Source organism: Glycine soja, chromosome 4, assembly GCF_004193775.1.
Source record: "Glycine soja cultivar W05 chromosome 4, ASM419377v2, whole genome shotgun sequence".
NCBI lineage: Eukaryota > Viridiplantae > Streptophyta > Magnoliopsida > Fabales > Fabaceae > Glycine > Glycine soja.
In genome coordinates this window covers 47,199,926-47,315,560 of record NC_041005.1, presented here as the reverse complement: position 1 = coordinate 47,315,560, position 115,635 = coordinate 47,199,926, and the positions used below count along the sequence as shown (strand labels likewise).

The window sequence follows — 115,635 nt, the reverse complement described above, 5'->3', positions numbered from 1 at the left end:
TGAGAATCTGGGTGTACAAATAAATACAATAACTCATATCCTCATCTTGGAATTTATGAAGCTTTCAAAGGTTGATTCATCACATAGAAGGACTATGCCTCTTGAGTCACTATATCCGTACTCCTCTGCTGATTTCTTCAACAGTTGTTGAAAGATAGGGTTCTTCAAATAAGATAGTGGTAAGGTGAATCTTTTTAGTTCTTCCCCCACATAAACAACGAATTGCCCCTTTTGTGCTTTTCTTGCCTCTTCTTCACCTTGATACTTTGGCATGTTTGCAAAGTAGTACAGACTAATTAGCAGCTAGCAACACTTTATAATTAGCAACCTTTGATAAAAAAAACGGAACGAATAATGAAAATTAATATGCTGCTATAACTATGTACTGTGTCTTTATATATAGAGGGATGTATTTGACTTTTGCATGGTGTGGAAACAGTAGCTAACTGAAATTGTTGACATATCGAGAAGGGGTAGTGAATGTTACTAATTTTGCACTGTATATCGAATGTATTTCACATGGGGTTAGGCTGAGGTGCACTGAATGAAAGCACACGTTAATAATGTGTAGTGAATATGGACAAAAGTTATAAATTTACCTCTGCAGAACATGCCACATTTGTTATTACCTCAAAAAGTTTAATTTAAACAGTTGAATATTTGGTAGAGACATACTATGCATGATCTTCTACGAGAGGATGCTTCAGTCAAATAGGACCGCGTAATTAATATAAATAACAAAAATCTTCGTGAGTCTTTAAAACAGTTGTCAGTCTAAGAGTCAAATTTGACACAAATTAATCTTTGCACGCACGCACCAAGTGGTAAACGGTTTCTGAAATGTTCTCGAGATTTAAATTGTGAATAATACAGTCAACTTAATTGCCTTGTGTTGATTTTATTTAGAAAATTGACAGCCAATTAACAAAGAAAAGAATTACAAGCTAGATTGGAATAAACATATTACACACTAGCTAGCTATAATGCACTCAAGCCTAAGTATTTTTTTTTCTAGGCAAAAATGAATTTATTAGTTAATTGAATATAAGAGTTGCTCAAATCCAGCTAACAAACTTAAAACAAACATTAATATTATTAGTGTAAGCCCAAACTCACTATTAAAATCCAATACTATCTTTTAACAAAATTCAAACTCGTCCATAAAAGCTTCATTGTCCACGAAGACGACAAATGACAATCTTGGAGAAATACCAACACAATAACCTAAAACTTCTTAAGTAGCTTCGTATATATCATTAGTTGCAAATTTGATCATGTTGGAAATAAAAATGAGATTAAAAGATAGTGTTACTAACTAAGGTAGTAATTTAGTCTGTTGGAGATATAAGTTGGGTTAGATAATTAAGGAAGGAGGAAAAGAAGGAATGATCACAGTTTCAAATTTTGCTAATAAAAATTGACATTATAACAATTAATATTTATTGATAAAAAAAATAATTTAGGTCCTTCATGAATTAGGGCTTATGGGACCAACTTATTTCCATACTTGTTTTTTTTATCCAAAGATAGTGTTTTTTTAATTGACCAATTAATTTTAAAAAAATCATGATTTGACTCAGATTAAAAAACTGCAATTGCTTAGTTTATATATGGACAATGGAAAATGAATTGAAAATTTTCAAAACTTTGATACTTATTATGTCTTTCTTTTTTATAACTGCCCAAGTTACCTTTAGGTTATATATATATATATATATATATATATATATATATATATAAAGAATAATTTTGTAGTAGTAGTTATGTTGTTTGTTTCGTTTTAACTAAGATGTATTAAGGTCTCAAGAAGATTGATGAGTGGTTTTAGAAATGAAAAATAAAATTATAATTAGATATAAATGTGAGAAATTTAATTTGTTAAAAGAACAAAAAAAAATCCTTTCCATGTATAAAGTTGCAAGTTGCAACCCTTAAAAGTAGTATTAAAAAATAGGACATGTGGGGAAGTTGAGAAAGAAATACCTTTAAAACCAATCTTAATTTGTAATTCATTTTCAAAAAGTAAACCAAAATGATTATATATATATATATATATATATATATATATATATATATATATATGGGAAATATCTTTGAATAAGGAAATTAAAACGTTTTTTTCCTTCTGAAAAGTCGCTTCTACACAATGGTATTGATAGAATTCTAAATCCATAATTGAACTTTAATTTCATATGTAGTTCCATTCCAAATCTTTAAGAAAAAATGGGAAAGAAGTATCTTAAAACCAAAATAACCTTAATTTTTAATTCATTTTCAAAGTAAACCAAAATGATTAGGATATTGTTTTTTAGTGGAAAAAAATATCTAATATGAGGAGAAGGACTTCAGAATCTGAATAAGGAAAACATGTTTTCTTTCTTTTCTTCTTCTAGTCGCTTCTACAATTGGGATTGATAGAATTCTAAATCCATAATTCAATCTTAATTCCATAGCTTAATAGTTCCATTCCAAATCATTTAAAAAATTGGACCACTAGCTTACCATATTTTCCTTCCATATAATATATTTCTAATTTTCATGATTTTCTTTTACTCCTTCCGTTTCATTGTAATTACCACGTAAGAAAATATTTTTTGTCCCAATATAATTATCATATATTTTAGTTTTTCAATATAACATTAATTATCTTTTTTTAATTATGTATCCCTTATATATTAATGGTTAAGTACAAAATCTAAAAATAAATTAATAATAATGTAAGATTAATTTTGTAAAATTATTATTTTCTTTAGTCTATTTATTACTTTTGCTTGACATGTGTAAAACAAACTTGGATGACTATTATTTTGGGATGAAGGGAATATGTTTTTCAACTCAAAAATCCATATTAAATTCTTTACATTTAATAGAAAATGAGTTAATCATTTTATATTCATCAAAGAAGTTTAACTCAATTGATTAAAAAGTGTATATTGTTATAAATTATTAATGGTATTTTTTATTTTTATGGATAAAAAAATGAATTAATACAATTAAAAGAGGATTTAACCAATATATAAAAAAATCTTTCATTACAATTTAAAATAATTAAGGAATAAATTAAAATTTCATTAGTTATTGTGTTTGGTAAAATTGACATCAATATATAAAAGCTATTTATAAAAAAGAAGAATCCAAAGTCTACATGACTTGCAAGCACAAATTTTCAAAAGATTGAAGAAGATTAATGATATATATATATATATATATATATATACATAATCAATATTTTTTTATTTATTTTTATCTTTTTCTTTTTATCATATCATAAATTCTATTATATATCTAATTATTTCTCTTTTCAAGTCTCTCTAGATGTAAAATAACATCACCCAAGTTGATCAAACATTTTTCTTGGGAGAAATACAACGTACACTCAATATTTGAATAGAGCACTTAAGCTCTTGTGTTAAAGGACTTAATTTACATTAAATTTCCCTTAGCTCTTCAATTTTTGAATAGAGAGTTCTTGAGTTTTGACAATGTTTTACTTCACCTTAATTAATAATTATAACGTAGCTCCTAGACATGGGAACCTAGCTAACCTAACAGTCCCTTTATGATCGTACATTTATTTACGTACTACAAATTTGAAACTTTTAGGATATATTTGGATGAGAATTAATGGTTATGTATAGAAAATGTAAAAAGTTTTACTTAATTATACATTTAATTATATCTCATCATATATGATAAATTTATTGAATTTTAAAATAATTAATTTAAAATAATTCAAACAGTAATGTAAAATATATAAGATTAGTTTGCTTTCTTCTTTTTCTCAAAATTAGGATATATAGGATCTTTATATCAATTTTCAACGCGTGCAGTAAAAACGATACTCTAGTCTAACAAGATGTTCATAATAGTGGATGAAAGTGAACAATGGATTAGTTGAACTTTAGCAACCCCTTGACATGCATGATAGCCTTTGAGGGTTATTTTACAACTAAGCCAAAGGTCATCTATGTACATACAAATTAATATGTATTTTTTTTGTTGTAAATCATACAAATTAATCTATGAAAACTCTCTTATTCTGAGGATCAGACCATGTTCATTAATTTGAAGGAGATGACATGTAGAAATTAAATTGTTCCTGAGGTCATTTTGTCATAACCAGATTTGAAAGTAAGAGATAAATCAGAAGAGTAATGTGGAAGGGTCCTCCAACACCGTATGGGGGAAATTATAAACAAATTGCAAGCTTAAGTGCACGACTCAAGATATAAATACACGGAGGCATTCGTGTTTGATAGATTGCATTTGTGGGTACGCGTGTTTAATTAGGATACAGATACAGTGTCATATTTTAGATATAAGGATTAATTATATAAAAAATATAGTTCAATTTAAAATTATATTAACTAATATTTAAAATTTTTTAAATAGAATTTTTTGATAGATAATTAAATTATTTTGAAAATTATTACCTTATTTATAGTTAGGTATTTTTGAACCTCCAACTCCATGCAAATTATCTAAATCCTCTGTCAATAAGTTGACCCTAATAGGTTTGGTTTAGTTTCATAATAAAAGTTATTATGAAAAAGTTTGATACAATAGTTTTAATTATTCCACCAATATGTAATGTATTGGGCCATCCATTAGTAAATTGGTTTAGGCCAGTAAATTAAATACGGACTTTTTAAACAAACTTTTTCTGACTCAAGTTGGTCTTAACAAACTAAAATTGGGAAATAACACTAATTATTCTCAGAAGACTAATTTTCATACAATATTAGTGTGATCTTTATATTATTAAATTCAGAATTTAATGATTATACACTTATAAACTCATGGTCAATGTAAAGTAATTTTATACTGTGTGATATAATTACAAATTATTATTGATAAGAATTTTAATGTAGTTATCATAAAAATAAACAAACTCCTAGCATAACCTATTTTTTATACTGTTAAATTAATTAATTTAAAAATATCTTAGTATAATTTTTAAAATAATTAATATAAAAATTAACAAATTTACAATATATAACAATATGTAAAATGATTTTATATTACTAGTTCATTAATTCTAATTACAGAAAGTAATTCACAGTAAACTAACCGTGTAAAAAACTATTACATTATAATTATCCAAATAAAAATAATTATGTACGATGAGTTTATTAATTTTAATTAAAATTACTTAAAAATTATGTCTACCATAATTTATAATTAATTAATAGTATAAAAAAACTTATGCTGTCCGCATAAAATTTAATCTCTTTTAATTAAATTCTTATAAAATAAATTATCTTCGTTGAATGTCGACAGATTAAACTGGAAGTGAATATGTAATTTAGAAATCCTTAAATTTTGGTCGCATAACTTTACATATATATGTTAACTGACTTTGAAATGCAACAAGAGATATTTGGTCATTCAAATCTGTACACTGTAGAAGGAATATGCATTTGGACATGTACTCAACATGGGCTATTTGTTTGCTTGCTGTGGTGCCGACCCTAGATTTGACATGCGTCACTTTACATGTATAAAATTTCCTTTTTCTCTTAGTTTGCTGTTTTTTTATCAGCCAACCATGAAATATTAGATGCATTATTTTATTTATAAAAAAAAATACACTCGCAAGGTTAATATCCAGTATGTAGGATATTTTATGAGATAAATTTATCTTATTCGAGAGTTAAAAGGTTTAATCTCTATCTCTAGATTAAAATAAATGGTTAGAATTTAATGATTCATTCAACACCTCATGAGTCATTACTTTACACTTTGACAATAAGATTGTGATATTATTGTCCATTACATACCCATAACACCGAAAGGAGTTGAGTTTGGTGAAAAATGTTAAGGTTTGAATTTTATTTAGAAGAAGAGCTCACATATTTAATGCCCAACAATGTTTCCAACAAGATTGTTTCCAAAAATCCTTAACTATTAATTCATCTTTCAATAAATAGATCATAATTACTTTTCTGTTTTTCTAGTTTCTATATTTCTTCTTGTAGAAATTTGAGGAGAAAAAACATCATAGAATATCTTTCTCCCATAATAAGATTATACAATGAATTTAATCTTGTATGTTGGGATTTAATTCTAAATATAGGGATTCAATCAATCAGCCTAATTTTATTTTAACCGACAATCATCAATCCTAATCACATGCTTTCTATTCATGTAGAGAGGAAGTACTGTAAAAGATAAATATAACCACGTTGTATTCTCATATTCAAAATCATGATGAAAACTATATGCGGAAGAAGCGTACCTAGATTAGCCATAATGGAATGGTTGATTAGAAAATTAGTTGTATGACCTTTCAATTGTAGAGAGTCATCCTTCTTTTCTTTCTCTGAATTTTCTTCTCTTCTGACGAGATAAAGAGAAACCGTATGCGTTGCGCTGCTCTCTATGAATGGGGACCATAACCCCTTATATTGGTAAGTGTCATCAGTTATCCCAAATTTGATAATTATAATTTGACCTCTCATCAAATTACATGACATATATGCCCTTAGTCATATTTTTATATTGATTAGACCACTTTAATATTCTGACTAAATATATAATGATTCTAACTCATTCAATTATGTGATATATATATATATATATATATATATATATATATATATATATATATATATATATATATGTATGACCCAAAATTGCTAACAATCTCTCACTGGTCAAATATATATCCTTACCATCCTTATGAATATGTTAGACTTTATGAGCTCAAAATTTGTCATTACGTGCCTCGAGCATATTTTAAAAATCTTGTCCATTGATTACATCCGCATGTAGAACCAAATCAGTTTTCATTGAATCAATCACAACTAAACTCATCAAGGATCACTAATGTTGACATAATCAAATGACATAGACTCATCATAAAATGTGTAGCATGAAAATTACGTGAAAGTGATATGTACACGTTTATTTTCAACTAGTCCTATTTTACCTCAATGAGATAATTTAATAACCTTAATGTACAAAGTGTAATAACTGAATAATAAACCATATTTATATATATAACCAAAAATATCCAAAAGTCAATGTATGCATACATAAAATCTAACATAAAACATAAAATATATAAAAGTGACTAACTCCCACTAAACCAAAGATTCCTCGAACTGTAAAACACTCATGTGAGCAATATGCTCATGAAAGACCTTAGGTGGAAGTCCATTAGAAAGAGGATCTGCTATCATGGAGTTTGTCCCTAAGTGTTCTATGGAAATTTGTCCACTTTGTACCATTTCCTTAACAGCTAGGAACTTGATGTCAATATGCTTTGACTTGGTCGAGCTCCTATTATTGTTAGAATACAATACAACTAATTTGTTGTCACAATATAACTTAAGTGGTCTTTCAATTCTTTCCACAATTTGCAGCCCTGTGACAAAATTTTTCAACCATATTCCATGATTTGATGCCTCATAGCATGCCACAAATTCTGCCACCATAGTGGATGAAGTAGTAAGGGTTTGCTTGGCACTGCACCAAGAAACCACACCACCGGCTAACATGAAAATGTAACCTGAAGTGGATCTCAAACTATCTAGGCATCCTGCAAAATCTGGGTCAGAATACCTAGTGATCTCCAACTGATCTGACCTCTTGTATGTGAGCATATAGTACTTTGTTCTCTTCAAATACCACATAACCCTTTTGGCTGCTTTCCAATTATCCATTCCTGGATTGCTTAAATATCTGCCTAATACCCCAACTATGTATGCTATATCCGAACGCATACATACTTGGGCATACATCAAACTCCCTACAGCTGATGCATAGGGAATCTTCTGCATTTCCTGAATTTCTAAATTTCCTTTTGGGCACTGTTTGAGACTAAACTTGTCTCCCTTAACAACTGGAGTATCCCCAGATTTACATTCCTGCATGCCAAACCTTTTAAGTACTTTTTCGATATAGCTCCTTTGTGATAATCCTAGAATACCCCGAGATCGATCTTGCTGTATCTAAATTCCTAATACAAAGGAGGCGTCACCAATATCTTTCATTTTGAAGTTTCTTGATAGAAATCTCTTGGTTTCGTGTAACATGCCTATATCATTAGTGGCAAGCAGTATGTCATCAACATATAAGACTAGGAAAATGTATTTGCTCCCACTAAATTTGTGATACACACAATCATCAATAAGATTCATCTCAAAATCAAATGAGAGAATTACTTGATGAAATTTATGGTACCATTGACGAGATGTTTGTTTTAGCCCATAAATGGATTTTGTCAGTTTGCAAACCATATTCTTTGGGTCTCCTGACACAAAGTTTTCTGGTTGCACCATATAAATTGTCTCATTAACGTTGCCATTGAGAAACGTCGTCTTAACATCCATTTGATGAAACTCCAAATCATAATGTGCAACAAGAGCCATGATTGTCCTAAAAGAGTCTTTCGATGAAACTGGAGAGAAAGTCTCTTTAAAGTCAATCCCTTTTTTTTGGGTATAGCCATTTGCCACAAGACGAGCCTTATACCTCTCCACATTACCATTGGAATCCCACTTGGTCTTAAATATCCATTTGCAACCAATGGGTTTCACACCTTCTGGTAATGGGAAAAGTTCCCAAACTTTGTTGTCTTGCATGGACTTATACTCCTCATTCATTGCTTCATTCCACTTTTCTAAGTTGGAATCTTGCATGGCTTGATGGAAGTTGACTAGGTCATCTTCCATCATATCATTATTTTCCTCATGTTCTTGGAGAAATACCGCATAATCATCTGGAATAGTGCTTCTCCTTTCTCTTGTAGATCTCTGCAAAGGTACTGGATCATGAGGCATAGGTTCTTGAGGATCTTGAGTTTGTTCTTCATGAATGACCAAATTATCTTGAGTGGGGGATTCAATAACAATATCTTGTAGAGGTTCCGAATTTGCTTTATCAAAAGCAACTGTATGAATCAGTTCTGGAATTATTACTGATTCTTCCTCTAAAACAAAGTCTCTAACCTTATTCTTCCTCCCAAACTCAATATCCTCAAAGAATGTGGTGGTTTCCGTCTCAAAAATTGTCTTTAATTTGGGATCATAAAATTTATAGCCCTTAGATCTTTCAGAATAACCAATAAAGTAGTTGCTCACTTTATTCTTTTGTTAAGTTGATTTTCAACTTTAACTTTAAATGTTTTGAACACATCTAGAGATTGTGACTTTTCATGTATAAGAAAAAAGTATGCATATCTGGAGTAATCGTCTATGAATGATATAAAATATTGTTGACCATTCCATGAATGTGTATGAAATGGCCCACAAATGTTCGTATGTATCAATTCCAAGATGTTTGTAGCCCTATATACACTTAATTTCCTGCTTTTGGTCTGTTTACCTTTAATGCATTCAACACAAACATCAAAGCTTGTGAAATCAATGGAATCCAAGATTTCGTTTGACACAAGTCGTTCAATTTTGTTCTTAGAAATGTGACCTAAGAACTTATGCCATAATGCTCCTGAGTTTGTATTATCAATTCTATGCTTAGTACCACACAATTCTGTATTAAAGGATTCACCATAGGAAGCTACAGTATCAAGTAAATATAGATTATCGTTAACCAAGAGTGAACCAGTTCGAACAATATCTAAATTAAAAGACAACCTGAACACATTGTTTCCAAGTGAACACATAACCCAATTTGTCCAAATAAGAAACTAAAACCAAATTCCGTCTAAATGATGGTACAACAAAAGTGTCTTTCAAATCCAAATAAAAACCAATACATAATAATAATCTAAAGTGCCCTATAGCTTCCACTTCCATCGATTTACCATCTCCAACATAGATCCATCTTTCAGAATCAATTGGCTTCCGGTACCTTAGGCAACCATGCATTGAAACACTGATGTTAGTAGTAGCACCAAAAGTAAGAAACATACCCTTCTTTGCACGCCAAACATAATATTTGGTACATTTTTTTTACATGTCAAGGCTTACTGCAAAAGAAACAATTATCACCTTGATTTTGTTTCTTTTGTGTTGGACCCTTAGCAGCTTCATTCTTGGGCTCCTTAGTTCTTTTCCTTTTACCCTTGTCTTTAGAGGTACTCACAACATAAGCACTTTCAGTCCTTCCTTGTTTCAGTCTTTCCTCTTATTGCACACAGTATGAAATGAGCTCATTAAGAGACCATTTCTCCTTCTGATAGTCATAACTAAATTGTGAAGGTAGAGAAATCAACACTAAATGAATAAGCAAGTCTTCTGATAGCTCAAGCTTTAGTGCCCTTAATTTTGAAGCAATATTTGACATTCCCATAATGTACATTTCCTTTGCCTTGATACATCATGGAAATCAAGTTCTGAAGAAGAGTACTTGTTTCCGCCTTATCTCTTTTTGCAAAGCGCTTTTCAATTTCAGCAAGAAATTCTTTGGCACTAGTTACATCATCTGAAATAGTGTCCCTAAAGACCTCAGGAATGTCACGCTTAATGATCATAAGACTCATGCGATTTGAGTGATCCCACTTCTAATGAAGTTTCCAGAGGGACTGGAATCCGTAGGAGAATGGGGTTTCTCAATCCTTAATGCAAGGTCTTGATCCATCCAGCCAAGAACAATTTGCATGTTCTCTTTCCCGTCCTTAAAATTTGCACCATTAAGAACTAGAATCGAATTCATATTTGCATGATTCATGGGTAAGTTATTCATTTAGTAATTAAATCTTCGTGAATCCCCTTTTTTTAATTCTAGTTAAATCCCTTATCACATTCACAAATATACATAAGGGGGAAGTTCTATTAGAAACTTGCATTTTCTTTTTCTTTTGTTTTTAACCAAAATATGGATCGAAGTTTCTCATATAATTCGGGTGTTAGAAAGATTTCCATATATAACATAAAACTTCTCTGCCAATTCTTTCTAATCGAGCCTCTCGATCTGTCATTATACCTCTAGAAGTTGAAAGAATTACAATCCCTATGCCCCTAAAATTCGAGGGATTAATTGATAATTAGAATATATTCGTAGACCAGGTGTACTGATCCGTTTTAAATTTTAAAAACTTTTTTAATATCAAGTCTTTGGATAGTGTTATTAATTGCTAGTGATATCCTTGTTGTAATGTTCAAACATTGATAATAAAAGCATGTCAAATAACAAAACCATCTTTTGATGTGACTTATCATTCACATGCAAAACATGGTAATTATCACATGACATCACAGGTGTGTACTTAACTTATTAAATGGTAACTTTCCTTTAGGCCAATCACCATTCATATAAATAATCACACACGTTAACATTTAACATTTCTCATGAACAATCATGAAATATTCCTTGTGCTCCAACTAAAAGAATACTTTATTTCATTTTTCAGAAGAAAAAAAATTCCATGATATTGAAAAACAGATCTTAACTTATAGATGTTTATGTTAATAATTCGTGTGTGTAATAAATTAAAAAATACATATGCTTGTGACAAAAAGGAGATGTCACAAGAATGATGTGAATTCGGATTTCTAGTATGAAAATATTTGTGTAAAATTGAAATAAAGCAAATTATACTTTGATACAATCTACACAAGAGAGATCACTTTGGTGATATCTTGATTCAATTAGCTCATTTAAATTCTAAATAATTAAAATGATATACCATAACTGAATTTTGAACATTGATGCACCAAATCCAACATTAAAATGTTTCTTGAGTAAATTATTTTAACTTTATTTATTTATTTTAAATTTTAGAGGCCCATGATTATTATTTTAATATACTGCAACGACTTCTAAAAGTAAGAACAAACACATAAATGATGCATTCAAATTTATACCAAACATCATATATGAATCAAGTATGGGATGCTTTAGTACCAAATGTTGAGATTTAATTCCAAATATAGGGATTCAATCAATCAGCCTAATTTTATTCTAACCGTCGTCAATCCTAACCACATGCTTCTGATTTATGTAAAGAGAAAGTACTATACAGAGATAAATAGAACCCCGTTGTGTTCCTATACTCAAAATCATGATGGAAACTATATGCGAAAGAAGCATACCTAGATTAACCATAATAGAATGATGATGACAAAAGGTTGATCAGAAAATTGGTTTTATGACCTTTCAATTGTAGAGAACTCTTCTTTTGAGTTGCTCTCTACGAATGGGGACCATAACCCCTTATATTGGTAATTGTCATCAGTTACCCCAAATTTGATAATTATAATTTGACTCCTCATCAAATTATAATATCACTAGTATCTATACAATTATCCTTTCATGACATATATGCTCTTAGACATACTTTTTTATATTGATTAGACCACTTTAATAGCTAATTATATAATGGTCCTAATTCATTTAATTATGTGATATATATATATATATATATATATATATATATATATATATATATGACCCAAAACCCAAAATTGCTAACACTCACATGTTTAATGCCCAACAATGTTTCCAACAAGATTGTTTCCAAAAATCCTTAACTATTAATTCATCTTTCAACAAATAGATCATAATTACTTTTGTGGTTTTCTAGTTTCTATATTCCTTCCTGGAGAAATTTGGGGAGAAAAAACATCATAGAATATCTTTCTCCCATGATAAGATTATACAATGAATTTAATCTTGCATGTTGAACATTGTTTTTAATTTTTTGTGCATATGATGGAAAAAATAATAATTAAGTAGACACAGAGAAAAATAATAAGAAATTAGAATTATTTTTTTATGAATGTTAAAGGAAGAGTTATGTGTAATAAAAACTCAACATTTTCGAAGGCCAATGCATTAAAATTGAAAGGATGTTGCTAGATCAAAAGAGTAATGTAGTGTCCGTAACTCAATATCAATGATAAAGAGTGACATTGACTTCTTTGGGAATTATCGCAAACAATCAACAACCAATCAAAATTGTAGAGGTTTGATGGAGGAACAACCTAGTTATTAGTTAATGACTATTTGGACATAGTTGATTATTAGTCTACATAAATTTACTTTTCTAAAACTCAAATTGTTGTTTGAAAGAGAAATAAGTGATAAAATCTAATGTTATCAGGATGAATGGCATTTTAGGATTGCCAATAAAGACTCGTTTGTAATATTATTATTACACAGGGTTAAATTGTAAACAATATTATCACAACTACTTAAATAGCCTTTGGAAAAAAATATATCTATGAAAATAGTTGTTGTCTAAGCATAATGTCAAATATAATCAAAGCAACATCCATATAAAAGCATATAAAAGTGATGACTTCTAGGTGAACCACCTTCATAGGTTGTCCACCATATGTACAACACTTTTAGCCTTTAGATCAAATCTATCTTGACTTCAATATGGTGCACCTTCCACACCATATTTTTCTCCTTCCCTGGATTTGAACAATTTTTTATCACCACTCGTTGTCAACCATCGTGTGCCATCGCTAAAGCAATTTTTGATGATGATGTTTCATTTTTTTCTTCTCCACACTATCAGGGGGCACACATCTCCTCCGAAAACTTTAAACACGTCACTTCTTACGCCTTGTTATATTCTAACAAAATGCACCACCTCAGAATCATTTTCCTCTTACATAATTTTTCTCAAGACGTGAAGAAAAAATAAACCATTTTTTTTAACAATCATGGGAAATAAATCTTAAGATATAAGAAAGAAAATGTTTGATTGGTTGTGAGACATCTTTTGTGCGGGGTTTGAGGCAACATTGTTGGATGTATGACAAGGACAATGGTGTGGTGTGGTGTTTGAACTGCTAGAGGAAGAAGAACAAGGGAGGTTGGAGAGAAAGAAACCTATCAAAGTCAGGATGACAAAGTTGTGATGGCATAATTGTAGTGATGTAGCCATGTGCTTGGTTGAATACATTGAAGTTTCATTTTACACATTTCTTGTACTAGTCTCTAACTTTGACATCAAAGTATTTGTATATACAAATCTTATTACTCACCAAAAGCCATCATCGCATTGATTGTCCACCACATTTGGATGTGCAAAACTTCTTCCTAACAATCATAAACCACTCTAATGTTGGTTTGCCCTATAAATCGTCCATAAAAGTTAATTCTAGATCTTTGACAATGTGTACTAAGCTTATATTGACTGAAATAACTAAGGAGTGTATAACACGCGGTCACGAGATGAGAAAAATTTCAATAAAAATGTGCAACATTAATCATGGCCACCAAGAGAAAGAGGCAAAAGCCAAAGAATGGGACCGGATTCTCATTAAAAAATAATAATTATTTTATTATTAGCAATTAATGATTTCAGGGTTTTGTGGGTGGTTTTGGCGGTTAGGGTTTAGCTTGAGAATTTTATGAGAGAGAAAGTATAAAAAAAGAGTAAAAAACACACACAAAAAAAACAACTTTATTTGGAGCGGCAGGCACGAGTTTGGTTTGAGGTTTCTGTTCGTTTCATTTCATTTGGTCACACAGTGTTGTCGGCCACTTTCTCTCTCTTTCGCGCTTCAACTTTCGTTTTTGCACTGATTGGTACGCTTTCATTTCCGATTTCACCTCTTTCTTTCTGTTTGTTCTGTTTCTCAATTCGCTTTTCGCACGTACGATTCTTAGGTTTTTCGTTGTGGCTCTTCTGAATTGGGGTTTGGGTTTTCCGTTGCCCTAATATCATCGCATTGTACGCGAATCGGGCAAGTGTTGCCGATTTTCTTTGTGGATCATGTGGATTTTGCGTTCTCAGATTTGCTTCTGATGCCAGTGTGTTTTGGTGAGATTAATCTTTTAGGTTTCACTGACCCGTTTGATAAGTGTGAGAGATCTTTATTATAGGGTTTGCTATCTGTGTTTTGCCTCTTGGTATGTAATGTAACAGTTTTCGGGTACTCGTGTGTGCGGTGCCCAGTGTTCTAAAGTTGGATTTTCTTCTAAATGGAAGAACTTTTTGGTAGTGTTCCTTAACGTTATGAGCTATTGTTTGAGTTTCCCACTTTCTTCGTTATGATATAATGAACTTTGATCGTGAACATGACTTGTATTGGTAGTTCAAGGATCATTGTGGATTCTTTTCACATTGCGGGGGATTTAGTGGCTCTTTCGCAAAAAAGATCTTGAGGTGTAATTGCTCTGATTTTTGTGGCCTGACTTGAAATAAAATTTTGGAGATTAATGTTTCGCATAGGTCTAAATGGCTGGATGATTTTGTGGTACAATACAGTCCATGTTAGGTCTTCGTTACTTCCACCAATAGCAAGCGAAGTCCATTTTGTTGTTATGTTCTTGGGAGCCCTTATAGCCAAAAGCCTTTCGGTGAAAGAAAGTGTTGTGTAAGTGAGGGAAATAAATACCAGAGAAATTTGCATTAATGGACCATGAATAATTACATAAATGAACTTAACATCACATCTTAATCCAAAACCTTAATGCTCAGTTTTTTGAGTATTGTCTTTACTTATATGAGACATTTTCATTTCTATACGATGTGAGATTTCTCCTCATACTTGTACTTCAACAATCTTTTCTTAAGTGAGTCTCATCCACATGATAGTATCTCCCTCGAGTGAAATTTATTTTTATCCATGAGTATTTTCATGGTAATCATTAGAGTTCACTTGCTTTAGATACTTGTATTGTCGTTCCACCCACAAGACATGCTGCCTAGGCCCATCATTCGGAAGACTTTCAATACAAGGGATTTTCAGGCCAAGGATTCATTGTTGTCATCTTACTCGTCCGAGTCGGTCATCAAGTTAAACCATCGGCTTTGATAGTAATTTTTGTGCAATCGAGAGAGATAAAATAGGGAGATTTATACCAATGAGTCATGAGCAACGACATAAGTGAACTTGATATCACACTTTAACTCAAAACTTTAAGGCTCAGGTTTATGGGTTTTGTCTCCACTTATATGGTGTTTAACCTTGTCATTTCTATACAATGTGAAACTTCACCTTATACTTATATTCCAACAGTCTTTTCCCCAAGTGCAAGTTTCATCCACATGATAGTCTTTCCCTTGAATGAAAGTTATTTTTATCCACAGGTATTTACATGGTGACTATTAGAACCCACAAGTTCTAAATACTTGTACCGCCACTCCACTCACGGGATAGGTCATCTGAATTCACCATCAGGAAAACTTTCATATAAGGAATCTTTAGGTCAAAGATCCACTGCTGTCATCTTACTCGTCCGAGTCGGTTACAAAGTTGAATTTGACTCTGATATCAATTGTTGTACAATCAAGGGGGGTAAACATCGGAAAGATTTACATCAATGAATTATGAGCAATCACATAAGTAAACTTAACATCATCCTTTAACCTAAAACCTCAAGGCTTAGGTTTATGAATTTTTTCCTCACTTATACGATGTTCCATTTTTTTATTTCTACCAGATGTCAGACTTTGTCTTACACTTATACTCCAACAATAGTGGTGACCCCTTATTCAGGCTTGATAATTATTCTCATCTTACAATATTCTTTTTTAAATTTAAACAATATCCTGGAGATTTGAAATTAAATTTTAATTGAGGGTAGAATTATTGGGAAACAATTCAAATTTGTAATTTCAAGTCTCTAGGATATTGTTTAGATTTGAAAAAGAATAGTCTTATTTCTAGGATATTGTTTACAATTAAAAATATATTCCATAAATTAAAGATTTGTTTTCTCTTTTAAGATTATGATGCTAAGTCTATATATAAAGGTTCTTAAGATGAGAAGAATTGTTCAGCCTGAAGAGGAGGTCACCACCCTAGGTGAGAGGGAGGTCATGTTAAGGAAAGTTTTACAAGTTTGTCTAATTTGTCTTAAAAACTTGTTTTAAGAAAATCGTGGATGTAAGGATGAGAGTTCAAACTATATTAAACAAATTTGCAACCTGAGGGGGTGTCATGTTAAAGAAAGTTTCCAAGTTTGTCCTAAAAACTTGTTTTAAGTAAATCGTGGATGTAAGGATGAGAGTTCAAACTATGTTAAACAAATTTGTAACTTTTTTCTATTTTGTTTATGTTGTTGTCTCTTGTTCTTGGTTGTGTGATTTTTTAGTAATAAAGATATGAGTATGATTTTCCATCAACAATTAATATCAGAGTTGATGGTTCAATTTAGTGATCAGCTCGAACAAGTAAGATGTGGATCTTTGACTTGAGGATCCTTTATATCGTAAGTCTTCTTGATGTTGGTCTAGGCGATGTGTCTCGTGGATGTAGTGGCGGTGCAAATATCTAAAGCATGTGGGTTCTAATGGCCACCATGAAAATACTCGTGGATGAAAATTACTTCCGCTCGAAAGAAAGACTATCATGTGAATGAGACTAACATTTGAGGGAAAGATTATTGGATTACAAGTATGAGGTGAAGTCTCATATCGTGTAAGAATAAAAAAGTTTGAGCACCATATAAGTTAAGACAAGACTCATAAGGCAAAACTTTAAGGTTTTTGGTTAAAGTGTGGTGTCTTCACTTATGTGGTTGCTCATGACTCATTGGTATAAATCTTTCTGGTTTTACCCTTCTCGATTCCACAACAGAAAGTCTTTCAGCGAAAGCATCACCATGGCATGTAGGAATTGCTGTTTGTGGCTTACTGCTCTGGGATATAATATGAAACAGCAGGTTATTGCTGTAAGAATTTTGTTTTTGCTCATTCTTTTGAACTTGTAAATCATGATGCCATGTTGCACTATGATGGGTTCATGTCATGTGGAATATTTGATTAAATTAACCTTTGTTATCCAAGGGATTGCTCACTAAGCATTTGGGATTTTTTTGTTAATTTATTTTGTGTTGCTAATGTGAATGATTACACTTAAAGATCCATTTGTGTTTCTTCTGGAGTGTACAGAAATTGTGAGGAGCAACAGACCACTTGAGATAGTTTAACTCAGCTGCAGGGATGGATCTGTGGGGTGCTCATCATCGACTTTTGTTCATTGGTCGGCATGAGGAAGATGGAACTCCTGATACTTCTATGGGAGAGGAATCAAACGATGAAGAAGAAAAAATAATTAAAACTGAACCCGTCTTTGTGCCTGAAATTAAGAAAAGGAAACGCCTTAGCCTTAGTCAGCTTAAAGAGGTGAAAGAGGAGTCACATGGGAAGCAAAGCAGTAGCAAGCCTAAGAGAAAGAAGCATGATAGTAGGGATAGATGGTCAGCTGAGAGGTAAAGAAAATGTGATATTCTTTTTGTTATCTTCCTTAATCCTTATTTCTACCATATATATACATGATGTGTCCTCCGAAAAAAAATATAATTATAAATACATGACCTAATCATGTAATGTAGGTATCAATTGGCTGAGCAAAACATGTGGGAGGTACTAAAGGCTGAAGGGGCGTCATTTGAAAACCCAATAACCCGACCTGCACTAAGATTGGCTGCCCGCAAACACATTGGAGATACTGGACTTTTAGATCACTTACTGAAGCACATTGATGGTAAAGTGGCACCTGGAGGGACTGAGAGATTCCGAAGATGGTTCAACACCAATGGAATCATGGAGTATTGGTTGGAGAGTGCTGACTTGGACAAGGTGCGCCAGGAGGCAGGGGTGCAGGACCCTTTCTGGATACCGCCATCTGCATATAGGGCAGCCGGTGCCCCTTCCCAAAATATTGATTCTTCTGATGAATTGAAACAGCTTAAAATAGAACTGACACAAATGAAGAAGTATTGAACTTGGAAACTGAATATCAACTTAATTTTGTATGGTTGCTATTTTACTGCCTCTAATGATTTTACTTGTATAACAGAGATATGCATGAGCTCATTGCCAAGAAGGAAGAGAAAAGTGATATTAACATGATGGAGGTGAATGTTGAATAATTTTATTAATTCAATGGTTTGCTGTCTCTTACAGCACTTCATGGTGTTTTGTGTTGAGTTGCTATGGCAGGAGACACACAAGGAATTTGTGAAGTGGAAATTTATGACTGACCATCGCCTTACTGAAATCATGACTTCTTTGAAGGATGTTCAGGTATCTAAGAAGTATATTGCCATCACTTTTTCATCCTTTTAAGATTTAATGGGATTCATGTTATGTTGAATGTTTTTCTTTTAGTTGGTTGATTTGTTCACTTATGTGATCCTGGCTCACATAAATTTTTTATCCCTGTGAAAATGGGGTAGAGGGAGACCATGAAGGACATTAGAGGAGATTATTTAAAGGAATCTCATGGTGAATAGTATTCATGAGAAGGCTTTAACCAAGCCCAATGGCGTCAAATAAATCATGTAGTCAATCTCATGTAGTGAGACAAAGCTATTGTTGTTGATGACGATGTTATCTCTGGCTCACTGTAGTTTTATATATTGACAGGGAAAGTATGGTGAATTGATGATTTGGAAAACTACAGTTGCGCAACAACTTATGGAAATAACTAATAAATTGAATGATCTTCAAGCATCTAGGGAATGCACCACTTATAGTCCTCCTTCAGAAAGGTGGAAAGATTGGATAGAAAGCACCAACCTAGACAATATTCAGGAAGATGCATTTGCTACTTGGATTGGGAATCCAGAGCTACTTAATGTTCCACAAGAGGTTATACTTGAAGATCCCAACACGACCATGCCAACACAGCCACCCAGTGAAGAACTGACTAACAAGAAGAGGTAAGATCTGTGAAGTCAATGTCATAATCGTTATTTTTGTTATATACTATTTCCTCATTTTTGCCCTCAATATAATAGCGATGTGCTGGAGTTAGTACCTGTAAAACTAGAAGATCAACCAAATGTAACCCCTGATTCTTCTACAACTGTTAATTCGAAGTCAGACCTTGACAACTCATTGATTATGTTTCAGGTAATGTTGACAGTGTGTAGATGCCACTTGTTATATTTTTTAAATTTTTATTCATTTTAGCACAATGTATTCAATATTTATGATGTTTTCTCGCAGGAGATGTTTATGGATTTATACAAATGGAAAGAGAAAATGGAACAGCAGCTGATGGAGGTATCGAATACTGTATATGGTATGCTTGCAATGAAGTAGACATCACTCCGAAGTATCGAGGCTAAGATAGGATATAACCACCGTTTCGTTCTCAAGTTTTCTTTGTTACTCTTAAAACTGGTAAAGTTTAGATATTGTACAGCATTAACAATCTGATCCTGAAAATCTATGCCAACCACTAAGTTCACAGAAGAGGTTGAGTCTCACCCTGCTGGCTGAGCTGCAAATTGTCGATATGTCTGACTGGCCTTTTACAGTATACTTGGCCTTTTAAATTGAATGACTTAAGGTAGGTCTTCAGTGGTAATGAAATTGGTTGTTTTCTCAACTTATTGGGTAAGATTATGAGTTCCTTTAGTATAGGTCTTTAGGTAGGCTACCCGTATTTAACGTATTAGCTGAAACTATCTTGTTAGAGCTTGTACTTAACCTATTTGGTAACAAGTTGCCATATATATATATAGAATTTCTACAATATCGTTCAGCATATCTTGTGGGTGTCTTACCATTGTTAGTTTCAAAATATGCTATTTTGTTATGTCCTTGCTCTCTCCTGTCGTTATGCCGAAGTGAAGTGGAAAGTGGAACAATAAAAAAGCATTTGGAGAAAGAAAAATGCAAAGAAATTAGTTCAAGCATTTGCACCAGGAATCAGTCGAAGCAAAGGGGAAATGCAGCGTTGATAGAAATCCAAATTGAAGGTGGGAACTGCCAAACTCTCCACCATGTTCCTACTCACTGCCAAACTCTCCACCTTCACTAATTTCTTCATCCACCTCCTTTTTCCTCTCCCTCTGGCACTTGATAGCTGGATGCAACCACTGTAGCCATGAGTGTCAAAACGAGTCCCACATTCTGCACCCCAAATATTGCTTTCTGCACAGTTTCGGAATGTTTTTTTTACCTTTAGGATTGGTCAATCCTCAATCCTGAGTGTTAAAGGTGCAGTGTAATAAAATGTAATATTACATTCTGGATTGGCCAATCCCGAAGCCAAAAATGGTGCAGGAAGCAATTTTTTGTGTAGGAAGCAACAGCTCCACATTATTTGCAAACGGCCCCACATTATTCTGCAACCTTCCCGCTGCTTGTGTGAGTTTGGACCTGGCTAAAACTAAATACTACTCTTAAAAGTCAAACGATTCGGAATAGCAAGGGGAGCATGCATGGTAAGTAAAACTTGGTGCGACTATTTTCGTCATAAAAACCTTTTTTTTAAGGGAAACAATTGTTTGTAAAATGTGAGGTAAAATTATAAAAATGATAAAAAAACTTTTATGGTAACTTTTTTATTGTAAGACAAATTTTGAAATTTATGATTAAAAGTTATTAAATTATTTTCTTATTATAATTGTATTATAATTTTATTCTAAACGATTATTTTTGTTTTAAATACAAGATGTATTATTATTAACTTTATATTGTTTTCTATAATTTTACTATAAAAAGATGTTCTTGTTAAGTTAACTAAACAAAAACTTTTTAAGTTGTTCAATTAAAACAAAATATAGTTTTACAAATATTTCACTTAATATATCCAAACATAAAATTTGTTGTATATAATTGGTTAAAAGTATTTAATGAATTATATTTACTTACTGTAGAAACCACTTATTGCATGTTCAAGAATTTATTTTTTGCAACTTGAAGAAAATGATTTGGACTTTCTAAAGTCACTTTAAATTGATGGATTGTGTGCAGAATTTGTTATATTTTCTTGGATTATTATTGATCAAATAAGTGTACGTTTGGCTGTACATTAATTTAGAAAAGGTGGCTACTTTTTATATGCAGGAAAAAACCCTTGGAAAACAATTCATATCTCTAACAACTAACCAAATTGGCAAATTCTAATTCCTGTATATGTATTATATCTTTTTTAATTCAAACTTTATACTTTATAAGTTCATTTTGTTGTTCGTATTTTTTTATAGTAAAAAATCATTATTGTACTATAGATACAGATTTACCTTCGGCTGTAGCTATTATAGGCCTCGTTTTTTTTTTTTTTTAATCATCTTATTCATAAGGAGAAATAAATTCTAATTAATTCAATCAAACTCAAATATTATTGAAACTATTCAATGTTTTTGTAATGATTATTTTAAAAGTCAGAATAATTTATAATCAATTCAATAGGCTAATTTTAGAATTTAATAATTTAAAAGCTAATTTAGTTTATAGATAAAAAACTATAAAAAAAGAGAAATTTTATTCTTATGAAGATTAGGAACTAAAATTTGTTAAAATTTAGAACATAGACACAAATTTGTTAGATGTTTGTGTCCTTATGTATAAGTCTGTTGTTAAAGGCGTCTTTTTTTTTAAAAAAAATTATCCTATTTTATGTTTTTATAATTAAAGTGTTAATAATAATATACAATTTTATAGAAAAGCAATGCTACAATTTTTTATGTTAAATTAATAAAATATAAATCAAAAGAAAAATATTTAAAGTAATAGAGTATATAATTTATTTATAAGTCAACAAAATAAGCTAAAAATTAAAGACAAAAGAAAAATATTTAAATAAAGATTATATAATACATTTACAAGTAAACAAAATAAGCTAAAAATTAAAGGCAAAAGAACAAACTTTAAAAATAATTTAAAAGCATAAATAACTAAGATTTAAGATAAAAAATAAATAAAAATTTATAAAAAGGATAAAAAAAATAAAGTGATTTATGTTGAAATTTGAGGGAGACAACAAAAGAAAAATCATAAAATAATTATAATTTGAAAATTTTTAATAGCACAAAAATAGTTCTACATTATCAATGAATAGATTATTTATTTTAATCAAAGGAGACTAATTCAATTAATTGAATTATTATAAACGTCTTGATACCTGAGTTGAATTTCTATAGATAAAATAATTATTTATTCTAGGAATTAACATCATAATTCAAAAACTCTTGCTCCTGTCCCAAATTTAAATACTTGACTTAGTTTAATTATAATCTTACTTGTCAAAATTAATATCTCCATTAAGTCACATCAATATGACGTATTTTATATGAACAAAAGATAAATAATTTACAAGGTGTTTTAAACAAAATTTAATTTTATCATAATTCTAAATGAGTTCATTAAACAAACCAGATCAAATAATTGAAATGTAGCAGTCAGAGATAGTCTCACGTAGAAGTTATAATTTGTGACCTTCAGGAGCAGGGAGGTGGCCATGACAAAATCGCGCTTTCATTAGAGAATGTTTAATATGCAATACATACGATATGATACAAAGCACGTCCTTTAACTCCAATCAGTGATATTCAATATTTGCCACATTCAGGATTCTGAAAGCAACCTCTTGAAATTCCGTGTTGATGAAAATTAGGAAGCTACATGCACAGCCACTCTTAATAGATGCCTCTGCAGGTTCAGAACGACCAACTCCAATAAAATGACACCAGCTAAAACCTTTAGGTTAGAACTTGCATTATAAATCGAATCGAATAATACCTTCAACAAGATTTTAGTTAGCCATTGGGTTCGATTGGAGTTTAATTTTCACTTCATCATAGCAAGCCTGAAGATCCCTGAACTCTTCTGTATCGGTGAAGCTCTGAGCCTGAGCATACAAGTAATTATAAAAACTTTTACGGGATGGGCAAGACAAGCAAACAAAACAGATTTAAATAGTGTATAAAGTGAAGAACGCAATGTTTCTTGACTTTTTCAATCCTCAAGGCTTGAACATCAAAAACTTAACAAAAATTATCTTGCCTGTCTGATGACATTCTTCAAGTGCATCTCAGCTGTAGTCAATTGTTTAATACTACCAGCAGATGAAAATATTTCCACGTACACCTGGCAAAGTTCCAAAGATGCTTTTGCAAACTTTTTGAAACGATCTCGGTCCTTCCATGTATCGGATCCCTGGAAGAATACAATCAATCATACTCGTGAATTGCTTATGAAAACTATAATTAGGACAATAAAGTACAAGGGATTTTAGAGAGCTAGCAAATAGGTCAAAAATCAAAAGATCAAAGACAGTTGCATTAAAATGACAGGCAGGGATCACTGATCTCGATAATCGATAGTAAACAATACTTGTGTCCCCACTTTTGTTAAAACATTACTATAGAAAACATCACAACAACGATCAAAACACTGCATGTGATGTTGCAAATATATATGGTTGTAGCAATGTAATTGCACAGATCTTCGATACGGATTTACAAGTCTTATTCTTGTTGTGCATCAACACATAATTCAAATTAACACCATTTTCTTATAATTATGTTTCTAAAATAAAATGTCAATAAATGACGAAAGATACACTGTATGATGCAATAGAAAGTTATATATAGTGTTTTTAATTTTTAAGAAAAAAGAATATAGACATACCTGGAGTGACCTAACTTGCTTTAAGAGGGCTTCAGAACACATCATGAGATCTCCATTAATTCTGTGCCATTTGGCATATAAGCCCCAGATTTCTGGTCCACATCCACTCCCACTTTTAATTATCTGTATCAGAGTAATAAATATTAACCTTTATTTTACTTGCCCATTAAACAATATTGCATTGCACTGTCATTCTGTCACTGGCAGTCTAACAGTTTGATGCCATTTACAGTTAAGCACAATGCACTTTAGCTACATTAGCAGTAGATCAACGATTTTTCATCAATCACTTCATTAAGTAGAAGGGATCTGCAAAAACAGACTCTTGATAGAATTGAGTACCTGTTGTAAAACTTTTCCAAGTAATAACAATAATTGTTCAGTTTCACGTGATCTTCCTGCAATAGATACTCCAGACACTTGCTCTTGATATTTTGATCCAGAATCAACAATGCAGAGTTGATCTGTTTTAGGCTTATTATCATCAGTTACCAACTGGGGCACGTTACTTGTTGAAAGCTTCTTTTCCACCTCCCTTGTGATTCTTTCTAATAATTCACAATCAACTCTCTTGTTATTGCTCATGTCCAAAATCATTTGGACACCTTCCAGTGCCTAAAAAGAATTTATCAAACCAATCAATGAACCGAAAGAAGCTATGCCTTTACTAGAGTTATTTTTTGGTACACCACACTTCAATTTTATATCATGTTAAAATTTAAAATTAATTGCTAAACTGAAAAGGCCTCTAAATTTCTTTCTTTCTGATAAATATCAGCTTCAACTTTCAAAATTATGGTGACATTTGGAAGAGTTTCCACACACAGCTTATTTGAGTTTATCATATATGCACTTTGAAAAATTAAATACGTTTGGCTAAGCTTGTGAAAGTGCGTTATGACGGCATAACTTATTTTTAGTAAGCTAAGAGTTATAAAAGGGTCATAAGCCATTTTCATAAGCTCATCCTTTCAAAATAAGTTTATTGATTATAAGAGCTTAATTATGCCCCTTATATCAAGTTTGTATGACCCACATAAATAAAGTCAGTATTGAACATGACAATTACACTGAAAAGTTTATAACTGAAACTATATATTAGTAACATTTAAAAAAAATATTTCAAGTGCTAAGTTTTAAAGGAAAGCACTGGTATTATCTTAAATGAGGCTACAGAAAATGAGTTTATTTCAATTTAATAAGTTGAAGAAGTTTAGTTTCTGCAAATTAAGCTAGTGACCTCCACATGCCAAATGTTTTCAACACCTATTCATTCCTTTCCATCAATCTAAACATAGCCTAAGGAAGATGCCATACAAGACATATAGCATGCAGGATAGAGAATAAAACTGAAAAAAAAAAATCATTCTATTACTTCAAGTCATATAGAAGACATATGTATCATAGACTTAATTTGACCAACAAATGAAGAGAAACCAAAAACAGCAGATACCTGACTGATATTGCCAGTGTCAACAGCAACATGGCTGTAGTTCTCCCATAGTTGCCAGCTGTTTCGTCTGTCTTACCAAATATCATTATGTTACTGTTTATTCTAAGAAGGTTGAATTTGCAATGATTATGAACAAATACATATGCTGTATGTATGCATCTGCAGATGCAAGCTTATGCCCAAATTTATGATGCAAAGGAAGTTTAATAGAAGGATGAATAAGAAACTTGAATTTCAAGGCTTCTTCAATTGATTATGAACCAATACATTGTTGAATGTATGCAAGCATCTATGTAAGCATATGCCCATATTTATGATGCAAAGGAAATTTAATGAAAGGGTTAAATACGAAACTTGAATTTCAAGGCTTCTTTAAATGCAATGAAGGCCTCCTTGCTCTTTTTCTTGATCATATGCCTGCATGTAAGGTAAAACATATAAGTAAAAGCTAGAACCAAAATTTAATAATCCATGACTATTTTTATTATTGTTATTAATTATTATGGACTGGATACTGCTTTATAAATTGTCCTCACAACAGTGATACCAAGGTAAAAAAAAAATTGGAGAGCTTCCAAAATGAATAATTAGAATGTCAAACTCTGAGAGAAGGCAATTTCAATCCAGTTTATACAAAGGTATGAAGATATTTCTGTGGCACTAAGGAGACACCTCAATGGTTAAGCAGCAAATACTAGAGCTGGAGGTCTTAAATTCAAACATAACAAGGAATGGACTCGGTGAAATTGAAGGGAAGGGGATGACTTTATCCATATTATGTAGCCTGAATACAGATGGAACCAAAACAGAAAAAGATACTTTTAATAATAAAAAATGTGAGGGTTCAAAAGAAAAATAGTTTATACACCGAAACAAACTAAGCTGTTTCCTGTTTTTGAATACAAGAAGAAAGAATTCCATACAAGCAAGCAATGTTATTCCAAGCTTCCCCATTTTCAGGATCAAGTTGAACAGCACGAGTAAACGCATCCAAAGCCTTTTCTATATCCCGCGCCTGTAAATTTTACCAAGTTAACTTGACATACTAAAGAAAGCAAAAATGAGAAATACAAAACAAAGGGGGAAAAGTCTACATTAGCTATTGTAAAAAATGGGCATTGGTGGTGATTCAGTGCCCATCCGTACAAACCAATCAAGTAATCTGATATATAACTGCATACCCAATTGCACACAGTTGCACAAGTGGTAATCTATGCATAACTAAAGAAGTGGCTTCCAGAAATTAACTATCTGAATTTTAAACCTTGTCCTAATAAACATGCATTCACCTAGCTGTTCAATTCATCAAAGTTGGCCTAATATTAATTTTGCTGCCACACCAACAGTAGCAATAGCCACTTTCATTATGGGTATTCAGACTTTTCCTACAAGGAGAATGTGTACCTTCTTTTCTGGATAAAATTGTACATTTTATTGCAAATCTAATGGTGCAAATATATAATAATTAAGCATAGGGGACATCACACAATTACCTTCAATGCAGCAGCACCTAGTGCAAACCAACCATCTGGATACATAGAGTTCATTGACATTGCAGACTCCCTGAATTTGGTGAATAAAGTTTACTATATTTAACATATCATTCCAAATAACAACACTACAATCAAAACAACAATAGTTATATATGCATTAATGACAAAGACAATGACAATAATAGTGAAATGCTTTGGGTATAAGGACACATCACACACCACAAAATTTTAGATGTCTCATAATCTCCTCTGTTGTATGCACTGCGAGCCAGAGAACGCTGCCGATCAGAGAAAAACAAATCAATTAAGAGAGAAAATGTAAATTTAAAATTTTCGTAATATGATAGTGTAAATATGTAGAACACAAACACGAACATGTACAAGCATGAATAGATACACAGGCACACCTTTGCTCTAGCAGACCTATTGTTTGAAACTTCCAGAGCTTTTTCATAGCATGCATCGTTAGCGGTAGTGTCACCCAGGGAGCACCTAGAAAATTTTAGCATGAGTGAAAAAGATAATGCAGAATAATTTTCTATAATCTTATTCTTGATCAACAACTAAGTAAATGAAAAATAATAAAATAACAAGATAACTAGAATTGTCATCAGTGAAATTTTTCTGGCTTAACAAAAAGGACAGGACATAAATAATCTAAGCCTACTCCAGTAAAAAACTTCATGTTATGAAATTTTCAAAAAATTATAGGTGTCATCTTCCACTAGAATACTTAGGATTCTGGCACAGATAAATGGGTAAAAAATTGTAGTGTATAATCCAAATTATTTTAAACCACACTTTCATTGATAACCAAAATCAATTAACATTTTAAAATTGTAGTGTACAGCAAGTAATAGCACACACAAACTAAAATATAAATAATTTTTCTAATATCCAACACTCTTAAATCAATTAGCATCAATATTGTATGGGAGAGAAGATAAAAAAAAAAATATTGTATGGGAGAAGAAGAGACAGAGCAAGCAATGGTAGGTCATTAAGTTATGATTTTCTTCTTGCAAAACACATTCAACATTTTTTATATGCTCTTGTTAGGTCTTTAGTGATTCCAACATCATTCGAAAGGTCAGTTTTTTAAAACTGGTTGATGATTGATGTGAAAAATCAGATTTAGTGGGAACCATATTTTTACTAAACATCAATGCTTACCTTCCTATCAGTTATAGTTATGGCAGTTATTTCAATACTCAAGCATATTAGGCTGGATCAGAATGCCTGTATTTCAAAGATTATTCATTTCCCTATTAACCTGGCATATGATAGGTTTACATTTATAGCTTCTCTTTGGTGTTCTTACTACAATATTGAGATAATTGTCAATTCTGACATGCGAAGACTGGCAGCCTAACTACTGTTTTCTCCTATCTCCTGTTTTATTTTGTTTTATCTTTGGGTAATTTGTGGCTTTCCCCTGTTTTATTCAGTTTTACTTTGCTACCTTGTGGTTTAAAAATCACACTTCGCCTCCTGTTCTTTAATTAGTTAACACATGACCCACTTGTAAGGTATGTCAATATTATTCATTACTGTCATCAATTCAACTTTGTTTCCGTATACATTATATATGTAAAGTACTGTATATAAAATTTATCTCATGTATACCTATTTTAAACATTTTATGAAAAATTTACACGCGCGTTCAAATTTGGGACAAAGTTTTCACACTAAAATATGGACAACTAGAAAGCAGGCATGGATGCAGAGTTGAATTTACAACCTAATATCTGTCTCATGAGATGAAGATTTTACGCATATTATACATGCATATAAACCTTATCTCATGGACAATGAATAAAGAGATCATAGGATTTAGGACTTCAAGTTGGCTTCATGAATCTTCTTGAAACATAGAACTTATGGACTTGAAAATTTAGCTTCAAATTTGAACTCCTACTTATAGTCTTTGACTAAACTATCTAGTATCTACATCGATTAGTAGTTACATGAAGTTTATCAATATAGACAATAGACAAGATAGATCAATGATCAATCCTCAAATTTACCTATGTGACCATAGTTTTCTGTTTAAGAGCCTGTTTGATTCAGCTTTTCTCATGAAAAAATGATTTTATTTTGAGAGAATGTGCACGCCACTTATTTTAAGTGTTTTTTTATGCTTTTGAAAAAAAATCAAAACCCAAAAACAATTTGATTTCTGATTTGTTTTGGAAGCAACTTTGGCTTTTGGAAAAGAAAAAGGCTAAAATTATAACAAGATTTTAAAATTTAAAATGTTTCTTGTAACAAAAAATAATTTCTGCTTTACATAAAAATCTATAAAAAAAATTAATCACTTTATTATAATCTCAAAATCACTTTTTTTTCAAAAATCTTAAACAAACAGCCCTAAATGTGCTCCAAACTTTTACCTGAATTTGAAATACTATAGATGAGCTTTCATGTAAAATAGTTATATATGTTCATGGTTTGTAACATGAGGTTTCCATGCATATATAACAGGCTTGAAATTAAAAGGAGAGAAACTATATAATGTTGGGAAGTTGTCTTCATGATCACAATGCATAATATTAAAAGTAAAAACCACACGAAGGTACATGCTAGCTTAGCAAGGTTATGGGCTAGCTTATGTATATACTGCAAAAGTTCAGACGGTCATCTGTACCCAATCCCAACATTGCTATCAAACATTCTTTGCTAAAATTATAAATGCAATATGAAAATGAAAATCTTTAAAAATACACCCTCCTAGAAGAATCAGATAAAAAAATAAAGGAACAATAATAAATATTAGATATTATGATAGTAAAATTATAGCTATAAATACTAAGATGCTAAACGGTTAGGATATCCTATCCCCATGTTTATTAGCTGTTATCCCTAAACATACTCTGCAAAAAATCATCCACAAGTGACAGCATACAACAACTTAAAAATGGATTGTAAATAAGCTACAGCACTTGTGGGAGAAATGGTCAGAGTAGCTGTTGTTCAAAAGCAATCACAATCCAATTATAAGAAAACGAAAAAAAGCAAGCCAAGTAACATACCATAATCTGGGATCATTTGGTCTTTCAGAAAGACGTTTCCTGATAAGTTCAACAGCAGTTGCTTTCTTCTCCAACAGACTGTTTTCCAACCCAAATATCAATCAAATGAACATCATCACCAAAGGTGAATAATGAGGGGAAAAAATCATTATGTTTATTCATTTCAGGTTTTATTATACCTGTAGCAGTATATAAGATTATCCCATAATTCTAAATCTTCAAACTCCTTCACTGCTTCCCCTATCAAACCACATCGCACTAAAAGTAACCCATATTCCCTGAAATTGGAAAGAAAAAGTAATAATTAAGGAGCCATCTGATTTTTATGAAGCTAAAATGCAAAATAGGCTTACAAAGCAAAAGTTTTTACTTCCTTAATGCAGGAATACTAGGCATATAAACAGCATAACTAAAAGCAATTCTTTCTGCTATTGCTGGAGAAGATTCATAAACATGTTTAACCTACAAAAAAATGTAGTATAATTTTATCAGGTACAATTAAACAATTCAAAACAACTCACTCATTGCACCTAGATTAAAAAAAATCACTCTATGTATAGAAGGATATAAAAAACTTCAATGATATTAGACATAATCAACCCTGTTGCATCTTTAGTCTGTGAAAGGTACTTGTTAGTAAGTGGATCCTGTACACGTCCTGCATTAGAGTCTCTCAAATTGAAAACATTCACTCATAAAAAAGGATTGAGACAGTTGGAAGAGCTTATCTGGAGCTTATTGAATAATAAGGCTTTATGAAAATGGTCAAATTTATGTTATAAACTCCTGTGAATAATTCACGGGATAAGTGTTTATTGAATAAGTGCTTAATTAAGTTGACCCAAACACACCCTAAAAGGAATGGAATATGTAGTAGAATGTTATGTAAATATAAATAGGAAAAGAATTTAGTTAACCAGCTACTGTTAGTACTTTATAGATGTCGGGTAGCTGTCTATAAATAAAGCATGGCTGTTGTATATTTTAAACTGAGACTGGAATAATAATAGAAGTGAAGTGCATAGTTCTCTGATCTCTCTGTTTCTCTTCTCTCTCTACCCTCTCTGTTCTGTTCTTCCTCCTTTCCTTCCTATGTCTTACTGTTTCTTTCTCTTTCCCACCTAAACCCTATATCATAGAGCAAAGAAGAAACACCAATATTAGCTTTATAAAGAAAAATAGAATCTACTGAGGGGTTCAGGCCAGTCTTGGATTTACAGTCCTGAATTAGTAACTAGTTTCAACTTTCAAGTACCTTAGGAACCTTGGTATTCTAGGAGATGTTTCTTGCCATTTAATTATTTCTGTAAATATCACATAGTAATCAATTCTTTGATGTCTATATAATCATAAGCATGCTGTTGAGTGTTGAGTGCAATTTACTCCGCAATTTCACAAATCCACCAAGTCTCTTAAACTTTTCATGATTAGCAAAGCAAGTTTGCACCCTCTTTGGCTTCTAGGTCAAGGACCTCCATTCCTGTCCTCTATCTTACTGCAGTTGTTGGCACAAAGTTAGCTGATGCTTATTCCTGGATACCATCATTGCTTCTTCTATGGGAAAAGAAGTTCATGACCCTATTATTGATATGAGTCCCTCATTGGAGAGGCCCTCATGGACTGGTTCTCAAATGGGTTCAAAATCCTCAGCATTAGGGATAAAGAAAATAGAGGCTGTGGTAATTATCCATTAGCTTGGGAATAATATTCAGGCTACCTTCCCAAGTAAGGTAACTCATCGGTTAGAATTCCTTTTTGAAATTGTTCATTCAAATATTTGGGTTCCAAGTCATGTATTAGGTTATAAATATTTTGTAACTTCCATTTATGCTTTATCACAATGTATATGGTTACTTTAAAGAAAGATCATTCTGAACTGTTCGGTATTGTTCAAAAAATATGTATCATAATTCATACTCAATTTGGTAATATTTATTGTATTTTACATAGTGATGATGCAAGAGTATGTTTCCCCCCACTTTTAATTCTTTCATGATGACTTTCCACGGCAAGATCCATCAATCTAGTTGTCCTAACACACCATAACCTTCTTGACACTACCTACACTGTGTTGATTCATGCTTAAAATTTGGGAGACGTCATTCTTAGTTCATACTACTGGTTATTTAGTAACTTGTATGCCATATTCTCTTTTAAATAACCAAGTTCCTAATTCCTTTTTGTTTATAAGTAATTCTTTATAAGATTCCTCTGTGTCTTTGACACTACCTACACAATATTTTTTGTATGACCAACCTTTCTCCAAGATAAATTAACTGTTCATGCAATCAAAGATATCTTTCTTAGGTGTTCTACTGCACAAATATTTTTGTTGATTCTACCTTTTCGAGGATATGGCACACTACTAAGCAGGTTGAACAAGACGCCATTGATTGTAATTAATTCTTTGATATCTTACGTATGTTGAGTGCAATTTATTTATGTAATTTCACATGTCCCCAAAGCTCTTAAACTCTTTAAGAAATCTAAAACACACTGATTGTAAACAAAATTCTAATTTGTGTCTACATAAACCATGAAAAAATAAAAAATAATTAAATCAGTTGATAGCTTATTCTGTTTTATTGTGTGAAAAAGCTTGATTGTCTATATTTTAGTCACCAAAATATATAACAACCTTTCATTGCAATAGACATATAGGAAAATGAAGTATCAAACAAGATACTTTTATAATTCCCTAGTTAACATGCTAACCAAAATACAACACATAGTTGCATACCAAGTTATCCATCATCAGTAAGGCACGCTCCTTAGTTCGGCTACGAGATAACTCCCATCGAATACGTAAAACATCGCATAAACACCGTATCTAAAGCAAGAAAGAAAAAAATTATCAAATGCAAATAATGGTTTACAAACTATACAAATTAAGCAGAACATTAAAAAGGAAAATAAACACCATAAGCATTAACAAAGTTGCCTCTGTTTTGTACAGAAAAGCCTAATTTTTAAACAAATAAAAGCTGTAGACTTTTGTTTACTTACAGTGAAGTAAAACAAATGCTGGGAATCAATTGCCTCAATGTAAGGGGCCATGTCCCATCCTGAAACCAAGTCACAAACCAGCAATTGAGTGAACTAATAGCTGGCTCATAGCTATTTTGTTTTTTCCTCTTTTAGAATACATTAATAATTGTAATTAGCTCTAAGTCAAAGGAGGGGGACAAGGGAAATAGTGATTGATCCCTTAAACTAAATATGAACGAATTTAGAAACATATGTTGAAGTACAATTGTACAGTTACAACAGTAACCTAGGAGAACAGTGGTTGAGTCAAGAGGAAAACATTTTATTTTCTAAAAAAAAATCTGATTAACTTTAAATATTAAATTATAATAAATATTTTCTAACATTGCAATTCATATGTATAAACATGCTAGACATAAAGATTTCAGAAACCCCATAGCAGAGGTAGTTTCAAAATTGGAAGATTAAAAAAGGGGATTCATATGTATAAACATGCTAGACATAATATCATGCATGAATGTATAAATTCAGGAAACTTACGTTGCAATTCATCATGTCGGGAGCTCTTTTCAATTAGAAGACAATATGCCAGAATTACAGCTTGTTGTGTTGCTGTCAAACTTGGAGTAACATGGGCACCATTTTCCATGCCTTGTGACCAAGTTTTAGAATCATTATTATCTAACAACTTCGGTATTCTGAGTATGTCAGATGCTTCAGAGGTTTCACACTGATTCAAATTCCAGTTATCCTCACCATTGTTGGAATCAGACGTTTGCATACCACTACCTGTTAAGGAGCAGTTATCCACATTTGATGTACTTGTGTTTGTAACAAGTACCATCTGTGCCTTTGGTTCTGCCTATGTCCAAAAATTACATATTAAAAGAAAAGTTTCATAAAACATGTTATGTATTTTGCAGCAGTTTACTATGTTTACCTGATGTACAGTACGGAAACCAAGTACCCCAGTAACTGAAAGCTGAAGCCCAGCTGCCATCTCAGCTGACTCAAAATGCATCCTGATAGGATAAGGTACTTCATCATAAAAAGATACCACAGGAGAATCAAAAGTAGTAGCATATTATTTCAACATTTAGATAGTACTTCTCCAGAAATACCTTACAACATACTTGGGAGCCATTTGACTACAGAAAATGTTTCTGTTTTCATTTTATTTCCAGTTTTGATTTTAATTACAAAAATGTCAAATAATTTTCATTTCAATTCCTATTTTCAAAAATTTGTATAAGAAATCAAGAAAAAAACTTCTTATTTTTTTTCATTGTTTCCTATGCAAACTATTGAAAACAGAAAATAGAGTAAAAACAAGGTGGATTTTTTTGTAAATTAAAAGTGAAACAAGAAAATTAAATCAGAAAACATTTTCTCAAACCAAATGTCCCCCTTTTTTTCCGAATATGATAAGAGTCTTGCTAACCAGTGTCCTTATGATATGGGAGCACATTTAGTGGAAATCAGATGGGAGTGCATTTAAAAATCATAGGAGAGTGCATTTGTATGCATCGTAATAAAAAAACTTCCCCCTTTTACTTTTTTTAACTAGTGTCTTAAGGGCACTGGTTAGCATTTTCCATATCATAAAAGGCTTAGTTATTTTGAAATTTTAATCAATCATTTTCCTTAAACATATTTGTAGACTTCAAGGTGAATCCTTACAACTAAACAGAAAATTCACTTTCAGTCACAACTTTGTGCCCTAGTCAAGAAGAATGAAGCAATGCTAGCTGTTAAATCAATCAAACACATCTCATCAAGTCCCCCAACCCACCAAAAAAGGACGGAAGAAAGGCTAGATGAACATGTCATCCCAAACTTTATATCTAGAAATTAGTTTTGTGCTGAAGATAAATAAATGAAAGAATACAAAGATGCAGCAGTTTATGCAATGCAAGTACACAACCCATGAAAAGGTAAAAACAACTTGTGCCCCAACCAAGTCTCCCTTTCCCCATGAAAAGGTTTTAGGATGTTTCAATTTCAGTTTCTAAATTATTTAACAGATTGATAAACCCAGAAAAGTAAAGGAACCACCATAACATCTCAAAGTAATGTAAAAATTGCTATTTGCATATTACTATTTTCCAAGCAAGAAGAATAAAGTCATTCCAATTGCATATTAAAGAATACAAATCATCATTGATATTTTTCCATGAACATTAAAAACCTAAATATCACCTTTTGACGCTTTTATACAATGCATAAACAAAAAAACACTAATATAGACAGACAGACAGGCATAAATGAGGATAGGATACCAATTTTGAAGCATTCTATCACACAATTCATGGTTAACTGTCCATAGCAACTAACCTGCAAGAGTCAACTCGTCCATATAAATATTCCATAATGCCAGCCTCTAAATGAAGCACGGAGACAATCGCCGAGCTCTCCCCATGGCGTAAATGATCCTCCCAGTAACCCTGAACCAATTCTGAAGTGCTGAATTGCTGCAAGGCTTCACCCATAAAGACATGCAAGAGATCAGACAAGGACGAAGACCGCTCGTCCAAAACTCTCTGCTGAAGAAGCAAAACCCTGGCGAGCCACCACGAAAGGCTTCCAATCTCAACGGACAAATCCTTCATCCGCATAAGCAACATCTTCGCAAAAACAATATACTAGAAAAACAAAAACAACAAAATGTAACGAATTAGTAACATGATTCAAGTCGAGTTGATAGCGTTAAATGCATATCGGGCACCTGAAGATTGGAGAACTTTCCAAGCAAGTCGGAACCAGCAGACATAAGCTGATTCCGCGCCCAATTGTCCCATTCATCACTTCCATCCAAACCCAGAGGACATTTCGGTAGCTCTGCTCCTTTCAAAGGCCTACAGTAGCAACGGTTTCATTCTCTAATTAATTAAAAATAAAGAGAAAAAAAAGGTGAAAAAAACAGCGAGAGAGATAGATTGAGGTATTTGAAATTCTACCCGGTGAAGTTGGATTGAGTGAACCCTAGAAATGCGGCGACGGCAATGCACATGACGAGTATTGCCCTGCGACGCTGTTCGGCGGCGGCGGCGGCGTCTCTGATGAAGGACTCGGCGCGGTGGACCAACTCGGAGTAGACTCGGTCGGCGGCGTCGAGAGGCAGCGAGTCATGGCCATTGAGTCGGAAGACGAGGGAGGAGGAGGGTTCGGAGGTGAGTGCTTCGGCGTAGTTGCCGCGCTCGATGGAATTCAAGAGGTCGTTTATGAGGCCATCCAACGATTCACGTTCGTGGCGGGAATCCGACGGCTGTGAGGAAGTGAGGGTGCAACGAATGATGCGTAGCTCGTAGCCGCGGATGGCGATGGCATCGTGTTTAGTGGTAGACATGCTCTGGCTCGGTAATGGCTCCAACTTCCAAGTTCCAGCCACGTTCTTGCTTACGCCGGTTCGGGGTTTAGGGTTTTGGAATTTTTTATATATCTTTTGCCAATTTTGTTACTTTATCAAAAAAGAACCGCAGGCTTCGGTAGAATCGGTGCTTTGATTGTGAGGTTTAGACCAAAGATCCTGCTTCAAGTGTGTGATGTCTTGAATCTCTCTGTTTCTTTTTTTTTTTTTACATAAATGTCTTGAACCTCTTGATGCTTGTTTTTCTTTTCTTTTTTTTATTTCGGTAACTAAGCATACATGAATAGCGGAAAAATGGTTTAAATACCAAGATTTATATTAGAGGAAATTACCTTACACTATTGTTTTTCTTTTAAATTGTATTCGATATTTCTTTTTTTATATTATTTTTAACCTTTTTTGTTGATGTATTTAACTAAGGTAAACATGTCATTAGAAGAAATTGTCCTAACATCTCTTTATTACATTTGTATTTCTTGTGTTTTTCTCAAATTGTATTTAATATCTCTCTTTTTTTTACATTACTTTTATCTCTTCTAATGACATTAACTGACGTCAATATGAGGAGACGAAATTGTCATAACATCTTAATGAAATACTCAATAACAAATTAACAATTGATCTTGTAAATAGAACTTTCTTAAGACAATAACAGATTTTTCTTTAATATTTGACTCTTAGTTTATTGTTGTTAACACTATACCTGTAGCTTTTGATTGAGACATTATACCAAACACCTAGTCATCAAAAATAAATATTTTAAAGAAAGAAATTAAAAACACAAATGCATGAGCGAAATATTAAAATTTGAAGCAAATGACCATATTCAATCAATAGACATTCTTAAGAACACGTCCAATAAAAACACATCAATCAAACGACCTAACACGCACAAAAAAATTAAACTAAAAAAAGAAGAAAAGAAGCGTTAATACATACGTACCAACAAGGTGGATTTACGTCCAACAAAAAATTGGATTTACATCCAATTAGAGAAAAAAAGGAAGAGTGTTAAAATATTTTCAGGTTAAAAATGATGTAAAATCTTTTATGGAATTAAGAGAAAGAAGATGATGGTATTTTAGACATAAATTTTTATTAAAAATTATGTGATCGACATATGTATACTTTTATGGAATTATTAAACGGTATTTAGGAGGTAGAAGATCTATGTGTAATGTGAGTTAAACAATTAAAAAATTCTTTATAAGATAAAAAAAAATGAGGAATGTTGAATGCAATTTACAAAAACACTCATGGGTGTCGGGTGCAATTTGTTGGGAATCACTAATTTCATTATTATTCTAATACTATTGTGGTGTTGTAATTTCTTGTGTTTTTTAGCAGCTATGAAATGAGCCGCCACAAATATAATAAAATCAATGACATGTTATTATTTAACAATTGTATTTGAAGGTAAGGACGAAAAAAACCGATGGACAAGGACACCAAGAAGTAAAAGTAATCAAAATTAATGACATAATTAACTTTTACAATCTTTTTACTCTTTTGATTTTTGCGATCCAAGTTGCCTATTGCCTTTTCAGATGATCATTGATTAAATGAGTTACATTGATTCCAAATGATATTAGTTGACACTTGATAGTAAGGACCAAAAGGTTTAAAAAATTGTAACTATATTAAAATTATATATTTTAAACTATATAAAAAAATATAACAATTACAAACACAAGAGATAATTATTACGTATAATACATTCTTGAGGAAGAATGAAATATTTTAAGTTTATCTAAATCTTAAACCGATTATTAGTTTGATAGTCGGTCAAAATTTATGAGAATATCTTGTGATTTCGTCAGAAAATCAAATATCTTAATTATAATATTTTAAAAAAAATCTCATTATATTTAACTTAACGTGTTAGGATTAGAATTCTTACTTACTAACATATTTGTCTTCTAAACAAATACTTTTTTATTCATAAAAAATACATTTTTAGCTTGGAAGTTTTTCATACATTAAAATAAAATGTTAAATAATTTCGTAGGTTATTGAACTATTTTGAAAATTTCTAATTAAATTTTTGAATTGTTATTTTTCTCAATTAGTATTTGATTTTTTAATTTGGTTCTTTCCCGTATAATTGTCATTACAAAAAATGAAATATCCAAGTCACTTGTGTGAGTTTGCAGCAAAGTTGTTGCAAAATGAAGCATAAAGAAGCTTGTGATAAAATACTTAAGTTGAGGGGACTTGCAAATGCAAGAATACGATTAAATAACTTGGTTGAGAATATTTAGTTTATAACAAGTGAAAATACTGGTTGGAGATGTGAGAACATTGACATAAAAATGTGAGATTGCTCAATGCATGCAAAGGTGACAATATTGGATTTTTAGAACTAACTAGGTTCATATGATTAAATTTTCATAATGATAGATAAACGAAAGCCAATTAAAAAAAAAATACAAATTCAATGACCTATAAAAAAATTTAACCTAAAAACAAAGTACATTTTCGTTGTTTAAGATAATTTCAATTAGAATAAATTAATATTATACAATTTTTGTTCATTTTTCATTCAATCATAAGTTATATGTTAGAATTATTAATTCTTGTAATCACATTAAAAAATTTATTTATTGATTATTATATGTACGTTTAAATCATTGTTTTTTTTAACATCACATTAAAGTTTTTTATTTATTGTCAATATAAAAAAGATTTACACAATCATTGTTGCAAAATTAATTTATTTTCAATGTACAATGTTTGTACAACACACACAAATTACCTTGATATATCAAAGAACAGGAGATGCAAATATATTATGCAAATATTTCACTCATATATCTATATTGAAATATTACCTACTAATTTTTACATCTCCATTACTTATATACATAAATACTAAAATATTATAATTATTAAAAACACTATATTCTAATTTTAAATAATTGTTATAAAAAGTTGCTTGTCATATGCTAAAAAATGTTTCCAACTGTGAGTATTATTATTTGATGCATTGAATATGCCAAATTCCCATCCCAAAAGACATTAAATGAAAACCACCTATGGCAAAATACACCCCAACACAACACATGCATATTGAGTTCAATTTGATGAAAGATTTCCAAGCCAAAACATAATGTACTAATAAATAGCAATTTAATATAATTTATTAGAGATTTGTCAAAAAATCCAGCAAGACAAATCAAAGGACAAGAAAAAAGTGTAGTTGTATTAACTTGTCTTGTTGGAAAATAGTATTATCATTTAATTTTGTTAGCAAACGCATTTCAATCTTATGCAACATTACATGCACATAAAATTGTTGAAATTTCATTCTTTATCAAAAGGTTTGGTCACTCGTCTTTTCAACCTTGAATTATGTTTGTTAACTAAACACACCCCTAAATTATTTTTTGTATCACTATTAATTGTAAATGAATTGAAGAAGAGGTAGCAATTGCTTCTTTATTATTATTATTATTATTATTATTATTATTATTATTATTATTATTCGACAGCTGAATAAGTAACCTCCCTGGGACGAGTCTTGTTCATATATGTATCTCACTCTAAATAATTACAGAGTATTTAATATTTAATACGAACTAAAATTTCCAATTCGATCGAACATTTTAAAAAAATATATAAAATAATTCTTATCTTATATCTAAACCTGTATATGTAGAATTAACATTATAGGCTCCTAGTCAAAATTCAAAAATAACTAGTTATTATAATTGACATAAAGGGAACTAGGAGTGTGTTCTCTAATTTGACTTTAGTTTCCATTTTAGATAAAATAAAAAATAAATACATTGTAATGTTTAAATGGAGTAAAATAAGAGATTTGTGGTGTTTAACAAAGACAAAATAGTCTGCAAAAGAAAACCAGGACAAAATAGAAAACAAAATTTACTTTAAAAATAACTAATAGAAGATTAGTAAAATTATTTGATAGCACTACTTTTACAAAAGACGTGTTAAAAAATATAATTTTTTCAGGGACGAAAATTTCATTAAGTAATTTTTAAAAGGCAATAAATAATTTAAAATGCACCGACTTCTAACTCAGACTTTCGTCCTTTCAGCCACACATGTGACCACTTGCATGACATTTCCTTCTTTCGGTGTGATCTTACACATAACACATTACCAGAGAAATAAAGTCAGCTTGTCATTTGTTTGGAGGATTCTTTTTCTCAACTTTTTAAAATCTATTTATCTTTTGTACATTTTTTTTAAAATTCTCCCATGAAACCACTTTTCATCTTTTAAGACGTTAAACATTTTAATATTTATTAGTATGTGTAATTTGAATTTGTGTGTCACTAACGTAAAAAAAAAACTTTTGAAAAGTATTCCTATTTTATTACTTAACTGCATGCATCTTAATAGTATCAATTTCTTACTTGTTAAATAAGAAGAAATTCAGAAAAATAGAAAAAAAAAGTATATAACAAAACACATACAATTAGTCGACATACCCTACGCAAGAAAAAGCGGGTTATATCATCATTAAAAACATCATAAATACTGGTACTAGTTGAAAAGAGAAAAAAAAATGCACTCCAGGCCTTATTTTAGTTGTAATTAACTGTGATATATTGAGAAGTTATTTTTTTATGATAATTGTTGTGATTGTAAGGTGGTTTTTAGAATTAGTTAAATGATAAAATTATCAAAAATTGTATAGACCAAAATGCATTTTTTTTTTATTACTATAGGTTATTGTAATTTTTAATGGTATTTAGTTAATGAAAAATACATGTCTTCGTATGTTTATTATAACACATTATAAATTAATATTTTAAAATTTGGTTTGGCCTAGAATCTCACTTATCAAATGCAGCGTTGAAGATTAATATGGTTAAACATATAATTTTGTCTCATGATATAAGAAGTTTGATACTAAGTAGGAATGGAAGGTTGGATCAAAACAAAAACATATGATCTTAGCTTGTTTAATAAAAATGATTGACTTGTGTTTTTTAAAAAACTTATTAGTTAAATAAGTTAGATTTGAACTTATAAAAAAACCAAAGCCCAATAGATCAACATGTTTATTTAGTTATATTAAATAATATATATGTATTATATTTTTATATTTAATATCTTAATAAATTAATAATCTTATATCATAAATAAAAAATATTTGAGATAAAAAAGCTTTTTGATAGACTAATAGTCCATATGAGACCTAAAAAAAAACTCTGATAGACTAATAGATTAGATCATACCTTAATTTTTTTATAATAGATTATACCTATTTATGTAAAGTTTATTTTGTCTCAACCTATTCACACTCCTAATAATGATTCCTATAATGTTTGATTATAATAATTTAGAGTTTAATGTGTATGACTCACATCCTAAAATAATGTTACATTTTCGTTAATCACACGTCAGAATTATTTTGAAATAATTATTTCAAAATCAACAAACGATAAATTATTATAAAATAATTTTATAAAACTTTTTATACTATCAATACATAATTATTTTAATCTATAATTTATACTTATACTAAGACATTAATATTTATCGAGATTTAAAGTATGCTAGTATTGATAAAGTCATTCAGATATTGCCTATTTTATATTTAGTAACTCCTTCAGGGTTTTATTGTTATTAAAAAGTGTCTTGATGAGTTGAAGAAAAACCTTGGTCTTAATTTCTTAACAATGCAAATTTTTTTAGTGTATGGGAACTCTCAATGAAGGCTAAAAGAAAGACTTTTTTTTTTGAATTGTTTTGATACGCTACGTTAAATATATACTCCGTAAAAGTTTACTCGCCATTTTTTTTTAGTAAATAATAATTCACTCAATCATACTCAACAATTAGCCAAAAAAAAAAAAGCTAAATAACTCTAAGAAAGAAAACATACAAAATTCAAGTATACCAAACTTCTAATTCACCATTAATACAAAACTTCCATTTAACACTAAAACGTCAAATTACATAGTACCGCATCATTACTAAATCGAACAAAAAGTTACTCCATTTAATGTGAAATAAATAACCCCCATTCCATTATTAATAATAACAACACTATTTATGATTTCGAAACATTCAATTATTAATAACCCCCATTCCCATTTTCAACATGCCCACAGAAATTAAAGCCACTAAATAGAATTTCAGTAATTTTTATTTACATTTAAAATTTCAATTTAATTATTTAAACTTTTTTCGTTTCACCAAATCAATCTTTCCGTTAATTTACTACATTATTTGGTACTGATATAGTCAGCAAAACGTCATTGTAAAAAATTAATTACATTTTAATACAATATTATTTTATAATTTATTAAATATCATTAATCATGAATGTTAGAAACACATTTTTTTGGTAAAATTTATTAAAAACTTTAAAATTAAGAGAGATAATCATTAAATACAATATAAAATCTATCAAAATTGATATTTTTAATAAATTTCAACTAATAAAAAAATAAGTTTAAAGAAGTACATTAGAGAGAAAATTCATATTTCTCACCAGGAAATGATCTCAATTAATAATCGAAAGAGGATTATTTATTTCACATGAAATGGAGTAAGTTTTTACAATTCCTCAAATGTCGCCAAATCAATCTTTGCTACAAATTGTAAAAAGTATCACGCGAATTAAAATGAAAAGATTAATGTAGTTCAAAAAAAGACCAAAATGATTTTTAAAAAGAAATTTAAAAGCCAAACAAAAACCTAAAAACACCGATGAAAGACAAAAATCTATGTAACCCGATTAAAGTGGAGACAGAGAGAGAGAGAGGCAAGAAAAAAAAAAAAAAGATTTTAAAGTCGTCGTAAGTAAGTAAGCAATACTAGTATAAAAAAGGCAAGTAACGTGAGTGCAGTGTAATAACTCCGAAGACTTTAAAGTCAGAAATTATTTATTTATTTATTTATTTTTACCGAGTCTTCCTCTGTTTCTTTTTCTTCTCCCAATTGCAAAACACACACACACACACTGACTCTGTCTCTCTGTGACAAACACAAACACAATCAATGGCGAAGCCTCACAGCGGCACCCCCGCGGTCGCACCGAAGCCCGCGTGGGTCCTCCCGTACCGAACCGAGAATCTGCGCGAGGTCTACACTCTGTCCCGAAAACTAGGGCAGGGTCAATTCGGAACCACGTTCCTCTGCACGCACAAGGGCACGGGGCGCACCTACGCCTGCAAGTCAATCCCGAAGCGGAAGCTGCTCTGCAAGGAGGACTACGACGACGTGTGGAGGGAGATTCAGATAATGCACCACCTCTCCGAGCAGCCCAACGTGGTGCGCATCCACGGCACCTACGAGGACGCCGCCTCCGTCCACCTCGTCATGGAGCTCTGCGAGGGCGGCGAGCTCTTCGACAGGATTGTGCGGAAGGGACACTACAGCGAGCGACAGGCCGCCAAGCTCATCAAGACCATTGTTGAGGTTGTGGAGGCCTGTCACTCGCTTGGTGTGATGCATAGGGACCTCAAGCCTGAGAACTTTCTGTTTGATACTGTCGAGGAGGATGCTAAGCTCAAAACCACCGATTTTGGCCTCTCCGTGTTTTATAAGCCAGGTTAGGTTGCTCTCTCTTTGGATCTGGTTCCTTCCCCAACCACTGGGTCAATCTTATATCTCCTTGATTCTTGATATTGTGATTTGGTCCTTAATGAATGGGTTATGGGGACTTGTTAGATTGTGGTTGCTTGTGTTATTCGTTTGTGAATGTGATCAGTTTTTGAAAGATGGATGGATGTATGTACTTATGGATTGTTTTTCAAGTTTCAGGGCAAGTTTTGGGTAGTCCCACATCGTTTACATGCTCTGGAACAATGGTCCCAACAAATTTTTTACATGACACACATACGCATAGTCGCTCCTTTATTTTTTTTTTTTTTTTAAAAATCACATACAAATTGACCGAGACTATGTAATAATTTCTCCAATTACTGGGTTGCAGCTTATATATCTATTGGACAGGAATCTCACTTAATGCTAATTGGTTTTAAGATGAAACTTAAAAATGTCAGATTGTATTCATTCCTTATTGTTCTGTGTTTGATGGTTTAATTCTTCTTTCCACACTTCTTTGTGCTTTCAATTAAATGGTTAATAGACCCTGGCTTTCTGTGGTCATTTTTAAGGACGAGGGGGTTGATTTTTTTTGTTTTTACTGGGTTCGATGGAGATGAAGCAATAAAGGAAATATGCTATATGCCTATGTCATGAACCAACAATCCCAAAAGCTTAAGCTATTAGGTGAAGTCATATGAATGATTTATGATTTTATATTATATCTCTAACATGCCCCCTCATGGAAGAAACCCTTTGCTCCTTTGGGCTTGAAGTGTGGATAATGCAGAGACCTACCTACTTTGTTCTAAAAATTCAATTTTTTATTAGAAGAATGACTATATGTGTGCCTTTGGGTTAATTGTGGAACCTTTATATCTATATTTTAGTAGTTTTTTTTTGTCCATACTACTACATTTAAGTATTTTTCAAATGCAAACCTTTTTGTCCCAGTGATTGTAAATTATGAATGGTCAAAATTAAATCTGAAACTATGCAATCTAGTCTTCTGGTTACAGTTTGAATTTTCCGTTGTCCTTCATTTCAGTCACTACCAGATCAACTGGAAATCCTTCCATGCCATGTTACCATGTATTCTTAATACTGTGATATGCTTCTCAGGTGAAACCTTTTGTGACGTTGTTGGAAGCCCGTACTATGTTGCACCAGAGGTCTTGCGTAAGCATTATGGTCCTGAAGCAGACGTGTGGAGTGCTGGTGTTATTTTGTACATCTTATTAAGTGGGGTGCCACCATTTTGGGCTGGTAGTTATATGTCACTTATACTTTAAATTATTAATTGTAGATGTAAGCATATAATTATTTTTTTCATGTGCATTCTTCATCATTGCTAATACTTTTCTGCAAATTTTTGTCATCTCCAGAAACAGAGCAGGGGATTTTCCGACAGATTTTGCTAGGAAGACTAGATTTCCAGTCTGAGCCATGGCCTAGCATTTCAGACAGTGCCAAAGATCTAATTCGAAAAATGCTTGATCGGAATCCAAAAACAAGGGTTACAGCTCACCAAGTACTCTGTGAGTCTACTTAACTTTCATATTGAGCAAGCAACTATCATGATTTGTATGAATATTTGCACAATTAGTGGAAAGGGTACAAAGCTATGGCACTTATGTGGTTTTATGTGTCAGGTCACCCTTGGATTGTTGATGACAACATTGCACCAGATAAACCTCTTGATTCTGCTGTTTTATCACGCCTGAAGCAGTTCTCTGCAATGAATAAACTTAAAAAGATGGCTTTGCGAGTAAGGCTTCTGTAAACCTTTTTACTTAGGCTTAATAATGATTTTCGTGTGCTGACCATGAAAGAACTATTTAATTTCTTATGAATACCCTGTTTTGTCTTCTTTTAGAATGAAAAGGTAATTATATGCATTTTATCATGGAATTTAGGATAGACTGATAGCAAACTGTTGCTTCCTGATCAACAGGAAGGACTTTACAAATTTCATGTACATTCATAAAATGATTTCTTGATTTTAGAAGTTAATACAATGCATGGCAGGAATTTTCTTTCTTTCAACAATAATGATGCCAGAGCTTCATAATTTTTTTAAAGTTTTATGTGCGAGGCCTGCTTTTCTTACTTGGCTGTAGCCAATATCTTGTCTGGTATATGAGCATTTTTTACGCCTGCAGGATTGGAAGGCATTAGATTCCCATAAAGGATCACTATTCTACCCCACCCTGAAGATAAAGAAATGTGATACTCACTGTGTTTATGTTTTTCATATAAAATGGACTCTAATTGCACTTGGGCAACTCAGGTTGTTCACTGGACGCAAAGTTTTTACACATTTATCTCCCTGGGAACATTGAAAAGTTTGAAGAATTATTTTTTTTATAGTAAATATCATTAACATGATTATTATCTAAAACTGTTTCTTCATGTCCACTTTTTTTTATTTTTTCTGATTTGTCTTTTGTTGATGCTAATTTCTATTATAAGCTTCAATTGAATTGACATAAGTTGGCAAAAAGAAAGTAAAGTCACTTTCTTCACGATCTTGGCCTGAACTTCTCCATAATTACGGTTCTTTGCTTGTGAGTATTAGAATTTTTCAGGTTCTTCAGCTTAACCTTATCGTTGTTTGTTTTTGAAACTCTACCAGAACCTCTCATCTTGACTGGGAAGTTGAAAGTGATCCACTTCATAGTCTTATGCTTGCCAAATCCTAATATTGCGACATTTACAATTTTGTATACTCTACTCCTAGGTTATTGCAGAGAGGCTCTCTGAGGAAGAAATTGGTGGTCTGAAGGAATTATTCCGGATGATTGATGCAGATAACAGTGGTACTATAACATTTGATGAGCTAAAAGAAGGCTTAAAGCGAGTAGGATCTGAACTAATGGAGTCTGAAATCAAGGATCTTATGGATGCTGTAAGATAATTTGTTTATGTTTCAGGATTAATCCATTTTCGTTATTTGTACTGCTTTGCCTTCAATTTTTAAACTATTGAACAAGATTTATAATCTTGCATGTTACAGGCAGATATTGATAATAGTGGGACAATAGACTATGGTGAATTCATTGCTGCTACGGTTCACTTAAATAAGCTGGAGAGAGAGGAAAATTTGGTGTCAGCTTTCTCCTATTTTGATAAAGATGGAAGTGGTTATATAACCATTGATGAGATACAACAGGCTTGTAAGGAGTTCGGTTTGGATGATGTCCATATCGATGAAATTGTCAAGGAAATTGATCAAGACGATGTAAGTATTCTTTTGTCTTGCTATCAAGAGCTTGTTTGTACTGGCCATAAGTGTCTGCAACTCATCTTTTGATTATAATTTTATGGCAGTATTAGCTTGATTTATATTTCATAGAAGAACTATAGTCCTATACTTGCCTACTTGTTCATAAGGATTAATGGAAAATTTGTGCTGCAGGATGGACAGATTGATTATGGGGAATTTGCTGCCATGATGAGAAAGGGTAATGGAGGAATTGGCAGGCGAACCATGAGGAGCACGCTCAATTTCAGAGATACTCTGGGAATTAAAGGCCATGGGTCCGATTAAGTCATTGTACCTTAAATAATTATTACTTGGTGATAAAATTTTGAACAATGAAAACTACAACTATTTATTCATGAATGGACTCAAAACGTCCTTTAGGGTGTGTTTGATTAGATGATGAAGATAGAGAAAATGGAAATAAAAGAAATTACTTTTAAGTTAAAGTAGAATGTAAAAAGTGAGTCTCAAAAAATAATATAAATTTCTCTCAATAATATTTTTTCCTCCTTACCAAACACACTATTAAGTACTTATCTTGCAATGCGATGTATGAAGCGGCACAAATTGGCATCATACTTTCGACCATTTATCCTGTTTAAATAAATCCATCATTAGATGAAAGGTTAAGTAAAAATTATTTTCTTAGGTCAATTATAAATATAAATTATAACATTCAAAATCAAAAGGTAGAGAACAACAACGGAGAACACATGGCCTCGCCATTTTAACAACGAAGGAACTGCCCCTATAGAACAATAAGAACTGGTACAGAAAATTCAAGGTAATCACACATGAAGTAACTGGGTGAAATACTGGAAAATTAATAAGAAGTGGCACTAAGATATATTTGCCACATATAAGGGCGAACCAACATTGAACCATTTATTTCTGTGCATATTTTGGCCTTCACATTTTACTGGAAAGAGGAAGAAACTTGGTATGACGCCCCTGGGCAAAAACTTTGCCAGTTTTTTTCTTCTTGAACTCCACGCTTATAACGGCAACAGCCTTCCCTACACGCAGAGCCCTGGCCTCGATCTCAATCTCCTCCTAACATAAACAATGGAAAATTAATATTGCAGTGATATCTAGCATTAATCACAACATTCATTATCAGAAACCACTAAAAGAACTCCTTACATTAGTACAGAACATACACACATCAATGAGTTTAAAGAACATGTCATGTCAAAAAATAAAATTCTCCAACACAAACCACCATCTGATACCATCAAACACAGAAAAGACAGAAATAAAGTGTTTTTTTTTTTTTGTTAATCATTGAACAATACATGCATATACAGTTCAATTACAAAATAATTTCCCAAACAATTCTTGTGACACAGATATGGAGAAAGACAGAAGAATCACCACAGGAGAATTTGCAGTCCATATGAAAGGAACAAAATCCAATTGTCCAAACCTAACCCCATAAATAAAGAAGATTCATTTACCAAGTAGTAAAGGCATAATTCAATCAAGTCAAGAAATGAAATTCACACCAGACACATGAATTATTTGCATCACAAGCCACAAACAACGAATTACAAGAGAAAGTAAGCGAGATACATCGGCATAGGCAGCATCCAAATACGAAACATTAATCTCAACAGAAACCCCAGTATTGGGAGCCGAATATCCAACGGTGGGAATCGCAGCGGACCCCACCACGTCGACCAGAGCAGCGATGGCGCCACCGTGTAACGAATTCCCAGCATTCTATGCAAAAAACAAAACATAGTCATTAAAGAATTCAAAAGCAAAAGCGATGATGAGTGTAAGAAAGGAACGAACGAGTAAACGCGGAGGTATCTTCATGGAGCAGACAACGCGACCAGTTTCGATGAGATCGACCTTAAGAGCGTTCATTATTAACGGTTCCAGAAACCTCGGAGGCAACCCATCCACCGCCGATGCTGTTTCTCCTCCTTTCTCTAAGTACCTCTTCACTGCTTCCAAGTCCATTTTCACTTTTCACTTTTCACTTAACCTTCTTTCCTTTCCTTTCCTTTTCCGATTCTTATATATCCCCACTCTCCATTTCTTCATGTCCCCACCTTTCACTTTGGCTCCTTAATTTTAATCATTCCTTTCATTTCTACCTCCAAAATTAAATTATTCTAATGATTAATTATAATAATAATCTCATACTCCATTATGATCAAAATAAGTTAAGTTCATTTTCTGCTAAATTTGCTGAGAAATAATCTAAAGATAACTAATTCCTTTTAAATACATTAAAAATAATTTTTATACAATAATTTACAAAACAAATTGACCAAAAAAGAAGGGTTGTTAGTATTCCTTTGTGTCTAACTATAAGATTATTTTTAGACATTTATTTATATATTTTTATAGGATAATTTTTCTAATTTTTAGATGTGTTAATTATTTTTTTCTTATGTATTGTTACTTAATTATTCTCTTTCCAAACATTAATTAGAAATAATTAAGTGGATAAAAAGATAAGAAAAATACAATTTTTGAATGATGGTACAAATAATTGATAAATTTAATGTGAAACTAAATTAATTACTTTTCTTAAGAGACATGAATTAGTTGAAAATGTCTTATAATTAGTAACAAAGAGAGTATAATTTAGGATAACATTTTTTAGGAAATAAAAATTATTGAAAAAAATCATAAATTACAAATATTCAAGATGTATGAAAATAAAATGATAATATTATTTGGTTTTTATGTGAGAATTATCATAATATTGGTATATAATATTCACCTATTTTAATAATAAAATTGTTTGATTTGAATAAAATGAGATGAGAGAATCTAATAAAAATTTAAAAATGCTTTTATACTCCTAATATGATTGATACACATAAACATGCCTTTCAGTTTCCGGTGATTATGCCTGTATAATTGATTAAATGCATTAACTTAGTTATTTTAGGCTGAATAATCGGTATTAAATAATGTGATATGATTTCTAGAAGATATTAATTTTTTAAATAGAAGTTAACATTTTGAAAGATTAATCATTGACTTTTAACTGAGTGTTAAATTTTTTTGTGAATAATCAAATTAAATGAATATTAAGAAGGGTTCTTTGTTTTGTGAAGAAGGACACAAAAAATGGATATTAAGGTCAATGTACACTTTGCTCAGACTTACCTTTTTCTTTCATAGACTGATAGGTGAAGAAAAATAATACTAGGATGACCCACTAAATTCAAAATTATTAGGAGGACTCGCTTGATTTTCTTGTTGTTCTTTCTTTTGGGGCTTAGGTCTCGTCGAATAACAAAAAAAAACATGCGTTTAACAATAAAAGTAATTTTGATTTTATAGAGATCCAATTCCGGTATACTACTATATGAGTATAAATAAACAATAGAAATTAAGAAAAAAGTAAATGTAGAAATTGATCTTGAAAGGCTATGGCCTCTTCAGTTGACAATGAGACTTGTGGCATGCACAGCCACATTTTTCGTAATCCTTTATCAAGAGAAAAACAATTTGCTGATTTTGGTGGTTTTCAGATTTTACTGGTAATGGGAAGATACTTGGTGTGACGCCACTGAGCAAAAACTTTGCCAGTTTTCTTCTTTCTGAACTCCACGCTCACAACTGCAACAGCCTTTCCTACACGTAGAACCAGTGGGGATTCAAAAAATAAAATTTAAAATTTAAAAAACTATCGACAGATCCAGACAAGAAATTGGTTCTTCATCGTTTAAAAAAATAAAAGAATGATGATTTTGTATTATTTCTAGCATATTTAAAAACACACTGAAAATAGAAGAATTAAGTTTTGAAAGTAAAAGTTATTTAGTCTTTTTAAGTTGTTTGTTTTAATTTTACAAGAAGAGACCAAATGATTATTTAAGTTATAATCATTAACTTTCAAAAATTACATTCGGGGTCATCGATAATCAGATATTTTAAATGAGAATAATCTTTGATTCATGTGATAATAAAAAAAACACATTTAAAACATGATAAATAATTATTTTATGTATGAATGCGTGTAGTCTTGATAAATTCGTTCTTGAAAGGTTGAGATTCAAATTTTAGTCATTGGAAGTGAAAAAAAATACGATAAATTCATTCATACGTTAACTTTCGTTTCTTATCGTTTATGAAAAAACCTAGATGATACATTAAGGGATAAATTTGTTGACACTCTACATATTTAGAAATTAAAATGACTATTTATCCAAAAATATAATTTAATTTTCGTTTTTTCTTTTTTAATCGTTGTAAACATAACATTACAATAACCACATAAATAGGAAAACAAATATAAGTTAGAACAAATATAATAATAAACATAATTTGTCTATTGTTCTAAAATTTTTATTGTGACAACATTAAGTAGTAATAACATCAAGTTAAGCCTCATTTTTTTTGCAAGAATTAACTTAATGACGGTGTATTTTTGCTTCAGTCTCATTTTGGGATAAGGTATTATCACATTAGAAATTTCAAAATAATAGATAAATTATGTTTATTAATCAATATTATGTTTATTATTATATTTGTTTTCTTATTTTTAAGTGTTTATCGTAATATTATACTTATAACAATTAAGAAAGAAAAAAGGATAAAAAATTATATTTTAAATAAATAATCATTTTCGTCTCTAAATATATAAAGATAGATAAACTTTTACATTAATAACAACGTAACAAATAGATAAATTTATCAAATTATTTTCACTTTCTAAAATTAAAATTTGAATTTTTATTTTTTAGGACGAATTTATCAATACACATTTAAATGAAAATAACTATTTTTTCTTTAAAACCCGAAACCAATCTCGCTAGTTCTTGTATTCCGTTCGTTATCTTTTTTTTTTTTTTTATTACATGTAACAAGAAAAGTAATGAAAGAATTGAAGAAGATGGATAGTGTGCTGACATGAGCGTAGACAGCACCGAAGTAGGAGACGTTGATCTCGACGGAAACTCCCGAATCGGATGAATGTCCGGCAGAGAGAATCGCGGCTGCGCCGACTAAAGCCACCAGCGTAGCGGTGGCACCACCGTGCAACGAATTCCCACCATTCTTCGATGGAAAAATAGACAAATCATGAGTTAAGAAGAAGATGAAGATATAATAGAAAGTGGAGAGAGAATGAGATGGACTCTCGCTTTGGGCTCCTTCCTCCAACAACTTGTTTATACTTTCCAAATCCATCTGCTTGCTTTGCTTTGCCTCTACAATTTTGGATAAATAAAGATTGCTTTAACCATTTGACTTTCAATTCACAACCCGCAGTAGCCACCAAGCCAATTATGTGCGGTAATATTTTCTTTCTAAAAAACTACCATATGACGGTTTCTAGCGTGCTACAGTCCAACATGTCTTCCACGGTGCCATAGTTTTCCTAGACCATTAGATATAATACTAAAGTAATGCACGACTGATGTTTTTTGTGACTTTCTCTGCTCTTTAAGAAATTTTACAAAAACAATTTATCTCCATTTTCCCCTTTTGCTTCAATCTTGGGGCTTTTTTTTTATCATCTGAGGATTTTTTTTTTCGAAATTATTAAATGAGAACACTTTTTGAATTAATTCTCATTTAGGAATAAGTCCTAGAATAATCACAATTTTATAAACAGAAGAAGTTGTAAATCTATGGTTTTATGTTTGCAACTCATGGTTTTATATTTGTAACTCATTTAGAGGTAAGTGTAAAAGTAGTCACAACTGAACCCTCTATTTCCAATGTCGTGATTTTATACTTGCAACAGAAATTAAATATTTCCTGACTTACAAACTCAAGTTCAATGGTTTCTTGAATCATTTACCCTACAAAATATATGCCATTTTTCGGTTTATTAGTCACCTCTCAGCTCAATCAGATCCCTAACTGCTTGGGCCAGCTTCATCATAATTCTTACAGCAAAACCCACTATCGTGAGGGTGTTCATCAGAGTGATGTTCATCTTCATCACTATCATCTTCATCAAAGGGCTTTTGTTTATGGAAGATACAGCACTTCTTGGAACTCTTTTTCTGCATGAACTCGTTGTCTACAGTGCCCTCTTTCCAAGAAACCTTCTTCTTCTTGCGATTGAGTGGGAGGAAGAGGACTTCTGGTTGCTGTTGTTCCTGCTGGGATGAAGAGGATGATGGCTCAGAGTTCAAAATTGTTATGGTGGTGGTGGTGGTGGCAGTGATAGAAGGGGAAGACAATGCCACTGGCCTGGAGGTGTTCGTGCGTCTGTCCATGGCTGTTCTCTCACAGTTCAAAGAGATTGGAGACACAAATACATCAAGTTTATGACACCTCGATTGAGTAATTCTGCAGGTTGCTCTGTTCCTGTTTTACTCCCCTTCAATCTGCTTTCAACTAAGAAATATGAAATAATGTTAATCTCAATAACTAATATTTGGGTTGACAAACTTATATGATGCTCAAGTATGTTGTGTTTTGTATTGTTTTAAATCGTAATTTATATATTCCAACTGCATTTATAATTACAATATTAATGAAGGAAAAATCTCGAGAAGGGATTGCAAGCAAAAAGCCGAAGATGCAAAAGCAGTTACTGAATGTGAATGGGAACTTACTAAGAAACAATCAGAACTGAACAGCACAAACATCCGCACTACTAATTGAAAACAAAATAGGAACATTAAGGCATCGTTATTCAGATACACTAACTAGGTACTCAATATGATAACTGTAGGAAATATGCAAAAAAAGTTAAAGGAGCAAGTTTATATCTCCAAACTCCAAAGGGAACTTTGTATGCACATCCAACCTTTATTCATAAATACTTTTGGAAACGTAACCACCAGACAGTACCCATTTTGACTTCTTAACTAATAGGAATATAGGATAATTACTCATGAGTTAAAGAATGATCACCTATGACTCAGATAGAGTGACTACCTCATATTCATGGATAGTTTGAATTGGCAGCACTATATGTTGACTACCTCAGTTTTGAACTCAGTCCCCAAAAGACCAGAACTCGCAATACATGACCCAAAAAGAATAAAAATTCAGTCTACATATCACAGGCTCATTCAGTCCAAATTCACTTTTCAGGTCAAATGCAAGTTGAATCTTCAGCAAAAATCTATAACAAGCATACTCAAATAGTACATAAATTACTATTGAGCAAAAAATTAGCATAAGAAGCAATAAAAGCAAATTAACTCAAACTTAATCCTGATCGACTAATGTAAGTAGCCTTCTATTTTGTTTGAGAAAGAGCAATAGCATTTATCAAGTTCCCCTTGCCGTGGTCCTTGGCAAACAAAGACATACATAATTGCATCCCCTTTGGAAAGAAGAAATGCGCCCTCAGGGAATTAACTAGATTATTTAACAAGAGAATTACAGTTTCTAGGTAGTCATTAATTTTAAAAACGTGTTTGAGCACCAAAATTGATGGTTTTAAAAATGTGTTTGAACCCCAAAATTCAAAACACAGTTTAAAAATTCATGGATTTTAAAACTATTTTTTCTCCAAAATCAGTTTTAGACATTGGTTTTAAAAGCAGAAAAGTGGGAAAAATATGCCCTGTATTGAATTTCCACAAATCAGATTGCTATAGCAGTATAGCAAAAAAAAATCTTGTAAAAAAATAAAAGTAACTGTTCAAATCAGGGCAAGCTTTCACAACATATAGAGCTGCCAATTCAATATATTCAACCTTTTATACATAATTTCAAGCACCAAGTTCCAGGTCACAAAGTGCTATAACAGGATATGAAAGAGGCTAGTCTCCCTCTTGGTGTCCCTAAGAAAGTGGGGAATGAAAAAGTAGAACACCATCTAACATGAAATACAATTCAAGCTAAAAGTGAATATTCCATTGAGTTAGTGATCCAGACGAGCACAAAGTGTAAAATAGTTCCCATGTTTAGGATGTTTGGCTTCTGCGAGCTCCTTGCACTTCACTTCTGATGTGGTGCTAGTAGCTTGTTTGTGCATTCAAATATTAAGAAATTATTGACAGTATGATTAGCTATTGTTAAGTTCGGTGGTTTGATATCTAATCAGTGTCACAATTCCAAGCCAGGTAGGTACCAGCTGAACAAAGAGCTTTATGGTCCTTTTTAATTTTTATAGTACGATATTATACATCTACTACTACCTGTTTTTGTTCACTAGAAGATTACAAATTCCCAACATTAAAAATGTGGCATAACCACCCCCCCGCGGCTAATATGCCCAATGTTCTTGCTAAATATGATGAGAAGCTATTCTCCCCAGAACAAAAGGAATAAAGGATTAAAACCTTCCACACCCTATGCAATATTTACAGATTGCATTCTTCTAGTTAGTTCATAAGGATTAGATACCCATATTCCAGGACCATACAAACTTGTTAAATGAAACGCCAAAACCAAAACAAGCCACCCTTGCAAGAAATAAATGGAATTCAAAACCAAAACAATAGCCACCAAAAATCACAAGCCCGAAAACACAATATGTGCCCCAACCACACCTTTGTAACTCCAAATAACTGCATTCGTTATAGTCCCTGCCCAGACCCATGATATTCCAACAGCCCCATGAACTGGCTATTCCGAGGAGAGTTATGAAAGGTATAATTTACATATCCTGTCCCCGCATTAGGTCAAGAGGACACCATGTTTTCATGTCCTCTCAAACTTTCATGAGATTTTTGAATGAGTTTTGACAAACTTGATGAAATGTATAGATTCTAAGGCTTTTAATATTACAATATTAGGATCCATTAGACTTGTACTTGTCCATTGGACAAATGGATTTAGTAATAGAATCAGTGCATGACGCAGAAGTTTTGATATTTAAAAAAAACCTAAAGGGTTTATCATATAAAATTTTTAAAAAAAGACCCTCAAAGTTTCAGAAAACAGATGGAAAAGAAAAATAAAACTAAAATTTCATTTCTGCTTCCTGCAATAGCAGAAAACAATTGTATTTTATATGTTTAACAATTATGTGTTCTCTTTATAAACAGCGGAGAAGAAGAAGTGAACAAAATAACAACGGGCTAATAAGTGTCAGATATATTTGAAGAGACTTGAGACTTAGTTCTATTTTGGTAAAGCTTGAGTCCTAACAGTCAGCCAAAAGACTTTTATATATATTGACACGTGGTCGTCGAGTACAAGAGAAGAAAGGGGTGCAGACTGCACCCTATGAACAAACGGATACGGCAGAGAAAAAGAAAAGACAAGAAAGGACAGTACAAGCATAAAGTAATTTAAAAGTACAAAAACAAAATACAAAAGACATGTTAGTTCTAACAAAGAGAAAAGAAACCAATATATATGAGGAAGGAATGACTTTGAAACTTGACTATGCTTTCGTCATTAACAAGATCCAGTACAAACCTCTTTACCAAAAGCATGGCCGGTCAGGTTGTGACACGTGGAATAAACATTCTCAGGATCAGAAAGAGAAGAGACATAACCCTATACACTAAGCAACAAAGGAAATATTGTGGCCTGTTGGCAGTATACACTATACACTATACAGTGAGAGAAATACAAAAAAGAGATTGTAGTAGTTTTTGGTTGTCCATCTATTCCAAGCATTCTTTGCTTAAGGAGAGTTAGGTCCAGGAATATAGCAAAGGACAAAATACGTGATGGGTTAAGGAAGGGTAAAGCACATCATCACTTGCCTACAGTGCCAAAGCACCCAAATATTGCAGCAAATGCTGACAGCTTACATTAGCCAGTAAAAACTAAAAAGTAACATTTTATTCTGCCTTCCAATCAACTTCTTCCTTAAAATTGTTTAGTTACAAGTAGCCAAGCAACAGAATAGAAAAACCAGAACAGTGCATATTATTATAAGATAGATACACCAAAGAGACAAGGGACTTTTGTTTCCTCTGTGATGGAACCCTTTGACAAAATTGAAAATCTTCAATTCCAATTTTGATTCTCTCACACAGCCAAATGGAACATTGACACTTCACTGATGCAACCTTATTCAACCAAGTGGTTCAATAATGTATCCCTCATCATCTTCTATTATTCTTTCTCACCCCTGTGCCCTTTCCTGGTAATATAACATTCACTGGCCACAGAGCACAGTCTGGTTCGATTCTAGTTCTGCCTTGTTTTCAGAACAGCACTCTCAGCCTGAGACGCTTGACCCACCCAACAGAGGTATTATTACTTGCTCACAAGCCGCTTTTACGTGAATGTTTTGAGGACTAGGATAATTAGTGTTTATTCATATTAGGACGATTACTGGGTCTTTAGCTGATTTAATTGCCAATAGAATTTGTTCACTACCAACCTTTTTCTGCTTGTATTATATATTTATCCTTACCCACACAGATAAAATCTATACCCAGATATCGGATTCGTTAACATCAACAACATAGATTAATAACGAAATATTAACAACAAAATCATGAGTATCCATTTCACTTTCAGTTTGTAGGAGTATTCTAGAATAACTTTTTGGGCATTGCATTTACGCTTAAAACCAATTTTAAGTTTCAAACCTTGTGGAACAGACACGATCATCATCATCATCGTATCATACAATACAAACGATTCGTTCAAACCTGAATCAAAGATCTGTAGCCTTTTTTAACGTTTGTCCACCGAGCTATGTTTAGCAACAGAATCAACAACTTTGTTTTGTCTCTGCACTAAATCAAACACAAAGGGGAAAAAAGAGAAAAGAAATGAAAACCAAATATAATCAGAATCGCACAACAACAACGAGAAAATGAGTACCTGATTGAGTTTGATTTAAGACGCGTTTAGGGTTTTGATTAGGGAGAATTAATCACCGACGACAACAATTGGAGATGCGATTAGGGAGAGAGCGATAGTGGAGGGGGAAGCCAACCTGAGAAACTAAAACGCGATTAGAATAATTACATTCTTTCTAGCGTTGCGTTGAGAGTAGTTTTCATTTGATTTTACCGTTTTAGGTCCGGTTCATTTGGTTTGTTTGTAGTTACTTCGGACACCCACACCCTTAATTACATACGAGTAAAAGTGATTAAATAGAGAAATGCTATTTGACCTGACGCATAATAATAATAATGATAATAATAATAAAATATTTATTTTTTAATGCCATCTTCTCACACATTCTCTAATTTTCAATGCATAATAAAGACCACGTTTTCTTCAAGACCACCCTAACTTAAAATTCTACTTTCTAACCATGTGAATACATTTAAAAGACAACAATTATAACCATTTCCAAGCATATATATATAATGCACTGCAATTGTTTTTTTTTTTAGCATATCTATATCATATTCAAACAATGTTTTTTCTTGTTCTTTAGTTAATTGTTACTCTTCACTCCTCACATATAACTATTATGCATAATAATGGGACAAGGGCATACAAAACGAAATGGAAACCATGCTTTGCTGCATTGTACGTATATCTTGTGCTATTAACATGTATCCCAAGCCATGAGAAAGTGCTCAAGATAGCTCTTGCCTAAACAAGCCTTCTTTGGCTTCCTTTGTTTCTGCATTTCATCTGAGTTTGTCAAATACCATCGAGTTTTGCAACAATCACAAACAGCAAACTGCAGAAGCTTGTAGTTGTCGACCACCAACCTCAGGTTCGGGAAGTTGAGTCTGGAAAATTCGCTTTGTCGGAGATGCTTTGTCAGTAATCGTTATCAACATGCGTGTCTGTGTCAAGGGCCCCACACCTCTCAGATATGCTGTGTGTGCGTGCAAAAGTCTGGGATAGGCATGGTTGTGGTCACGTGAGGAAGGGTAATCTTGGAAAGAACTTAAATTTTAAATGTTAAATTAAATAAATATTCAATAGTAAAATTAAAGACAGATGTCAATTTTTGATTGGCTCGGTATATATTTTGGCTGGTTTCTGGCGAAGGATTAGCATTTCTTGAGAAAATAATATTGTGCAGATAAGGGATAAAAATATATGCAAATAAAAAAAAATCTGGAATTGAGCCCAAGGAAAAAAAATGTAAATGAGGGTAAAAAAAATAAATAAAAAACACACAAATGAGCAAAGATTGAGTAAAAAAAAAAAGTCTTGTAAATGAATGGATAGTGGAGAAAAAAAAATGAATAGGAAGAAAAATATTTTTTGGACAACCTTAAGTTATCTACAACTTTAAAGAGAGAAAAAAAGAAGACATAAATGATTGATGATGTAGTACCATAACAAAAGAGAAAGAGAAAAGAGAATTATTAATTAAATGTTTAATTTTTTTTGTTAAAATATAATCAGATGAATAGGAAATGAGAAAAACAAAACACATGACAAATAAATGAAAAAAAGAAGATTGAGAAGAATAGTTTAAATGAATGAGAAAAAAATCATATAAGTATGAAAATGATGAAAAAGGAAAATTCGCAAAACCTGAGACTAAAAACACGTTTTTTATACATGACTATGCACATACACATATATAATAGTCTAATATATTCCAATGAATTCTACATTATTTTGCTTATATGTTGTCTCTTCTCATTTCTCCACCAAACAACACAACGGGATAATAAGTTGTTTATGTAACTTTATTTTTTGCCCAATTCTATTATACTTTATATTGTGCTTTGGTGTATATCAAATGCTCCCTATTAAGTACAAGCCATTTGATATCCAAAACACGTTGTAATCGTAAGTACAAAGCACACTTTTTCCAACTCCCTAATTACGAATTAGAGTTAATGATAGCCGAGAATCTGGAAGATGAGTTAATTTGGTCCGAAATGTTAAAAAATGTTAAACACCCAACACAAATAAATCACAATTCAAAACCAAGGATAAATTAGTGAAAAATACATGAGTGGAAGAAAATAATACATAAAAGGGTTATCTGTCACAAACTAAAAGACATTTGAGATTAAAGAAAAACTACAGAAGGGCAACTAAAAAGCTGTTATGACCCTTACAGTCAACCATAAGGTCTCAGTAGTTAAATTCCCTCCATCCTTCGGTACTAGTAAAAATTCCAGTAGAAAGGGCCAAACTAGAGCTTTCTTTCAACAAAAATCTAATTGCAAATGTGTAACAAAAGGGGAGAAAAACAAATCAATCCCCGTTGAATTCTACAGTATTAAGTATCTACTGTAAAATTTTCTCAAATTGTTGAGAGAAAACCAAATCAATTAGTTTTCTTCTCTTCTTCCTTTGCAGCGTCTGTCTCTGCCACAGCCTGATCATCCTCACCTCCAAAACCAAATTCGTTAACACGTTTCTTGTCCACTTTATAAATCCACCTCTGGTATAAGTATATGACAAAGATAAGATCTGCAAGGCAGGAAGGGACAAAAGAAGAAATTAAGACAATGATAAAGGGCATTGATGAACTGATATACTTGCATAGTGCCAAATATTAAGAGAAAATACACAATTGCAAGAATAATATTTCATAAATGAGTGTATTCAAATTTGTCAAATTATGGAACAAAGGAGATTCAATAATGATTATCCTTTCAGCTACATGGCAATCATGAAAGGTTCGTGATTGCAAGGCAAGGGCAGAAAATAGTATGATAACATAAAATGCAAGCTCCTTCCCTTCTTTAAAAACTAAAACTATTGGCTTCAATACTCTGATGGAGAAGGAACACCATTGTTCTGGGAAATCCTTCTCGAAGTAACAAAGTTTAACCTCATGTGGCTAACACACAACCACCAAGTTCAAACTCAGTTTATTAGCTCTCAGGTAGGCTGAGATTCAAACTCTCATATAATAAATATAAGAGGTTGGGCTTTATCAGGCTAGTTGCACTTAGCTTCCTAATCCTGGGGAAGTAATACCAGATTTTACCAGTTATTCTACTAACAATCTTTCCACATCTAATCATCAGGTCTTAGATCTCCTTTGTTAAAAGAAAACAACATTTCTTGCACCACAAGCATATTAATCTTAATATGAAACTAGCCTTAGTATTGAAAGCAGTTGGTCATGATCATAATCTTACCATCACGGAAGACAGAAAGCCGATGGAGTGTTGGCATTTTAATGACAAAGGCAAAAAGGTCATCAATTATGGTGTTGAGAAACTTGTAAGTCATTTGCCTCCAAGGTAGATGAGCAACAGATTTGAGCTTGTAGTTGATGAACAATTGAGGGCACATCATAATAAAACCTACAGTACAAAGAGTACAAACATTAAAAAGTTTACAAAACTTATAAACTTAATAATATAATCTGCATTGAAATTGGTTAAGTGTGTGACTGTCTGTGTTCGGTTTGAATTCTCAGATGCATAAACCCATGTGGTCATGTCAAATTAGAAGCTACTCTCGGTAGCTTCTATATCCTCAGTGAAATTGAGGTGAAACAAATAAATGTACACACCTTCTTTACGCGAATCCAAACACTGTAAATACTTTGTTATGAAAAGTAAAATGTTTTTTCTTACCCATATGAAGAAAAAGTGGGCAAATAAAAATTGAGGTAAGAACTAAGTTTATTTTCAACAAAAGAAAAATAAAAATGCTGGTAAGAAACACAGCAGTGTTCTTACTGTAGGTGAATTTCATATTTATTCTATTTCAGCCTTTGACAGCATAATGATAATAAGAATGAGAATAAGTATTCTGACTTCTTTTCTAATTTATTTTTTTACTTAGAGAAAAAATCACGCTTTCAGCAAGATAAGGTTTAACTCCAACAAAAGTAAAAATATGCATTAAGTTTTAACTCAACTAATTTATAAAACCTCTGCTACCCTAGCAGCACGAGTTGTGATGAACACAACCATGGGAAAAAAGCATAAAAGCACCTGTGATTCAGGACAATCTTGCTAGGGAGTAGGGAAGCATAAACCACATTACCACAACAGTTAGGAAATTAAAACTTAAAAGCACACCAAATTTATCAGAGTCAAAGCATTTTTGTTTAATTTAATCAATTTAGACAGTCATGGTCATGATTTCATATATGGTAGTACCAACGAAAACACAATCATAGCATAACCAAGATTGCTTACCAAACATGTATACACAACTTGTGAGCGAAGACAAAATCCAAGAATACCAGCTCTTGTGACGCTCATACATCAGTGAGTAAACAGAAAAGCCAGCAACAAGGAGAAATAAAACATAGAACAAATACTTCATAGCAATATCATCATATTCCTTTGTCTTATTCCGTACGTATGATTCTCGATCGCGGAGCTTCAACATAGGTATCCTTCCTGTCCTATCAATCTGGGAAAAAATAAATTACAGATTGCGGATATCAATAAAAATAATTATGGAACATCAGAATATGTAGTAGACAAAGATGGAATATAAATGCAACATGTATACATACTCACTCAAGAAAAGTGATAAAACAGTAAAAAGGAAAGGTCCCAGCAAAATATTCTACGCATACATATTACAGTATGTGTAAACATGAAAGGTCACAGCAGATGTTCTACATATGCACACAGTACTAAGTATACATGACACTAAAGAGGTGGAAGCTTGCAGTGTCAGCAACAGCAATCATTATCTCAGGAACCATGCTATTTTATATTCAAAATTCAAAAAGCACACCTATCAAATATGTTTAACATATACATATAAAAGAAAAGCTAGAGATCACAAAAAATACCTCTATGCGCATGGCTTTACCAATTTTCCAAAACTCAATAACACAACCAATTCCAGAGCTTGCAAGAATCATCCAAGAGGTGTCATTGTCAAGTAGATAAAGGAAGATGATAAGCTGACAAGCAAAGCTCACAACAACGGTCTTTGCAGAGAGTCCTTCCATAGATTTATTTTTGTTCCAAAATTGGATGTCTAGGAAGAAACAAAATAATTAGTTGATAACCTGTACCTCTAACCAAATCCATATGGATTTTCTTCTTGGAGGTGCTTAAAGACTGTTGGACAATTGACTTACCATTCTTGAAAGCCAAGAAGTCAAAGACTGAATGAAGAAGAGAAACAACCATGGTAATTGCCAGGAGGTAAGGATTCCCTTCCAAGAATACCCTCTGATATAATTATCAAAATCAAATAGTTAGCCAATTAGAGAAACAAGGCACTTAACAATTCATACAGCGAGAGACAGATGCACAACAAAGGATTGTTCTTATGTTTGTTGAAATTCCATTTTAAAATCTGTAAGAGCATTAATATACATTATATAAATAAATCAAATGCTATTTAATAAAACTGAGTGATAAAGTGTTTGAGAAGGTGAGAAAGTGTTTGAGAAGATGAGAAAATTGAGAGAAAAGACTGATATTATTACTAGACTGAAAAGTTAATCGAGGTATATATAGACCTCTGAACCTTTACACCAGCAGTAACAGAATCTAACTAACTAACAGCAAAGGCTAACTGAATTAACTAACAGACTAACTGAATTAACTGAGCTAACTAACAGACTAACTAATTTGTTATCAGATATCTAATGCTAGAGAAGTGCTGTTAGCAAAGGCTAACAGCCCTTGCAAGTACACAAAATTACAAAACTGTTTTTACAGTTATACAACACATGCTCTAATATTCTAATAAATGCCAAGCTGCTAAGAGACAACATAGAGATGAGCATTGTGAGGTGAATGTCTGGTAGGAAGCGGTTAGATGTATTGAAAAACTGCACATGCAAGGGGCTGATGATGGGAACACAAACAAAACACACAAGACAAATCATGTGTTTCACCATAGAGCTTAAACTTTTAGGATTGTTAGCTCATGACATGATATTAGAACCTCTACGCCCAAGTAAGTTGTTTAGAATTCGATCCTTACCACCCTCATTATTCTAATAAAAAATAAATAAATTCTGCAAGGTATGTAGCTATGTGGGCATATGCATTACCCATGCTTCAAGTCTGATGGGCTCTTGTGGTATGTTAAGAGATATACATAAATCCATTCATATGTTTTCACCAAAACAACTTAAGATGCTGAAATTGTAGGCTCATGACAACATGGTTCGGACCAATCTACTTCCACACAATCACTCCAACAAATATTCACCATCTTAAAACAAGACCATAAGATTTGTGTAGAAGTACTTCAACCCATCCTAAGTTATGTATCACCCTACAAATCTAAGTCCCCCACACAAGAATTGCAAGAAATGATAAACTCTCACTTACAAGAGACACTCTTTACAACACCACTCTGGATGTGACTCTCAATAATAGTATGACTCTCAATATGTGGTCATGTGCTTTCTTCCGACAATGGAAATTAATTACTCTTCAGATTTTAAAGACCATTGAAGTTTGATATCTCATTCTTTAAAGGTGAATATAGATCTTTTTCTTGAGTCAAAGATTAATTCCATGAACATGGCAATTTACAATGCATGGGACCCATCGATATGGAGGAACCCAATAATGCCCTTCATTTCTTATTTTACTTGAAAATTTTAATCATTACTCCCAACATAAGAAGTACCGAAAGATAGGTGTACCTTGAATAGAAAACTACATGAAATTTGTTTAAGAACATACAACACTTAAAACATAAAGTAATAAAGGACAACGATCAAGGATGAGATGGTTGGAGAACTTATCAAGATTCAAGAAAGATGTGGCTTTAAATAACATTGTTCAAATAGGAAGGAAAAAAAATATTTAATGAATTCCAAAGCCAGGTTTTGTTTTAAATATCAATCCAGGGGACTCAGATCTCATATATTTGCATAATTAAAAAAAAAAACTGCTGTCATATATAGATACAATCTAACACCTTAAAAATTCAGAAAATAATTTCAGCATATGTTGCAGTCATATATCAATCCAAATAACTATTTATTTATCAATAGCTTTTTCAGGAAATTGGCAAAAATAAGTGATTATTTTCTCCAAAATAAGCTGAACCAAACACACATTTAAACTTCGGGGAAGTTATCAAAAACATAGAAATGGCTTTTCTGATAGGTAGATTACGAAATTAAGGAGCATATAACTAAGGGTAAAAATCAGTGAATCAGAGGTATGCACACCAGAATTTTGTACAAGTACCAAATACTGTACTAATTAAATTGTCTTCCAACACAACAAAAAGAGCTGCTCTCATCAAGATTGTATTTAAAAGTAATACTCAATTAAGCGGTACTTGAGCAGTTGAACATAACACTGCCACTCATTACAACCAAAGAGCACAAAATATAATGGCTTAAGAAAATAACATGTCACAACAGAAAAAAATGTATAGACAAGTTCATAGTGAAGGATGCAGGGAAAAGAAGGAAAAAAATGCCTCAGAGTTCATACGAACCATAATTCAGCATAATACCCAAGTACTCAACATGGATGTTCCATCAAATAAGTTCAATCTACTGTAAACCAATAATTATGCAGAATTGAGACAAATTTCTAAAATGACAAACCTTGAGTTCATCAGCCTCGCCTTCAAGCATGCTTCCATAACTACGGTGAATCTGGAAGGACTGGTCAATCTGCAGGAATAACTGCCACTTTGTCATACTAATGGGACCAACTTCCAGGTTAAGTGATAATTCAGTCACTGTCTCGTTTAAAGGTATCAGCTTATCCCTGAGTAACCAGAACTCATTGAAATAAACAATTGGATAGTAGTTCCCAGTAAAAGGATCGATGTTCAAGTCTAGGCACGCAAAGTTAAGGTAACTTGACATATAAATATATAATCAGCTAAATTGCATGAATGCACCAGTTACTCAGTGTCAATAAATTGGAAAGGTCAAACAAGGAATTTAAAATTCAAAAAATAAGAGACTTCACTGAAAGTGAAATGACACATAACGCCCTGCCATCTATAAGTTCCCCACTATTTTGTATTAATCTTGCTTATAATAAGACCATATATGTTTAATGATAGACATGATATGCATAAACCAATGCCAAGAAAGGGGGAAATGAAAATAATTAAAGGGAAATAATTAATAGAAAACAATGTAAATGACAAGGATACATGGAGCAATGTTTGGTGCTACACCTGTTTTTGGGTACCTGCAAGCAGGAAAAGTATATTATAACAATAAGAAACATAAAAAAAGAATATCCATCAATTAAGTGGCTCAGCTACTGACAAATCTAGAAGCAAGATTCATAGGTATTTTACTACCATAATTGAATCTAGGAAATGTCAAGTAAGAAAGTTCACAAGCTTCGTTTGAGTAGAAATTTAGGATAGGTCTCAGATTTATAGATTAGCATCAAAGATGAAACTACATTTGCACTGATGGCCAACAAAGTTGAACCTTAGTAGGAGGCAACTGGTGGTGAATGACACGATGTGCCCATTCTGCAGTAGTCATGAGGAGGATGCTGCCCACTTGTTTTTTCACTGCAGTAAGATCCTACCTCTATGGTGGGAATCACTATCTTGGATTGGAATAGCCACTGCACTTCCTCAACACCCAGCGGAGCACTTTATGCAGCATGGGCATCAGGTTACTGGGACCACAAAGTCTACAAGGTGGAAATGTTGGTGGGTTGCAGTAACGTGGACCATTTGGCAACAAAGAAATAGAATAGTCTTCCAAAATCAAGGTTTCAACAGCAGCAAAGTTATGGATGATGCTCTGCTATTACTTTGGTCTTGGCTCAAGTCCAACGAGAAAGATTTTTCAGTTCACTTTAATCAATGGTCTTCCAATCTAACACTAGCTTTCTGTACTTAGCTTGGGAGTTTGGGGGCTGGACTCTTGTAGCATGGGTTAGGTAGCAGGGTGTTATGGTGCTGGCTTTGTTCCTTCTAATTATCATAGGAACCAGCTGGCCCCTAAAATTTGTAATTTCAGTACCACTGGTACTCATTATTAATATATCATATCTATGTTTGCTGAGCAAAAAAAAAAACATTTGCACTGATGGGGTGATAGCTCCCCCAAACTTTAAAAATTACACATTTCACTTCTGTTTTATTGTATTTTGTATAAAAACAAATTTAATCCTTTTTTATCAAAAAAATCTTTTTTAATTTTTGTTTCCCACCCCCAGAAGTTTCTGTCCTAGTTCCTACTCCAACCAGCGTGCTAGCTATTGTTTGACCGTATTTGAACAATATATACAATTGCTATCTGTGCCAACAACATACATGTTGCAAGAAAGGATATAGAATCAAAAGATGTGCATTTTATGGTCATCAGTTCAAATATGTAACAGGACACCAATTGATCATGGGATTGGGAATCATACAATATACAAGCATACAAGAAGCTGTGATAATGTTCATAAAAGTTCCAAAAATGTATAAAGACAGGGTTCAGTACATTTCAAACAGTGTTGCAATGGCAACTGTAAGTTCAAATGCTTAATCTTAGGTATAGGGCTGCTCACAAGTGCCATTGTTGATGGAAACAAGAGTATCAAGGTACTGAATCTTTTCACTACTCTGGCAAATATATACTTACATGAATCTATTCTTCTTAGAATAGGAATTTTGATAAAATATGGGCAAGTAACATCCTCAATTGAAATAAGTTACATTTCTCCACGAAACCAGAAAGGAAGTCTTGGTACACGAGCTTTTAGTATGAACAATATAATAATAATAATATTACTAAGGCATCAATGAATGAAAATGATTTTAAATTTGAAAACAATAAGAGAAGTACAAATCCATCTTTCTGTCCTATTTACAAAATCAATCACAGGTTCCAACATATATAAAGCCCACAGACTTATCTAAATTCAACATACAAATAATATATAGTTAAAACTGAGATTACATGCATAATTTCACTGATATAAATACGGACTTATGTAATGCTGTTGAAACAGGTTTGGGCCATTGGACAGGCTTGCCCCACCATACTTTTTGAGTGAGTTGGGTAAACAATGTCATGACCCATAATAGTGGGTTAAATAACCCTAAAATCCTTCTGATGCCAAAAAGAGTGAAAATTGCAAAAATCTCCCAAGAAATGAGTGGGAAATGGCAAAAAGGATGGACAAAACAGAGATTTCATCCCTGTCCAAAATTATGACTGCTACAAGTGTGATTCTGAGCTTGAAAGGCCACAATCTGTACATGTGACAGAGAACTTAAAGCAGACAGTCTGCTTGGCTCTGCATCACAGCTATATGGAAGCACAATTTCCTGCTATTAACTACTATGAATGAGCTTTCCACCATGGGCGATGACAATGTTATGTTGCATGTTGATGATTTGAGATCAATAGACCGAGATGCTGTAGGATATAACTGATTGAAGTATTTTGAAGGAGCTCAGATGTAGGCCTCTAGAGATGGAAGGTTGTTGGCAGCAGAGCCGTAGGTCATGCCAATGTAGGATTGCAACCCAAAAGATGTAGATACAAGGGTTGTGAATGAGAAATGCTAGGAAGCTGTTCACGGTGAGAAGCATGCTGTTCACTAATGAGACGAAGGAAGTGAGGATAAGGTGTTATTTGTGTTACTAGATGATGATGCAGGCTGAGATGAAAGGTAACACAGTAAGGGTGGATGTAGTATCAGGAACTTCAGAAGTTATTAAAGATGGCTCAGGAAATAGGGCAGGATAAGGGAAGCTATTTTCATTGAAAATGACATCTTTAGAAATATACAATCTGCCATCAGCAGCTAGGCACTTGTAACCTTTGTGTGAAGGAGAATAACCCAAGAATACATACTCTTGAGATCTGAATTGAAGCTTGTGCTTGTTGTATGGCCTTAGCAAAGGAAAACAAGAACAACCACACACTCTTAGAAAAGAGTAATCCGGTTGTTTGCTGAATAGTTTCTGATAAGGAACTTCATTATTGATAGCAGATGAGGGCATGCATTGTTGAACCGAATCCCACTGAGTGGAATATGGAGGTACTTATGGCAGAATGGGCCAATCTAGTCTTTCACAATAAAGTGATAGGTGGAACTGCCATTAAACGACTTATTAGCAGATTAATAGATCACTTCGGAATGGCACATACATCACATATCCTGGATCAAGTAAAGACTTTGGGATTCCGTCAAGCTACAGATACATCCCAATAATGAAGAGCTTGACTTGAGATAAAAGAGTGAGGCCCAGCTCCACGACATGTCTATGCTTGCATTCTACTACTCCATTTTGGTGATGAGTATGAGGACATATTAGTCTGTGCTAAATACCATGCTCTGTCAAGAATTTGGTAAAAGGTCTGAACTCCCCTCCCCAATCAGATTGAACAGCCTTGATAGACATATTAAACTGATTTGAAACCATAGTTTTAAACATTTTAAAGATTTCTAAAGTGTCAGATTTATTCTTAAGTACAACCAAGTGAATCTGGTATTAGCATCAACAAAAGTAACATAATACCAAAAACTAAAAGGAGATGGGGATGGGGCAGGTCCCCAAAGATCAGTAAAGATAAGATTAAAAGGTTTTGCATAGACAGTATGAGAAAGAAAAGAAGGAAGTCTATGTGACTTTCCAATACAATAGTGATTACAAAAATCTGTTGGTTCTTTATTAATATTTGGAATATTACAAAGTTGAAATTCAATTTTCATAGCAGCAACACTAGGGTGACCGAGCATAGAGTGCCATGTTGCAAAAGAAGTAACACTACTAGTAGCTGTATGTACAACATTCTTATCTACAGCAGCTTTATTTGATGAAACAGATTGAAAATCAGTCACTAGCTATGAAGTACGGACACTCCAGTCCCTTGCCGTGTCCGGTATCCGACACGCGTCCGTGTCAGTGTCTGACACCGACACGACACCCATACTACGTTCTATATTTTGGACATTACAGGTGTCTACGTGTCCGTGTCGTGTCCGGTGTTCGTGTCGGTGCTTCATAGGTCACTAGTGATTGTATTTACAACAGGACTTTGTACAGAAGCTTTAACAGAATTGCAAACATTTGAAGGAAGCTTGCACTTGGGCATATAGAGTCAAGAAGTGGAGGGAACTGATAGAGATCATCACTCCCCACAAATCCTTTTAGTAGAACAGTTTAGACTCCTGTGATTTAACAAGACAAAATGATGAGTGAAACTCAAAAAACACATTATTATCTTTGCAAAACTGACTGACACTAATGAGATTCTTAGTAATAGAAGGAACAAATAATAAATTAGTAAGAGTAAGAGAAAACTGAGGATTAAGGGGAGAGGAAAAGGTGGAAACACCTGGGGAGTTAATGTTGAGGTCTTGGCCATTATCAATAGTGATTTGGTCAGGCCCCTCAAAAGGTGTCACTTGCTGTATGTTCCGTGACATATTAATCACATAATGGGAAGCAGATGATGAACTAGTCAGATAAATCTGAGGATTGGACTGATGTTTAGAAGATTGCTGATTAGTCTGCTGTGGCTGCAGACACACATACTGAGGTTGAGCAGATGCCATGAGTGGCTACTGAGGTGAAGCAAGCACATACTGAATAGGTTGAGCATACTGAACTTGCAGAGAAGTCTGAGCATTGGAAGCTGAAGTAGATTGAGTAGAAGCAAGTGAAGCTGGTGGAGGAAGAGTAGGAACATAATTCTCCTCTAGTCTATGATAGCAGTAAGAAACAACATGGCCAAATTTGTAACAAATTTGACATTGTACATCAGCAAACCTACTTCTACCACTACCACGGCCTGAACCACGACCGTCACAGTTGCTTCGGCCAAGATTCCAACCACCACGACCACTGAAAAATCGATTTCCACTGTAATCATTTGCAGAATTGTCCTCAGAAGAGGTCAAAGTGGTCAAATTAACTTGGGCTTGAGAGTTAGTGTTCATAGACTATGGATGAAATCGACAGAAGAACTTCCAGAGTTGAGATTAACAGATCCTAAACCTTGATTAAGATTGATAGAACCTAAAGCCTGTTTACAAGATCAATCAATGCGCACTTCACGGGCAAGCAACAATGTTTCAACTTCATCAACAGTAAACGGATGAAAATGACTAGTAACAAGAGAAATAGATGATTCGCTATTAGAGTATAATATTCCAAAAATTCACATTCTGTTATAGGTAGTTAGATAATAGCTAACTGTTTGCAGTTAGTGACAGCTGTTACCTGTTAACAGCTTCTATAAATACCTAAATTGTACTCATTCTGCATTTGAGTTAATGAAATGCAAAACTCCATTCTCTCTGAAATTCTCCCCCTATCTCAATTTCTCTAAGATTCATACTCATCAGGAAGACCATCGAGAATTAGGTCAAGATGTTCAGAATTGAAAATAGTTTCACCAATTGAAGTCAACTCGTTAACAAACATCTGAACATGCAAAAGATAATCCAAATAGATTGATTATCAAGGGAGTGATTAGGGATTGAAAGTGTGATTGAATCTGATCCCAAAGTTGCCACGATGATTGGCATCCAATGACTCGTGGAAGAATGTTGCCAAAGATGGTGGATTGCAACCACGCAAGAAGAAATTGGTCTTGTTCGTACCAAACAGTAAACTCACCATTGACTTTATTAGCATTGTGATCTTCGATTGAAGCATACTTCTGTGGAATTTTCGGATTAGCGATGTAGCCTTCAAGATGATGACTATGAATAGCAGGTTCAACCTGTTGAATCCAAAGAAGATAATTCTTCGCATTAAACTTCTGAGAAATGGAATGCGCAAAGTCCTTCGAAGAAGCATTCGAAGCACTCGCCGACAGAGTTGCTGTGGTGGTGGGGAGGAAGGAGGAGAAACCATAGTAAGAATCAATGCAGAAGCCATGAATAGAAGTTTAGGTTTCAACCTAAGCTCTGAATACCATAAAAGAGTTGATAGAACTTGAGAGAGAAGAGGAGATTGAGATTGAGAAACCAATATTCTTCAACCCAACTGCCACTGATTACAAAGATGAATATATAGTTGGATAACTGCCAACTAACCTAATTGTCAACTAACCTAAGTTAGTTGACAGCTGTTAGGCACTAACTGACTAAACTATCAACGGATAATACTAGGTAGTTAGAATATCAGTTAACTGACAGAAACAAAAAGAAACACTGAGTAATGTATACTCTCTTATAAATGGTTAACCAAATGAATCTTCAACATTAAATTTTGTGAAGTTCCAATCCAACAGCATGATTCACCCCAAAAATGAATTTTCATTCCAAAATGCATAAATATTTCCAACCATCCCTCCGATACTACTTCATGCAAAACTAAATTCCAAAATTCCAATTAAAAGAAGGCAAATCTATCTGACAATCTCTTTCATCTCCCGCACGACACTTTCTCATAGAATAATAATCAGCAGTAATCAAATTTAAACAGAAATTATGTCTGTCAAAAAGTAGGACATATAGTTAAAAAATGTGCCAATAAATTAAATGAATTCCAAGAAACATACTGAGTGAAGTCAGCAACCAAGTTTATTGTTATATTTGGTTTCCAATATGAAGCCCACTCCACAGGACCATCATCATTAGAATCATCATCATCTTCAGATTCATCAACCACCTAACACAACCAAAAGAGAACAATATAGAGATCATCATAATAAAGATCTTCAGTTTCAGTACCATAATAAAGATCTTGAACTCAAGCAAAAGTACCATAATAACAATTTCACATAAGTTAATTACAAAAATATGGGAGCAAATAACAAACCTTGGATGTCACTTGAGCCTCACTAGAATCTGGTGAACCTCCCAACAGACTTTTCTTTTTATCTGCTTGTGACTTGGGCAAGTACATCACAACAGCTGAGACCAACAAAAATGAAGACGTCTCGTAAGCCACTTTCTTAAACATATTTAAAGTGACTAAAATATCAATAACAAGTTAAAAATCATACGATGCGTCCTTCCAAATGCTGCTTGAGGCTGGTATTCTGGATCACTTGGGTCAGGCGAAAAGCCAGAGTGTGCAAAGAAAACATGAGCATATAGACTCCCATTATGCTTCAAAGACTGAAAAGAGAATATGCAAACATAAAGTCCATTATTACGGGAACTACTTCTAAACTTTCTTCAAGAACCAATGTAAACAAATCATGCATGGCTTGCAGTAGCATCTTCAGTCAGAGTTATACCTCAGACGGATGATACTTCAAAGTTAGAGTCCTGGTACTCTCAGGTCCCCAAACGGCATACGGAATATTGGTTTCATGCCATACAAGAGAACTTTCACTACCAAAGTCATTGAACTTCTCGTACTCGGAAAGATAAAGCCACATATCCTGAACAAAAAAATAGCATCCGAAAAAGAACCTAAACTGAGCACAAAAACAAAAGGCAACACCAACTAGGAAACTCTTTGCAGCTTGCGCAAAAATCAGAACACAGACTAGTAAGATTATGATAATTACACAAAAACCTAATTTCGTTTTTCAGTAGAAGTAATTTATTTTGAGACTTTCGATCATGAACAAAGCTATCACGTACCATCATAACTCCATAACTCGAAATTGAAATTCCATTCAAACTTAAATCGTAACCTAAAAGTATCATCGAAATGGTATAAATAACTAACCTACATTCACTAGACAATCGAATTCAGAGAAATAATAATAATAATTTAATCGAAGTGAGATCATGCAATAGAAGTTGAGTTAGCAAAGGTTAAAGCGTGTGTGTGTGTGTGAGAGAGAGAGAGAGAGAGTACCAGAGGCTGTGCCTTCTGATAGAGATTGGAGATGAGAGCGGAAGGTTCGGTAGGTTTTTTGGGGGAAAAGAATTTGGAGGCGAAGTACCAGAAAACTGCCATGCGTATGATTCCGGAGAGGCCAAACCCTCCTTGCGGCTGTTGCTGCCGCCCTTGCGGCGCCTGGCCGCCTTCAACTGCTGGCGCAGGCGGCGCCATATTCGGCAGAGAAAGAGAGAGAGAGAAGAGAAATATCAGTGATGGAATCGAATCCAAGATTTGAAAACTGATACTTCGAGTAAGACGGTGTTGCTAATGTAGTATGTAGTATATGGTTTATTAGTAACTAAAACCGAAAAGGGGGGAAAAAAAAGAAGAAGAAGGAATTATTTTAGAACTGGGTGGCCACGCAATCTTCTCCAACCCCTGCTTTATGCAAATTGCAGTTACACACTTACACTAACTGGCTTATTAATACAAGAATAATAAAAAAATAAATTAAATTAGGTTTGAGTAATCGTGCTTAAATTAGTTTTTTCCTTTAATTGATTATTTAAGTTTGATTTGATTTTTTAATTTTATTTATATTCAATTTCATCTTCTAATTTTTAAAATTGATTCAATTTAAATTTATCATTTAAATTAATAATAATTTTATACCGTTGCAAAATAGACTTTCTTAATAATCTAATTTAGATAATAAAAGGAAATTGAATCAATTTTAAAAGCTAAAGAATTAAATAAAATATAAAAAATAAAGGATTAAAAAAATAATTTAACCAATAATTATTCTAACAATTTTGCATTATATATATTTGATATGATAAATAATCTTAATTTACAAATAACAAATGTTTGATCAATTTTATTTTAAATATAAAAGTAGTTAAAAAAATTATATGATCTTATTTAAGATGATGGGATTCGATATCGTTGATAAAATTTAATTGTGAGTATTTAGTAAGATAAGTTAGTCCTTCTAGGAAAAAAATTAGATTGATACTTATAATCTTTATTAAAATTCAATATCACATCATATTAAAAGGGAATGTTGGTCTATAAAATAGAGTTATACATATCAAATGAAATATGTTTACCACCAAACTTTCGTACATATGCCAACAAAAAATTATCCTAAGATGAAAAATACATAAAAAGTAAGTCTTTTAATTAATCAAATATCTAAAAATTTAATGTCACACTTTTTTATTATTTATGAGACTCATTTTTTATGTAATTTTTACTATATTTATGACATTTTTTTTTTCAAACATTAGTTAATTTATATAATTTTCACGTAAATGAATCTAATGAAATAAATTTCATAATTCATAAAAAAGATTCAAAATTGTGTTCAAAAATAAAAAATAATCATTTTTTCAAAATGACTAATTTGTTATGAATTAAATAAGGAATGAACCATTTAGAACTTTTAAAAATTAGGAAATTAATTTAAAACCAAAAAGTAAGATAAGAGATTATTCTTATATTTTAGTCTAAAAAAACCTATCTATGTTATTAAACTAATTTATGTAATTATTTTCTAATGTACCAAAAAATACTAAATTTTAAGTATTGCAATCATTTTGTCCCTTTGGTGTTGTTGTTTCATTGCTTAATATTTATCTCCTTTTATAATTATAAATTTAAATGATCTTTAAATTAGATTATTTTTAAGAGAAAAAATGTGAAGAAAGAGACTCAACTAAAGATGATCAGTTAAATTTTTCAATAAAAATTAGTCATCAATAAAACTGATGAATATTTCACATTAATTTCATAGTGATAAAAAAATTAAAATTTTTAAGATTAAAATAAGAGCATTCAAAAGTCATTTTTAAATGAAATTATTTTTAAGAATTATTCACATTTATTAAGCTACATGGCATATCTTAATCTTAGATATTGTGTTTTTAGTTCTTTTTTACTCTTTATTTTTTTCATTTTTTTTATAATTAGTCTCCCTTAATTTTTGTTTATTTTTAGCCCCTTTCAAATACTAATATCAATGAAATAAATAAATAAAAGGCTAAAAAAATACAAAGACTGAAAACAGAAAATAATGGAAGATAATTCATAACATTGAGAGCACTAGACGTAACGAGAGTGTCTGAGACGTATGTGCCGCTTCCAACTTTAATTTAAAACTAAACTCAGTCCATTCCGGTGGTGCTTCTGCCGGCGGTCACTTTCCCGGCGAAGAAACCTTCGTAAACGGCGGCGATCCATATGTTCTGAGTACACAAAAACTCAGCCACACGCGCCGCCAGAATCTTCTCGTTAGTTCATAACTGTCACTTTCTCACGTAGCACGCCCACTGTTTGTGAAAATGTTAACAAACATTATATTCCTTCTTCTTTTTCCGTACAAGAAGGAGGAGCTAGAAAGCTCAAGTGTTGAGCTTTTCGTAGCTTTCACCACATCTTTCTGTTTTCACGCGCTAGTCTAACGTTAAACCATGCTTGGACGCGATTTCAAGACATGGGGTTCCGTCATCAGGAGTTTGTGTTTAGAAGCAAGACACAGTGAAGCCTTGTCCCTTTTCCACCACTGCTTAAAGGGTTATGAAGCTTTCAAACCAGATCACACTGTCCTTGCTGCAATTTTTCAAGTCTTGTTCTGCCCTTTTGGGGTAGAACTCTGCATAGTTATGTTGTTAAACAAGGCCACGTTTCTTGCCATGTTACCAATAAAGGGTTGCTCAACATGTATGCCAAGTGTGGCATGCTTCACGAGTGCCTCCAGCTGTTTGATCAGCTCAGTCACTGTGATCCTGTTGTTTGGAATATTGTTTTGTCTGGGTTTTCAGGGTCTAACAAATGTGATGATGATGTGATGAGGGTGTTTAGGATGATGCATTTGAGCGGAGAGGCTATGCCAAATTCTGTTACCGTTGCCTGTGTCCTTCCTGTTTGTGCTCATTTGGGTGACCTGGATGCTGGAAAGTGTGTGCATGGTTATATTATCAAGTCTGGTTTTGGACAAGACATGCTTGGTGGAAATGCTCTTGTGTCAATGTATGCAAAGTGTGGGCTGGTGTCTCACGATGCATATGCTGTCTTTGATAATATTGCTCACAAAGATGTTGTTTCGTGGAATGCAATGATCGCGGGCTTGGCTGAAAATGGGTTAGTGGAGGATGCGGTCTTGCTGTTCAGTTCAATGGTGAAAGGACCTACACGGCCGAATTATGCGACCGTTGCAAATATTCTTCCTCTTTGTGCTTCATATGATAAGAGTGTTGTGTACCGTTGTGGAAGGCAGATCCATTCTTATGTGCTGCAGTGGCCTGAATTGTCAGCTGATGTTTCTGTCCGTAATGCTTTGATTAGCTTCTACCTAAAAGTTGGACAGACGAGGGAAGCAGAAGTTTTGTTTTGGACCACGGATGCAAGGGATTTGGTCACTTGGAATGCTATTTTTGCAGGATATACATCAAATGGTGAATGGTTAAAAGCACTGTACCTGTTTGGTAGTTTAGTATCTCTAGAGACATTATTGCCAGATTCTGTGACTATGGTCAGCATACTTCCAGCTTGTGTGCAATTGAAAAACTTGAAGGCAGAGAAACTAATCCATGCGTATATTTTCAGACATCCTTTCCTTTTTTATGATACAGCTGTTGTAAATGCTTTAGTTAGTTTCTATGCAAAATGTGGCTATACAGAAGAAGCATATCATACTTTTTCTATGATATCCAGGAAAGATTTGATTTCATGGAATTCTATATTTGATGTCTTTGGAGAGAAGAGGCATCATTCTAGATTTCTCAGCTTGTTAGACTGTATGCTTAAACTCGGAACTATGCCTGACTCAGTTACAATATTGACCATAATCCGTTTGTGTGCCTCTCTTTTGAGAATAGAAAAGGTTAAAGAAATACATAGCTATTCAATTAGAACTGGATCTTTATTAAGTGATGCTGCACCAACAGTTGGGAATGCAATACTTGACGCATATTCCAAATGTGGAAACATGGAGTATGCTAACAAAATGTTTCAGAATCTATCAGAAAAAAGGAACCTGGTCACATGCAATTCACTGATATCTGGTTATGTAGGTTTAGGATCACATCATGATGCACATATGATATTTAGTGGGATGTCAGAGACTGACCTTACCACATGGAATCTCATGGTTCGAGTATATGCAGAAAATGATTGTCCTGAACAAGCTCTTGGATTGTGCTATGAGTTACAAGCTCGAGGGATGAAGTCCGACACAGTGACTATCATGAGCCTCCTTCCAGTATGCACAAAAATGGCATCAGTACACTTGCTGAGCTAGTGTCACGGGTATATTATTCGGTCCTGTTTTAAGGATCTTCACCTTGAAGCTGCCCTCTTAGATGCATATGCCTAATGTGGCATCATAGGTCGTGCATATAAGATATTTCAATTGAGTGCTGAGAAGGATCTGGTTATGTTTACTGCTATGATTGGTGGGTATGCTATGCATGGCATGAGTGAAGAGGCACTTTGGATTTTTTCTCATATGCTCAAGTCGGGGATCCAGCCAGATCATATTATCTTTACTTCCATATTATCTGCTTGCAGTCATGCTGGCCGAGTAGATGAAGGACTGAAGATATTTTATTCAACAGAGAAACTTCATGGTATGAAACCAACTGTGGAACAGTATGCTTGTGTGGTGGATCTCCTAGCTCGAGGTGGTCGCATTAGTGAAGCATACTCTCTTTTGACCAGTTTGCCAATTGAATCTAATGCTAATCTTTTGGGGACATTGCTTGGTGCCTGCAAAACCCATCATGAAGTAGAATTGGGGCGTATTGTAGCAAACCAACTCTTCAAAATTGAAGCTGACGATATAGGAAACTACATTGTATTATCAAATTTGTACGCAGCAGATGCTAGATTGGATGGGGTAATGAAAGTTAGAAGAATGATGAGGAACAAAGATTTGAAAAAACCAGCTGGATGCAGCTGGATTGAAGTTGAGAGAACAAATAACATTTTTGTGGTTGGAGACTGTTCCCACCCCCAAAGAAGCATTATTTACAGTACACTACAAACATTGGATCAACAAGTTAAAGAACCCGCAGAGTTTTAGCTTAATCTTGGATATGTTATTATTGTGAAGACACATCCTATAGACATTTGTTGACCCAACCCCCCAAGAATTTAATTTTTCTTTCATTAGGATGAGAAATACTTGTATAGATCATCACTTCATAAACTGAGTATACTAAACTAATTAGTAATAGATAAATTATTTCATTGAACAAACATTTATATGATCATTGAATATATAGCGATAATGTGCCATTGTTAATGTATACTCAAATTATCACACGGCTGATATATGCTGTTCAAAACAATTTATGCCTAATTGTCTATGACCTTGTTGAGGAGAAAGAAGTATGTGTTCACGTTGGCCTGGTTAGAAATACGGTTTGAGTTGGTCAAACACATTTTGATGGGTACAAATATGTTTTTGGTTGAAATTTTCTCACACGGGCAGAAAAATTCGATTCATTGATGAAGCAACTTGAAGATGCTTGTGTTGTTCTTGAATCAATTTAAGCTATTGGATGAATTCTTATCACATTTATCTCATAGTTTCCCTTCCCTCTTTAACAAGCATTTCCCATAATATGGCTGGGCTTCAGCAAGAATCAGGAGAATTGCTCTGACTTGAGCTGCTTTGGATTTCCAAAAATTTTCTTGTTATTTTCGTCCAAGTTTATTTTCTGCATTGAAAAAAGAAAGATCTCGCTGGGGTTTGGTGGGAATCGACAATTTTTTTCATTTTTTAGGGGTAATTTGCAGAGCTAATGAGTACTCACTGAGGAGTATGCATGTCTACCACCAACAGGACGATTTTCTTAGTTAAAAATTAATCACGTGAATGAACAACAAAAAATCTGCATTTTTTAAAATACACTCATCAAAAGTTAAATCTTAAAATTAAGTCACTCATAGGTCATAATCCAAACATATCCCCTTATTCTGCATGCTCCTAATCTTGAGCCGCACCGGCAAACTACCCCGAATTGGGCAATAACTTGGCCGGAGTGGTACATTTTCATTAAAAAAAGAATACTTATTTTAAGTATTTTAAAAAATAATTAATGACAAAAACATATTTTTAAAAACTGTATATAAATCCCCAAAAAATAGTTAACCAAACGCTACATGCCTCCTTTATCAATAGTGGATCCTCTGGCTGTTAGTTTGGGTATCACCTTGGCGCCCAACTATCTTCAAAAGATTATCAATAGTGCAATCAAATATTTATCAGTGGTTGATTCTTAAAGAACTTTCAAACATACTCAAACTGTAAAATCCCCTGGCTAAAGATATTCAAACTCACAATGCATCAATCATTCATCGGGGCATAGCAACTCCCAATTGTAAAATTTCTATTTGTAAAATTTCTAGTCATTCGAACCACATGCACCACCATTTAAAATTTTAACAAGGTTTTCTATATCCAGTCATGTACCAAATGCCAACAAGTACTAAAGAAAAGAAAATGACATACTGAATTTAGTAAAAGTCTCGATCTCTAGAAAGCTGATGTCTCTATTTTCTCTACCTATTTGGCTGTGTTTATCTGTTTGTATGAGTCTGTGCAAAAGACCCTACCATTAGATACCATTGAACTTCTCCAACGGGGAGTACTTTTCCATGAGGTTGGCGAGTTCCTCATCAAACTTCTGCTCATACTGAACTTCTTCCTCCCAATGCCTCCGCTTCATTGCAGCATAACCCATGCCATGAGCATGCAACAGTTTCTCCTTTTCAGCAACAAAGTTCTCCATTTCTTTATCTTGGACCTCAACAAATTTCAGATACTCTTCCACCCTTCATCCAGAGAATTCAAATTCACACAAAAGCCATTCAAAAATATAAATACCACCATCCAAATAACTAGATAATAATTTTTTAAACCTACTGTGGTCGGCCAGGGGTTTGAATAGTTTGCACAAAGTTACAAGTTCAAACCTCAGCCATTATTGTACACACACAAAACAGGCAATAATTTTTCAGCACATGTACATAATTCTTACTCTTTAAAAAATTAACCTAGCTTTTTACAGCTACGTGAAATTAGTTTTTAAGAATAAAATGTCCTTCAACAATTCAATTTAAAATCACCTACATAATAATTTCACAAAATTTATTTAGATTAAATTGGCTTCAGATGTGAATATATCAATAGTCCAATGGAAGGAATGACAATTACATACTTGAGTCTATATTCCTCAGCATTCACATGACCAGTACTACTTGACTGCTTCACCTTCTCACGCTCTTCCTGTTGCATCTTCTCAAAATCTTCTTCCTTTGCATCCCTTGAATCATGAATGATTTTGATCTGGTCTTTGAAGAATTGTTCTTGCATATACATCTTTCATGATTGACAGGAAACATTAGTGAGAAAACAAAACTATGAAAAGATAATATTATGACCTTATCATTCAAGACAAAAGCTAACCAGAAGGGAAAATTAACAAAACAACAATTTTTGTTTTTTTGAAGAGAAAACAGACCAATGCTGGGTTAGTAAAAAAAAGTAAACCAAGAAAGCAAGAACTAGGATGAAATTATTCATTCAATTTATAAATAAATGGAAATTGTTCTGGAAAACAGGGTTAATGGTAGGCATCAGACCTCCACAACAAAACAAAAATAATCAATCTAGATCCAAATCTTAACAAGATTATGTGCCTTTCTTTTAAGGCATTATAGTATCTAGATAAATAGCCTAATGCAGTCTTGGCCAGTGCAACCCTAAAAAATGTAAAAGATCAACAATATGCAACTGTATCTCATATTCAGTGCTAGTCTAATTTGACACATCAAACTGAAGTTCAATGGTACATGAATCACATTTTTATATGCAAAACATTCATACAGGAAGATTAAAGATAACTTTAGATTATCCACTCTTGTAATTACAGCTAAAAAATTTCAACGAAGCAATCAACCAGAAGCATATGCTAACCACAACTCAGTGGCATCAGAAATAATAAAGTACGTTCCACAACAAGGTAACCACTTTTCAATAAAATTAATAGCCATGTAGTCTGTTTGATGTTAGTATTACCTCTTCTTTGGTCTCTTCATGTTGCATTTTAGTTCTCCTCCTCACAATGCGATTTTCCTCCATTGTCTTCCGCAGCTTCTCAGACATTATACCAATAGATTCTTCAAGAGCTTTTGTGTGTTTTGCACCTTTCACAGCCTTGTCCTTAAAATAGAGCAGCTGTTGGTTGTCTTCATTCATTTGCCGAATTTGGTGTACAACCATCTCCTGATATGACATTATGTCATATTTGAGTCTAGATTTACCTACATAGTTTCAGAAGAAAGGAGGCCAAAAAAAAGGTCAACTTATACTTTGTCTCCATAAATTAACCTGTACCGGGTAGACATCAAACAATCTGCATAATGCAAATATGAATAAAAGTAACCAAGAAAGAGGAAATGGAACCTTGGGAATGCCTGTTGAAAAAGTCCAGATCTTCTTTTGTAGCCATGTATCCATAGAGCTGGCGATTCCCCCCAGGTAGATATAAAATAGGGCGATTGAACCAAGCATCTTTATCAGTTCCTTGCTCTGCAAAATGCTTGTGGAGACGCTCTGCCTCTAGATAGCCACTAGCTGAGGCTTCAAATATCAAAACACTCATCCCACGATGACCCTGTGGGCCATAAGAGTGCCGTGCTTTTGCAGCAGCATATGTGCTAAAATAATCAAGAAGTTCTTGGTTACCCATACCTATCCACTGAATACAAAGAACAAAATCCAAAGTAAACATAAAAACCAGTAATGTTATTAAAAAATTGTGAATGTTATGCTCCATAAATACAAGCAAACAAAATATCAAATATGACACCAATAAAATATAGCTATACCTTATCATTTTCATCCTGTTCAAGCTTTGTATTCTGAATGACAACCATTGGAGGCCAAACTATCTCATGGTCCTTTTCTTCTTCTTTCAAACCTTTCCACTTTCCAAATACTTCCCCAGCTGGAATTACTGAAGTACCCCTTCTGCGTAATTCCTCATCCAAAAGTATAGCAAGCTCCCTGTGAATCTTCACCCTTTTTGATCCCTTTGTTTTGGCATGTGTCACCAAGGGCTGCAGTCCTCTGTACCAATCAATAGCTCCAGGACCACCTTGGCAAGCTGGACAATGCCACTGTCTTTCTGGTTCGTTTATCTGTTCAACAGTCAAGCCATCCAAAATCTCAAAGAACTTCTTATACCATTTGCTTTTCTTACGTGTCTCATGACTCTTTTGACTAGCATCAGAATCATCGTCATCACTCATCAGATCATCATCAGTATCTTCCAAATCATCAGATTCCTCCTCCTCCCCATCATCATCAACACCATAATTCTTTTGAAGGTCCTCTGGTGAAATTTCATCCCTTACATTGGACTGCATTGCACCAGGTCTGGATTGCCAGTTCCAGCCATGCTCGAGTGGAGGCCGAATTACAGGATTTGGAGTCACATAGTTGCTTTCATATCCACTTGTTCCTAATTGAGGCCTTCCATTTCCTCTGCCAGCTGGTCTCCTAAAGTTAGCATTTGGTGTCTGCCAGGGATTTCCAGAAGATCTTCCAACTCCACCATGACTCCGGATGCCTGGCTTTTGAACCATTTCAGCATTCCCCCATGCCCTAGGATTAGAATTATGGACCGGGGGGCCCCATGGTTTTGCAGCACTGCTTCCAGCCTTGTTCTTGGATTTCCTTGCATATACCTCCCACTCACCATCATCTTGTTCTGAGTTTAGCTTAGTATCAGCAATACCCTGAGTCAACTGCTCAACTTTTGGCTGAGGTTCAGATATGCTTTTCCCTTTGGACATATCATTGTTAGCCACAGTTACAGGTCTCCCACCTCCTCTTTTCAAACTCATTTTTATATGCTCTGTTCTGCATCAATATTTTTGTGTTACGCATAATAGATGGGAGGTAAAGTGCATAGAGAATAATAAAACTGAAGGAACTTGAAAACAGAAAATCAGTTCATTTGTCAACTACAATAAACTAATAAACCTAAGAAAGAGAAATCTTAATCTACATACAGCTAAAGACACAAGCAAGTCAAAGCATTGTAAGAAATTCATTCACTGAAATATTACGTTCTCAGAATCTCAAATAAAGAAATCAACACTTCACTATGAAGTCAACATGGAAAGGAGGCATACAATAAATAGAATATAACTGAAGGGAGAAGTCTCAATGTAATAATACAAAAGAACCAATGCAATATGTGTGAAAGGATACTGCTTGTACATGAAAAATGCAGGGGCCAGTGCACATGAAGGGAGAAATCTCAATGTAATAATACGAAAAGACCAATGCAACGTGTGCAAAAGGTTGTACATGAATCAAATGCAGGGGCAATGCACATGGAGGGTAGGGATCCCAATGTAAAACTACAAAAAGACCAACACAATGTGCATGAAACGAGACCGATACAATGCACATGAAAGGATGGAGAATAGCAGCCAGAATGGCCAACCCCAAAACTGCTACAGCAGGATTGTGGATACCAGGATGACCAGTTGATCATTACTATGAAATTTATAGAATTTTTGCTACATATACATATATATGCATATACATATATATATATATATATATATATGCTCAAATAAATAAATAAAATAGCCATAATTAGAGACATATTCATAATTAATAATTAAGTCATAATTTTAGGCCAAATACAGAAGTTAATAGTAAGAGTCAAGTAATACAAAAGAAAAAATAAAGTAAAGCAACAAAGAGCAACATAAGGTTACCTATCTAAGCACAACAGTGAAAGAAAGAGACAACAATACATAGACACCAATGTTGTCAAGATCGATATATCCTACTTAAGATCGGGCAGAGGGTTGCAAAATCATGAACATGGGATCCTAACAAGGATCATAACAATCTACCAAAAATATAAAAATATACTTTAATGCAAAAATTTGATAAATATAATTAGATAATACATATAATAATATCAGTAAAATCCATTTAAAAAATTAAATATTTATATACCTATTATTTTATAAGTTATAAATACTGTATAAGTATAATTAATATTTCATTCTGTTCTGTATTTTATAATAATTTGTGGAAAAAATAAAAGAAGTGAATATAACATAAAACCAAAGAATATAATAAAAGACACAGTAGAGAAGATATCTTGAATAAAGGCTAAAATCACCCAACCCATGAGTTTTAGGGAAAAGAAAAGAAAAAGAAATAATACTGAGAAAGGTCATGGCTGCATAAAAAATAAAGTTTAGTGTCACAGGTGTCACTGTTCAGTGAGAACAGGAGTGCAAAACAGAGCACTCAGTCACGATCACAGCAGACCAGAGAGAGAGGGTCAAGTATAACGCACACAGGCACACAGCAGCAAACAATCATAGCAGAGAGAGGGTCGAGTCAAGACTGAGGAGACAAAAGGGATAAGCCAAGAGATAGAGAGAATAGAAAAGAGAGAGAAAAGCTGGGTAGTGCTTGTCTAGGTCTGAAAATGGGGGAGAAACAGAAAGTATCAATTTAGGGCACCAATAGAGTGGGTTAAAATAAATTTGAGGCATTCAACCTGTCTCAGAAAATCCAGCTCAGAAGATAAGAAAAATCAACCGATATTACGATTTCAATCCAATCTGTGACTATGATCATAAACCGATCCCACCGTTTCACAATTTTGCTCACAATCCAACTCAGAGGCAGGGAGCAAAATTGTGAAATCATGCAAGTTCACGATTTTACCCGCAATTCAGCTTGGAAGCAGGGTACAAGATCATGAAATCATGCAAGATCACGATTTTACTCGGGATCTTTACAACATTGATACACACACATAACAGAACATGGGCCCCTCTTTGATGTCAAGAGTACAGGCCCCAAAGGATGTGATCAGAATAGAGACCACAGAACAGTTTGCCAAAATTTCAGATCGAGGGTTGGCCGGAAACTCAACTGGAGTGCCACAGATTGGCCAGAAGCGCAGCTGAGAGCTCAGGGTCAGATGATTTGCATCAAATAGCAAAGAGAAGTAGGGTTTTCTTTTAAGGGCAAAAAATCCCAAGACTGCCCACCTTATGACACTAAACGACATCGTTAGAGGGGCCAAACAAACGGGTTTTTTCCTGAGGCAGATTGTGGCCGTTTCACATGGAATTGTAGCCTTATGACACCAAACGACGTCGTTGGAGGAGCCAAACAAATAGGTTTTTGTATATGGAAAGAATAACAGCCGGAAATGCCACAATTCCATGCGAAAGAGACCACAATTCGTGCCACAATAACCACAACACTGAACTGCTCCACTACAGGCCACACAGAAACAGCACCAAATGACATTTTGAGGGGCAAAACAAACAGGGATTTGTATATGGAGAGAACAACAGCTAGGATGGCCACAGGTCTATGCAAAAGCAGCCACAAGTTGCACTGCAATTACAGCAACACTGAACTACTCCAATACAGGCCACACAGAAACAGCATCAAATGACATTTTTGAGTGGCCAAACAAACAGGGTTTTGCACAAGGAAAGAATAACAAGTAGGGTGGCCACAATCCGTGATGCAATAACCATGAATCCATGACACTGTAATGCTCCACTGCAAGCCACACAGAAGCAGCCCCAGATGACATTGTTTGAGGGGTCAAACAAATGGGGTTTTATGCATGGAAAAAATAACATATAGGATTGCCATGATTCTACACAGGCAGACACGATTCACCTCACAATAAGCACAACACTTAACTGCTCCACTACATGCCACACAGACATGGCAGGGGGCTGTGCTGGAACACATCATCATTATACTGGTGCAAAGTTGCAGTATTGACTACTATGAACCAAATGCAGGGGCAATGCACTTGAAGGGAGTAATCTCATTGTATTACTACAAAGAAGAATCACAATGTAATACTGTAAAAAGATCACCACAATGGACATGCACATGAACAGATGATCCTTTTACATGAATCAAATGCAGGCACAAAACAAATGAAGGGAGGAATCTCAATGTAATACCACAAAACACCAACACAACGTGCATGAAAGGATAATGGTTTTACATGAACCAAATGCAAGGGGAAGCACTTATAGTTATGGTACAAGACACACAACAGCCAAAACTCCAGATAAATGAAGATTGCCATCTTATAAACATTTCACATCATTACAAAAAGGGAGGGTAAAGGTGATTCGATAAAATCATAACACAGTAAAGCTTTTACAGATATTGAAATTAACATTTAGCAGCATGCTTCTCTCATAGCAGGACCCAAGAAAAGACACATTTGCAAATGCACTCAGGCTACACTTTTTATTTTGCTTTGAATATTAAGTGCGCACATTGAGATTGAAACGCAGCTTAGATGATACTTCCTCAAGTCCAAAACTATTGATGTTTTACAAATTTCAAGTCTCATTAACTATTTTTTTCTACATATACCCCTATTTAATAATTGTTATTTTCAAACAAACAATTACTCCTATAAAAGATATTAAATGAGAGAATTTTAGACTAAATAGTAATAATTTATTATAGGTAGTATTAACTATTCCTTAAGCTGTGTGTACTGACTTTAAACATCAACAGTTTAGGTAACAGAGGTAGTAGTAGAAGGCAGAAGGTTTTGTTATTGTGTTATTCTAATATTACAAACAGAGATAAACGACAGCAACAGAATCCCTCCTTAAAAACCCATCCATTTTAAATTCTTTTGGAAGCTTGAAGAAGATAGGGTAAAAAAAAACATAAATCCAATCTTAAAAAAAAAAAAAAAAACACCAACACACAGCCAGGATTCTATATGAAAACTCATAGCGTTCAGGGAAGATTCACCGTAAAATATTATGAGTTTATTCAAACCCCAAAAAACAGTTTAATCCTTTTGGAAGACCCAACTATTGCTGTGAGCCTTGTCTTTCTTTCTTTTCACTCTTCTTCATAACATTCAACCAAAAATAGAAAATGCAGTTAAACGTGAAAACAAGCCGAAAATCTTCGTTAGATACGAACCTATTTTATTCTTTCTTTATTAATTTTTTATTTTATAGTTTTAATATATTCATCATCTTTACATGGATGAGCAACATGCAAAACGAACTTTCCCAACAGAACCAACGCAGGTAGCAAAGAACTCATAACGAAGACAAAACGGCATCGTATCGGCTCATAAAGAAAAGTGTGAAAATCGGAGAGAAAAAGAGGAATCACCACTGATCGTAGGAAGATCGCGCGAAGAAAATGTGGCGGTTGAGACTCACGCGCCTCCAGAAAAGCGCGGAGAGCGAGTGAGTGAGTGTTGTAACAGCAAAGGAAGGAACGTTAGAGGAGGAAGACTGACCAAGGTGGACTTGAAATGTGATTTATTGAGTACAGAGAAAGGAAAAGAAAAATAAATAAACAAGAAATGGTAAAATGGCACGTACGGATAAACTTCGAGACGAAGGAGAATGTTGTTGATAGGAAACAAGAAAAAGCGTTGCCTCTGTTTCATTACTCTCTCCCCCTCTAATTAGTCTCTCATTAATGTTTATATTTTTTGCTTTCAATCTCAGAATTACATTTTCGGCAAAAAAACTTAAGTCTGTTTTTTTTCAAGGATAAAGACATATTATATCAATATAAACAAGAGAGTTAATACAAGGAGAACTATGGAAAAACAATTGTTGACAAACATAAAATTTAGAAGTTGTTGCTAAGGAGTGAGAAACTTGATTGGTTTGCCTATTAAATAATTTTCAAAACTTGAATATAGAAACGTCATCATTAGAAAATAGAAAATAGGTCATTAACATCCATTTTAAAGAATATTTAACATCCGTATTGAAACAATCATTGTTAAAATAGGTCATTTTTAACATTAGTTATAAAAATTAATGTTTAAATCCATTATACAACATTAATTTTTCCCAAAATCGATGTGTTATGGCAATAGATAGATAAAATATAAAAAAATAATATAAAAATAGTATATGTTATACCAAAATTGATGTTGTAATGCACTATACAACATGAGTTTTCCCAAACCAATGTTGAATAGTAATTACAACATTAATTTTGGTCAAAACCGATGCTGTATAGTGCATTATAATGTCAATTTTGGTAAAATTGATGTTGTTTTGTTATCATACCAACATCAGTTTTGACTTAATTGATATTGGTTTTGCACTTTTTTTATATTTTGTTGATAAATGAACCCAAACATGTAAATTAAAAGCAAAACCAATGTAGGTCAGAACAATCCAAACAGTATATATTATATTCAAATTATTGTTAAATAAATACTATTAAATAAAAAAACACTGAAACTACATGAAACAATAATCTCGATACATAAATATCATTTATAACCTAAGCTAAACATAACTCTAACAATTCTAAAATTCCTTAAACATTTAGTGTTTTATTATAACTCTTAGTAAATATTTTATCCATTGAATGTGAATTGTCTTTATTCTCTCTAGTTACAATGGTCTTAGATTAGTCAAATTTTGCATCATATAATAAAACACAACTTAATCAGTGTAAATAATAACAACTATAACAAATGAAATTAGTTATGAAATAAACAATTATCATTTCTCAATTATCCTTAAAACTTTCTAGGATTATGGTTGACATCTAATACATGACATAATAGTTGCACTCAGTGGTTTCTCTTTGCTTATTACACTAAATTCAATAACAAATTCAAATTTATCCCAAAATTAATTTACGAAGTAATAAAATGTCATTTTAAAGAGATAAAACATTGTTTAAATTACTTATTTTAATTGGAATCCATTTAGCATTTGCCTTGGATTTACTTCAGTGATTATTATTGAATCCATTCAAAGCACTCGTTAAGAGAAGCATGCATGTATATTGTACGATTAAAATATTGATGTCAAATACTAAGGATAAAGTAAATGTATTGCAAATTAAAACTGACATTTTAACCATTTCTTCCAAGTAGTTTGTCGGACTTATTATGCAATGAACAAAACCAAGTAACAATATTGTCCTTAGGAAATATAACCACTAGTTGTCAATGTCCACTGCATTGGAAAACATTAAGTTATTATTATGCATACATTATTTAAATGTATTTGTTAAGTTTTACTTACCCATTCAACAAGGCTCTTAGGTAAACATCTCTCTGTGAATTCTACATCCATTTTTAAATATAATCTTCAGATTCAAACTATGATTGCCCTCATCTTTGTACAGATTGTGGTTCAAGGAATTCATACACAAAATCATTCCTTGATCAAAGACTTAACTCATTCATATGCCTATTTTTGTTGAAACAAAGTAAATTATGCATCAATTTATACAATCAATTATGTAGTAGAGTATGATTAAATTTTACTTACATAATCCATAATTGTATAATAACAATGTTTAGACATTGGTCATCGTGTGCTATTTCCCCAAGATCTCCATGCTTTATGTACAAGGGAACATTATTATTATACACCTCAAACATAGTTGCATCTGACGACACTTACATAGGTTTGAGAAAAAGTTGTGGGATCATCAAAGTCATTTGATACATAGGATCGTTATCAGGTTCTGACCTATCAACATGCTTTGTTGGTCTCTTCGATACATGTTTATCCTACACAGTTAAATAAACATATGCTAATGCTAGTTAACATTTTATTTGTAACAAATTATTTTTTAATAATAATAAACGCAACAAAAAGGAAATATCTTTTCTGAGAAAGGTCGTACAAGATGTTTTAACCAAGCAATGAAGGTGTTCAGGGCCTGTCCCACTAATTGAATCTCTTTAGTGGGTATAGGGACACAAAGGCATGTGGTGTATGGTTGTCTATCCCTTATAAACTCTCTTAAGGACAACCAGGCAAAGAGGATTGTCATTAACATTCAACCCACGTCTATATGAATCCTCCTTTTTGGTTGTCAAATGCTCCTAGCTTAACAAATGGATGTCTTTCTAAGAGTTTTTGTTACTACCCCAGCAAAATGAATTCATCATCTTTTGAATCTCATATAGGAGAGTAGATGTGAGGAGAAAAACACTCAGTTAAATGTCTATTACTATTATTTTAAGTATTTCTAAATTTATTGCTTCCATGAGAAATTATTGTTGTAAAGAAGCATTTTTTTTAAGTTATGACACTTTAATCCTTAAATTGAGTTAAATTACATTATCTACCAGTATGATTGTAGCGTTTTTAAATAATTAAAAGATTTGATTACATTTTTTAATAATTAAAGGAGTTGATCGAACTTTTAGTTACAATTAATGAACAAATTGTATAATTAAGTCTTAATAGTAATCAACATTTTTATTATTATTTTATGTATATTTATGATATTTTAAATATTTATATTGTTATTTAAACATAATTATTATTTTTTATTTTGGATAATTTGAATTTGAACATTATTGTGAAATTAATTTCAATTTAAGTTTTGAATTTTAATTTTCACACGTTATAAAAAAATTTGATGTATTTTGATTTAAATAGTTTATTTTTATATTTTCTCTGTAATTTTTTTTAAAATCATATATTTAAGTAGTATTTCAAATTTTGTATTTTAATATTATTATTTTATTAGTTTTGATATTATAATCAGAATTTATTATTGTGCATGGTTTTTCTTTTTTCTTTTTTTTCTTTTTACTTTTTTGTACTTTAGAGTTTAGCCTATTATATTATTGTTATTGTTGTAATAGTTTTTACATTTCTGAATATTATAGTATTAGTTTATTGTTGTTTTTATTTTATTTTATTTGAATTGTTTATATTCATTATGCATGTTATTAAATTATTTGCTTTATATTTTTTTAAGATATAAATTTTTTTATTGTCACTTGAATTTTTTTTTTACATTTTATGTATTTACTATAGTATTGATTTAAAATTGTATATAACATTTTATATATATATATATATATATATATATATAGAGAGAGAGAGAGAGAGAGAGAGAGAGAGAGAGAGAGAGAGGAATACTATTAAGTTTTTATATTTTAAATATTTCTTAGAATATTATTTTATTATTATAATATATAATTAAATATTTATTATAATATTGATTTAATATTATATAATTATCATTCTAACTTTTTTAGGAACATTTATAGTGTCTTTTCTTTTACAAATCAATTTATTCATATTTAAAAAAATTAAATTTATTAAATTTTCAAAATGTTGTTAATTAAAATGTTACTGATAATCATAATAATTCATAGTTTTTTTTAGTGCGATTGACATAGAAAAATAACTAAGATCTAAGTTGTATATCCCCATCTAATAAGACATTTTAGTCTATGAGCCTTACCCTAGGTTTTTTTTTTTCTTCTTAATGTTCTTGTTGGCAACCTTGAGAGGATTTGTATCATATGAGACTATAGAGACTCATGTGAAAACAATACTTAGTTGCTTCGAGAATAAGTAAAAAGAAAACTCGTTGTTGATGCTGAAGACGCTTATATTAAAAATTATTTGTAGTAATTTCATCCACTAATCAAAACTTTAGTTTGAGAAAATGAGATGAAAAGTTAACTGAAAATAAATAAGTTAGTTGGAAGTTGAAAAATTAATTAATAATTGAAATCTTTTAAATTATTTTATCAAATTATAAGTGTTCGATAAAATTAATGGTTGAAGTAGTTAAAAAATATAAAATGACATATTTAAAATTATTATAAGAAATTAAATAAATATTTTAAGAATAAAATATAAAAAAGTAGAAACTAGCATTTTAAAAATACTATTTTAAATAACATTTCAAAAATTATTAAAAAATATTAAAATTTACTTAAAAAAATTATTTACTAAATAATAATAAAAAATTTAGTTAATTTTTTTTAAAACTATCTGAAATCACTTGAAAAAAAATATTGGAAATTAAAATTCTGGTGAGACTGAATGCCATTCTTGGCAGCACCTGTGCTGCAGGATAATCTGGTTCCACTGTTGGAAACATACCAAAACTGGTGAGACTGAATGCCATTCACTGTTGGACACTCTTATTTTTAATATATTTTTTATTATTTAAAATTATAAAACTATGGGGATTTCATATTCTAATTAATAATTTTTTTCTTCATAATTTTATAATTTTTAATATATTTTAACTAATAAAAGAAATTATATTAAAAATGATGAATTAAAAAGCATGTTACTACTTGCTCGCACTTCTCATTAAAACTAGACAACTGTCCTTAATTTTAAAAACATTTTTTTAAATAAGTTAAAATTTCTGGAAAAGTTATAAAATCATAAAAATATTAAATAAAATGTGAAGCTTACAATTTTTTTTTCAATAAATTTGAATTAATTAAAATAGTAAAAAGTGTGTTCTATAGATCTATCATGAAAATATAATATAATGCAACTCTTCAATGTGTTGGTTACAACCCTGACCTGATACGCCATTGAACTAGCAAACGCTGACTAGTTTGAGACTAATGTACAATATTGTTGATCCATTTGATGATTGGAGAGTATTTGTTTTAAGTTATGATACTGTATTTTTAGGAATATTATTAGTGGAAGCATTATTCTAGTGAATATTTAAAAATTTGTTTGATTGGATTTTAGAATTTTTAGGAATATTTTTAAATTAAATAATTGATTAAAAATAAGAGTGTATTTATTTTATGGACTAAAAACTCATTCCCTAAAATATAGACTTGGGAATGTAATTTGCTTCATTTCAATTACTTATGGAGTATTCTTATGCTTGTTAGGAGTTTTAAAAAAGATATTTCGGGGTATTACTCATTTCCAATAAAGAAATTACATTATAATTTGCATCAAGGAATGTTATATATATATATATATATATATATATATATATATATATATATATATATATATATATATATATATATATATATCTTCCTCCTTTACTTTCTTTCTTCCTCATTTCCTCTTTAATTTATTGGTTCATAACACGACGCACTGCCTAGTTAATTTATAATCTTAATCAAACTCGTGCATCATATCATTAATTTTCTTTTATGAATAAAAAATATCATTAATTTCATCACAAAAACCGATTTCATGTCTAAAAATTGCATTGACTGGAATCCAAGGTCGAGTCTTTCCAGCAAATTAACACCCACACCCTAATGCACCTTTTAGCTTGCATAAAATGTAATTATTAATCCTTCCAAAAAGAAAAATGTAACTATTATATTTTTACATTGCAATATTTAAGCATTCGTTCATACCAAGGTATAGTTTAGACAAAACTCTAATTTTTTGATACAATGGACGGCACTGAAGTTTTGTTTTGACCAGATGGTAACACCCACATTTGTGGCATCTGTTTGATGTTAACTGGGTAACAATCAGAAGGTGGTCCAATAAAAGCCTTATGAGCAACAATATTATTCACTGCTTGAGTGGTATGGAAGGCATCCCAGAACACGTATTTGTCTCTATCCAGGCAAAGCATCTAAAGCATTTATCTTTGCTAAGACAAGTCCTGCCAATAAGAATCTTCTGAGTCCTATATCATGCAGTGTTTGCAAAAATAGCAGCATATTCAATATCTTTATACTTGTCCTACTCATATGTTAGCAGTCCTAACACTATTTGCTAGTATCTGTAACAATATATCTAGACACGCGCTGACACTTCGAACAACCTAAAACAAAACCCACCTAACATGCAAATCAGTGTTCTAATTCATAAGCATAAATAATTATTTATAGATTATTCAATAAGCTCAGCAAAACAACCTGAATAAGAATTGAATAAAACCGAAGTTGCCAGAAATTACATGATACGAAAATATCATATGTAAATTGGACTTTTCCAGTGGGAGAGAGAAAAACTCAAGCCTAATATACACTTTTTCACTTTTTTTTTCTTTCTAAAAGTAGGCTCGCATTTGATAACGAAACTTTGAACAAAGGTTAGATTTCATCTGATTTAAAGAAGTTTTGAGTGATTAGGATGCGAAGGGGTCCCAGTATTAATTAGCCACCGAATGTAAGGAAAGAGATCATAATTAATCTTATTGATTCTAATAAATGAATGTTAACATACAATTTTAGACATTTGAACTAGCATGATTTACCAAAAATCTCGGCAAGAACATGATCCCTTTGCTAAAATGATGGAACCGACTTCGATCCCTATTAATTATATCTCGGTCAAAGAAACCCGAAACGTGCTTCATGAAACTATGGCAGTCATAACATATCCTAAGCTTCTTAATGACCCTAATGGTCTTTCTATCCCTATGATAAAGAAGAACAAAAGCCACTGCCAATTTCTCACTGTGATAGCCCAGACAATGCTCCTTCTCTTCCTCTTGAATGTCATGCAGCACAATGGAAGTAGTAGGGGTACGGTGTAACCTCCAAGTTTCAGTGTCAATAACCGAACCTAAAAATCTTGTAATCTCCTCCCATTGCGGATGAGAATTATCTCCCGATTCAAACTCATGAGCCACTTGATCAATGTGAACCAAACTAAGGCCAGGCTCCTTGACAATTCAGTCAATTCTACTCTCCCTCATTGAATTCCTCACACCCTCCTTCTTAACCCAGTTACCAACTCCACCATAAGCATTCGACAAAAGCACATAATCACCATCATGATGAGGGTCTAACTCCTTGATCCTCTCCTTGGCCTTCTCAGCCAGCACAAGATGATTGTGATTCACACACGCCCCAAGCAAGGTCCTCCAAATAACCGAATTTGGCCTAACACGCATACCATCCACAAACTCGAAAGCTTCAAGCACCAAGCCAGCGCGGCCAAGAAGATCAACCACACAACCATAATGCTCAAGTGCCAGTTCAACACCATACTCACTCCGCATGCTACTAAAAACATGTCGTCCCTCCTCCACGAGCCCACCATGACTACAAGCCACCAAAGCACCCATAAACGCAACGCGATCAGGCTTCAAACCAGACTCCACCATGACATAAAACGCCTCCAAAGCCTCCCTACCACGTCCATGCACGGCAAGCCCGTTAATCAGCGTGGTCCACGTGACAACATTCCTGTGAGGCATTTAATCGAACACCTTAACGGAACGATCAATGTCCCCGCATCTAGAATACATGTCAATAAGTGCAGAACCCAATGGAACAGTAAGGTTAAGCCCGATCCTTGAAATAAAAGCGTGAACCCAGATACCCAATTCCAAGGCACCTAAGCTCGAAACCGCGGATATCACACTCAACATGACAACCCCATCGGGTAAGATATCACTCTCGAGAAGCTGCATTTGCTGAAAAAGCGCAAGGGATTCATCGGGGAATCCGTGTTTGGCGAAACAAGAGATTAAAGAGGACCAAGAGAACAAATCTCGGTGGGGCATTTCGTTGAACAGTTTGAGGGACACGTGGAGGGACCCGGAGGTGCCATACCGTACGAGCTAATAAGCGCGTTTTGGACATAGACGTTGGAGTGCGAGTTTGAGAACGAGGGTGTGAAGTGGTCGAAGGGGACATTGGTTCGGTGCATGTGGGAGAAGAGGGTGAAGGCGAGGGAGGGAGCGTGGAGTGCCACGTGGCGGATGACGGCGTTGTAGGGGAAGGGGTCGCCGGCGATGGGGAAGCGGAGGAGCACGGCGGCGGCGTAAGGGGCGGTCTCGGGGGGTGACGATGAGTCGGCGCAGCGGAGAATGAAGGTTCGGAGGGAGAGATTAATGAATTTTGGGTTTTTGGATTCAATTTTGGGTGTCTGATTAATGAATTTCCTAACTCGTTATACATATGAATTTCCTTTGATAACATGACTAATTTCCGATTGTGTTCAAGTTAAAGTGATCTATGACGAGTCATCTTTTGATTTTGATCTAATTGTGCATGACTATTGGTCAGTTAACTTTGACATACTTAAATGCCTTGATTCTGAGTAAGTTGGTTATTGTGGTTCATATAATCACAAAGGTGGAGCATATTATGGAAAGTGAATGAGCAACACTAAAAGGAGTATTGCATATCCAGACATTAGATGGAATGCCCCTGCCACGGGCTTCATTAAATTAAACTTGGATGGGGCAATGGCTTCTTGTGCTGGTGTACTTTATGATTCCTGATTAGTATTTGTGTTGGATTTTCATCAAATTCAGGCATTTGTTCTGTCATCCAGATAGAATTATAGAGAATTTTGAAAGGGTTGGCCTTAGCGTGTAATAGGGGCTTCCCCAAGATCGTAGTGGAGGCTAATTCGCAAGATGCCCTTGCCTTAATTCATGATGGTTGCGGGGGACTTCATCCCTGCTCCACCTTAGTTTAGGAGACTAAGAATCTTGCTATATCTATCAAAAGCATGTGTGGTGTTCTCTTATGCCTTCCATGCGCTAGCAAAATTTGGACCATCTTATTCAATTGAGGACCATATTTTTTAATTTCCTCCTTTTTTTTTTTCTTAGTTATTAGTAGATTATTCATGTGTAACCTTCTTTAGAGGATTTTGAGTTTGAGAGATTTGACTCCTTTTTATTCATCATTTATTAAAAACTTATCACAAACTGTGTCAGAGTTTAGCCTCGGTAAAAATTATAAGAAAATACTATTTCTGTTATTGACCCAAGAACACGGAGCAACAACTTACAACTCCCATTCTGCTATAATGAATATTAAAGAGGTATTTTTCACTATTTTTACCAATTGAAAGAGAAACTTCTCCACTTCTTTCCTTTTTGTTTTTACCAATTCAAACAATATATCTTTTTTTAATTATTTTTTCTTCATTATTTCACTATTTATTCAAATAAAGAAATAGAAGTAGGAATTATTATAGTTTAACTTTTAAAAAAGAATTTGCATTCTTAGCAAAGGTAGGATTTGCTGAATATATATATTGATCTAGAATCAAATATAAACCATTTGTTATATTGATTACAAAGTTATTTAATAATTACTTTTAATTAACTTAATTATGTTGAAATATTGTTAACAAGTTTATTTGTGTAGTAACATTTATTATATCTTAGACAATTTTATGATCAAATTATACAAGTTGTCCCAATTCTTACACTGTTCAAGCAAAACACAGCCATCTGAACAGATTTCTGCTGGAAGCCACGTTTCTCGTAGAACGCCTTGTTCTCGACGCTGCAATCAAGAATCACCTTGTAGCATCCCATTGAACGCGCATGCTCCTTGAAGAAGTTGATAAATTGTAATCAAAGAGAGATTCCAATTTGGTTTAATTGATGAACCTTCTCCTCCTATGTAATCAATACCAACTTATTGAATATGGAACAGAAAATGAAGGATCTAGAAGCCAGTGAATCGACAGCAGACACAAAAATGACATGCTGTAATTGAGCACAGCGTAGCACCAACCATGTTTTCTTCATTACACAAATTAACTAATAATTAAGAGAGAGTTCATTTTAAATTATTGAGAAATTCATCTCATTTTTTCTTTTTTATTTTCTTCTCTTAGAAGAGCATGCTGCACTAACACTCATGAAAATAACATGAAAAGCTGATAAAAGAAAATGCAGTTTGAAATTGATCTCAATGTTATGACTCAAAAAAATAAAAATCTAAATAGCAGCTTCCTTGATTCATATACTCCAAAATTGAACTAAAAAAAATAAAGACCAAAAAAGCAAGTTGTAGCATTGCAACTTACATAATGGCGATCGCCCGAGGCTCTGTGCGAGCACTGATGGATCCAAGACCGTAAGTCAGTGAGTTTAGATTATAAAAAATAAAATCAGCGAGTTCAATTATATAAATATAGATGAATAAAATATAAAATTTTATTTACAAATTTGGTGAATTTTAAAAAATGAGAGGGTGCAAGTGCACACCCTCATGCGTTGGAGGCTTGGATGGTGCAACGACGGAGAAGGAGGAGCGAGCAAGTGGCGACGACGACGACGACTGGCGGTGTTCGTCTGATGTTTGAAGGAGCGAATCTGAGGTGCGCAAGTCTTCAATGGAGCCTCGAAGTGAAGAAAATCCTAAGTGGCCAAGTTCCTAAGTTTCAAAACGCAAGGCCACGTGTTGGTTTTGTAATAATTTGTTAATACTTAGCAACTTGGAGTTTGATGTGCATCCTAAAATGTGTTGTTGTCTTTTATGTTTCGTAGCATCCTTTTTTGTTTCAAGTACAAAGCTCAGATTGCATGATGTGTACAGAACAGTGTTTGAGGCAAATCTAATGGGTGTGTGGCCACTGTCTGTCACTACTCTTGTTGCGAGGTTGAATAGCAGTCTTAAGGCATGTAACCGAGTATAAATTTACAGTTAGTTTCTGCTTTCGTTTGCAGGTGACAGAAAACGCTAGTTTAGTTGTAAAATTTCCTTCATGGTGAAACAATAATTAGTTATCTTGCTAGACTCTTCTAACCCTCCACTGCTCACACAATTCAGTCCTTGAGAACTAGATTCCATTGTGAAACATTATGATATAAATGTAAGATGAATTGTATCGGGCACTTTTGTATAGCCTGATTTAATATCTTGGAGCTTGTTATGTGCAAGTGAGATTTACAATATGCAGCAATAACAAGTTCCTTGTTTGATGCCATATAATAATGGAGCTGAGTTGGGCAGACTCATTCCGTCAACTAGAAAGACGTGGCACGAAACAGATTATAGTTTTGATAATACAGAACATAATTTTACCAACAAGAATCTCTTCTTTAAGAAATTGGAAGTAATTTCGTATTCACTTGGATGAAAATAAAAATTAATGATCAAATAGTGTAAGGTAGATAAAATCGTTTAATTAAATGGGTTAATCCATTTATCGTTTAACTTGAAGCTTTTGACGATATTTAAAAGAATGGTGCTAAGAATACATTCATTTGGACATTTTATCATTTGGTGAATTTCTCATCAGTCTCGTTAAAAAATTTAGATCCATTGTTCTTGTGAAATTCCATATAATTCACCCAACACTTTTTTTTAATAGAAATTTTTAACTAATAAGCATAGCTGCAATTATGTATCAAACGAACATGAATAAAAAAAATGAACTACGAAAGCCAAAATCCTACGTTTACCAAGTTGAAGCTATGTCCAACTTGGTTTTTCTACCTCAGTTTTCAGGTTTAGCGTCCAATAAATAAAATTGAATGAGTATAAATGGGACTGCTCAGGCAAAGAAAGTAAAGAAACGACCATAGAAAGTCCAGTCAATCCATTGAACACAACAGTGTATCCACATATATGCCTCCATGAGTCACTGAATCTCTGTGCATCATGAATAGCGAGAGGTTGGCCAGTAGTCGTTGATCAAATCAACAATGAGGTGACGTTGAAACTGGTGTTGTTGCCAGAGCTGGAGTGAGGGTAAAGGAGGAGCGACAACGACAGCAACAACCACGATAGGGTAAAGGACAAGCTTTCTGATGGAGCTATCGGTGACTCCAAGCTTAATATTTGCATATACAATCCATCTCATTGTCGCCGGAATTGTCAACTTTAACATGCAACAGCTACCGCTGACTACATCTACCGTCGCCTCGCAACAGATATTGCTGGCTACCACCACCGCAACCTCAATTCCTGTAATGGCACAGCGTAGCACCAACCATTGGTCCTCCTGACGTCTGCAACATTCCACAACAGAGGACTTAAAGAAATGAAGAAAACATGTTACAGAGAAACAAACAAGCTCTAGAACTGAACTTCTCAAATTTTAGAGGACATAAAAACATATTTTACCCAAAATTTAATTTGCTTAAAATTAACATTTGAAAGGTAGACTTGTAAAGTTATTTTCTTTCTTTAAATGATAAAATAATACCTTATTTAAAATTTTATCAATCTAACACTTAAATTTATCATGAAATTTTTAAAAAATAATACCTCATTTACCATTTAATAAATTTTGAAAACTTAAAATATTAACCAAGCAGTCTTGTGATTTTGGCTGAGTGATTTGTCGGGAGTTATCCAAATAAGTAACTATACAAGCCGCCCAAGCGTGAACATTTTTAGGGAGGTGTGAGGCAAATATGCTAGCAAGCCATGTGGATGATATTCAATCCTATGGCTATTCCTATAAACATTAAATGCAAGTTGAGAAATAAAATTTAACATCATACAATTCTGTATTTCCATGGGCAGGTAAAAATTTGTTGAGGATGATCAAAACACATGCTTCCCAGCTGATCAAAACCACAGTAATTTGGAGAACTGCTGCCCTGGTATGACTATGCATCAAAAACAGCATCAGCAAAGCCATACAAATCAGAACCTCCACTGCGACTAGAAGCACCAATAGAGAGATGCTCTGGCACACCAGCAAAACCTTCTGTGGATGTTTTCCCATACAAATTATTCAATGTTGATGCAGATTGTCCCACAAAACTCTGCCCAACTGGCCTATCATGAGATAATGCCCCTTCCCCAATACCATGATATCTATACAGATGACTGTTGCTATTTAGCACTGTCCCAACATTGTCTCTTATCATATCCCCCTGATACCCAGAATATGAACCACCCATAGCTCCTCCAAGCATATTAGCCCCACTTGCCACTGTACTTCCAAGATATTTTTCGGCCAAAGAATCTGAAATGGATGTGGCAGCAAGATAATTATTCGGGTAATTGCCATAGGATCTACCATCCAGTAAAAGTGCCGACAATGAACCATCATATGAGCTATTGCCATCCATGTGACTAACAATCCTTTGCTCTTGCAAGATAGCGAGGGAAGGTGATAGCACAGATGCATCTTTCCCAGTGAACCTTGTTCGTTTAGCCTCTGGAATCTTCATCTTGTTAGAAGAATTGTTTTTATCCACTTTTCTCTTGAGCATTGACTTCTCTTCAATTTTTTTATTGGCATCACCAATATCTTTCTCCAAGTTCGTAATCTTATTCTTAAGTTGCCACCCAGGAAGAAGTTTTACAAAGTCAATCTTGTGACCTTCCAAACAGTTGACTACAGATTTCAAAGCAGCTAAATATTTTTCATGTGCTACCTTCTGTGAAGGATCAAACATATATCAGCACTGCTAATATTCACAACGAAAAAACACTACTCAATATAATATATATTGGCTAACCAGCAAAAACATACCAGCGCACTAGGAAAATCGCGTGCGTCTTGTTTGGCTTTCTTCCAAGTTTCTTCAGACTTCTGCAGAAATGAAGTCAGAGCTGTCCGAGGAGAATATTTCTCTTCAAAGCCAAAAGTGTAAGCCAAATCAACAGCTTTAACGGCCATGCCTTTTTTTATCATCCCATCTGCAACATCTATGGCCATTATAAATAATAAATGAGATAGAGAAAACCTTTTCAGAGTATGAGAAAGCAACATATCCATTATAAACGTTAAGGTCAGCATGCCTGATTGAGAAGCAGGAAAATTAGGAGGGAAATTAAATTAGAGTTGATGAAAAGGCTTTGATTTTCAATAATTGTTGATTGATAAAGGGTGGCGGAAAGGTTTCACGGGATAGAGATTCAATGAGTTGAAAATTATTATTCAACAGACACATCCTAAAGCAATACACAGACCAATGTCAATGCCACAAGGCAACCAGGTATCCTAAGCAATTGAGAATTGCATGCAAAAGTAAAAGATGCTAGGATGTAGTGAACAATGTTCTTAATCTATCAGAAGGAAAATAGAAAAACTGAGAAAAATATGTAGTAAATACGATTCGGGAAAAGAAATTTATTTTTGTGAATTTGTACTGAACTCAAAGGGAACAGATGTGCATTCAAAAAATATTTGTTTAATGTCCAAAAAAGGGAGAATTCATATATGAAATGCCTTCAAAACATTAAACATCCTAAAAAAAAAGCCATTGACTCATCAGCATCACAAAGAACTGAATAATGTTCATCACAGAATTTCTCCACACTTGTTCCAAACCTGATGTTACTCTTCGGGTAGTATAGACCAGAAAGTCTCACATGGTACATAAAACTTTCACCCACTTTGAGCCTCATTAAATGGAAGAAGCTAAAGCTTACATTACCCTCAAGGGTTCCACGCCCTATAGATTCCATCTACACTTCCTCGCCACTCAAGTCTTAACAAAGAAAACGGTTTACTTTCATGTAAACAAATGTATTTTTTTATTATCAGCAAATGTTAGTTTGTTAGCAGAGGTGATCGTGACCTTTTCTCTCTTTCCTTAACCATCCAACCAACCTTATTTCTCCATGTAAACAAATGCATTACCTCACCTTGTTTACAATTTAACCCCTAATGGAAACCACAAATATTGACAACTAGTGTGTTTGGATAGCTACCAGAATCGATTATGCCCTCTCCCCCTCCCCCCCAAAAAAAATCACGGTGAAAATTTAAAAAAGTGGAAGCAACTATTAGTTGCTTTGTCTTTCTGACGTGGAATTGAAATTTTCTGGGAAAATTAACTCTTATCCGAACACACTATACAATGATGGAAGTAAAACCATTCTCTTTATCATTATCAAAAGTTTTAAATTTTAACAGCACAAATGTAAAATGTAAACTCTTATGCATACCCATCACTATGACTATTGCATTTACCAGAAACCCTCTTAAGCAGGGGCTGAGACTTGAGCAGGGCATCGGAAAATTCTCTACCATTGCTAGCACTAACCAAGCTGTATATATCCTCATCCTTGAAAACAGTGGGGATCCCGAAGATGGCGATGAAAAGAATCAAACCCCTGGCATCAACCTCAGCTGCCTTCAGCAAACCCCCTTCAACAAAGATCCTCTTCCTCCACGCAACCGCCGCGGAATCCACCTCCCTCTTCAGCGAAGCCTCCAAGTCCACCTCATTCCCAACGCAGCCAGAGAGCAGATAGTACTCCAAAACCAGCACCGAAACCTGCCTCGCGGGAATCATCGGCGAGTCCTTCGTGTAGGCTTTGCTCCCCTGAAGAAAAAACCTCCCAATGCATTCAAACACCAGCCTCGGGGGGTTCGGCGCGCTCCTCAGCGCAAGGGGGACCTGTTCCCGAAGCGACGCCGTTTCGGACAGACGCGTTAACACGTATTTACGCAGGCCCCGGCTATTCATCGTTTTGCAAAGCGTAAGAAGCTCGTCTTCTTCTTCTTCTTCTTCTCTCTCTTCCGCCTGGGTTACTTCTGGCTTCGGATTTGAATCCAATTGAACGACGCCGTTTTCGGCGGTTCCTTGCGCAGAATTGGCGCCTAATGCTCGGAGCTCCTTGGTTCTCGTGTGGATGGCTTGTTCGATGAATTCGAGGTGTTTCTGCAATTCGTCATACCTGTTCTTGAAGGCTTGTATTGCAACGGCGAGGTCGTTGAGTTCGTTCACCGATTTCGCCAATTTGGCGCCGCTGTTGTTTTCGTCTTCCGGCGGCAGCGACAACGGACAGTATGAGACGTGTTCGGGTGTTTCTTCCATACTTGGATAGTGACGGAACGGAACGAGAATGAAGGAAGGAAGGAAGAAAGTGAAAAACCCTAAACTTTGTGCCGAAGGGAGAAATTTCAAGTTTTTTTTTTTCCGGTGACACTGGCACAACAGGAATGTGATCTGGTCACGTGGATGGCAAGTGCCGCTACAGTAGAAGGATCGGATGTGTGTAGTTACTCGCTAGGGCCCATAAATATGAAAGTTTGTATTTCCTTTAACAGTAGGATAAAAGATAAAAGAAATAAAAAAAATATTCTCAAGAAATAATAATCATGGAATTATAGATAAGATAGCCGAATTAGCAGTTTAAATCAGGACAGAAATGAAGTAACTAGGGAAGATAAAATAGGAAAGAATTTAAATTAGGAGACTAGAGAGAAAGAAGATATATTTTTTTAAACAAACAATACTTGCATAGGAGGAAAGTATAATTCACCTTTAGAATATTTATGCGCTTAAATGAATTATTTATTTAAAATTTATGAATCTTATAATATTAAACAAATTTAAAAACTTTACACAAACCTAATATTAAAGTTGTTAGGATGAGTGTTTAATTGAACAATAATTCTTTAATTGGTAAGAATGAATTAAACAATAATTACTTATATAAGACTCACTTAAATGACATTGCCAAGTCATCTGTTCCAATGATAAAAACTTAAACAACATTACTTAATTTGAAGCAATCCATAAAGTATCCATATTGAAGATACTCTTAGAGTACTTGAAAGAAGAAATTGAATGAATGTGAGAGAGGCTCGAGCTCTCCAAAGTTAGATAGTTAGTATCAAGTACTCATGATATTTTTTAGGTATGTTCATTCTTCTACAAATCATCCTACTTACCTTTTATGCTAAGTTTTAAATCTGTTTTATATATTAAATGCTTTTACTTTTCATTCAACACTTACCATAAAAAGGTAGAATTAGGCGTGTGGCTAAGTCTGTCTCATGAAACCTGCAACCGCAAAGCCCATATTTTTATTTTTTTAGCCTGCACCTACCCTGCATAGTCCAAGGACTTAATGAGCTAACCTGCATTCACATAAAATAATTTAAAAATCTAAAAAATTAACCCATTTTTAAAACAATTATGAATTATCTAAAAAACAATTATAAAATTTAAATGCACATAAATACAATACAAAGAGAGTGTCAAGTTTAGATTTAGGGACTTAGAGAAGAAATTTAGGTATAACAAAACAAACAAGCAAGCACTCAGCCATGAGAGAGGGGGCATTAAGCAGTTTTACTAAAAACACCTCTAATGTTACTAAACCACACACCAGTCACCACAAATTTTTTTATAGTAATATTAAAAAAGCCCGCAGGAGCCCACGGGTAAATTCATTTAACCCTCAAGTTAATCAGACCAGGCTAAAAAGCTCGCTATTCAAATGGGATAAAAAAGATGAGACCCATATATCACGCGGGCTCTGGGTTTTGCAGGTGCCCCACGAGGTCCATTTAACTAGCTCTATAAAAAGATAATATGAAGATTTACAAGAGAATATAACATTACTCACAAGGGGTTTGGCTAACATGGAGAGCAAGGAATGTTTCCATCATGGCATACTCATTTTTATCATTAGATATATTAAAGTGTGTTTGGTTTGTATTTTCATTTCCTGTTTTTATTTTTTGAAAACTGTTTTCATCTTCAAAAGATTAGAATTCTGAAAACATGTTTGGTTTGACTTTTTGTTTTCTATTTTTAAAAAATAAAAACACTGAAAATGTGTTTTCAAAAGAATATGTATTTTTAGATTTACTTAAGATTACATTTCTTGTCATTTTACCCAAAACGAGGTTCCTGATTTCAACTGAAAATACTGAAAACGAGATTTTATTGTTTCCAGTTTTTGGTTCGTTTGAAAAAACATTTTCACTGAAAATGTTTTAAAAAATTCAACCAAACGCATTTCCATCACCATTTTTTGTTTCTAGTGAAAACGAAAGCAGAAAATAGTCAAACCAAATACCCCTTAGTTATTTAATGGATGGCTTCTTTTATCTTTTTTTTTTTTTGTCTTTCCCACTTTATCCTTCTTGAGTGCTGGAACAACGCCGTGACCGCTCCCTGTCATTTGATAGACTCTTTCTCCCAACAAATCCCATGCCTTGCTCACTCAAAGGAAGTGTTTCATAAAAGAGATATAAGTTATTTCAATTCTCTATAATTTGATTTGCTAAACTCCATTAAATTCTATTTGACTACTAAACAATTATTTTTAGAAAATAAAATAAAAATACTTGAACGTCACAGTTAAAATCCAAACACTTTTTAAATATGAAAATAATTTATAATGTGTCTTTCAAACACCAAGAATAAAAAATTATAAACACAATTTAAATATTTGCTTTTTAAAATAGTTACATGTATTTAATAAAATATGTTTAGTACGCCCGATTGAAAGCCAAGAAAAAGAAGAGAAAGTTGATAGCGACGAGTTTGTCAACTAAAAGTATTGTATGGTTATTTTTATAAATGAATTTAATTTGAATACAATGTTTGTGGACAAAAGTTTTACATCAAATAATGTGTTGCCACACTTAATAAATTCGACATCTCATGAGCCATCAAGAAGCTCGTTGGTTGATGACTTGATGTGGCGTGCTTACTCATTACATAAGATGATAAGAATCATGTAACCTATGCTACCAAAGAGACAAAATATTTTCCATCATGTGTATAACCTATCATACTATACTACTGTTTACATACAATAATTAGAGGCATGACCTTGTGTCAGTCAGATAAGTTGACAATCTGATCGAGCTGATTTGTAACAAAGGGGTTACCATTAGCATCCAAATCAACGAGGACAGTGTCTCCTTGCTTGCACTCTCCATAAAGTAAGGCCTCACTCAAAGGGTCTTCAATTAGTGATGTAATGGCCCTTCTAAGAGGGCGAGCACCATATGTGGGGTTATAGCCTTGTTGGCAGACAAGGTTCTTCACTGCTTCAGACACCTTTACATGGATTCCTAGGGACAATACCCTTTTCTTCATGTCTTGCAGCAGCACATCCAATATCTGGAGCAACTGTATTAAAAATAACAACAACAATAACATCAACAAAATGAACAACATAAATTATTCCTTAAAATTATAAATATCAGTTAATTTAATAATTGACACTATAAAAAAGAAAAGGCAAATGCTAACCAGTGCCTTATAGCATTGGTTAAGAAATTAAAAGGAGAAACTTTTTTATTAGGATGCGTAAAATTGCACATTCTTCATGACTTTTTTACGCTCTCGTGTGATTTTCACCATAAATACTTTATCTTTTTCATTCTTTAACCAATGTCCTAAGGGCCACTGGTTAACAAGACACAATAGAAAAATTAATCTCTAACTTTTTCAATTGTCAGTCAATTTACACAACTAATTTGGTCCTTGACATTCCAGAACCAATCAGTAGTCCCTAAATTTGACAAACATTATCAATTTGATTCAACTTAATCTGTAGTATTAGAGGCCAAATTAACTTATACACAGTAAAGTCAAGGACTAAATTTATATGTTCCAAATTCAGAGACCAAAATCACTATAGTTGTCATATTCAGAGATTACAATGATAGATCCATAATATTAGAGACTAAACTGGTGCTTGTAAATTTGTAATTCAAGAACTAATTTGATGCTTTACTCCCTTAAAATCTTAGCACAACTATTCATTATTATACGACCCTCTAGTCATAATCTAGATTTTCCAAGTCATCATCTAGTTTCTCAAGTGCAGAGAGAATAAGCTGCTAGGCGTGCTTGAACAGTTAGTTTCTGTAAAGAAAATCAAAATTATTGCTAACCAACACGACTGAATATAATATACGTAGAGCCTACCAAGTGACTTATATCAGTGGGCTAAATCATAACCAAAACTTCACGAACCTGAGACTTTTCAAGAGGTTGAAACACTACCACTTCATCTATCCTGTTGAGCAATTCTGGACGAAAATATGTCCTCAGTTCTTCAATTACCATTGATTTCAAGCCATTGTATGATGTTTTTTTATCATCTGGAATCAAGAAACCTATGGAGTTGTGTCGACCCTTAGCAATGGCACTAGACCCCACATTTGAAGTCATCACCACCAATGCATTTTTAAATGAAACTCTCCGACCCTGTTAGAGCCAGATTTTCAAACATTAAACAGAAAATTTAGGACACCAGTAGCAAAAAGTCCACATTATATTAATACAAGTATTCACTTTTACTTGGCTAAGAAGCACAAGGAAGAAATAGAAATTCAAGGAAAAAGTTTCTGATGACAGTCCTAGCAGATTAAGGTTCAAATCTGCATATTCACAAACCTGAGAATCAGTAAGTTGTCCATCTTCTAAAATTTGAAGAAGAATGTTGAATATATCTGGATGAGCTTTTTCTATTTCGTCAAGCAATAACAGTGTGAATGGTTTTCTTCTAATTGCTTCTGTTAAAACGCCACCCTCTCCATAACCAACATAACCTGGGGGAGATCCTATCAATTTGCTCACTGTATGCCGTTCCATATATTCACTCATGTCTAATCGTACCATGGCTGCCTCCTGAATCAGTTAACACGAAAGGCTAAATATTAAAAGATGAACAATTGTGGCATGTACTGATCACAATGTAACGACTGCAGATCATTAAAAAGAAGGAAAACAACAACAAAATCATCTCTAACTATGATTGCAAAAACATATACTGTGTCAAGTCTTACCGATCCAAAGTAACACGCTGCCAAAGATTTTGCAAGTTCTGTTTTCCCAACACCGGTTGGGCCACAGAATAACATAGCAGCTATGGGTCTATCAGGATCCTTAAGGCCAACCCGGGATCTCTTCACAGCTCTAGAAATGGCAGCAACAGCCTCCTCTTGTCCAATCACACGCTTCCGAAGTTGATTCTCAAGATGTAACAGAAGAATTCTTTGATCAGCTGTGAGCTTCTGTACAGGAATTCCTGACCAGAGGGAAGCAACTGCTGCTATATCTTCTGGCCCAACTTCTATAGGTCTAAAGAGAAAATATAATGTGTTAGCCACTCAGAAATCAAATCCAGATACATACGAATGAATGCCCTCTGATTATGGGGTCAAATAACATACTCATTATTGGTGGTTGCAGAAGATAAATATGAGTCTAGTATGAGTTCATTAGTATCGTCAATGCTAGAAGCGCCATAGTATTTAAGTTTATTCTCCTGAACCAGGGGGAAAGAAATGTCATCTTAAACTAAAACTGTAAGCATCTGATACAGAGAACAGGAAAATACTGTAAGCAATGCCATTACCATTTCATGCATGGACTTAACATCTTTAATTTCTTGCCAGTAATCAGCTGGGCACTTAGAAAGGATTCCAGTTTCATGTTCCTTTTTCTTCTTAAAGGCTTCAATACGAGCTCTACTTCCTGCTTCATCTATGAGGTCAATAGCTTTATCAGGTAGATACCTATCAACTATGTATCTAGCTGACAAATCAACTGCAGCCTTTATAGCCTCTGCTGTGTATCTGCATTTGTGATGTGCCTCATATTTCTCACGTAGACCCGTAAGTATCTTAATTGTGTCATCCTATATATTAAAGCATACGGTCCAATAAGAAATCAAACTATGATTAAAATGCTCACATATAATGATATAGACATGAATATGGAATACAACCTCACTCGGCTCATCAACCCAAACAGGTTGAAACCGTCGAGCCAATGCCGTATCTTTCTCAAAATAAAGTCTGTATTCATCTAAGGTGGTTGATGCAATACACTGCAAAGAAGATAAAGTTATTAAACTATGAATAGCAGACAAGATATGCTGTGTACATATTGTAATAACATAGGACAAAAAATTGATCCCATCCTATACAAAAAATAATAACTTTTAAGCTCATGCCAAATGCACCATAAAATGTATAACCAACTAAAAAGGAAAATTCATCAAAGGGCAGAATTATTTTCTCTTCACAGTTGTTTCACCAAAAAAAATTTAAATTGAGAGCATCTCTTTCCCTACCATGAACCCCACCCCAAGAAAAAGAACAAATGAAGACCCAATAGAACAAAAGATTTAACAGAAAATAAGTTATTGAATATAATCACTTAGCAACCAAGCAAAGAACTAGCCCCATCCATCGGACTCAACATAGCCTGGTAATGAAAACCTTATCTACCATAGTTCTGACTAAAGGTGGCAGAATAAGTCACAAGATTTGGGGAGGGAGGTGATGAATTGCGATCATCAGAAAATTTGATTAACTTGATGATTAGAACTTTTCTGACGGTTTCCTCAAGTTCACACTTCATGATCAGAAAGGTTTCACAAATTATAACATTAGATTAAAAAAAGCTTAGCTATCTGATGACTTCACAAATGAGTGAAATGTGAAAACTGATCAATCAGCGCTGTCCATGCTCTCTGACATTCCTGTAACCTTTTAGTCCATTAAACACTGTACAAATCACTCCTCCAAGAAGTTCATATTCATTACTCCTCATTGCACATAAGATAAAAAATATCAAGACCCGGCTTGAAGGAAATTGGAGAGAATGAGAGACTTGAGCACTAAACATACAACTTTTCCATCATTTCAGTTATAGGTTGCCCTGGGAACGAAAGAATTTCTCTAGTACATGTAACCTTTGGATTCCATAACTTGTGAAAAGCAAGATATTTAACACATATCTCTACCAGTTCCAAATGATCATGATGGCCTTTCATTTGAGAGAATGTATGGTATGATCCCAGCTGTGTCTAAATACAAGTATGATAGCCTCCCAAATTTTCATAAAGACATCTTTCTTACTAATCTCAACCTTGTATTGTAGTTTCCAAATGTTAATTGCTAACCTTATTCAGCACAATTACTTTGAAAGAGTGGTAACAGACACTAGTAGCCGTGTAGTAAGTAGTAACCATATATTTGAGCTCTAACCTTAGTCTTATGTGTTATTAGTAATTGTTTACACTACACCAGCCCTCAAACCAAAGATATGTTTATCTTCAGGAATCATTTAGAAAAAACTAGCAAATGCAAATACATGACCAATAATCACCTGAAATTGACCCCTTCCAAGTGCAGGTTTAAGTAAATTAGCTATGTCAAGGCCAGATCCCTTATTTCCTCTCCCAATTGTCCCTGCCTGAACAAGTATGTGAACTTCATCAATGAAGAGAATGACATCACCTGCATTTCAAGAATAATCAGTGAGCGCTAAAAAATCCTCTTCTAGGTTCTAGCCAGCCAAGTATGTATTCACCTAACTTTTTCACTTTTTTTATTGTTAAAATGTATTCACCTGACTTTATTATGTCTTTAATTAATTTTGTAACACGTTCCTCTAGTTCTCCTCTTTCTTTTGCTCCAGCCATTAATAGGGCTATATCCAAGGACATCACACGCTTTGTCTGCAGAAATACAAATCAGAAACTAAAATTACAATGCATAAAGCACACACACAATAACAAGGGCAGATCAGAAAAGAAAAAGTTGAGAAACACCAATCAATTGTTGAGAAACATACCAATAAAAAAGGAGAAACATCTGCCTTGGCAATGCGAAGCGCCAGCCCCTCTGCAATAGCAGTTTTTCCAACCCCAGCTTCACCAAGAAGAATGGGATTGCTTTTGGTTTTTCGGCATATAATTTGAATAATTCTCTGAACCTCAACTTCTCGGCCGACAACTGGATCGATTCGTCCTTCACTCGCACGGGCAGTGAGATCCACACAAAATTGTGATAGAGCACTCCCCTCTGACAATGATGACAAAAACTCTTCTCAGTTCTCAGCCTTCAATCACAAAAGTGGAAAACAATAAGCAAACTTATAAACCATTTTCTTACCTCCTGTGGTGGCAGAGGCTCCAGCATCAGAACCGTTTCTAGAAATCGATTGGTTAGGCACCCCCTTGGACAACACATTCGGTTCTCTACCATCTTTGGCAATCTCTTTTTGTAGTCTGGAGAATGCCACAGATGCCAACTGGCTTCCATTTGTCCCCAATCTGAAATCATATTCGCATTCTACCAACATCAACATCAATAGCAAAGAAATTACAGTTATAGATATTTTCAATTTTACTCATAGATACTACACATTACAGCAGCATCAATCACTTTTTTCTACAATTTTCTACATCATCAAATATCATGATTAAAGTGCAACAGCAACTACGACCATTGGTGATTATACATATTTGGCTTAATTGCAAAATTAGTCCCCCTATTTTTTCCAACTTACTAAATTAGTTATCCTATATTTTAATTCACTATCAGAGTCCTACTTTTTTCTTCTTTTCAAATTGGCTATTTGAATCCCTATAACTACAGTTAACAAAAAAACGTTGACTACCACGTATCATTATCTAATTGATGACCTGTGACAGTGAACGACCAATTACATAATGACACGTGACAGTCAATATTTTTGGTTTAAGTCAACGTCTAATTTTAGTCATGACTCAAATAGCCAACTTGAAAAAAAAAAAGCTTTTGTTAACAGCCGCATCATCCACATATGTCTGCAATTTTCTGCAATATAAAAAGTTGTGAAAAAATTGAAACCATGACCAGAAATTAAAATCTCACAACTACGATTGCATCAGCAAAGCTAAGGCTTTAGAGTCATTGTGACTGCAACGTGATTCGATCACAATTGCAATCACATCCAAGGTCTTAAAAAAGGGTTCGCAAAACCGTGATTTGGACAGCAACATCAAGGTCTTTTAACTGCCCGCAACTGCAATTGGGACCACATTGGCCGTATTAGTCCACGACTTGCAGCAATATCAACAAACGCAATGAAATCGCAACGCCACCGCCACCGATATTTAAAACCTTTATTTAGTTGTATTTGTCTGTAATTTTCCAGAATATCAAAGATTGCAACAAACTTGCAAGTTGCAACTGCGACCACAATTTAAAATTTAAGGACAAAAAATCCATGGTAGAGAATTATACCTGTAAAGGACCCTACTAACACTTCCATCATCTACTTTGACCAAACCAACGATAATGTGTTCGGGGCCAACGAACTTGTGTCCCAAAGACTTCGAATACTCAAACGCAGCCTCAAACACGCGCTTTGCGTTAACAGAAAAGGGAACCTGCGTGGCACTCGCTTTGCTATCACCATCAACCCCGGCACGTGCGGCACCAGAGCCGGCACGTGCGAAGCTATTCCGATGCCAGACGCTGCGCACAACCTCACGCGCCTTCTCGACGGTGACACCAGACGCGAGAAACCCATCGGAGGAACGATCCTCCTCGGCTATGAGCCCCAGAAGAAGATGCTGCGTGTAAACCAATTCGCTTCCAAGCGCTTTGGCTTCCCTCTGCGACAAAACTATGGCCTTTATCGCTCTCTCCGTGAACCTCTCGAACACCGCAGAAACCCTCAACGACGACGCTCTTCTTCTCTTCTTATTAGTTCTGATGGGGGCCAGCGAGGCGAGGGAGAAGCCTTTTCTTTGAGAGACGAGAAACGAAAGAGAACTATAGGGGCGCGTGGATAGAGGGTACGAGGTAGCAGAAACCGATGTGGTGGAACACGGTTCCAGAGGGAGAGAGCGAACGTGTGAGAAACGGTTGGAAGGTACTAATGTTCCGAACCATGAGGATGAAACTTGCATCGTTTCGCCGCCAAAAAGTGAAGTGAGTTTCGGAGGTTGAGGTTGTTACGTGTGAATAATTAATGTTAAGGCGAAAATCACGGGGGTTTCGTTGATGACTAAGAAAAGGAACCTTTTTTTTGTTTATTTATTTATTTAATGTTGAAGTTTCTTTCGTTTTCGGATTTAGAAGAAGGAAGAAGAAAGAAAGAACAACGGGGAAGGAAGGTATGGAGTGAGAATGGCGGACACGTCACCTAGACCAAAAGAAAGCCAACTTTTTTTTTCTTACTTTGGAAAGGGCTAAAGGCTAATAATGCTTTCATCAATCCAGAAAGCAACACCATAAAGGTCAGCGTACCTCGACTTTCTTCTATAGCCGCCAACGCCAACTAGTTTTTTATTTATTTTTTATATAGAAATACTACTTCTAATTAATCACAATAATGATGAACTAAAATATCTTGGGCCCTTCTGAAAGGGATAATGAATCTACCCAAAAAATAAATAGGTGAAGCAATTTCCCTTGTGCTACCATTAATGGTAAGTTTAAGTACGAGTTGGGACTTGAAACAAAGACCAACTTTTGTGATCAAGGTTTCATCAATTACTTAGTTAATTTCTCTATGATGTTGTTTTTTTTTTTACGAGGATCTATGATAAATATTGGGTTACAATGAACTTGCTATTTTGGCAAATTATGGGATCATTTTCTTCCCCTTAAGTCAATATCATGGTCTATTTCCTCTTTTGAGCCAAAAGAACGCCAATTTTTACCATCCTAGGGGTTACAATCATAAGTCTGTAAGTTAAGGTTATCTTTGGTTTGCTGGTGGATGCTCTAAACTCAATTTGAAGAGAAAAATGAATTTGACATTGTATTTGATTTCTCCTTAAAAATATATTTGAGACTAAAATTTAATCTGAAAACTCATTTTAAAAAAGTAAATGTTGGAACATTTTTTCAAACTCATTTCGTAAACTTAAGATTACCCAACTTAAGTTTGTAAATTGCAATTCAAACATGCACTAAAGGCATGTTTGGATTACCGGTGCCAATATTCATTTGCCCCAACCTCTGTTTCCCATAAGCATGAATCCACTTACTTTTGCGGTGAAAATGCCTTGGACTTCGCTATCGGATCTCCACCGGCCACCCAAAAACACGCTAAGAAGGTGACTTTTCCACGGTCAAGTGCAGGTTTGAAAGAGTTCTGAAAATATTTTTTTGAACATTTTGAAATCACAAAAAATGTGCAGAGATTGTATGGATCCAAAAACACACGTGCTCTAGTAGCCTAATTAAAAGGGCCAACAACCAATTATATCTATGCCCCATGACCCATCTGGTCATTTTAGTATGTTTGACAATCTTGCTGTAGATGAACATCCCAAAGTGAATTTCTTTTAGCCTAAAGCAAGATCTACACCGACACTATAAACCAAAAAGCTATGACATATTTCAAAAGTTTGTTGCCAAAAATTTAGTATTGTTAATCAGAAGCACCAATTTTTTGCATAGAAATATTTAGTGGTTTGTTCCATCAAAGTAAGAGAGATTTTCATATACCTGCTCCTGTTAGGAAGAGAATCTAAGTCGATATTCTCACGGATTACTTTGCTGTCACCATAATCTGTGTCATGAACAAGCCTTTGCTTGATAGCAGCCAACTCAGCAATAGTGCTGGTAATGATGATGCTAATACGTGTCCTCAGAGTAAGTTTAACAGAGCCATGTGGAGGTAGTTGGGGACAAGGAACAACAAAGATTATGATGTGAGTCTAAAAACCAGTAACAGTCATCAGCCATGCCTAAAATGCAGTGAACAACAAGAGGTAAAAAAACATACATTTTCTGCTGCCAATCAATATAAATCAATTTGTTTCTGACAGGAGGTTAACGACAATGCCTCAGGCCCCCAGCATCCTAACACCATGCCTACATCAATTTCTACCAAGTTGGACAT

General features: G+C 33.5%; 9 protein-coding genes, 1 long non-coding RNA gene and 2 pseudogenes across 22 annotated transcripts; 3 read left to right on the top strand and 9 right to left on the bottom strand.

Moving 5' to 3' along the window:
• The first annotated feature begins 14,295 nt into the window (after positions 1-14,295).
• LOC114410020 (protein DYAD-like) lies at positions 14,296-20,374 on the top strand. 3 transcript variants are annotated; one of them, XM_028373759.1, is made up of 9 exons: positions 14,311-14,451; positions 14,533-14,686; positions 17,765-18,084; positions 18,208-18,591; positions 18,675-18,732; positions 18,818-18,901; positions 19,244-19,539; positions 19,618-19,732; positions 19,829-20,374. In XM_028373759.1, exons 3-9 carry the CDS (start codon positions 17,816-17,818, stop codon positions 19,922-19,924), a joined length of 1,302 nt encoding a protein of 433 aa, XP_028229560.1. In that variant the 5' UTR covers positions 14,311-14,451; positions 14,533-14,686; positions 17,765-17,815; the 3' UTR covers positions 19,925-20,374. The 3 variants fall into 3 exon arrangements, with proteins under 3 accessions (XP_028229559.1, XP_028229560.1, XP_028229561.1); XM_028373758.1 differs by lacking the exon at positions 14,533-14,686 and having other exon boundaries at positions 14,296-14,451; XM_028373760.1 differs by lacking the exons at positions 14,311-14,451; positions 14,533-14,686 and adding an exon at positions 16,990-17,535.
• Positions 20,375-22,869: 2,495 nt separating this feature from the next.
• Positions 22,870-36,800, bottom strand: LOC114410019 (tetratricopeptide repeat protein 27). Its single transcript, XM_028373757.1, has 21 exons — positions 36,168-36,800; positions 35,936-36,065; positions 35,545-35,852; positions 34,151-34,232; positions 33,751-34,072; positions 33,229-33,287; positions 32,963-33,052; positions 30,593-30,684; positions 30,402-30,500; positions 30,223-30,300; positions 27,598-27,682; positions 27,410-27,468; positions 27,191-27,260; positions 26,621-26,712; positions 26,052-26,114; positions 25,698-25,764; positions 24,587-24,859; positions 24,245-24,367; positions 23,618-23,770; positions 23,354-23,462; positions 22,870-23,263 (listed from the first exon to the last, which is right to left on the bottom strand). Exons 1-20 carry the CDS (start codon positions 36,554-36,556, stop codon positions 23,367-23,369), a joined length of 2,730 nt encoding a protein of 909 aa, XP_028229558.1. The 5' UTR covers positions 36,557-36,800; the 3' UTR covers positions 22,870-23,263; positions 23,354-23,366.
• Positions 36,801-43,472: 6,672 nt separating this feature from the next.
• LOC114410016 (calcium-dependent protein kinase SK5-like) lies at positions 43,473-47,832 on the top strand. Its single transcript, XM_028373753.1, has 7 exons — positions 43,473-44,111; positions 45,230-45,373; positions 45,493-45,645; positions 45,760-45,875; positions 46,848-47,015; positions 47,124-47,348; positions 47,526-47,832. The coding sequence occupies exons 1-7, from the start codon at positions 43,559-43,561 to the stop codon at positions 47,655-47,657; spliced, it is 1,491 nt and encodes a 496-aa protein (XP_028229554.1). The 5' UTR covers positions 43,473-43,558; the 3' UTR covers positions 47,658-47,832.
• On the bottom strand, positions 45,505-46,849 carry LOC114410018. The gene is made up of 2 exons (XR_003666264.1): positions 46,345-46,849; positions 45,505-46,263 (listed from the first exon to the last, which is right to left on the bottom strand). It is a non-coding gene; the product is annotated as an uncharacterized LOC114410018 (long non-coding RNA).
• Positions 47,833-47,998: 166 nt separating the features above from the next.
• On the bottom strand, positions 47,999-49,442 carry LOC114410017 (acyl-coenzyme A thioesterase 13). 2 transcript variants are annotated; one of them, XM_028373755.1, is made up of 3 exons: positions 49,170-49,442; positions 48,945-49,094; positions 47,999-48,425 (listed from the first exon to the last, which is right to left on the bottom strand). In XM_028373755.1, exons 1-3 carry the CDS (start codon positions 49,338-49,340, stop codon positions 48,282-48,284), a joined length of 465 nt encoding a protein of 154 aa, XP_028229556.1. In that variant the 5' UTR covers positions 49,341-49,442; the 3' UTR covers positions 47,999-48,281. The 2 variants fall into 2 exon arrangements, with proteins under 2 accessions (XP_028229556.1, XP_028229555.1); XM_028373754.1 differs by having other exon boundaries at positions 48,924-49,094; positions 49,170-49,387.
• A 3,596-nt stretch (positions 49,443-53,038) lies between these two features.
• Positions 53,039-58,696, bottom strand: LOC114410015 (protein phosphatase 1 regulatory subunit INH3-like). Of its 5 annotated transcripts, none has more exons than XR_003666263.1 (4): positions 58,678-58,696; positions 58,050-58,164; positions 57,875-57,956; positions 53,039-53,693 (listed from the first exon to the last, which is right to left on the bottom strand). XR_003666263.1 is itself a non-coding variant. In XM_028373751.1 (3 exons), exon 3 carries the CDS (start codon positions 53,570-53,572, stop codon positions 53,207-53,209), a length of 366 nt encoding a protein of 121 aa, XP_028229552.1. In that variant the 5' UTR covers positions 53,573-53,693; positions 57,875-57,961; positions 58,050-58,228; the 3' UTR covers positions 53,039-53,206. The 5 variants fall into 5 exon arrangements, 3 of the variants coding, with proteins under 3 accessions (XP_028229552.1, XP_028229553.1, XP_028229551.1); XR_003666262.1 differs by lacking the exon at positions 58,678-58,696 and adding an exon at positions 58,242-58,367; XM_028373751.1 differs by lacking the exon at positions 58,678-58,696 and having other exon boundaries at positions 57,875-57,961; positions 58,050-58,228.
• A 1,370-nt stretch (positions 58,697-60,066) lies between these two features.
• Positions 60,067-74,168, bottom strand: LOC114410014 (CLPTM1-like membrane protein cnrB). The gene is made up of 12 exons (XM_028373748.1): positions 73,767-74,168; positions 73,195-73,341; positions 72,958-73,072; positions 72,771-72,865; positions 72,511-72,620; positions 66,183-66,220; positions 65,620-65,855; positions 63,169-63,262; positions 62,875-63,065; positions 62,264-62,483; positions 61,250-61,417; positions 60,067-60,572 (listed from the first exon to the last, which is right to left on the bottom strand). Exons 1-12 carry the CDS (start codon positions 73,962-73,964, stop codon positions 60,427-60,429), a joined length of 1,758 nt encoding a protein of 585 aa, XP_028229549.1. The 5' UTR covers positions 73,965-74,168; the 3' UTR covers positions 60,067-60,426.
• A 2,059-nt stretch (positions 74,169-76,227) lies between these two features.
• On the top strand, positions 76,228-79,142 carry LOC114410894 (annotated as a pseudogene).
• Positions 79,143-80,068: 926 nt separating this feature from the next.
• LOC114410013 (protein SUPPRESSOR OF GENE SILENCING 3-like) lies at positions 80,069-88,294 on the bottom strand. 4 transcript variants are annotated; one of them, XM_028373744.1, is made up of 6 exons: positions 88,194-88,294; positions 82,632-83,667; positions 82,207-82,501; positions 81,820-82,064; positions 80,960-81,120; positions 80,069-80,573 (listed from the first exon to the last, which is right to left on the bottom strand). In XM_028373744.1, exons 1-6 carry the CDS (start codon positions 88,259-88,261, stop codon positions 80,357-80,359), a joined length of 2,022 nt encoding a protein of 673 aa, XP_028229545.1. In that variant the 5' UTR covers positions 88,262-88,294; the 3' UTR covers positions 80,069-80,356. The 4 variants fall into 4 exon arrangements, with proteins under 4 accessions (XP_028229545.1, XP_028229548.1, XP_028229546.1 ...); XM_028373747.1 differs by having other exon boundaries at positions 82,632-83,662; positions 88,194-88,216; XM_028373745.1 differs by lacking the exon at positions 88,194-88,294 and adding an exon at positions 87,979-88,183.
• Positions 88,295-94,731: 6,437 nt separating this feature from the next.
• Positions 94,732-97,851, bottom strand: LOC114410893 (annotated as a pseudogene).
• Positions 97,852-99,610: 1,759 nt separating this feature from the next.
• On the bottom strand, positions 99,611-104,236 carry LOC114410012 (protein FRIGIDA-like). 3 transcript variants are annotated; one of them, XR_003666261.1, is made up of 4 exons: positions 103,206-104,235; positions 101,760-101,935; positions 100,777-101,664; positions 99,611-100,278 (listed from the first exon to the last, which is right to left on the bottom strand). XR_003666261.1 is itself a non-coding variant. In XM_028373743.1 (3 exons), exons 1-3 carry the CDS (start codon positions 104,053-104,055, stop codon positions 100,885-100,887), a joined length of 1,797 nt encoding a protein of 598 aa, XP_028229544.1. In that variant the 5' UTR covers positions 104,056-104,236; the 3' UTR covers positions 100,521-100,884. The 3 variants fall into 3 exon arrangements, 2 of the variants coding, with proteins under 2 accessions (XP_028229544.1, XP_028229543.1); XM_028373743.1 differs by lacking the exon at positions 99,611-100,278 and having other exon boundaries at positions 100,521-101,664; positions 101,760-101,926; positions 103,206-104,236; XM_028373742.1 differs by lacking the exon at positions 99,611-100,278 and having other exon boundaries at positions 100,521-101,664.
• A 2,284-nt stretch (positions 104,237-106,520) lies between these two features.
• Positions 106,521-113,947, bottom strand: LOC114410011 (chaperone protein ClpD, chloroplastic-like). The gene is made up of 12 exons (XM_028373741.1): positions 113,019-113,947; positions 111,903-112,063; positions 111,583-111,812; positions 111,358-111,466; positions 111,115-111,245; positions 109,727-109,828; positions 109,355-109,636; positions 109,170-109,264; positions 108,783-109,077; positions 108,391-108,624; positions 107,968-108,201; positions 106,521-107,115 (listed from the first exon to the last, which is right to left on the bottom strand). Exons 1-12 carry the CDS (start codon positions 113,687-113,689, stop codon positions 106,819-106,821), a joined length of 2,841 nt encoding a protein of 946 aa, XP_028229542.1. The 5' UTR covers positions 113,690-113,947; the 3' UTR covers positions 106,521-106,818.
• Between the last annotated feature and the right edge of the window lie 1,688 nt (positions 113,948-115,635).

What these genes read in the sequence shown, in the direction of transcription:
- LOC114410020 (XM_028373758.1), top strand. Translation starts at nt 17,816, where the DNA reads ATGGATCTGTGGGGTGCTCATCATCGACTTTTGTTCATTGGTCGGCAT. An exon ending in GATAGATGGTCAGCTGAGAG is followed by an intron (nt 18,085 to 18,207) that starts GTAAAGAAAATG and finishes CATGTAATGTAG; the next exon opens with GTATCAATTGGCTGAGCAAA. An exon ending in ACTCATTGATTATGTTTCAG is followed by an intron (nt 19,733 to 19,828) that starts GTAATGTTGACA and finishes GTTTTCTCGCAG; the next exon opens with GAGATGTTTATGGATTTATA.
- LOC114410019 (XM_028373757.1), bottom strand. Translation starts at nt 36,556, where the DNA reads ATGTCTACCACTAAACACGATGCCATCGCCATCCGCGGCTACGAGCTA. An exon ending in ACTCAATCCAACTTCACCGG is followed by an intron (nt 36,066 to 36,167) that starts GTAGAATTTCAA and finishes TTGCTACTGTAG; the next exon opens with GCCTTTGAAAGGAGCAGAGC. An exon ending in TACTGATGATGGATAACTTG is followed by an intron (nt 30,685 to 32,962) that starts GTATGCAACTAT and finishes ATTTTTTTGTAG; the next exon opens with GTTAAACATGTTTATGAATC.
- LOC114410016 (XM_028373753.1), top strand. Translation starts at nt 43,559, where the DNA reads ATGGCGAAGCCTCACAGCGGCACCCCCGCGGTCGCACCGAAGCCCGCG. An exon ending in CTCCGTGTTTTATAAGCCAG is followed by an intron (nt 44,112 to 45,229) that starts GTTAGGTTGCTC and finishes TATGCTTCTCAG; the next exon opens with GTGAAACCTTTTGTGACGTT. An exon ending in AGGAAATTGATCAAGACGAT is followed by an intron (nt 47,349 to 47,525) that starts GTAAGTATTCTT and finishes TTTGTGCTGCAG; the next exon opens with GATGGACAGATTGATTATGG.
- LOC114410017 (XM_028373754.1), bottom strand. Translation starts at nt 49,340, where the DNA reads ATGGACTTGGAAGCAGTGAAGAGGTACTTAGAGAAAGGAGGAGAAACA. An exon ending in AGATACCTCCGCGTTTACTC is followed by an intron (nt 49,095 to 49,169) that starts GTTCGTTCCTTT and finishes TTTTTTGCATAG; the next exon opens with AATGCTGGGAATTCGTTACA. An exon ending in TATCTCGCTTACTTTCTCTT is followed by an intron (nt 48,426 to 48,923) that starts GTAATTCGTTGT and finishes TGTTTATGTTAG; the next exon opens with GAGGAGATTGAGATCGAGGC.
- LOC114410015 (XM_028373751.1), bottom strand. Translation starts at nt 53,572, where the DNA reads ATGGACAGACGCACGAACACCTCCAGGCCAGTGGCATTGTCTTCCCCT.
- LOC114410014 (XM_028373748.1), bottom strand. Translation starts at nt 73,964, where the DNA reads ATGGCGCCGCCTGCGCCAGCAGTTGAAGGCGGCCAGGCGCCGCAAGGG. An exon ending in AAGTTGTGTATACATGTTTG is followed by an intron (nt 61,418 to 62,263) that starts GTAAGCAATCTT and finishes TTTGTACTGTAG; the next exon opens with GTTTTATTATGATGTGCCCT. An exon ending in GCTTTCTGTCTTCCGTGATG is followed by an intron (nt 60,573 to 61,249) that starts GTAAGATTATGA and finishes CCTGCCTTGCAG; the next exon opens with ATCTTATCTTTGTCATATAC.
- LOC114410013 (XM_028373744.1), bottom strand. Translation starts at nt 88,261, where the DNA reads ATGAAACAGAGGCAACGCTTTTTCTTGTTTCCTATCAACAACATTCTC. An exon ending in AACAGGATGAAAATGATAAG is followed by an intron (nt 82,502 to 82,631) that starts GTATAGCTATAT and finishes CTTTGTATTCAG; the next exon opens with TGGATAGGTATGGGTAACCA. An exon ending in GCTGAGGAATATAGACTCAA is followed by an intron (nt 80,574 to 80,959) that starts GTATGTAATTGT and finishes CTCTGGATGAAG; the next exon opens with GGTGGAAGAGTATCTGAAAT.
- LOC114410012 (XM_028373742.1), bottom strand. Translation starts at nt 104,055, where the DNA reads ATGGAAGAAACACCCGAACACGTCTCATACTGTCCGTTGTCGCTGCCG. An exon ending in CCTGCTTAAGAGGGTTTCTG is followed by an intron (nt 101,936 to 103,205) that starts GTAAATGCAATA and finishes TAATGGCCATAG; the next exon opens with ATGTTGCAGATGGGATGATA. An exon ending in GCGATTTTCCTAGTGCGCTG is followed by an intron (nt 101,665 to 101,759) that starts GTATGTTTTTGC and finishes GATCCTTCACAG; the next exon opens with AAGGTAGCACATGAAAAATA.
- LOC114410011 (XM_028373741.1), bottom strand. Translation starts at nt 113,689, where the DNA reads ATGCAAGTTTCATCCTCATGGTTCGGAACATTAGTACCTTCCAACCGT. An exon ending in TCTGCAACCACCAATAATGA is followed by an intron (nt 109,078 to 109,169) that starts GTATGTTATTTG and finishes TTTTCTCTTTAG; the next exon opens with ACCTATAGAAGTTGGGCCAG. An exon ending in GACAACTTACTGATTCTCAG is followed by an intron (nt 108,202 to 108,390) that starts GTTTGTGAATAT and finishes TGGCTCTAACAG; the next exon opens with GGTCGGAGAGTTTCATTTAA.